A 144,179-nucleotide genomic window follows, 5' to 3' on the forward strand; every position below is an offset into this window, starting at 1 on the left:
ACTCTCTCCCCATGCCTTCGGCCTGGTGGAGACAACTAAACATACTCTCTCCCCATGCCTTCGGCCTGGTGGAGACAACTAAACATACTCTCTCCCCATGCCTTCGGCCTGGTGGAGACAACTAAACATACTCTCTCCCCATGCCTTCGGCCTGGTGGAGACAACTAAACATACTCTCTCCCCATGCCTTCGGCCTGGTGGAGACAACTAAACATACTCTCTCCCCATGCCTTCGGCCTGGTGGAGACAACAAAACATACTCTCTCCCCATGCCTTCGGCCTGGTGGAGACAACAAAACATACTCTCTCCCCATGCCTTCGGCCTGGTGGAGACAACAAAACATACTCTCTCCCCATGCCTTCGGCCTGGTGGAGACAACAAAACATACTCTCTCCCCATGCCTTCGGCCTGGTGGAGACAACTAAACATACTCTCTCCCCATGCCTTCGGCCTGGTGGAGACAACTAAACATACTCTCTCCCCATGCCTTCGGCCTGGTGGAGACAACTAAACATACTCTCTCCCCATGCCTTCGGCCTGGTGGAGACAACTAAACATACTCTCTCCCCATGCCTTCGGCCTGGTGGAGACAACTAAACATACTCTCTCCCCATGCCTTCGGCCTGGTGGAGACAACAAAACATACTCTCTCCCCATGCCTTCGGCCTGGTGGAGACAACAAAACATACTCTCTCCCCATGCCTTCGGCCTGGTGGAGACAACAAAACATACTCTCTCCCCATGCCTTCGGCCTGGTGGAGACAACTAAACATACTCTCTCCCCATGCCTTCGGCCTGGTGGAGACAACTAAACATACTCTCTCCCCATGCCTTCGGCCTGGTGGAGACAACTAAACATACTCTCTCCCCATGCCTTCGGCCTGGTGGAGACAACTAAACATACTCTCTCCCCATGCCTTCGGCCTGGTGGAGACAATGAACAGATTCCCACCATGCGGCCGGAGGTAGAGACCGGAAGTAAGCTTCCCCCTCCATGAGGGATTCATTCTGCAGGTGTTGCTTTGGTCTCTCTCTCTCTCTCTCTCTCTCTCTCTCTCTCTCTCTCTCTCTCTCTGATGATGACGCGCTTTAAGATTTGTCTCTCAATAATGCATGTTGTCCTCTGATGCCGGCACAACCTTCGCTTTCTCTCTATCCATTTTCTCCTCTCTCACTCCTGCCGTCATCCTCTCGGTCTCCCTGCCTCCCGTTTCTATCGCTCTGTATCTGCCTGTCTCTTTTCATTACAATCTCTCTCTCTCTCTCTCTCTCTCTCTCTCTCTCTCTCTCTTATCGCCTAGTACCCGTCCCTCTTTCATCTTCACAGATTCCCAGACTCTCTATAGTCTATAGAGCGTCACAGTATTTAACCCATTCTGACCTGAGATCAGATTCATACGAGGTTTTCCACTGGACACACACTGGTCTGATTAACCCATTCTGACCTGAGATCAGATTCTAAAAAATGTCAGTCGTTCTTCGATTTTTACAAAAATAGCAGACCTACAAGCTCGTATCGCGCCACTCGGTGGCGCGATATGAGCTTGTAGATCTGCTATTTTTCAATAGCTAAAGCATAACACGATGCTGACACCAAAATGGGTGCCCGTTCAGAATGGGTTAAAGACAGTTATGCCGCGGACAAAGCCAACTCGAGTCGTGACAACTCATGACAACAAACACAATATTTTGGACCAAACAAATAATTACAAAGAAGAAGAAAAAACAACAAAAAAAGTGTTGTAACCTGCCGTTTTTTTCTTCTTTCTAATTATTTGTTCGGCACCAAAAGATTTGGTTTGTTGTCATGATTTGTCACGACAAGAGTTGGCTTTGTCCGCGGCGTAAACGTCCTTAAATAAATACCTTTTGAAATGTCTATGGGGAAAATGTATGGAGAATCATTTCCTGGGCCCTGGTAGGGGGCGGGACTGCGACGCTCTATACTGTCTTCTCTATCTTCACATTTCTTCATCTCCATGGTAACAGTTTAGGTCTTTTAGGCTCGGGGTCAGGTTTATTAGCGTATCTTTTTTCGTTCTCTTCCCTTGTGAGCTGTGTATTGGTCTCTCTCTCTATCTCTCTGTCTCTGTCAGTTGTGTTGTGTTACGTTACTCGCTGTGGCCAACGTTACAGCTTAACCCATTTTGGTTGATTAAAAAAAAAGGCTTCTAAATCCTAACAGCTCAAACTTTTTCATGTCAAGGACCGCCAGAATTATATGTATATGCCCGCCGACCTCGATCTGAAATTATGTTGTTTCAGGGACCCCCCCCCCCCCCCCCAAAAAAAAAGCAAAGATTTGAGCTAAAAACGTTACCCTAACTCTACAAGATTGTAGATCTGCTATTTTTTTCAATAGCTAAAGTATAATGCTTAAAACACCAAAAGGGTTTCCACATGCAGAATGGTTAACCTATTCTGACCGGGCACCCATTTTGGTGTCAGCATCAAATAGCAGATCTACAAGCTCGTATCGCGCCAACGAGTGGCGCGATACGAGCTTGTAGGTCTGCTATTTTTTGAAAAATCGAAGAACGACTGACATTTCTACAATCTGATCTCAGGTCAGAATGGGTTCATCAGACCAGTGTGTGTCCAGTGGAAACCTCGTATGAATCTGATCTCAGGTCAGAATGGTTAATGGTGTGTGGTCTCAGCCCACTGTATAGTGCTCATGTCTCACAGCCCTTAATGGAGCTGAACCTTTCATATGTCACGTTTGTTTTGCTCATCAGAGATGAATAGATCCCTCTGTCTCTGGAGACTAACATAATGCATTCACACTCATGAAGTCTGCCATAGAAGTGGAGGGGGCTCTCTCTCTCTCTCTCTGTGTGTGTGTGTGTGTGTGTGTGTGTGTGTGTGTGTGTGTGTGTGTGTGTGTGTGTGTGTGTGTGTGTGTGTGTGTGTGTGTGTGTGTGTGTGTGTGCGCGTGTGCGCGCGCGGATGTTGGGGGCTCTCTCTATCTGTGTGTGTGTGTGTGTGTGTGTGTGTGTCTGTGTGTGCGTGTGCGGATGTTGGGGGCTCTCTCTATCTGTGTGTGTGTGTGTGTGTGTGTGTGTGTGTGCGTGGATGTCCTCTTGGTGCACATGTGTTTGCATAAATAGTCAAATACACGTTCATTATGTGTATCGAGATATATGTGTGTGTGTGTGCCTTTGTGTGCACATGAGAATTTGCACATTCATGAATTTTCATAATTATGTGTATCGAGATATATGTGTGTGTGTGTGTGTGTGTGTGTGTGTGTGTGTGTGTGTGTGTGTGTGTGTGTGTGTGTGTGTGTGTGTGTGTGTGTGCACACTGCACACGTGTGTTCATGTGTCCATGTGATGTATGTATGTACTTGCTGGTGGTAACAGTAACAAAAGGCCTGCTGCCGCTGGTTATTTGTTTTGGGTAGTGACTGAGTGAGGGCCACGCTGTCCCACGGCTGAGGGGGACATTGTGTAGTGACTGAGTGAGGGCCACGGTGTCCCACGGCTGAGGGGGACATTGGGTAGTGACTGAGTGAGGGCCACGGTGTCCCACGGCTGAGGGGGACATTGGGTAGTGACTGAGTGAGGGCCACGCTGTCCCACGGCTGAGGGGAACATTGTGTCATTTGCTTGGGAGTCCCTCGGGAGGCGGGACGAATCAGCCCAGTCGTTCATGCGACGCATGTCCAACACCGGCAACATAATATAATGAATGAATCAACCCACACACAGATTACTTCTGTTTATGTAGATTGCACTATAAAGAGGGCATTTATTCCCCCTTTGTCCTACAGAGCCCCAGGGGGGTCCCCACATTTTTATCTTTTCGGTGACAGTGATGACAGTGAAGTGACAATAAATACATGTATATAAATAAATCCCTACCAAAAAAAGAAAGAAAGAAAAGATAAGAAAGAGGACACAATTGTGAAAATACAACGCCTTGTAGATCGACTATAGATCGACTACATTTTCACTATTTATCTGTGGAGCCGAGTCAAACACCGTGTAATGCTTCAACTCCTACTATTCCATGTGCTTGTCAGGGTAGGGGGGGTCCACAGTTCACATATGATTATTTTGGGGGGGGGGGGGGGGTCACAGGCAGCCTGAAATGGTTGAGATCCCCTGCGAGTATATAGTCTCGAGCCATTAGCCTCGAGCCATTAGCCTTCTCACTGCAGCTGTTAGGCAAATGGATGTAGATGTAATGCATGATGTAGATAATGTGTTATTTATTTATTATTGTGATTGTGATTCTGGGTGACTGCTGTTCCCCAGTGCTCCCTCATGATGAGTCTCCATCTAAACAAGGGTTGATTCAGTTGAGTCGCACGCACAGAGAACGTGACGCCGCTGGCAGCATTAATGCAACACATTCTAAAGTTTAATAGACACACAGGGAAATATATGTACAGTATTGAACAGTGAGTGGACACATGACGTGCCCAGCAGATATAGGTAAACGAGGATAAAGAACAGAATGAACGGGTATCATCATTGTGCGCAGACGTCATTCTCTCTGATAAAGTAGTTGAAGGTATCCTCTATCAAAACGCTTACGTAGATCTGCTTGACCACTGGGTCAAGCAGATAAGGTCATGAACCATGACACTGAGTTCTCCTTTAATCAGAATCAAATGTACCCCATGTACTTGCATACATAAAGAATATGAAATACCCCCCTCCCCCCCCCCCCCCCCTCAGTCACTTGCAGTGCAACAAAAAACATCAAGCCTAACATAAGACCAACAGTTAAGATAATAAATAAACAACATAAACAAATCTTTAAAAAGCCCAATATGAGTGTAATTCATCTGAAAATAGTTACCAACACAGTAAGTGCCATATGGTGCAATCCTTTAAAAAAACATTACCAGCACAGTTTAAGCAAAGTGCTGTTGTGTAATGTAATGTATCTTAATATGCTGATAGTACCAAAGAAAACAATCTGACCTCAATTGGACGATAAAGTTGTACCATTCTGTATCTTATCTTATGTTATCGTAGCTTGTCTTGTCTTGTCTTGTGTTGTCTCGTATTAAATTGACGTTCATTTGCTGTGAAGCTGGACCTGTTCTCTTATTGTTGTTGGCTCCTGAGTTGGGTTAAGTTGGGTTAAAGGTATATTCAGTGATTTCACTCAAAAAACCATAGGTTTCGTTTTTGGCTGTGGGACCCAGCCTTTCGTCCAATCAGGATAGAGAGTCGAAAGCGAAACCTAAGGTTTTTTGACCCCCAGGGGTTAACTGGGGACAGGGAGGAACTCTTTATATGGTCAGCACACTCTATAGTAGAGAGGATTATCACAACAAAACAAAAAAATAAGTGATATTTGAATTAAGTGAAATCACTGAATATACCTTTAATGTAAAAAATCCTGCTAATCCTTCCTCACAGCCTACCTACGTACAGTAAGGTGATGAGCATGGATCAGGATTTCGTGAGCATGTGTTATTGAGTAATGTCCTCTTAAAAAACCCCAATAATTGAGTATTGTTTGGGGGTTCATCTAAAGTATTTTCTCTCTCTGTGTTGCAGGTTTGATTCCCTTCCAGAAAGCAGAGGAGACTACGGTTTACTGTAAGCTGACAGCTGGAGGACGACCCCAAGCAAGGTCAGCAATTGTGGAAACGTTTTAATCTCCTTATTGGATGCTTGTATCACCAATGTACAGGTGTTTTAGTTTAGTCATTCCCACGTGTCACCATTACCAATACTTCATGTGTTTCTCATCAAATCTGTCACCAGGTCTTGCTAAAGGGCGTCACCTTTGACTCCACTACATTTCTAGGAAGGGAAAAACATATTTACAATTTATAAACTCACGATGTGTCACATTTCTGGAAAATCTTTGAATATCTTATAGCAGAAAATAGTATAGCAATGTGTTTATATTAAAAATTTGACTGAGCAACTTTAAAGGACCTATAACATCAAATTCAACTTTTTCAATTTCTTTTGTGTTTTTGGGGCTCCCATGTGTGTTTTCTATCCCCACAAATAACCAATTTTGAACAATCAGGCCTTCATGTCATATGGGTGTTTTAATGGAAATTGCTCTCAGAAACAGCTCGACTGATTTTGGCCTCATCATGATGTCATCAATGTCACCCTACTTTGTATAATTCCTCCTTTTCTTCAGTCTTCAGTTGCAAATTTGAATTTCCACTTTGTTTACAATGTCCACCATTGTTGATTTTCCAAGCTGGCATGGAATGGAAACAAGCCTGGTTTTATCTAGCATGAGTATTATAATGACTCAAATATTAAATAATCTGCATATCAGCACCCTCTCCACCTCAGGACAGTGTGGTACTGCAGCTAAAACTGCTTTCAAAGTCCAGAAAGAAAGGACAAGGCCTGGTTATATCAGAGTGGTGATTGAGGCTCAAACCATTAGAAATAACTTCGAGGGACATAGACAATATGATTATTAAATATTAAAAGCAGTTTTAAAATGCATGTTATTTGCGCTTTAACTTATTAATACGTATTTGACCCATAGACTGTAAAAAATATGGACAAAGCGTTCCCCGGGTCTAACATGAACGTAAAATGAAGCCTGTAATAATATGCTAATTCCTGATGTAAGTCGCCATCTTTGGTACCAGCTGGCCATTGGCTGGCTCCGTTTTGTATACCAGCTGGTCATTGGCTGCCCAGACAACGAGGCGGGACTTCCCCCCTTCTTCTCCGTTGGTTTTTATTTTGACTCGAGTGGGAGGGGAATCCCGATCATAGACTGTAATGGTAGCCACGCCCCTCAGAACATACGCGATGGTTTTTTTTCTTTATGGTCATTTTTTTAATTAATGGGACCATAATTTTCCAAAAAGGATATTATGACATTATAAATGAGACTTTAAACTAGTGACTGGAAGAAGAAAGTATTCATGACCATGTTTATTAAGGTAATACAGTCTAGGTGAAGTTGGGCCAAAATACATGGGCCTCTATGGAGCTATGGGGCTTTTTGGGTCCGGTCCAGCGCCACAACAGGCCATTATATGAACTACCGATTTCAAATGAGGCTTCACGAAATATCTGGCTGACTGCCCCCCTGATTTGACCATGCATGGACAATTTACAATTTAGGCATTTAGCAGACACTCTTAATCCAGAGCGATATACAGCAAGTAAGAATTAACACAAGGTAATACATCAATTACATAAATATAGTCATCACTTATCATAAGCAAGCTAAGAGCCTAATATCTGTCGACTGCCTAACAGTAGATTATCTGTACAGTGAGGCTAAGAGTATACATTATAGAATGCTACGTGCTACATCTACAACAAATTATAAATCTAATAAAATGCTAAATTATAAACTTTGCATACGTAAGGTCGTAGAGGCTAGTGCAAGTGCTATAGTGCAAGTGCTACAGGCCAAGATGGAGTCTGAAGAGGTGAGTTTTCAGACTACAACGAAAGATTGGGCCTAAGTTTGCAGTTCTGATTGCAATGGGAAGTTCATTCCATAGTTCTGGTGGAGCCAGAAGGGAGAAGAGTCTGGGACGTGTGAAGCGTTGTGAATGTTCTGCGCGAGATGGTTTGGTTTGGTGCGATCAGACTTTGGAGATAAGGGGGTTCCATACCTTTGGTTGCTTTGAATGCCAGCATCAGAGTCTTGGACTCTGTGCGGGCAGAAACCGATGGAGTGAGCGGAGAACGGGAGCGAGTTGCAGCATTCTGGATCACTTGGAGAGGCTTAAGTGTGCATGCCGGTAGGCCAGTAAGGCTGTCAGCATCCCTGACGGTCAATGAGTTAATAGAAGTCCAGGACTGGACCGTGAGCAACGGCTGATCCAACTGAGCTACAATCGGGATACTGCCACACGTTATTCATTCATAACAGGATCCAAGTGCATATTCAGAGTGATAGTGTATTTAGGGTATTTTGTTTTTACAGTACAATGTAACAACGTGGCCACACCCAGCCGAGGCGACAGGACAATATGATTATCCAGAGTGTGCCTTTTGCAGAGGATGGGCTGAAGGCGAGATCATGGCAGACATAAATGCTCTTCCCATCAGGTGTCCCCGAGCCTGGCAGTACCCACTACCAACCTGCTGCTCAACACGCTCGTATGCCTGCCATATGTCACATACACAGGGACGGACAGACAGACAGACAGAGACAGACAGTCAGAAGTGTGTGTGTGTGTGTGTGTGTGTGTGTGTGTGTGTGTGTGTGTGTGTGTGTGTGTGTGTGTGTGTGTGTGTTGAAATGAGCTCAAATGAGCGTAACAGAGAGACAGAGTTGCAATCCCATAAATGCGTGTGGAATACGGAAGCATACTGTACTATCCTGTCTTGCTGTGCCCATATTTTGCCCACTGTGTTGTACATTATGTCATCAGTGTTACAATTATAATACCACCAGTACGACGCATGAGGGCGAGAAGCCACCTCGTCCTAAAGGGCAAGGTCGCGTGCACGCATCCGCCTGCGTGACGGCAGATTGCTGGGCGAGCGTTGGCGCTTTGGAATGGTGGGTCAGATCAACATATGGAATGAATTCTGTACTGGCCATATATGGAATGTGTCTTGAGTGTACAGGGTTTGATGAGGTCAGATCAACATATGGAATGTCAGAACAGGTCAGCTCCATATATGGAGATCTAAGGGTGGCAGCGGGGGCAGTGTCTTGAGTGTACAGGGTTTGATGAGGGCCCAGGTAGGGCCGGGCCTTAGTTTTTGGGCCTGTTGAGAACTCTAGTTTTCGCCGGCTGCCGAGGCCCGTTGAGAGTTTAAATGGACAGGTATCAGTCAAAAGGGAGACATCGAAGAGGAAGGATGGATGGGGAATATTCAACTTAATGGAATGTCAGAACAGGTCAGCTCCATATATGGAGATCTAAGGGTTTGAGGTGAGATGTCAGAACAGGTCAGCTCCATATATGGAGATCTAAGGGTTTGAGGTCAGATGTAGAGTTGCTGGCCAATATTGATGATATCCGGGAACTCCATATCTGGACTTAATATTGATGACATCACGTGATGTCACGAGGCATGACCATATATGGGGGCGTGACCGACCAAACGACTTACGGGAAATGTGCCATATTGTGTCATAGTGTTTACACACTGCAACCAGGCAAAGACTGGAGTAGAAAAACCTTCATAACCAATTCCAGGAGTGATACTGCAGTCTCACTAGTTAAAGCAGGCCAGCATGCTGCTGCAGCACGTGCAGTATTACATAACACAACATTGCATTGAACCATTACCCCCCCCCCCCCCCCCCCCCCCACACGACAGTATGGCAGCACAGCACGGCTAAGAATCGCAATAATAGTTATTCTATGCTAGTTATTCATTAGTCCCAGTTATTTATAGTTTTATTGATTCCAGCCATCTCTGGATGGAAAGGGATTTTCCCGAGATCACCTCAATGATCACATGCCAACATTTACTTCTGGTGAAATGGCAATGTGTAATTAATTATATAGCCCAATCATGTGTAATTATAGCCAAATTATGCAGTTCAATTAATTCTAGCCATCACCAGAATCCTGCTGTGAATTATATTATTATAGCCTGAACTATGTTGTGTTATGGCTTTGACGGTTGAAAGAGGTCTCTCCCCTCCTCTCCCTGTCTCTAGCCTTGCCCCCCACCTCTCCCTCCCTCCCTACAATTTACAATTTAGGCATTTAGCAGACGCTCTTAATCCAGAGCGATTTACATTAAGCAAGAACAAAAAAAAGCATCATACATCGCATAAAATCATATAAAAAAAGCATTTATCATGAAACATGCGTAAGCTAAGAACGTAACAGTGGAATATCTATATAATGAAACTATACATATAAACTATACTATATAGACATAGTTCACAACATAGTCCAGGCTATAATAACATAATTCACAGCAGGATTCTGGTGACGGCTAGAATTAACCCATTCTGAACGGGCACCCATTTTGGTGTCAGCATCATGTTATGCTTTAGCTATTGAAAAATAGCAGATCTACAAGCTCATATCGCGCCACCGAGTGGCGCGATACGAGCTTGTAGGTCTGCTATTTTTTGAAAAATCGAAGAACGACTGACATTTTTAGAATCTGATCTCAGGTCAGAATGGGTTAATCAGACCAGTGTGTGTCCAGTGGAAAACTCGTATGAATCTGATCTCAGGTCAGAATGGGTTAATTGAACTACCCACCTCTCCCTCTCCTCCCTCTATGAGCTATCCCTATGAACAGATGGGTGGTGGGTGGCAGCAGGAGAGGGCGCAAACCACCTCTCTTCCGTCACCACCTTGCAGCCCATCCCCCCATCATGCCGTCCTCCCTCATTCCCCCCCCCCCCCTCCCCCCCCCTCTCTGCCCCTCTGTCATTCTCCGTCCATCATTCCATGTCCTGTTGCTTCACACCTCCATCCACCCATAGCTTAAATGGGAGATAGCATGAGAGACGGACAGAGAGAGAGAGAGAGAGAGGGAAGGAGTGGAGAGAGAAATGGAGAGGGAGAGTGATAGATTGGTGCAAGATAGTGAAATATCACACCTGTGTGAAGTGAGGGGCGCTCTTATCATCATACATCATCTCATTCCGGCCAATCACAATTTGCGTCCTCACCGTCGTCTTACAAACACTCAAAACTGGCCATTCATTGTCAATGGCACTCAGTGTTTGTGTTAGCACAATGTTTGTGTTTACACAAACCCTCAAAGCTGGACATAGGAGGGGCTAGGCACGCAATAATTGGCGGTCATTGTTGAGAAATAAACTCAGACAGAATGATTTAAATTGGGGGTTAATCATCCTGAAGGAGCGTGTTAATATCATTTCTGTCTGTGTTTGTGTGTCCGTCCGTCCGTCCGTCCGTCCGTCTGTCCGTTTCTAGTTATCTGGCAAACCACTGGTCCCACTGGGCCAAGTCTTTAACATTTAAATCCCTGAATATTTTTCACATAATAGGTTTCTTGTCCTCCACTCTTGCCCAAATGTGAAGTTCCATACTGACATCAAAAATATGACTTCATCTCTATGGAATTACACTCTCACTACCACGATGTACACACGACTACAGTGACATCATTGTGATGTCATCTCTAAACTGAATATATGTCCTGTCTTGAGCAAAGTGTTGGTAGCTTTTCTCTGAGATTTAATGGCTTCCTGTTTCAGAAAAAGGAAACTGTCCTTTTCAGAGGCGGATTTCTCCTGTTCTGTGTGTCTTGACATATTTAAACATCCTGTCGTCTTGTTATGTAGCCACAGCTTCTGTAAAGCCTGTCTGCAGGAATGCTGGAAACATAAGGACTCAAAGGAATGTCCAGTTTGCAAGAAAATATCTTCAATGGCTGATCCACCCTGTAACCTGGCCCTGAAGAACCTGTGTGAGACCTTCATGGCAGAGAAACATCGGAAAATGGATCCCATGGAGGCCGCCGAGGAATCACTGACGATCTTGCAGGAGAAACTAAAGGTCTTTAATGACGTCAAAACAAAGTGTGAGCAAGCAGCAGAACACATCGAGGTCCAGACCCAGCACACGGAGAGGAGGATTAAGGAACAGTTTAAGAAGCTTCATCAGTTTCTGAAAGAGGAAGAGGAGGCTAGGATCGCTGCACTGAGGGAGGAAGAGCAGCAGAAGAGTCAGATGATGAAGGAGAAGATTGAGGGTCTGAACAGAGAGAGATCAACCATTTCAAACACAATCAGAGCCATAGAGGAGGAGCTGAGAGCTGAACACATCTCATCTCCGCAGAACTACAGGGCCACAGTAAAAAGAGTCCAGTTCACACTGCAGGACCCACAGCTGGTCTCGGGAGTGCTGATAGATGTGACTAGACACCTGGGAAACCTGGCGTTCAGAGTCTGGGACAAGATGAAGGACATTGTCTCCTACGTGCCTGTCATTCTGGACCCCAACACTGCCCATCCACAGCAGACGCTGTCTGATGACCTGACCAGCGTGAGACCTGGAGAGAAACGGCCGCGGCTTCCTGACAACCCAGAGAGGTTTGACTGGTGGTCCGGTGTCCTGGGTTCTGAGGGCTTTGACCCGGGGACTCACAGCTGGGATGTGGAGGTCGGGGACAACACAGACTGGACAGTAGGTGTGCTAACGGAGTCTTTCCAGAGGAAAGGAGACGGTGAGGGCCCATGCTGGAGAGTCGAGTTATATCAAGATAGATACACGGCCGAGTCCTCGGGATCAATCACTGATCTCTCGGTGAATCCGAAACCCTGGAGGATCAGAGTCAAGCTGGACCGGAACCGAGGTGAGCTGTCCTTCTCCGATCCCGATACTAACACACGCCTGCACACCTTCACACACACCTTCACTGAGAGACTCTTTCCATACGTTTATAATGGAGGTGGTGGTACTGTTCCTCTGAACATGTTACCCAGGACGGTCCGTGTCAATACATACGACGACGACGACGAGGGGGAACGCTACTACATTCTAGATTCAACGTGCAACGACGAAATGGATCAATACATTTTCCATTAAAGGTAATTAAAATAGCACATCTCTCTGCTCCAAGCTTATTGTCCGGCCATCTTTGTGGCGTGACGCCATCATGCTGTGTAAATGACTCATGAGAGTGGAGAGGAGAGAGAGTGAGGAGATTGACATCAAGATGCTTCCTCTGGATGTGTCAGATGTCATGAAGAGTTCACCTTCTCCAAACCCATCAATAATAAACTTTATTTTATATGTAGCACCTTTTCATGGCATAAAATGAGAGCGGAAAAGAGAAAAACAAGAAACAAACATAAAATATCATTAAAACTGAGTAACATCAAGACAATAAAACAATAACAAAGAGCATGAAAACTGCAGCAAATCAGGCAGAACAATGTTTTAAAAGCTGACCAGGTGGTTTCTGAGCGGTGCTTTAAAGACATATACAGGGGGGGACTGTCCCTAGAACCAGGAAGCTTCTTCAATGACCTCTGACCTCAACGCCACTGATAACCTCTATACCTAAAGATAAGGACCAACCCTATTCTAATTAGTTCACTAAGTGCTCTTATCATCATCATCATAAAATGGACACAGAGCCGATTTGCTCAGACACTATGACGTAGAATTCTCCATTCATTGTCAATGGGAATGTAATGTTTGTGTAGGTTAGGTCTACACTAATAGCTGGATATAGGAGGGGCCACACATGACCCTGTGTGTGTGTGTGTGTGCGTGTGCGTGTGCGTGTGTGTGCGTGCATGCGCGTTTAACTCTTTATAGGCACAGAATCAATGGCTTTGACCTGAAGGGCGGGCACACACACACACAGTCACGCAAATACATACTAACATGTTCATGCACAGATTGACGCATGCAACGCCCTCCTGTAGACACACATACACGCACATACACATACATAGTATAAGTCATGTCATATACTGTACTTCAGCCCATAGTCACGTACCAAGGCCACGTGTTTGTAGCTATTCATCAATACCTTTTACATAGCAATGGCACAGAGGAATACCAATGAGAAGATGGATTTATGTGGCTGCTATCGATACCAGAACACCCTCTCATATTGCCCAGATCCAAACATTGTAATAAAACCAGACTTGATTGATTCCACTTCATTTTTCCCCCTCAACAATTATTTGTCAAGTGAAGGTTTCTAGAGAACTTAAGCTCCCCGTTCCAAATGCAGTGTTATACACATTTAAATTCCATACACTTACAAACCAGTGGTCCTCAGGGTTCACTGGCTTTTTTTTTCGGGGAGTAGGGGGGGGGGATTAGCTACTGTAATCATTTACAGTAGCTAAGGAGTAAGGACACCCTGTGATAAATGACTCTCAAAGTGGATACCCTGAGATAAACGATGACCTGGACGGCTGTGACTTGAATGAAAGCTTTTTAAATGATTGGATTTCCGTATTCTACTGTTACGTAATTACTGTAGGACGGTTAACCCATTCTGACCTGAGATCAGATTCTAAAAATGTCTATTACATCCTGACAGTTTCATTATTAACCCATTCTGACCCGAGATCAGATTCTAAAAGTGTATTCGATTTTTCAAAAATAGCAGACCTACAAGCTCGTATCGCGCCACTCGGTGGCGCGATATGAGCTTGTAGATCTGCTATTTTTCAATAGCTAAAGCATAACATGATGCTGACACCAAAATGGGTGCCCGTTCAGAATGGGTTAAGGATGGCTTTTTGCTGTAGGGAGAAAACCACAGCCATTTTAATATTTCATAGGCACCCTGCCTTCATCCTGCATTGGTACGTACATTACTGAGACTACGTAATGTATATCGATCTACAGCAGCTGGATGCCTATAGTATCTGTTTATCTAATCTTTCTGCCTTTCTGTCTGAACTCTGTCTCTTCTCACACTCTTTGTCACTAATACTCACTGTGCATATTTTGTGCTCTGATGTGCCCTTGTTTCTGCTGTATTTTAAACATCATGCATAGAAACGCACTCACGCACGCACGCACGTGCGCACACACACACACACACACACACACACACACACACACACACACACACACACACACACACACACACACACACACCATATGGATCTGGCCTGCAGGGCCCTCTGCTCTGGCTGTGCCCATGGCTTGTGACACACGCACGCACACACACACGCACGCACACACACACATGCGCACACACACACACAGCCGTGGGTGCGTTAATCCAACAAATTTACTCATAGGCATCCGTCCATCAGTGATGACGATGGATTGCGCCTGAGTGGTCATGTTTTCTTGCAGCGACGGCTGTGGCTGGACAGCCCCGCTCCGGAGTGGAGTTAGCGATGCAGACAAAACGAGAGGGGACTGGCACAGGAGTGGGGGGGCTGCTCCACGCAGTTTCCTCTTCTGTCTCTTCGCCTGCAACAAGGAGATGGCCGGGTTCGAATATTAGTATTCGTATATTTGGTTTCCAGACCTGTCAGCAGTACTACAGTAGCTACTCACGATGAAGAGCCACTGTGCGTGATGTGCATCACACAGTGTTCATTGAACTCTCTCAGAGAGAACGGATCACATGACACTGATGCAGCAATTCTTATTCCTATTGTACCTGCTATTCAATTCAAAACCGGGGAAAGCGTGTTTTAGATGATAGTGTTGGCGGCCTGACGAGACATCAGTATAGGCCGCCGTGGTCACCTGTGTTTTAGATGATAGTGTTGGCGGCCTGACGAGACATCAGTATAGGCCGCCGTGGTCACCTGTGTTTTTGTCTATAAACGGAGCCGCACTGTACAGTATAGTTGTGAACGTACCTGCCGCAATTCATTGTGAACAGAGCAGCAGCAGTCGCAGCTCTGCGAGGTCGGGCCCACCATAGATATATATATATATATATATATATCTATTGTGGACACTGAGCGGACACCAACACAAGGCAGTGTTCAAACTGGGCCGGCACGGCCGTTTATTATAGTCAGATGCACTTTTCCGTGCGTGGCGTCAAAGGAATAACTCAAATGTCAATTATAACAAAAAACTCCGCCTCTTCTCTGGCGGGGGGTTTGGGTAGGGATCTCTTCCCTACCGGGCTTAGTGCGCCACTAGTGCTATCTCACTCTGTCCCCGGGTTTTGACAGGGGCTGTCAATACTCTCCTGGGGAGGAGGAAGTGTCATCGGTGTTCATTCGTCCGGGGTAGCGGGTTACCTACAGGAGGAGAACAGGCGTTTTAGTTTCATGCTCAGGTATACAGTATATGTCTGGTGTGGTGTGAGAGGGTGAGGTGTCGCTTACCGCCAGGCATCTCCGAACTGTCCCTGTCAGTGGGGAAATGAGAGCAGGGGCAGACATCGCTTCCTTTTTAGCCTGGCGTGGGCGAGTGCACTTGGCCTTGGGCCAATAGGCGCACTTGGCCTTGAGCCAACAGATAGGCTGGGTAGTAAGTCTGGTCGATGACGAGGCCGAGTGGGCGTGTCCCCCTTGGCCGTGCTCTGCCTCCTCCCCACTGGCTGTCTGGGCTCTTACGCTTACCTGGCGGGTGGTTGCCTAGCGACACCCCACAATATATATATATAAGAAAGCTAGATGGCTCACCTGCGCTGCTGACGTCGCTACGTGGCGGCCATCTTAATTCATCAAACGGTTTGGTTTGTTATAAACGTCAGAGACGTCCGCATACGTATATGCTTTTATATGACGTTCATGTTAAAAATCTGCCATTGAACATACTGTACTGTAGCCCGAAGCAAGATGGCTGCCGGGTGAACTACGTCAGAGACTCCGCCTTGAGCCATTTAGCCTTTAAATATGTCTATGCAGCCCACTGCACCCTCGCGTCTCCTGACTCCACGTTAGCCTACCCTCCAGCAGAGCCGTTGGGAGGTGGGGCACGTGTGTGCTAGCAGCAGCCACCACCGGGCTCCGCCAAACTTTGTTCAACTCCACTGTCATTGCATCTATGTATGTATTTATTTTATTATTTTATTTTATTATTTTCAGTGGAGTCAGGTTAAGAATTTAATTTAGACTTACAATTAACTACATTTGTGGAGGAGGAAGACAGACGGCTGTTTAACCCATTCTGACCTGAGATCAGATTCATACGAGGTTTCCGCCGGACACACACTGGTCTGATGAACCCATTCTGACCTGAGATCAGATTCTAAAAATGTCAGTCGTTCTTCGATTTTTCAAAAAATAGCAGACCTACAAGCTCGTATCGCGCCACTCGGTGGCGCGATATGAGCTTGTAGATCTGCTATTTTTCAATAGCTAAAGCATAACATGATGCTAACACCAAAATGGGTGCCCGGTCAGAATGGGTTAAAAGTGCACAAACCAATATTTATTTACAATATAAATTAACGTACTGTATGAATCAAAACAAACAAACAGTACTAAGGTGGAGTGTGTTATTCAGTAGATCAGTAGTGTCAGTGAGTGGATGTGTGGTGGTGTAGTGTGTTATTCAGTAGATCAGTAGTGTCAGTGAGTGGATGTGTGGTGGCTGTAGTGTGTTATTCAGTAGATCAGTAGTGTCAGTGAGTGGATGTGTGGTGGTGTAGTGTGTTATTCAGTAGATCAGTAGTGTCAGTGAGTGGATGTGTGGTGGTGTAGTGTGTTATTCAGTAGATCAGTAGTGTCAGTGAGTGGATGTGTGGTGGGTGTAGTGTGTTATTCAGTAGATCAGTAGTGTCAGTGAGTGGATGTGTGGTGGGTGTAGTGTGTTATTCAGTAGATCAGTAGTGTCAGTGAGTGGATGTGTGGTGGGTGTAGTGTGTTATTCAGTAGATCAGTAGTGTCAGTGAGTGGATGTGTGGTGGTGTAGTGTGTTATTCAGTAGATCAGTAGTGTCAGTGAGTGGATGTGTGGTGGTGGAGTGTGTTATTCAGTAGATCAGTAGTGTAAGTGAGTGGATGTGTGGTGGGTGTAGTGTGTTAATCAGTAGATCAGTAGTGTCAGTGAGTGGATGTGTGGTGGGTGTAGTGTGTTATTCAGTAGATCAGTAGTGTAAGTGATGTGTGGTGGGTGTAGTGTGGGGTGTTGAATGGTGCAAAGATGCTGCTGCTCTCATGGAAGGAGAGACTGAGTGTGGCCACACCCAGCCTCTTATAGTGCACCCTGGGAACACTGGCCAGGTGCTCCCAATGCACCCGATTGGAAACTGGGCAGGACCTGTGGGAAGCACAAGACTAGTCCTAACCTAACAAACCACACAGGCCCTAGTAGACCAACTACAGCGGATATATACAATATACATACATGAATACATGTACTGTATGTATGCATAATGCATGCATACACATCAGTCATCTTCTATGTCCAACGCTCTCACCCTTTGAGAGATCATTTCTCTTATGTGATAGTGCCTGAAGGTGCACTATTAGGCTCAGTAGAGACAGACAGAGTCACTTAAACTGAATAGGAAAATGGAGAAGAGATGGGCTGTGTCTTTCTGTCAGGGTCAGGCTATGGATGTCAGGGTTGTGGAGCTGTGTATGAACTCTATCACCTTTTTACTTAACAAAGAAGCTAAACCAATGAGCCACAGCCACACCCCTACAACCACAACAATAGTAATTGCTCGTTCACTCTTAGTACACTAATACAGTGCTATAATTTATGGTTAAATTAAGACCCTATAACTCTGAGATTTACAGACCTATAAGGGTCCATTTGGTTCCATAATCCATATTTATAATGGGGACCCCTTGAATCCTCCTAAAAAGGCTCCTGGAAGAAGAGACCCTACTTTCAGAACCACATGTCTACTCTACACTATTCACGACCAACTGTAGGGGACTACATGTGGGTGGGGGAAATTAGACATTGGCATAGAACAGAAAGATCTTTTTGAATGTATTTCTTTACACGGCTTGTCCTGTCCTCACCGTGCCCCCTATAGAGCAGCTCTGCAGCTTCAGCATTCTCCCACCCAGCAAACACCAGGACCAGGACAATGGACCCCCAGGGCGTTGATGGGAGAGGCGGGTGGGAGGCTGGGAGCTGGTGGTGTGTGGCCATGTCGCACTATGCTGATCATCAGCACTTTATAAAGCCCCGGCGAGCAGCAGGCACTGGGAGCATTCTGTGGAATGGATGGTGCTGGAATCGCCCGACCCCACTTGTCTAAAACGGAGAATACACTGTGGCAGAATACCTGAGCATCGTGACCGACCCAAAACAAAGACAAATCTTAATTGGGTATAGAGACTCGGTGAGCACATGGTCTTGCGATCGAGAAAGGCTGTCATAGGCAGACCTGTCTCCCTAGGGAAGACAGACTATGCACCCACTGTGTGTGTGTGTGTGTGTGTGTGTGTGTGTGTGTGTGTGTGTGTGTGTGTGTGTGTGTGTGCGTGTGCGTGCGTGCGTGCGTGCGGCTGATAATGTCCGCTGGTGTGGGTGATTTGATTATAATGTCTACAGTAAGTATATGAGATTGTGTGGCAGAGGCTGAGGTCATTTGTTTTGACAGTCCCTGCTGTCTGTGGTCCGGTTAGGGCAAAGTGGGGGACAAAGGCCCTGTGACGTCTCTCTCCGGAAGGGCTTTAGTCAGATAAATAGAGTTCATTTCTTTTCTTTTTCTCCAGAAGGAAGCTTCTCTTAAAACAACTCAGCAGCTCAGCTCCCAATGACCGTGACCGTGGATGTTGGTTGTACTGTTAGCTGCCTTTGGGCAACAGTCGAAGACTGTGGTTGTACTGGGAAGCTCCCTAGTGGCCAACAGTGGAAGACTGTGGTTGTACTGGGAAGCTCCCTAGTGGCCAACAGTGGAAGACTGTGGTTGTACTGGGAAGCTCCCTAGTGGCCAACAGTGGAAGACTGTGGTCGTGTACTGTCGCATCTCCCAAGTGGTACTGTTTTTGACTGAAGTAGTGCACTGTGAGAAAAACAGTCATGCACAGTATGTTTAGGCAATCTTGTTTAGCTATAGGTACTGTATCAACAGACCACGTCACCATCCTAGAGCAACTCATTGAACACACGCACGGGGAGCCTTGAGGTTTCCTACTGATGTCATCATTACAAAGGGGTGTTCCTGTCATCAGAACTTAGGGCAATGGGGTAATGTTTGTTGGCCTCCTGGAGCCCCCTAGTGGCGGTAGCCCCAGGTAACCACCTGGTTCGGCTGCTGGGAATGAGCGCCTCTGTACTACGACACACTGCAAGCTGTACCCATGTACAAACAAAGTATGTACAGTACTATAAAATAAGCATGAGAAGCGGCTTAGAATCAGTAACACAAGTACGTCATTACCTCATCCTTATGGGTCAGTTATTGTGTGTCTACAATGCATCCTCATGCAAAGCCACATGTCTCCATGTCTAGCATTTGTTTACCAGAAAATATGCCTTAGTATAATATACCCCCGTGCATAAACTTCACTATACAGTTTAAGAATGTCGGCTCTGTTCCCAAGACCCGTAAACCGTCTCTCTTTCCCTCCCAGGTGGACAAAAGTGCAACACTATCCACCTATTGTCCGCAGCACAAAGTGCGCTTTAGTAAATAATACTCTGCTCAGAAGACAGACAGAGAGAGGCGTGTGAATGCTGCCGTGCTATTCAAATATATATTACCTCTTTCTTGGTCTCACTCTTACACCAAGAGAAATCCCAATTAAGGCTTTTTGCCAGGAACATCTCAAGGCCATTTTATTATCTCACACAATGCAGTATAGCTTGGACCACTTATCTCTGAGCAAACACACGGTTATCTTCATCACATATAGGAAGGTTATAGTCTTCATCACTTCCATCACTCCCTTTTCAGAGGGTGATCCCAGTGAGTGATCCCAGTGGAAGTTGGACAGACAGACAGACAGACCTGATCTAGTGATGTCTCAGATGAGAGAGAGAGAGAGAGAGAGAGAGAGAGGGAGGGAGAGGGGGAGGGAGAGGGAGAGGGGGAGGGAGAGGGAGAGGGGGAGGGAGAGGGAGAGGGAGAGGGAGTGGGAGTGGGAGAGGGAGAGGGAGAGAGTGTGAGGGAGAGAGTGGGAGAGAGATGGCGAATGGCTGAGCAAACACAATCGTCTGAGAAAGAAACGGGCGGAGACGGAGCAGAGAAACGAGGGAGGTGGAGAGACATTTACACAGCGGCCGGTTATATCAGTGCGGCTTTGTGTCTCTCCTGTCCATGTTTAGTAATGAGATTCACATCTCTGTATAGGGCGGGGGGGGGGGGGGGATTCTCAGGACTGCACACATTGCCAAGGGTACGGGACGCTCTGTAACTAGCTCTGCCCTTGACCCTATTTCATTATTTTTGTGATTATGATGACTGGTGTCATGCTTAAGAGTTTTTGAAGAGTTTGTTTTTATTGTAGGATTAAAACTAAACGTGGAAAGGAACTGTACGCAACTTAGGTGGCTGCACCGACAAATTGTCCATCCCAGGGGGAGACATTTTCTTTTTTGAGCGGTGCCTCCACTCCATTACGCAGCTATGTGTGTACAGTATGTATGTAAGTATGTATGTGTACACCCCCACACCCTAACGTGTCCACTGTCCAGTAGAGTACAGCACAGCGTAAAGTGCCACAGGGTACACCACAGTACGAGCCCTGGGCGCGTTCCTGGGGGTCTGGATGTTCCCGGGGACCCCCACACGCACGCACGCACGCACGGACACACGCGAAGGGCTGCGCAACACCCACGCTCAGACACCCGGGAATAATAAGAGCACAAGCTGCGCTCCGCAGCTGGGTTCCATTCATTATAGTGGCAGCGAGCCAATTCCGTCCCCAGTGTAGCCCGGCCCTTAAGTGTCACCCTTCTCAATTCGTCTTTCCAAGGGTCAAAGTCAACTTACCTACAGTCATTTAGGTTGTCCGATTAGTTAGATGTCAATCATCTTTAACGAGGTTGTCCTGGCGGTCACTTTTCAACGACATGTTTTGTTTTGAATGCACCGTCTTCCTGTTCTGGTTGCAGGAAGGACAGATACCATTAAAAAAAAAACATATGGCAATAAAAAAAAGATAATCATCTCACAGAAGTGTCACAGCTACAGAATCAGTTGACAACACAAATGGAGTTCAGGTTTCACTCCAGTCTAGAGGCACAATGCTGCCTCTATAGGTAATCACAGCTGTACATTGGTCTGTGTCCTTGACAATATTTGCGCGCGCACATGTGTGTGTGTGTGTGTGTGTGTGTGTGTGTGTGTGTGTGTGTGTGTGTGTGTGTGTGTGTGAGTGGGTGTGTGTGCGTGTGTGTCCTTGCATGTATCTCCGTGCCGTGTGTGACTGTTTTTGTGTCCTTCACGATGTGTTTGTTTGTCCTTGGCCTGTTTTACATGGCCATGCATGTCTCTTAAGGCCCTCGTGTCTATCGATCTGTTTTCTGTCTTTCATGTTTTTCCTTCTTGCTGTCTATGTCCATGTTTCTGCCTATACTGTATGTACAGTATGTACAGCATTACTGTTTTGCCGAACCAAGTAGATCAACGGCTAGTTATGGTGGCTTCATATTTAATGGATGATGGTTCCGGTTACTCTCTGTGTATTTTTGGTTTGTCTCATGGCTGAGGGTCCCAACTATATCTGGTATAGGTTGGCGACTGAGATCCTGTAGTAATTTCTGTACAGCTTAAAAGGCTACTGTAGCGTTATGTTATCCCTGGAATTAGTACTACTAATTTAGCAGTAGTATTTTGAGAAGAAGAAGATTACCGGCAATCACAAAATACACACATAGACGGACTGCACAGACTAGCACACGGTTCACGCCTATATTGAGTTGGATTCGATAGCAACAGCACTTGTATTCCAGTCCAGTGCCTTCTTTTTCAGCACTTGTATTATGTTTCATTCTCACACATCCCCTAGTAGTGTTAGACGTAGAGGACTTGCGGTGGCCTGCTGCTGCCGTAATGCTTGTGTGCGTGTGTGCGTCCGTGCTTGCCTGCGTGCCTGTGTGTGTGTGTGCGTGCGTGTCCGTACTAGTAGATTTAATAATGTCAGTTTGACAACCAGGCTGTGCCATGCCTCCATGCCTCCATTCCTCCATGCCTACAGAGACAAAGGGTCAAGGGTGAAAAGACAGAACGGTTGGAAGGAAGGACGGAACATTGCCGCTTCAACCCGGATCTTATTTGAAGGAATAAAACACTATGTAACCCTAACCACTCTCTATGGTCGAGTATGTTAATGCAAACACAGTAGCACGGTACAGTAGCGCGGATTGCAATTCCGTACAGTACGTACACGCCTAGAAAACCCCCAAAATCCATACATATTACACTCCCCATAGACAATGACAATGATGAGGTGGCGCTGTCTCTACCAAACTTGAGCCACGGGAGACGCCAACCGAGCGAGCTAAAGCGTTGGAAGGTTTGGTAGAGCCGACTCAGCCCCGTCCGAGTTGTAACCCAATAGCACACCATCGTAAATAATGTCAAACCCGAACTCAGATTGGCAACTACTGTACATACAGTATTAGTGCAAGCCGCCGCGGCCTTAGCCACGCCTCCGTCCCGGCCAAAACAGTAGTCGTGTAATATGTACGTATTTTGGGGTCCGTGCTATTTCGCCATGTTTGGGTGAGATGGGGTTGAGCCAGCGTTCTGCTGCAGTGGTTGGAGGTGGTCTCCCTATATACGCTTCCATTGAGAAATGAAGACGCCTGACGGAACATGTTTGGTCTCCCACACGGGAGGCCGCGCGCATCCCGGGTTTGAATCTTGCGTAGTATAAAAAAAATAATGCATTGCAGCTTTAAGATAGCTGGCACATTTTCTGGTCTACCTCTGACTGTTTCTTTTCTACTGTTGGGAAATATCCCTGAAGAGTTTCTAATACATGATAAATATTTAATCAAGATCCTCTTAGCATCAAGTAAAAAAGCGATCACACGACGCTGGTGCCAACGGGACCCACCAACGAAAGATCAATGGATGGACATTATTGAGGAACTGTATGCTATGGAAAAACTAACATTCATACTTCAGACTACAAATTCTATAAAAAGTGGGAAAAGTGGAATCTCTTCTCTCAGCCTAGCGATATTGCAATAGGATTTCACTGAATGTTTTTTTGTAATATGAAAAATGCAGCCTTTTTTCTTTTGCTTTTTGTCTTTGTCTTTTCTTTTTTCTTTTTCTTTCCGTATAGTCTTGTTTATTGTTTTTCTTGTCTGTTCTTCCTTCAATAAAAATTAAGTGAAAAAAAAAAAAAAGATAGCTGGCAAAATGGAGATGGAAAGCAGACTCATGGATGGAACATGTGACACATGGCAGATAGAGCCTGCTTCCAGTCATCTGACCCTTAACCTCTAATGCCCGAGTCAGCGAGGAGAGGTTAGAGGAGGAGGAGGAGGAGACGTCTCAGCCTCCTGGCCAGCCTCAACTCTTCCATCCTGTGCTTTCATGTTGTCATCATCAACACCATGCTCTTCCTCGTCCGGGTCATTGTCTCCACCAGGCCGAAGGCATGGGGGGAGAGTATGTTTTGCACTCCGTCTGTCCGTCCGTGTGTCCGTGTGTCCGTGTGTCCGTCCGTGTGTGTGTCCGTGAGCAGCTAATCTCGGCCACCGTTAACCCGGTCGATGCCAAATTTTGCACACACACTACCTGGATGCCAACGATGAACCTCTGCCCCAAAATTTCCAGAACGGCCTGTTATAGCGCCACCAGGAGGCCGCTTTGTGCAAAACAAGTTTTTGCACAGTACACCTACAGATTTTGTCCAAACATCGCGCAAATTGGTACACAGTCTCTCTAGAACCATTCAACGAAACGGGTCTTTCAGATTTATCAGACTCCATCCTGATTGGTTAAGATTGGCTTCCAAAGTTCACAGGAGTGCTCAGTTTCAAACGAAATGCTGCAAATCATGAACACATCGCGTGATTTCCGTGAAATTGTGCACGCACATTCCCACTAGGCCGAGGAAGAAATGCCACATGAACAATTTCAACTCAGCCTCAAGGTGGCGCTATAACTGGCCGAAAAGTGTTTTACCTCTAACTACACGGATCTGTGGATAACTTTGTATGCCAACTCCCTAGTTTACTTTTGTTGCCCTTTTATCCAACCACCAGATGAAGGCAAGCTGCAATGTCCTACATTCCTATCCTGGTGGAGACCTGTGCCCAGAAGGGCACTTTTTCTAGTTTATGTCTGACTTTCTGCCTGGCCAGCCTGGGAGAGAATGGGCCATGGCAAATTATTATTGTCTCCCTCTTTGCTTCAGCATACAATAGTGTGTACTTGATATATTATTTGCATGCGTGCGTGCATGGGCCCGCGCACGTGTGCGTGTCTGCATGGGATTTACTGTAGATCAACTACTGTACAACTGATTCCCGAACGCGGCGCGGCTGCGGCTCACCACTCCAAGAGATGGGTCGAATGCGGAGAGCAAAGCTTGCATACAGCTCTGTATGTGAAAGATAGTAGGACTTTAACCTTCAACCATTCATGCTAGTGTCGTAACTCGACCTGTAATGACGTTTCTCAGAGGCGCTCATGTGCTTTAAAGGTATATTCAGTGATTTCACTCAAAAAACCTTAGGTTTCGTTTTTGGCTGTGGGACCCAGCCTTTCGTCCAATCAGGATAGAGAGTCAAAAACGAAACCTAAGGTTTTTTGACCCCCAGGGGTTAACTGGGGACAGGGAGGAACTCCTTATATGGCCAGCACACTCTATAGTAGGGAGGATTATCACAACAAAACAAAAAAATAAGTGATATTTGAATTAAGTGAAATCACTGAATATACCTTTAAGTGAGATCTGTTGACGATACGACATGGTCAGCGATGCTGCCTCTGTGTCTCCCTGTTGGGATGGACGCCGCCGTGACCACGGGTGGGGACGTGCATGTCAAAGACACAGAAGACCACTTTCAGTGTGGATTGGATGGCGGAGAGATTTATGCACGTTTAATAGCAGCACAGTCTGTGACATTCTGGATGGTGAAATATGGAGATGCTGACATTTGCGTGGGGCAGTTAATTTTGTGGTGTGTGTGTGTGTTTCTGTCTGTACATGGCTGTTAATTGTGTGTGTGCGTGCGCGTGCGTGTGCGTGCGTCTGTATACATGGCTGTTAATTTTGCGTGCGTGCGTGTGCGTTAATTGCAGGGACGGGGGACGGGGGGGGGGGGCTGGGGTCATTTATGCTCAAGGTGCTTCTACTCATTATACATAAAATAAGTTGAACCACTTTTACCCTGGAAGCTGAACTGGATCAACGTCCCGCATCTACCATGCCTGCTCCGTCCTTTGGGGGAGGAAATTGGTCCTTTAATGATTAATGATTTAATGTTGAGACTTCCTTTTTCTTCCTTTCACGGAACAGTGCAGGATTTGTGGGGAGAGAGAGAGGCAGTGGAAATGATGAAACAAAACACATTGATTGATTGATGCCTCACTGCATCATTGGACTGTTGAAAAAAAGTTGAAGCGTGCTCAACTTTACGTAGTGCCTATGGCAGGACATCGGGGTAGCTCAGTCGGGACTCGGTAGAGCATTCACCTTTTTCCCTTTCATCCCACGATGTTTGTAACCCAGTGTCAATTGTCTAATAATGTAATCCTGGGCGCTACACTCAGTCTGCCAACCTGGGGGGAGCAACAGACTGTCCTCATGCTTTAGCACTTGCCTTTGAACCACAAGGTCATGGATTCGATCCCGGGCACTGCCAACTCGGCATACTAGCACTAGCCTGGTTAATAAACCAGACCGAATCAGCCGTTGGCAAAAAAGTTTTGCCTACCGGCGGATTTCGGTCTGGAGAGGCTCAATTGTACGCCCATTTTCTACACACGAGAACGTGGGCGCCCAATAGGGACACGGTATGCAATATGGGCGGGCTTTGGTACAGTGACGTTCAATGCTTGAGACCTTTGACTGACAGTAGCTCTGACCAATTGCGTCAAAGAGAAAATGTTTCCCTGGAAATGAAATCCAAGCTGAGCCTCCCCAGACTAATATCCCGCGGATCCGTGCGATATTAGTCTGGTTTATTAACCAGGCTATACTAGCACGGCTTGGGAGCGGCAAGTCGTGCGGTAGCGTTAGTTCTAGGGTAGTACTGGGAGATGATGGTAGGTGTAGCGCTCTACCTCAACAATTAATCTCCCAAAGGTCTAGCGCATTAACGGGGATATACTCCTACATTCTCGGCTGATTTCCGACCTAATTACATGACACAGTAACTTTGGCTTTGTCACTGCTAGTGTGAACGCAGCATGAGAGTCCATGTGGTGTCTACACTCTTGGAGTTAAGTTAGCGCCTACAAAAATGTGTCAACAGCCTCTGGAGGTGATTACTCTGGATCTACAGTATATTTCTCTATCTTCTCTCTCTCCACCTCGACCTCATCCTCTCAATCTCTGCTACTATCTCTCTCTCTCTCTCTCTCTCTCTCTCTCTCTCTCTCTCTCTCTCTCTCTCTCTCTCTCTTGACAGTGAGAGTAACACCCAATTAGACATGCCAGTGTAATTGGCCCTGTCCTGGGGGTTAAATTGACTAACTAGCTTTGCTAGATGTCTAGGAATCTGTGTGTGTGTGTTTGTGTGTGTGTGTGTGTGCGCGCGCATAAAAGCGTGTACACATACACACTTTTATGGTACAGTATGCATAATGAACATACTCCTGTGCTAAACACAGTATGTCTAAATCAGCACTGTGTGTAGTATGTGTACAGTACTGTACCATATGTGCACTTGTTTGCTGTTTGTGTGTGCGTGCCATGAGTGCATGTGGTGTGTCAAAGCATATACAGTAGGTTATGTGTGCAGTGAGCACCGTGAATAATGGAAAGCTTTAAGGCGTACATTTTCCTGCCTGCAGCATTGTGCTTCACAGTGGTGGAAAGCAACAGAACGTACTTTAATTAAGTACTGTACTTGAGTACAATTTTGAGGTATTTGTACTTTACCTGATTATTTCCAATACTTTTACTTCCACTCCACTACATCTCAGAGGCAAATATTGTACTTTTACTTTGCTAATTTTGTTCGAAACTTTAGTTACTATAGTTACTTTGTAGATTTAAATTATTATTACAAACCATACATTACAACCACTTCAGCCCTACAGTATGTACATTTCAGTTATTTCAAATTAGCTGATCTATAAGCTCACAATGCGTTGGATTGCGATTATATTACCGATTATATGACAAAGGTCTCAATGCTAGTGTTTGTGTTGTTTTTTTGTTTTTTATCCCACGATTTTGCAACCCACGTGTCACACGGGTGCAATTTCTTTATAATGGATATAATCATATAAATAACAGTTGTGTACAATAAAAGCAAAAATAGCCGATCTACAAGCTCACAGCGCATCACACTAGGTTGCGTTGGGCCTTTAGTCTGTCTGGAAATCATCACCAATTAACACAAGAGCTCCTACTACACTGTCAAATGCTCTCCTGTTCATTTATCTCTAGTGAAATCGTTCTCCTGGTGGCTCTTCAGTTCACAGACATAATTAAGGAAGCACACGCACGCAGTCACGCACGCACGCACGCATGCACGCACGCATGCACGCGCAAGCTCGCCCCACTACACAATAATAGACGTAGTTTTACACATGCAACTTAGCTGGATGCAGTTCATAACTGACAACACTGCCTGTTAATGTCAACAGAAGCGTGTGGTGACTGACTGTACTTATGAGCCTCCCACGGTCTGCGCTGCTGTTGTGGTGCCAAACGACAGAAGCCATCTCTCCTGGGTGTGCACACGTGCAATCTGTCCCATATGGCACATAGAAGACAACGTACTATTGGACGTATGCATGTGTACGAGTGGCAGTGAGTGAGTGAGTGAGTGAGTGAGTGACTGTGTGCGTGCGTCAGAACTGTGATTCCACCCCTGACCCCCTGCATGTTGTCTCAGTCACGTGTCTGTGCTTACCGGCTCTGTCTCACGCACAGATGCACTATACATCATCTGCTATACACTGTCACATACTGAGTGTTCATTTGACTCTTGAACCCCAGCATTCATATTCTGGGTACAACATTGGCCAAAGATTGATGCTCCATGAGCCCACACACATGTGACGTACTGTATTGTGCACTTGTAGCTCGGATATTTTGGCCGAAGAAATCTTGTGTAGAGGAAAAAAGGAAATCCAACTCGGGTCCATTTTACCAAGAATTGAGGTTTTACGTAGTTAAGGATTAATACGTTCTCATAGGTTAATTAACAATCTTTCTGCTCTCTCTCTCTCTCTCTCTCTCTCTCTCTCTCCAGCTGAGTGTGCGGCCTGGATGCTAACACACCCACATCGGTCTGAGCCTCCTCGTGGTGTGGCATAGCAGAACTTTGCACTGAACCTGGAGGGAGGCCTGTTGCCGTGACACACAGAGCATGGACAGGAAGAGGAAGCGGGCGCCAGGCTCCGAGGCCGCGCTGTTAATACTCCTGTGTCACCTGACCTCAGCCCTGGAAGTGCCTCTTGACCGTAAGCCCCGATCGATGATCGATCATTGTCCCATTGTCGCGTTCAATCTGATTACTCAACCATTACACTGAGGCTCAGTTCAATTTCTAACAATTGATTCAGTTTTTTTATTTTTATTTTATTTAACGTTTTATTTTAAAAATGTATTAAAGGTGCAGCAAGTGATTTTCTTTTGTTAAAGTAAGTATTAAATAGCTTTATATTCTAATAGTAATTATTGCTATAGACTGTTTGCCCATCTCCCCTTCTCTCCAGCTCTTACAGAAAATGCCTTTTCAGTGCAGGATACGGAAGGATAATTGTATCCATTCAGGTTAAATGTATTTTCTATTTATTAACCCATTCTGAACGGGCACCCATTTTGGTGTCAGCATCATGTTATGCTTTATCTATTGAAAAATAGCAGATCTACAAGCTCGTATCGCGCCACTCGGTGGCGCGATACGAGCTTGTAGGTCTGCTATTTTTTGAAAAATCGAAGAACGACTGACATTTTTAGAATCTGATCTCAGGTCAGAATGGGTTCATCAGACCAGTGTGTGTCCGGCGGAAACCTCGTATGAATCTGATCTCAGGTCAGAATGGGTTAAAGAGCTGGAGAGACGGCTAAGATGCCCGTTATGAAGCAAACAATATAGCAATGCTTTTTTTGTTAGCTAAATTTGTATTGGCCATTTTGCATATCAAACCAAAAGAGATAAACATGCAACAATACCTTCAAACAAATCTTAAACATTTATATATGAACCAGAATTAAACTCAAAGAAGGCAGAAAAAAAGAAACAAAGTTTGTGTTTAAAGTAAACTAAAGAATATCACTTACCTTTAATCTGATGGAGAATTGGAGCATAACTGAGAACAAGCATTCTATTTTTGGTAATCAAATTGAAAGATTTTCCATACACATTTGATTGAAATTATGTTGAATTGACGATTGTGAGACTTGATTTTGTTACACACTAGCTGGTCTCAAATTTTAAGCATTGGCAAAATGGCAAAATAAATCTACGGTGTTTCAAGACAGCCTTTGTGTAAATCAAGCTAGTATGTTTCTATGGTTTATCATTTCTCTATATTTTCCTAGGGGTTGTCCTGCGTTTTTAGCATTGCATGGTGGTGGTATTCATTGATGAAATCACATGAGGAACTTTCTATCTATCCATGCACATACTGTATGATGTACTTTTCCTGGGTCAAACTAATATGTCTTCAACTACTTGTCGGGCATTGATTGCAACTCAAATACAATTTGAACAGTGGCCTTATAGATGACAAATTATATAAAAAAAGAAAATATTGAATCCAGAGAGATTTTTTTTTTTAAAGTGCCAAATATAAGTATCACTTCCCCTCCCAAATTTTTGTTTCTGATCGTAAAAGAAAGAATGTCTATGTTTAGGCAGCCGAACACAGTGCAACCAAATGCCCTGCGAGTACTTGAAAGTGCCTCTGTTTGACCCATTACTTGCTGTCCACTCCCTGTAAACTAACACCCAACCTCTCCTCAATATTCCTTCACTGTGATATGGCGCCTCACGGTGGACATAAAGCTAAAGTACTGGAAGGATGTAAGTTGGCTGCAAAAGGGCCGCCGTGCCTTTCTCTGTGTGGAGTTTTATCTGTTATAAAACTTCTCATGTCGGTGTGTGGTTTTGGAGTGGTGCCAAATTTGCATGCCGCCATATTATACGATCCCTGTGTTGCACCGTACAATCCCTGTAGTGTTCATTTTAGCTGTGAGAGCGTGCCGTGTGCACCCTCTCAGAGTTAGAAATGGATTAACGAGGATTCTGGGGGATTTTATGCTCTGCTAATTCACTAGCTTGTTTTGTTTTCCGAGTCTTGCTTGCTGGCTTGTCATTTCACTGAATGGTTGCTGAGCCAGTGGTGAAATAATAACTTCTACTTTAGTTTGAGCGTTTCTGTTGTGAGTTGGTCTAGATATAGGGATTCTAATGGTACACACAGTGACATCCTGGGTTCATTAAGACTCAGATTTGTTTGCAGTGTGTGTCTTTTCTGTGGAAAGGTTTGATCGAGTGACAATTCATGCATGCTGTCCATTCACCCTCTGTACAACAAGACAAAGACTGAACGAGCTTTGTACTATGATGGAGTGTGTGTGTGTGTGTGTGTGTGTGTGTGTGTGTGTGTGTCTGTGTCTGTGTGTGTGTGTGTGTGTGTGTCTGTGTGTCTGTGTGTGCTGTGCTGTGCGTGTGCTGTGCGTGTGCGTCATAGGCCTAATACTAGTACGACGATGATGCTTGCCGAAAATAACTAATTTTCATGCACAGCACATCAGTTATTTTTGGTAAGCAACAGCGTCGTATGATGCAGCATAAATGAACCTTTTTTCCCCCCTTGTCCCTGTGCTCCTGCAGTGCCCCAGCCCCCCACTATCACTCTGCAGTCCCCTAAAGACTACATCTTTGACCCCCGGGAAAATATTGTCATTCACTGTGAGGCCAAGGGGAAGCCACATCCCAGGTGAGGAATTCTCTTTGTGCGTGTGCGTGTGTGTGTGTGTGTGTGTGTGTGTGCGTGTGCGCGTGTGTGTGTGTGTGTTCATGTGCGTTGTGCACATGCGCACACACTCGCACAGACACACACACACACACACACACACACACACACGTGCGTGCGAGTGCATGCATGCACTATACATAATAATAGCAGTAATACGATTTAAGAGAAAATGCATGACTTATTCATGCAAGCTTTACCATCACACATGAACTGTCAACTGTTACCGACCAAAGCCCTATATTTGCTATTTATTTATTATTATTAGTTTTAGAAAATGCCACAGTGGACCGTGACCCTCCAGAGCTTAACACTGATAGCTATCAAAACAAAGGAACAACTCACTAATTGAAAGATCCAAAAGCATATTAAAAGCAGGTGCTTCTACGCAGGTGAGTTGCCATGACAATCAAGCGATTAAATAGGAATTCCCTCGGAATTAGGAATTCAGCCCCTTGTTTGCCCAATGTAATCTAAAGACGGCATGCTTCCAATGTTATCTATGCAGCATACCGGTGAGTTAGTCACATTCTGTTCATTGAAGAATAACAATGACATTATAATCTTTTTGGACCATCTGTGAGAGGTTTTAATGAACTATATAGCAGTCAAAAATAGCGATAATCAAGAATTTGAGCCAATTCATCATCAGTTTACATCATTAGTTCATTAGGACTGAGGCGGACTCCAAATCTGGTGCCTGAGGGTAATTTAATGCCAGAGAAGTGAAAATAGAAATACAGATCACCATGGCAACCACTGCCATGGAGACCAATGTTTTAGAAACCTGGCAGAACACATTAACCACAGTTTGACAGATCTGTTCCCAGCCTTTGAACCAAGTCAATTAGAATCAATCAGTTTGCGTGTCATGCACTCTGCAATGAATACAAATGAGTCTTAAAAATGAATAGAACTGAATGGTTCCACATCATTTTAATGCTTTTGGGTACAGCTACTATTGTTTGTTTTTCACATTGATTTCAGTGCCATTTCTCATGACTTTTATACAATTATAATCTAAGCATTTTGTCTTACAATAAGAGAGAGAGAGAGAGAGAGAGAGAGAGAGAGAGATGTTCCACCCACTTCAAATTAATTCAACTAATTACAGGGAATAATAAGCAACAGTCTGTGTGAATACTTGAACAATCACACTTGATTTGTATCAGACAATTTAAAGCTGACAGACTTTGTTATTAATATCCAACATTCAGAACAAAGTTCTTCTCCTATAATTTCATGAATGATTTTAAACCTGCACGTATATGATTTTACATTTTACCAGCCGATCGACAAGTTCACAATGTGTCGCACATTAGTATGTGTATTTGTATTATGTATGTGCATTTCTACATTGTGGTATTGATATTTTTAAACATTTTGAGTACTTTTGAGTCTCTTGAGTAACCAGCAGCGTTTTGCAATAATATGAAATGGAACGGGATAAGCTTTGGAGGAACGTAACATTAACTACACTTATGTTGTTCTTGACGAGCGCAGCTTCTCGTGGACGAGGAACAGCACGCACTTTGACGTGGAGAAGGACCTGAAGGTGTCGATGCGCCCGGGCTCCGGGACGCTGGAGATCGACATCAGTGGGGAGAAGGCGGAGGCCTACGAGGGCACGTACCAGTGCACCGCCAGCAACCAGCACGGCACCGCCTTCTCCAACAACATAGTCATCAGACAGTCCAGTAAGGCCGCTGAACTTTGCATTCCATTAAATCAGTTATTGTAACCACTTAGGGCTCAGTTGCACAGACACCTTACCTCTATGCAGACAAATACACCTTCTTCATTGTCTCCACCAGGCCGAAGGCATGGGGGGAGAGTATGTTTTGCACTCCGTCCGTCCGTGTGTCCGTCCGTGTGTCCGTGTGTCCGTCCGTGTGTCCGTGAGCAGCTAATCTCGGCCACCGTTAACCCGGTCGATGCCAAATTTTGCACACACACTCCCTGGATGCCAACGATGAACCTCTGCCCCAAACTTTCCAGAACGGCCTGTTATAGCGCCACCAGGAGGCCGCTTTGTGCAAAACAACTTTTTGCACAGTACACCTACAGATTTCGTCCAAACATCACGCAAATTGGTACACAGTCTCTCTAGAGCCATTCAACGAAACCAGTCTTTCAGATTTCTCAGACTCCATCCTGATTGGTTAAGATTGGCTTCCAAAGTTCACAGGAGTGCTCAGTTTCAAACAAAATGCTGCAAATCATGAACACATCGCGTGATTTCCGTGAAATTGTGCACCCACATTCCCACTAGGACGAAATGCCACATGAACAATTTCAACTCAGCCTCAAGGTGGCGCTATAACTGGCCGAAAACTGTTTTCACCTCTAACTGCACGGATCTGTGGATAACTTTGTATGCCAACTCCCTAGAGGCCAAGGAAAAACATTTGCCTGGAATTCTTCACATCTGCTCATCCTGGTGGAAACCTGTGCCCAGAAGGGCACTTTTTCTAGTTCTATACTAGGTCCGTTCCTTTTTCTGTACACCAAATCTCTTCAACGAAAATAGCATCTCTACTGAGCTCTTTATGTGCTTGTAGATTTGCTGTTTTCACTCAAAGTTCCCCCAGAATAGGGACACTTGGGTATGGCTTAAACTGCTCCTCAAAAGCCTCTTTATTTTCAACACTGATGCGTGCAGGATAAATTAATGATGGGGGGACTTGTATTGTTATCCCATTCTGACCGGGCACCCATTTTGGTGTCAGCATCATGTTATGCTTTAGCTATTTAAAAATAGCAGATCTACAAGCTCATATCGCGCCACCGAGTGGCGCGATACGAGCTTGTAGGTCTGCTATTTTTGAAAAATCGAAGAGCGACTGACATTTTTAGAATCTGATCTCAGGTCAGAATGGGTTCATCAGACCTGTGTGTGTCCGGCGGAAACCTCGTATGAATCTGATCTCAGGTCAGAATGGGTTAAGTACTAACTGCAGGTCTTTTTAATATACAGATGTGCAAAGGTTCAATGTCATCAAAGCCTGCTTTGATGCGTCGTGTCTCTTGATGTAATCTGTGATGTTTCCGTGGCTCACAGGGTCTCCCTTGTCTCTTGATGTAATCTGTGATGTTTCCGCGGCTCACAGGGTCTCCCTTGTCTCTTGATGTAATCTGTGATGTTTCCGCGGCTCACAGGGTCTCCCTTGTGGTCAAAGGAGAGAAACGAGGCCATCATGGTCCAAGTCGGGGTCTCGCTGTTGTTGCCATGTCAACCCCCCGCTGGTCTGCCCCCTCCCGTCATCTTCTGGATGGATAACAGTGAGTTTGTCAAATCAATCTATACATTGTATATAATCCCTCAATATGCCAAATATCTATTTGAATGGCTATGCTGGTAGTATGCTCTATGCCGGTGGTTCTCAATAACATGCGGTCCCGGGACCCCCTTGGATTCTTGAGTGGGGGGTCCAGGGGCTCCACAGCTTGTGGATCTTCACCATCATTACATGTGCGATTAACACTAGAGAATGTGCAAGAATCACTGTTATCTCTACCCCTCTCTCCATCCCTGTTCATCTCCCCCTCCACCCATCCCAGACTTCCAGAGGCTTCCTCAGGGCGAACGCGTGTCCCAGGCCCTGAACGGGGACCTCTACTTCTCCCACGTCCTGTCGGAGGACACCAGGAGTGACTACATCTGCTACGCCCGCTTCCCCCACACGCAGACCATCCAGCAGAAACAGCCCATCTCCGTCACCGTGCTCGACAGTGAGTCTCCAACACTGCATGCGGTCGCCAGATGCACGTGTTTAATGTCCAGTGACATGGAGGTCTCTTGTCTCCAGTCGACGAGTTGTATTTCAAAATGCTATGCTTGAAAATTATGATCAAATTGCTAAGTCGGTAACTCTACAACTTAACCACTTCATGTGGTTAAAGGAGCCAGTGTGTTATTTATCAGAAGATTCAAGTAACCTATCACATTTTAAACGTACTGTTTAGTTGACTGTCCACATTTCCATTCCATTCCACATTTTGCTTTTAAATGTGTTGTGACGTTTTTCATATTGCTCTTTTCATGAGAAATGTAAACTTTCTCATTGGCGAGCTGCTGCACTGACATGTCATTAGATTAGACTGGCCCATGTCAGAGATATAACGCTGTCATTGTTTTTCTCCTTGTCTGCATTTCCTGAGCTCGCTTTGGAAATTCAGACAATTCTATCTTTGTTACTGTCACACTTTACTCAACAATGGCTTTAATCAGCTACCTTCATCATTATCTGCATAGTGTGCTCACTTATGACAAAGAAATGTGAGCGCATAATGACACAGAAGTTGTGTTGTTATTGTTGAATTGTTGTAACTAATGGCACACCATCAACACGTAATTAGCATAGTAAAGCTTGTGCTTGTGCTTAAGTCAATTTAGACATGAATCAGACTTATAGTCGAGTTTTTATTAAGAAATTGCAAGGTGTTATATATATTACAGTACATATTCCGTCGTTTAACACAGTGACAAGAAGTTATTGTACTGTACACAGTAAAACCTCAGTGTTCATGTATCCAGTCGTACCAATGTACTCTTGTTTGGTTACTGTTACTATACATGTAAAATGTCTTGGCTCAATGGTCAGGGTGAGCCATTGGTCGAACTGGCAACCTTCAGCTTGCCTCTCCTCACACTCAGCCACCTGTATGACCGATCTAAATTTGCACTGAGCATTTTATTGTGTACACAAAGTACTACCCATCCCAGCATTCCTACATAGTATTGCATGCTTATGATTTTCTGTTGAATTTCAGTGAGGAATGAGACTGTGGCTGCTTTGTACAATAAGACTGATTTCTATAGTGGTGAGTTCTGCTGGTTTATTCCATCCCAACACCCCCCCCCCCCCCCCCCTCTCCCTTCAGTGTGAACCCAGCCCTGTGACTGCACTTCTATTCTGACCTGAGATCAGATTAAAAAAATGTCTTCTACATCCTGACAGTTTTCTGAAAAAGCTGTTTCTATGCTGGTCTTCTTCGATTTTTCAAAAATAGCAGACCTACAAGCTCGTAGCGTGCGCGCCTTATGAGCTTGTAGATCTGCTATTTTTCAATAGCTAAAGCATAACATAATGCTAAAGGGGTTCCCGCCCAAAATGGGTCAAGGCTGATGCATACGTCATTGCAAGACGGTGTTGTGCGTGTTAAAAATAGCCGACTGGCGAGCTCACAGCTTGTAGTTAGGCTATTTTCAGCGCACGACACTGTGTGACAGAGCATAAATCAGGCTTAAACCTGCAATACCAACCTTGAACTACACGCTCCTAACTCACTCCCAACCCCATCCCATGTCACTAAATTAACACTAATAAATATATATATATATATTTGCTTATAACTTACTTCTCACACCACTCACGCCTTGCACAGCATTATTATTGCAACTTGAAATAATCAACCAATGCATGAATGAAGTCCGTAGTGTTAATTTCACTGTGAAAATGTGCCAGGAAGGGCCCATTTGTACACTCTGAGTCAAATTGACACTACGGATTTTGCTGAGCATAATTATATGAGATAAGAAATATGTGGGAACAAAAAAACTGATCTGAGTTCACTCTAGCAGCACATCAGCCTATTGCCCCTAGATGGCAGTGCCTACAGTAAGCATACCAACACAATGGCGTCACAACCATATCTACATTTGTAGATCCTTCCATGGTCTTTATCTCCATTCCTCCATTCCCCTCCAACCCCGGAAAAATGCACATTGAAGGATCTTTATGGTCTAATCTGTGTTAATCTGACCTTCCATTCTTCAAACTGGAGATACGACCCACACCACAGGATGTGTGCATCCATAGTGACTTCTTCTTAACCCACAATTCCATTTAGTTCCCATGTGTCATGGCCTTTTCGTTGAAAGGCAGCATAGAGCCCCTCTGGGACTGTGTGTGTGTGTGTGTGTGTGTGTGTGTGTGTGTGTGTGTGTGTGTGTGTGTGTGTGTGTGAGCAGAATTGGATGAGCTCTCTACTCAGTCTCACATCCCTCAGTATGTCAGTCAGTATGAACGGTAGACTGTACTTCTCCCAGACTTCAGTGTGGTGCTGTAGGTTCCAACTGAAGCCGAAGCTTCAACTGGTGACCCAGTTGTTTTGTGCTGCTAATGTCAATGATCCCAATCCTAGTGATTTAATACTTAACTTTTAATACGCTAAGGGAATAAGGGAGAATACCGACGGATGCTTGTGCTCAATGCAGTTTTACGCCATTATTATTTTTAAATGTATTTTCTCATTGGGCGTGGTTCTGACATGGTTCTTGTGTTCTGTGTGTTCAGACAGCCCGATGGGAGAGCGCCAGCCTACGTTCATGGTACCTCAGGGCTCCGGCAGCACCAAGATGGTTCTGAGAGGAGGAGTTCTGGAGCTGGAATGTATCGCAGAGGGATTGTAAGTTGTTATCAAACCTGAAGCCTTTAGTGCTGTATATTTAAAAAAAACGTGTTGTACGTTGAATTCAGCCACTAGATGTTCCACTACACCGCCCCAATAGCTCTATAGAGCGTCGCAGTCCCTCCCCCTTTCAGAACAACGAGTGGCCCAGGAAATGGTTCTCCATTCATTTTCACCATAGGCGATTCCTAAATTATTTATTTAACCCATTCTGACCTGAGATCAGATTCATACGAGGTTTCCACTGGACACACGCTGGTCTGACGAACCCATTCTGACCTGAGATCAGATTCTAAAAATGTCAGTCGTTCTTCGATTTTTTTCAAAAATAGCAGACCTACAAGCTCGTATCGCGCCACTCGGTGGCGCGATATGAGCTTGTAGATCTGCTATTTTTCAATAGCTAAAGCATAACATGATGCCAACACCAAAATGGGTGCCCGTTCAGAATGGGTTAAAGACAGTTTCGCCGCGGACAAAGCCAACTCTGATCGTGACAAATCATGACAATGATCACAATGTTTTGGGCCAAACAAATAATTAGAAAGTAGAAAAAAACGGCAGGTTACAACACTTTTTTTTGTTTGTTTTTCTTCTTATAAATTATTTGATCGGCCCAAAACATTGTGTTCATTGTCATGATTTGTCACGATCCGAGTTGGCTTTGTCCGCGGCGTAACCGTCTTTAAATAAATACTTTAGGAATCGCCTATGGTGAAAATGAATGGAGAACCATTTCCTGGGCCACTCGTTGTTCTGAAAGGGGGAGGGACTGCGACGCTCTATTGCAGGGATGCCCAAAAGGTAGATTGCGATCTACCAGTAGATCACAGAGGCTGTGCAGGTAGATCACATGACATGCCCCTAAAGAATATTTTATTTAAATATAAAAAACAAGTGGCATCTGCCACTGGAATTAAGGTGACTTGATTGATTGATTGACATAAAGTGCCTGTCAAATCCACAATGCAATATTTAATTTAATTTAAATATTAAATTAAACCATTCCATTTCTCCCGCTCTATTTCCCATTCCAATAATGAATTGCATTTTCATAGCGCTTTTCCAAGTGCTCAAAGCGCTTTACAATGGTGCATTCATTCATTCATACATTGGGAGGTTGCTCAAAGCGCTTTACAATGGTGCATTCATTCATTCATACAATGGGAGGTTCCAAGTGCATTTGTCTTATATAATGTCAGCGCCGCTATTCCAAAGCCCCCTCAGGCACTATTTTCAGCAATGGTATAATATATATTTTTCAGTGGGTAGATCTAGTTAAGCTGGTCATTTTGAAAGTAAAAAAAGTGTGGGCACCCCTGCTCTATTGCATAATATTTCTTATTTTCATCTATAAGGCAGCAATCATGCAGAGACAATGTTGCTACCTATAAAACAAGGCTTTTGTTTTATAGTGTATTCCACATATAGTCAGTTATGGATCAGACTACAATATCCAGGTGGTCAGAGCATCAGCTGTTGTAACTGAGGTACACACAGAAACTGATGTGTCCAATTTGATCACAGGCTAATTTCGGTGCCGTGTCATGATTAGTCCAACGGTAGCCTCGGTACCAGGCTTTCATTTTTGTTGGTGCAATGTAAAGCCTGGAGGAACGCATTGGCCGCTCTGGTCTAAAAGTGGGAGTCAACCCTTCCGGGTGGGCGTCGCTCCAAATGATGTGACGTAGCGCTGCACTAGGGGGGAGAGGAGGGGCCGGGGGTGACGGACAGATCGATGAGATCCAATCAGGGCAAATCTCAGCCGTGACCCGCCCCTCTAGACCAGAAACCTAACACGTTAGCTCAGGCTAGTCCAACGGTACATTATTGCGACTGCACGTTGCGTCCAACTCGCCCCATTACTAACTCTGTCTCTAACCCTACACCTTACAACCCGCAAAGCCATGTAGTCGGAGTAATTGGTTGTTGGAATTATGGGCAGCCCCCCCCTAATTTCAACTACAGTAAACCACTCCTGTTCTCATTAATGCTACCGTGTTGATTTCCCTGGCAGGCCTACTCCAGAGGTCACCTGGCTCAAGGAGAATGCTGAGCTTCCCAGCAACCGGATGTCCCTCCATGACTTCCAGAAGACACTGAAGATCGTGGACGTGACGGAGGCGGATGCCGGGGACTACCGCTGCACAGCTAAGAACAGCCTCGGCAGCGTGCATCACATCATCAAGGTCAATGTTAAAGGTCTGTGGAGGGCGCGTCAGCCGACAGATCCGTTTGGGGGTTTCTTATTTTTCCCCAAAACTTGGTTGAGAGACCATTGCTCTAGTGGTGCACTGTAGCACCTGTGAGTCTGGCTGTCCGATCACCAGGGAGTTGGATTTTTGCTATTCGTAGCTTTCGTACAAATAGTGGAAATAGCTGATCTTCATGTTTGTAAGCTAGTACATCTGCTATTAATACAAATTGTGAAAGCTACAAAGCTGTGAAAAGTTTTAGACAATCCTTGTGAAGATTTCCTTTTCGGAAATATTATGTGAAGTTTCACCTATGATGGCATGCCACACGGTTGCACGTGGTTTCTCCCTGTTGTTTTTCCTATCAGCCATGCAGTTTTATGTAGGTATGTATTTATTTCCTCTTTAACTTTTTCTCTCTGTCGTCCATATCTAGCTGCTCCGTTCTGGATCAGCTCCCCCGGGAACCTGATCCTGGCCCCGAAGGAGACGGGCAGCCTTACCTGTCGGGTAACCGGTGACCCCAAGCCTAAGATCAGCTGGTTCGTCAACGGAGTCCCCATCGACAGTGAGTAAAATGCAGTTCTGATTCCCACATCACATACCGGATACTAGCGGAGGTTTCTGCCTCGATTCGACCACAGATACAGTACCCCACCCGTGGTACCGTTTCAAAATGAGAAAAGTATGCTCAGTAAACTGCTACTCAACTAAACCTTCTCTACCTTCTTTATCAGCCCGTCCGTCACTGAACAACTTCATTTATTTTAATACAATCTGTATTTATGACAATTAGACTTGACGCGGGAAGGTGCATAGCATACTTCCATGCATACTGCATGCTGTTAATGTTTGTGTTGCCATTTGTGACTTGTGATGATTTGTGTGGTTTGTTGGGCCTGGGAGAGACTTTTTGTTTTGTTTTTAGCTAAAGGCAATGGTTACAGTATGTCCTTAGTTTTAAGAATATTAAGCTGCAAGAAGGCAGCATAACACAGTCATCGACAGGGCCATTTAGCCATTGTGGTTGTAGTTGCGGAATAAGAGCTGCATACTGTGTACATACTGTACTGACAATATACTGTACATTTTGTGATCTTTTTTCAGATGCACCCAAAGACCCCAGCCGCACAGTTGAGGACGATACGGTGATCCTCAGTGGCGTGCAGACAGGCTCCAGTGCGGTGTACCAGTGCAATGCATCCAATGAGTTTGGTTACTTGCTGGCTAACGCCTTTGTCAATGTGCTTGGTGAGTTCAAGTTGAAGATTCCTTGTTAAAAATCGTAACTATTCAACTGTGAAATTGTAAACCATCGGTAAACAAAAACGGAACGTTTCAAATCTTGTTTGAAATGACCATTATATTATTATATATTATTGGAGGAAGGCTCTGAACAGTCAGTCCACTGCCCACCTCTCAAACAGAGGAAGTAGACGGATAAGTGAGGGCCAATTATATGAAGATGAGAATGAAAATGGCTCAAGTGCTCCCTCACAGGGAACCATTAACTTTGATTACAGTAACATGTAATATTCTTCTTTCTACAGCTGAGCCTCCAAGAGTCCTGACTCAATCCAACAAAGTGTACCAGGTCATCACCAACAGCCCTGCTGTACTGGACTGTGCATCGTTTGGCTCTCCAATACCAAACATCACATGGTGAGACCAGAAGAGAACATTATACACAGTATACAATCCTCTCTGTGTTCATTAACCCATTCTGACCTGAGATCAGATTTCCAAAAATGTCTTCTACATCCTGACAGTTTTCTGGAAAAGCTATGTTTCTATGTCAGTCGTTCTTTGATTTTTCAAAAATAGCAGACCTAGTAGATCTGCTATTTTTCAATAGCTAAAGCATAACATAATGCTAACACCAAAAGGGGTTCCCGCCCCAAATTGGATTAAAACCTGTATGGGTCCTTGTGGATGCAATCGGTAACTTTTGGGTCCCACCCAAGATTCGAACCCCGTCTCTCTCCTTTACAAAACCTAACAAAGAATAGGATCATTTCATATGAATAATAAACGTATATATATATATCAAAAGTTCGTAAATTCTGACTATATGCAGAGAAACGTTGTATGCAGATCAAACAATAAGGGTTGTTGATCAACTCAATTGATCACTTCAATAACCCAATCTGAACACGTTTCAAATTGTTGATTTGTCGTACACTTTACACTACAGTCATCTAACACAGTGGTTCTCAAAGTAGGCTCCGGAGACCCCCAGGGGTCCCCAACAAAATTACTTGATGTAGCATCAAAATCAACCTATTACTGTATATGCTCAGAACATGAACATTGTACATTATACATTGTACACAATCCTCTCTTAACCCATTCTGACCTGAGATCAGATTCATACGAGTTTTCCACTGGACACACACTGGTCTGATTAACCCATTCTGACCTGAGATCAGATTCTAAAAATGTCAGTCGTTCTTCGATAAAAAAAAAAATAGCAGACCTACAAGCTCGTATCGCGCTATTTATTTTTCAATAGCTAAAGCATAACATGATGCCAACACCAAAATGGGTGCCCGGTCAGAATGGGTTAAAACCAATAACATCAATATACAAAAAATAATAATCATGGGTCAAAAACCGTTGAGATGGCACCTTTGTGGTATTAAAATAAACACAAGCTTTTTATGTTTGAAAATGTTTTTTCTTTTTTTTTTTTTTTTTTTTTACATGGTCTTGTTTCACCTTTGTTCTCTGAACTGGTTGTTAGACTTCCGAGCTCTGGTAGAGCAACTACACAAGCAGTATTGTTCCCAGGTGTAATAACTCACTCGGACAGCCTTCTCAGTAAAGGGGGCAAACCTTTTGCCCACGGTTCTAAAACTAGAGACAGATGGTGTTCTACTCAAACTATGGTTGAAATCAAACCAACTGTGCTCACATGAATAGTGTCTGACTGGTTACCTGAGAGTGATTATGTTTACTTTTGTTTTGTAGGTCAATGTAATGGGTATTGTAATTTTGTTATATATATTTTTTTTTAAGATATTTTTTTTGCGGCTTACGCCTTTTATTGATTTTTGAAGGGACAGACAGTAGGCTGACAGGAAACGGGAGAGAGATGGGGGATGACATGCAGTAAAGGCCGTGTCGGGTCCGGGAGTCGAACCCGCGGCACACTGCGACTGGATTACCAGTCCGGTGCCCAGACCGTTACGCTACGGCCTGGGCCATGTTTGTTCTTTTTGTCTTGAAAAATTGTGGAATATTTTCAAAACAATTTATAACAAACCTTGTATGGAGGTCCATTGGACAACATATTTTCATATAGGGGGCCGTGGCCAAATGGGTATTAGAACCACTGATCTAACCACTGATTACCTGTGCAGGTTCAAAGACAGCCAGATCAGCATTCTCAGTCGAGACCCCTATGAGATCCACAAGAATGGTACGCTGGAGATCCACGTGGCCCAGACACAGAACAGCGGCAAGTACACCTGCATCGCCTCCAACAACCTGGGTACCAAGGAGAACCACGTCTACCTGGAGGTCAAAGGTCAGAACTTAGAAACAAGGGAGCAGGGGACCCCCAGGGACCCTTGAGGGGGTTCCATGGTGTCCCCATTAAAGCGAGGAACAGTTTAAATACTTACTGAATACTGAATCTAAATAATTTAAATAGACAAATACTAGACAAATCTTCTCTTTTGGGGGTCCCTGAAACAACACATTTTCAAATCATACACATTTGGGAGTTCTTGACATGAAAATGTTTGAGAACCATGCAAGGTTAAAGTTATGCCACTTTATTCTATACATCTGATGTAATCTTTTTTTATTGATTGTTTGATACCTTTGCGTGATAATATCATAATTTGACATTTTAATAAAAAATGTTTGTTAATCACATTAACCCTGGCATCCACAGGCTCACAATGTGCCCACCCCCCCCCACCCCAAATATATCCCCCAAATGTATCCAAATCAAGCCCTGATCCTTTGGCTGTGTTCCTCCGCTCTCTACGTTCCAGAGCCCACTCGGATCCTGAAGCAGCCGGAGTACAAGGAGGTGCAGAGGAACAGGAACGCCATGTTTGAGTGCAAAGTCAAACACGACCCGTCACTCGTCCCCACCATGACCTGGCTCAAAAACAACGGAGAACTGCCCGACGACGAGAGGTAAAGACGCTACGTAGCCTACAAGAAAGACTACATGAAAGGGGTGCCACAGTTAATGGAACTAATCGATTAGGGGGAAAAAGTATTGGTAATTTAATGCAAAGAATCGATTAATAATTGATTGCTATTTTGGGCATGGGATTAAGTCTGCTGGAAAAAGTTCACATAAACGTTTCCAAATCCAAACATTAAAGCTGCAATTTGAAGCCATTCAGGACGGGACGTCGGGAACCCCTTTTGGTGTTTTACCCCTTCTGGACGGGAACCACTTTTGGGGTTCTTGTTGCTATGTATAGTACTGTATATTAGCAGCATAATATTGCTGTAAATTGTTGAATTAATATTTGACCTTTTTCAGAAAACTTTGGCCTCAGTCCTAAATGAGGTAATACAATATTAAAACACATTTAGTGCCGGAAGTGCATCAAAATAGAAGCTCCGGGGTGCCAGAGTTGTCTGATCGCTTTTACTCTGAAAGCCATGAACCGGAAACACTTTCCTAAAAAAGTTGACTTTACTAAGTGACCTCACATCCCCGATCATCTTAATTATTTTTTTTACGCTCCAAAAAGCGTTCATATTTTGCGGGAGAGACGGATGAGGAGCAGAAATGAAGCGCCAGCATATCGATCCATTCATCACCACGGAGAGCGCCTTGGATTAGGAGATACGAGTCATTCTTTCCGCCGCGCTAACATGGGAGTCAATGACAAGCTAATAATTGCACTGAGCGTTAGCATACGGAAAGCGAAAAGCGCCCCGCGTCTCTAGGACGTCGCTAGGACGTCCACAGACGTCGTAGGCACTAATATTTCGGGATCCTTATGACGGCCTCACACGTCGTACGAACTGAAACGGTTAAAGTAGGCCTACTGTAGTACATCTACAGTGGGGAGGTCTCCCCTCCCTACTCTTCCATTGAGACATTTAGGCCCTGGCGTTAGGTATAGGCTGAAGCTCATAACACACAATAGATTACCTATATATTTATATATTGGATTATTGGTTTGAATCCCGGGTACGATATGAAAATTCCACTTGCAGCTTTAATTACAATTTAGGTATTTAGCAGACACTCTTAATCCAGAGCGATTTACATTAAGCAAGAACAAAAAACCATGGCAATACATCATATACTGTACTGTACATACAAAGTAAACTGTTACATAAACTAAGAATGTAACAGTGGAATATCTATATAATGAAACTATGCATATATACTATATAGTGCTATGTTTACATAAAATGCTATAAGTCTACATAAACTGCTATGTAAGTCTACAAAAAATGCTATCTAAGTTGCATAAGTTGAGCGTTTGCATACGCCTGTAGGAGTTTGTGGCAAGGGCAAGTACTATGGCAAGTGCTATGGCCGGGCTAAGATAAGAGTCTGGAGAGGTGTGTTTTCACTTTTCAGACTGCGGTGGAAGATTGGGAGTGAATCTGTAGTTCTGACTGCAATGGCAAGTTAATAGGCGCACAATTGGTTGTTGTGTCTCTATTCAGGTTTGTGGTGGACACTGACAGTCTGACCATCAAAGACGTGACAGTCGAGGACGAAGGCACCTACACCTGTGTCATGAACACCACTCTGGATCAAGACTCGGCCAGTGCCATGCTCACTGTTGTGGGTACGTTAAAATCTTCAGTCCGCCTTTAACAGCAAATGAATAGTTCATTGCATGCAACTTTTGACCTAACAAAAGAAAAGGTCAATGTATAAAGTGAAGAACGTGCCAAATGACACCTTTCAGTTGAAATGATATCACAAATGTCACTTTGTTGAGTTGAAAATACAATATTCGAGACAAACCTTCTTCAAGACTTTCCCGTGCTCAGAAGTTCATGTTCTGTGCCTCTGTGTTTTGAACTTCTTGTAATGCCTGTAAACTTGTTCCACTAAAACGGTTACGTTTAGAGCCTGCCTTACCACCTTTCTACTTTCTCTTTGCTCTAAAATGTCACTAATGTTTAACTGCTACATGTACTTTACTCTTTCTTTTTGCTGTCTCAGAGGCCACTCCGCTTGTCTACGGTAAACAAACATTAGCACTGCTTCCCCTCCAAGCTCCTCACTTTCATTTCGTTCATTTACTTATTTATTTATTATATTTTTACATATATCTAACATGGTGATAATTATGGTCGCAGGTATATGGTTATGTCCATTTATCCTGATGCTTTTATGCACTTATTTTCGTTCCTTTTGGGTTGTTTTCGTTACTTTCTCATTAGTTTTATTTAGTATTTCTGTTAAATATCATTGTCTGTCAATCCAAACTGTATGTCTCTCACACTGTGTCTGGGAAGGGATTGTGAATTGTGGGTTGAAAAAAAAAGTATTGAAAATCACAGAAATTTATATTTTGAAGAAGTTGGATTCATACTGTACAGAATGAGTGATGTATTATGGTCTGATTCTGATTAGCAAATAACAGGCATAAATACCACACAGAACAATAAATAACGCCTAGTGACACCTAGTAACACCAAATCCTCATTCCTCATACATTTTATAGACTGGAGATCACCGATTCCCATCAGTGTTTGGAAAATTGCCAACAGTGGAGAAGAGGGTTTTCCAAATTGTGCATCACTGACTCTTTCACTGTACTTTCCAGAGCAACCGGACCCTCCCACAGATCTGGAGTTGACGGACCAGCGAGACAGGAACGTCCAGCTTTCCTGGATCCCAGGAGATGAACATAACAGCCCCATACAGAGTGAGTACTGTACAGTACATAACGGCCCCATACAGAGTAAGTATTGGACTGTACTGTAAGCCAGCGATAACCAACCAGTGACCCCGGGTCCACTCGTGGGTTGTGAAAATAGTGTGCCCCCAAATAATTGGCCAAAACACTAAGATTTTAATGATTGATAATGTAACAATAATCTAAGAGGAAAACAAGTTGGGAAAAAAAATCTAATCATTGTGTTTTTCTTTTCTTTAAAAGCATGAAATAGATACAGACTTGAAAGACACTATGTTAGTTCTGTTGTATCCAGGCATCATTAAAATAAAGACGCTCTGAAAATGCACACGGCCCACCCATCAGTCCACTTAACACGGCAGCCATCATGGTCAGATGGGTGGGCTGCGGACACTTTAGAGATTTCCAAGTGGTCCCTGATCCAGAAATGGGTGGGAACCACTGCTGTAGCATACTGTACTACACGGTCGTGACAATCATCTTGTAACGAGCAGCGGTGGAAAAAGTACTCAATTGTTTTACTTAAGTAAAAGTATCAATACTGCAATATAGAAATACTCTACGAGTAAAAGTGAGGAATTCAAAACTTACTTTGAGTAAAAGTACAAAAAGTATTGGTTATCAAAATGTAATTCAAGTACCAAAAGTACAAAGTACTCAATATGCAGAATGCCCCATGTCATCGCGACGCATTGTGAGCTTGTAGATCGGCTATTTTCAAATGGCCGCCCGAAATGTATGTATATAGTGCTTAATGAATAATAAACATAGTTTGCCTCCGAGACGTAGTGGAATACTCAAGTAAAGTACAAATACCACCACTTCTGGTAACGACGAGTCTTTCACCTCGCCGCCCCGCCACAGAGTTCCTGATCCAGTACGAGGACCTGCTCCACCAGCCGGGCGTTTGGGTCAACCTGACGGAGGCGTCCGGTAGCAGCGCCACGGCCCAGCTGGAGCTGTCTCCCTACGTCTACTACTCCTTCAGGGTGCTGGCCGTCAACGACGTGGGCCTCAGCCACCCCAGTCAGTCCTCCCAGCAGTACCGGACCAACCCTGCACGTAAGGCTCCAAAACTGTGGAATGCACTTCCCATTGCAGTCAGAACTGCAGCATCACTCCCAATCTTCCACCGTAGTCTGAAAACCCACCTTTTCAGACTCCATCATGGCCCATAGCACTTACCCTACCCCCTTAGATAGCATTTCTGTAGACTTAGATAGCATCTGATACAGACTTATAGCATGTTATGTAGACAGCACTATAATTGCATTGTATATAGTCATAGCACGCCATAGTACATATGTATAGCATAGTAGTATATATATATAGTTTATATGTATAGTCTCATAATATAGATATTCCACTGTTACTTTCTTAGCTTACGCATGTTTTATGATAAATGCTTTTGTGATGTATTCCCATGCTTTTGTTCTTGATTATTGTAAGTCGCTCTGGATTAAGAGCGTCTGCTAAATGCCTAAATTGGAAATTGTAAGGGCCATGCTGTTATCCATATGGAATATGTACAGTTCAGAACAGTGTATTCGCCTCTACAACGGTGGTTCCCAAACCTTTTTCATGTCAAGGACCTCCAAGTTGACACTCATTAGCCCCGCGGACCCCCATTAACCCATTCTGACCGGGCACCCATTTTGGTGTCAGCATCATGTTATGCTTTAGCTATTTAAAAATAGCAGATCTACAAGCTCATATCGCGCCACCGAGTGGCGCGATATGAGCTTGTAGGTCTGCTTTTTTTTGAAAAATTGAAGAACGACTGACATTTTTAGAATCTGATCTCAGGTCAGAATGGGTTCATCAGACCAGTGTGTGTCCGGCGGAAACCTCGTATGAATCTGATCTCAGGTCAGAATGGGTTAGAAAATGTATGTCAAGGAAGCCCCATAAGAGAAGATCTTTACGGCTCTGGCAGTGATTTTCACTGATTTTCATTTCAAGGACCCCCAGGTTTGACCTGAATTAGGCTATGGACTCCCCATTTAATGTCATTTCTATATCTGGGACTCCAATGTATATTGTAAAATCAAAGTTAATTTAACTCTGAACCCTAACGGGTTCATTTGGTTCCATCTGTACACTCTCTGAGTTACAGACCCATAAGGGCCCATTTGGTTCCAAACTATCATTTAGCTGGGGACCCCCTGGACCTCTCCCAAGGACCCCTGGGGGTCCCCGGACCCCACTTTGGGAACCACTGCTCTATAAGAAGAAAGAAATAGTGTATCGGGTGCACAGTTCTGGAAGATACAGGGCTCCATTTTACGTCACCGCTAAACCCCTTATCCCTAAACTTCTCTGCCTTTCTTTTCTATTTTGCAAAACATTTTTAACAGTTAAAATGACCAGTATACAAGTTCACAACGTGTCAATGTAGATTGGCTAGTTGAACTATTCAAAAATGTTTTTTTCAAAATAGTAAAATTAGGCTAAGAAGTTAAGGGATAAGAAAATGGAGCCCACAGTCTATAGAAAAGAATACCAGCACTCACGTTGTATCCAATAGGATTCTGGTCGCTATTCAGTTTCCCCCAGACGGACGTTTGGGCCCAGAGGACTTCCTCAGCGTAAACCACGCAAGGTTTATACTGAGGAAGGCCTCTGGGCCCAAACGTCCATGTTGTTCTGTGCTGCTGGGGGGAAACTGAATAAAAATAAACAAGAATCCTATTGGATACAGTGCTAGTATTCTTATCCTCTATAAGAGCATAATGAAGTCCGCTGCAGTGCATCATGCAATAGGATTCTATTCATATAACTAAATATACAATAGAATTATATTGGGTATTATATATATTGTAAGTGTGACATGATGATGTGATGGTAAAAACTAAAACTAAAAACATAATTGTTTCACTCTGCATTGTTCAGCTCCGGATGAGAACCCTTCAGATGTCCAGGGAATGGGAACAGAGAAAGACAACCTGATCATCTCCTGGATGGTAAGCTATCCTAGACAATGACCTATAAGAAAAGACAACCTGATCATCTCCTGGATGGTAAGCTATCCTAGACAATGACCTATAAGAAAAGACAACCTGATCATCTCCTGGATGGTAAGCTATCCTAGACAATGACCTAAGAACAGAACATACGACAGATAACATGATAGGTCTAATTCAATCCAACGTGGCGATGGGAAGGTATATTCTAACCAAGTGCAGCAGTACAGCGGAAAGTTGTACTGGATGAAGTTCAGCAAATTATAATTTTGGTATATGACATGGTTTTCCTGGCAGATAGGCACCATTAATGCAGATACTTTCCCCATAAAAATAGGGTGCGTGGTCCAAGCGCGTGCAACCGGCTGGTTGCCTTAAAGGACCACTTCACCACTTTTCAACCTATCTTCATATAATAGGTCCTCACTAATAATCATGATAAAATGGCACGATTTCTTTCTACTCAGTCTGTGTCTCATAGGAGGGCTGTGGGCAGTTTAGAAACAGTCTTCCAGTGACATCATCATTAGGCAGATTATTTTTTAAACAATATTTTTTTTACAAAAATGTTTAGATTTTCATTATCGTGAGAACGATGGCTTCCATTTTCGCATTGCAACTTTTCAGGACTAGAAAGCCTGCCGTTTCTATTAGCTTGTCTTCCCTATCGATGATGTCACTGGAAGACGGTTTCTGAATTGCCCACAGCCCTCCTATGAGACACAGACAGAGTAGAAAAAAATTGCGCCATAATAGGTCCGCCATTAGTGAGGACCTATTATATGAAGATAGGTTGAAAAGTGGTGAAGTGGTCCTTTAATAGTGTGAGATTGTAGATTTGGGGGCATAAATAATATATTAGAAGCTTTTTTTTATCAATAATTGATCAATGTCACCATGGTTCACATACTGTACAGTGTACACTGTACAAAAATAAAAATATATTTATTTATTTATTTATTTCGAAAGGGCACATTGCTGTCCTGAGGGCAAAGGGCAGGTGCTCTAGCACCACCTAGTGTCTAGTCTCTGTAAAATAGGAGTTGACGCATCTTCTCAGCTCAACAGTCATTATTATCAGTTGAAGTCACGGAATGGCCCTCATTCTGGCCATGATCCTCTACATAGCAGAACCGGGGCCATGATCCTCTACATAGCAGAACCGGGTCTGGAAAGAACCGGCAGCTTTCCAGTCCAGTGGACTCGATTCAACACTGCCAACACATCCACTCAAACCAAACTATGCAGCTTAATTACGTCATCGTTAATTAGATCTAATCTGTATTTGTTCATCTGTTTTTGTATTTATCTATATACAACATTGAAAGGGAAAACCAATCTGTGTGACCAATCTGTGTTCCCAACGTCATGTATCAATCTGATTCGAGAATTAATCCAATCATCCAATGGCATAACCTTCATGGCATAACCTAAATTTGTAGTGTCATGTCAAAGTGCCGTAACACATCGCATCGCAAGGTGTTGTGAGCTTGTAGATTGCCTATTCTTGTATACAAAATACTGTATAGTGTATACTATATTATGGCTTAGATGGTTAATATCTATCAGTCCAAGTTGCCTGTGTTTTCATCAATGGCTGACTCAAGTATAAAAACAAAAATGTAACTCTCGTTTCTTACAGCCATTGACGGGTCTGCAGTCCAACGGGCCAGGCCTTCAATACCGGGTCCAGTGGAGACAGAAGGATGTGGACCAGGACTGGTCCTCCATAACTGTGACCAACACCTCCAAGTTTCTGGTGTCCGGAACGGCCACCTATGTACCTTACGAGGTCAAAGTTCAAGCGCTGAATGACTACGGCAGCGCCCCTGAGCCTGAGGTGGTGCTGGGACATTCTGGAGAGGACTGTGAGTTCTGAGAAACTAGCGGGGAAAGTTTAAATGTGTAGTTTAGTAATAGTTTAACAAAACATGTTAAAGCTGCAATGTGGGACTTAGGTTAATGAATAAAATGAACCAATCTGTATGGCGACCGCCATCTAGTGGACCCACACATTATAACTCAATGGTCGAGGTTCTCAGATTGAAAGCCGTTTTGGCCGGAAACTCCCAAGTCAGGAAGTAAAAATCCGATATGCAACGGCTGCAGAAATTGTCATTTAATCCACCCAAAACGTGTTTTTTGTAAGCTAGGATCATATCGTTTTGGGACACAAATGATCACTGTAATCAATTGATATTAAAAAAGGCGTCAAAAGGTGATCTCGGCGCAGAGTGCATTAGAAAACAGGCGCCGAAAGGCGATGTCGGCGATAAATGAGTTAATACAATAACTAGCATCTGCAGTGGTTGGAGGTGGTCTCCCGTCTCTTCCTTTGAGAAAGTTAGCCCCTGGTTTCTGGTAGGACCTCTACTGGTTGACAAGTAGCCCTGCCCGAAGCTTACAAACACTATATATCTCCTCTGTACCTTGATTGAGCGATAGATCACAGGAGATCCAGGTTAAAACCCTGGGTATTACAATCACCCCTCGCCTCCAGGAGAGGACACAACTTAATTTAACTTGAAAAAAGCATTGATGCTCATCTCTCTCTCTCTCTCTCTCTCTCTCTCTCTCTCTCTCTTTCTCACACACACACACACACACACACACACACACTTTCTCCCACAGTACCTTCATTGGCTCCAGAGAGTGTAGAGGTCATGGTTCATAACAGCACTGTGGCAGAGGTGACCTGGAATCCTGTCCCTTCCTCCACGGTCAGGGGGAAACTCCAGGGATATAAGGTAGTGAGTGAGTGAGTGAGTGAGTGAGTGAGTGAGTGAGTGAGTGAGTGAGTGAGTGAGTGAGTGAGTGAGTGAGGGGAGTGAGGGGAGTGAGTGGAGTGAGGGAGTGAGGGGAGTGAGGGGAGTGAGGGGAGTGAGTGGAGTGAGGGAGTGAACACTGCATACGGCAGGAGGTGTATGCATTGGAATTTGTTCATTTTTGTTTAACCATAGCTATAAAAACAAATAGATGCCTCATTGGCTACAGTCATGCGGAAGGCATGCTGCGTCGCTGTCACTTGAGTAAGTGACTACTGGCCAATCACAGCGCGTCTTTTCCGGGACGTATCAATTCAATCCAAGGGAGCTTTATTTGCATGAGAAAACAAATGTCTGATTGGCCTACCGAACGCCCCCCTTCCACAAAGAATATGGGGAAAGCTTGCCTCCATGTTGCCTCTGCAAGAGAGACGTGTAGTAACTCCTGCACGTCTGTCTCACCAAGGTGTACTACTGGCGCGAACGCGGCCTAGAGGAAACGGAGTCCCCAACGGAGGCCAGGACGAAACAGTTCCTGACGTTCAGCGGAAACCGGAGCGAGGGCCGCCTGCCCGACCTGCACCCGTACAGTGTCTACAGCCTCTCCATCACGGTCCTCAACGGCAAGGGAGAGGGACCCTCCACCTCGGCCCATAACTTTCACACGCCTGAGGGAGGTGTGTACTGCAGAGTTACCGCAGGACAGAATAATGTGATAGGAGTGTACAATTATTAGGTGATTTTACAATGTACAGTAGTAGCTGATGCTGTTTAAATGTTATGCTACAGGTACACATTTAAATCTGATATTGATACGATCTGTATTATGCTGAATAAAAGTATACTTTACATGTTTTAATGTTGACGTACAGTATTCTCTGTAGCTCTGATGGCAGCCATTGTCCATGCTGCTTCTGTTATTATCGGAGAAAGTGCTTTTTCCCGTAAATAAACGGTTTGTTTCTTGTATTTACAGTTCCGGGGCCACCGTCCTTCTTCAAGGTCAGCAACCCCAACGTCGACTCTCTGACGTTGGAATGGGGTCCACCAATCAACAACACGGGACGCCTTACTGGCTACACACTCAAATATCAACCAGGTAATAAAAGCAATATCGACAGTGCTGCTCAATTGAAAAAGTCCTGTAATGCCATGTGTTGTGTTTGTGTTGTGTTTGTGTTGTGTTGTGTTGTGTTGTGTATGTGTTGTGTATGTGTTGTGTTGTGTTGTGTTGTGTATGTGTTGTGTATGTGTTGTGTTGTGTTGGGTAGGCCTATGTCTGTGTTGTGTATGTGTATGTGTTGTGTATGTGTTGTGTTGTGTTGGGTAGGCCTATGTCTGTGTTGTGTATGTGTATGTGTTGTGTATGTGTTGTGTTGTGTTGGGTAGGCCTATGTCTTGTGTTTCTGTGTTGACTTGTAAGTTGTTACGTGGCCACATACATGTGAGGAATAGTCTCATCTGTAAAAAAGGAATCGACACATCTTAAGACATAATCTAGTACTGAGCTAAACCATTTTTTTTTGCTTACAAGGAACAGTGGTTGTGTACTATTTAGTATTTATTGATTAGCCACCAACGCGGAGCAGATGTGCCATAATCACCCTGAAGTGATTTATTCATTCTCTTCTCTTTCTCTCCTCTCCTCTCCTCTCCTCTCCTCTCCTCTCCTCTCCTCTCCTCTCCTCTCCTCTCCTCTCCTCTCCTCTCCTCTCCTCTCCTCTCCTCTCCTCTCCTCTCCTCTCCTCTCCTCTCCTCTCCTCTCCTCTCCTCTCCCTCTAGTCAACAGCACCAATGAGTTGGGACCTGTTGAGATGATGAGCTTCACATCCAACACGACCTCCATCACCCTGCTGAACCTCAGGAACAGTACTCGCTACAAGTTCTACTTCACCGCAAAGACAATCAAGGGCCCTGGCCCTGCCATCACAGAAGAGGCAGTCACAATCATGGACACAAGTAAGCTCATTATTATTTACAGTCAACCACCTTTCTGTATCTTTCTGTATCTTTCTGTATCTGTATCTTCTTAATCTGTAAAACCCTTATTATATTTAGTTTATTTGGTTATTATGTAGGGAAGTAAAACTCCAGTTTTTTAGTTTCCCCCCCAGAATTCAAGAAAAGTGTGAATATTTCAAAAGATTTGTTTATTACCGGAGGTCGCAGATAACGACATGAAACCTTATATGAAAGCGTTTTGTCACCTCACTCACAATCCCAGTCGCTCACCCCAGGCAAGCCCCCAGGTCATCGTGACATCAGTCCCCTGGTCTCCCCAGGCAAGCCCCCAGGTGCCCAGGTCATCGTGACATCATCGTGACATGTGAAAAAATGCTACCCGCTGTCACAATTAAGCCCATATATGGAGATCCCTGATGTCATCAATATTAGTATATGAACCTGTTCTGACATCCATATGTTGATCGTTCCCCATCCATCCTTCCTTTTCGATGTCTCCCTTTTGACTGATACCTGTGCATTTAAACTCTAGACGGGCCTGTTGACTGATACCTGTCCATTCAAACTCTAGACGGGCCTGTTGACTGATACCTGTCCATTTAAACTCTAGACGGGCCTGTTGACTGATACCTGTCCATTTAAACTCTAGACGGGCCTGTTGACTGATACCTGTCCATTTAAACTCTAGACGGGCCTGTTGACTGATACCTGTCCATTTAAACTCTAGACGGGCCTGTTGACTGATACCTGTCCATTTAAACTCTAGACGGGCCTGTTGACTGATACCTGTCCATTTAAACTCTAGACGGGCCTGTTGACTGATACCTGTCCATTTAAACTCTAGACGGGCCTGCTCCAAGTTATTAGTGCAGCCGCACCCGGCAGCCGGCGAAAACTAGTTCTCAATTTAGGCCCGAACATTTTGGCCTGGCCCTACCCCTGCCTGGGCCCTCATCAAACCCTGTATATTCAATACACTGCCACCACTGCCACCCTTAGATCTCCATATATGGAGCTGACCTGTTCTGACATTCTATATCTTGATCTAACCTCATCACACCCTGTACACTCAAGAGATGGTCAGTGCACGCGCGCGAGGTCGCTTCTCGCCCCCAGGCGTCTTACTGGTTATATACAGTATTTTCTTTTAAATATACAATGGACGTTTGCATCTTTTTCAATTGTTTAAGGTTTGTGAAACTTACTGTAGCTAAACCTGCATCCGTTTTTATAATTGAAATATGAAAACACTGCATGTGCTTATGGGGTCTTTCGTACCCAATGACTGTAATACACACTGTTGTCTGTTCGTCTGTCACGTGTCTGTCTGAGTTGACTCACTCTCCTCTTGGTTTGTGGTGGTGCAAACTTAGCTTCCCCAAAAGCTAAACGCGTCAGATCCCTGATGTCTCTACTCAACCTCTTACGCTGTCTTGTCTCTCCCTTGTTTTTTTCCTTGCCTCCTTCCTGAAGCTCTTATTCAACAACCCCCTCTAGAGACGGGCAAAGGTAAAGGTAGCCCCTGGAGGAAACCGCATGTTCCAAATCTCCCATCTCTCCCAGCTTAGCTAGCATTGCTGACAGTTGATAAAACCTTAAAAAAGGGGATGTGACATTCTCAACACCAGTGTCTCGCTTGGGAAAAGTGCATTTTGAGTTACCGGTACCTTTCAATTCAACACCATTATAATTAACAACCTACATTTTAATGTTGTGAAAACGACATGGAACACAGAATGAATTACCGGCATAATGCATGGAAAGGATATTGTGTAGTACAATACTGTGTTATTTTGGAAACTGGAAAATGTATTGTCCCAAACAAGACACAGCTTTCCTTTTTTAAGTATAATGTGAGTACTTCGACCTGTATAGCTACAATATGCTTCCATATGGCATCTGCAAGAACCATTGCTTGTATCCTATTGTAATAGGACGCTCCCCCAATATAGTGGCTTAACACTGGAATTTAGCCTTCAACGTAGGACTCTACTGTAGCTCTACTGTACTGTAGTGTACATGCCATGCTTTCAGTCTTTACCACTTCAAACAACTGAGAATCTCCCCAGGTTTGGTTGTCTGCAAGCTTTGGTTCCAGTCCCTTACAGAGGCAGTCCAACAGTTCGGAATACAATACAATAGAATATAGAACATACTAAAATATAATTTAATTTAATTTAACCCATTCTGACCTGAGATCAGATTCATACCAGGTTTTCCACTGGACACACACTGGTCTGATGAACCCATTCTGACCTGAGATCAGATTCTAGAAATGTCAGTCGCTCTTCGATTTTTCAAAAATAGCAGACCTACAAGCTCGTATCGCGCCACTCGGTGGCGCGATATGAGCTTGTAGATCTGCTATTTTTCAATAGCTAAAGCATAACATGATGCCGACACCAAAATGGGTGCCCGGTCAGAATGGGTTAATTGGAACCATATGGAAATATGTAGACGATAGTTTCGCATGGACCATTAGGGGTACATTTTTACATTGTCAAGAGTTAAATGAATATGGGTACAAGAAGTACACATTCCATCACCAGGACACATTAGCATCTTAATTACTCTTACTTATTACTCTTCGTATTTACAGTACAATAAAGTAGAACTTCTGATATTTACTGTAGGTTGTAGCCTGGAGGTAGCTAGGATTTGACTGGAACCAAATGATGCAAACATTGCTTCAGAGTTGACTGTCATTAGTTTGGGTTCCTATGCAGTTGTGGAAGGAAAAGATTTGGTTCATTGTTGTGTTTTTGTTTTGTTTTTCTGATTACATATAAAGTTAAACATCGTATGGCTGTTAGAGCCAATGCACACACATGGCCCTGCCATATCATCGTGCCATTATAAGCATACCTGATATTTTACACTGGCCAAAATTGTCAACTCAAACTTTTCCTCATTTAATGAAGTCACTCAGCTTGTCAACAGCTGAGCGAGAACAGCAAGGAAGGATGAGGAATGATGCAGGCTAAATGCTTCCACTGTGTTTAGATCACATAAGGAATGCAAGACGCAACTGCATAGGTGTTCCGCTCAACTCTGAATCACAGCAGTAATACTATAGCAACTTATTAACACAGCATGCAATAAAATATTATCAAAATGGCAGCTTTATATACTACATAACTACATTATGTAACTTACTCTCCCTGTTGTTGTACTCTGCACGCGTGCGTGTGTGTGTGTGAGGGTGTGTGTGTGTGTGTGTGTGTGTGTGTGCGTGCGCACACATTACTTGTATTACAATGTCTGCACAAGTACAGTAGAATTTGAGAATTTGACATTGTGAGGACAATTTTCCAGCTCCAAACAAGATAAATGGTTGTTGTTATGCTTATTAAAGACTTTTAGAGTTATGTTTACTATAATGAAAAGTTTCAGGTTGGGGTTTGGTTTAGGAGAAGACATTTAGAGGTCAGATCTGGGGTTTGGGGGTTAGAGGTACGTCTCCGGTGTGATGGCCGCTATGTGGCCCATTATGTCTGAGTGTCAGAGCCCCCGTTGTACCCGTCTGACTGTGTCCCTTGTGTGCCCATAAGGAGAATCCTGTCATTAGTACATGCCTGTGTATTGGACTGCCTATATTATATTATAGGCTTATTGGTTGGATTGGTTCTAGACAACCGCATATCTGAACTCGGTGGTAGGCACCGCACTCCAGCCGCATCTCCATACTGTATATGCCTATGTATGGGCATATGTGGTTTGTTTATGGTTATGTCTGAGGTGCTATTTACACGAGGATGGTGTTCATAAAAAACGGCAAAATAAAGTATCGTTTGCTGCTGTCATTTAGACGAGAACCGTGTTCACAGGAGGTGAAAACGCAACGAAGTGAAACCACCTCCCAGAGTGGAAATCTTTTAGAACGCCGTTTCCTATGGTCTCCATATAAACAGGCAAAACGGTGGATCCGCAAAACTTGTGACATCATGGCTTACGTCAGCTCTGGTCGGCTCGCCCCGTGTCCTACGTTTTTACATGGTGTCATAGGCATGCGTCAGTTGCTAGGGGAAACGAACAACGACAACCATGTCGGATAGTCCGGTTTGCTGGAGGTGTGATGAGGACGCGACGTTTGTTTACTTTCTGTGTAGAAGAAGAACGGAAGTAGTTCTACGCATGCGTGACTTATGTCTATGGTTTATATAAGCGCTGCGTCACACGGACCCCACAAGGACACGCGCCACCTAGCGACCTGGCATATATATGCATGCACTTTGTAGCGTGTTCATTCAAGTGTGCGTTCTCATGTAAATGGTCCAAAAAAATGAGAACGCAACGGGACTTTGACGTGTTATATGGAGATGGTCGCCGTCTAAAAGAGGCCTGAGTGACGTGGCCGTGGTCCTACCTATAGTATGTGAGGGCGTATGGGGTTTGTTAATGGTTTAGTACAGTTACAGTATGAGTCAGATTGGCTATTTCAGACTTTTACAGTTAGAAAATAAAAGAAATGGCATTCTTTGCCATCCTAAAATGTTGATGTCCTCTATGTTCCTATGTGGTACAGTAATACAAATGTGTGTGCGTGCGTGTATGCATGCGTGTATATGTGTGCGTGCGTGTGTGTGTGTGTGTGTGTGTGTGTGCATGCCTTGTCTCACTCTTCTCTGTGTTCTTTCAGACTTCACTGAGCCCCCAACTCACCCAACCTCCCCCGTCACAGCGTCACCTTCTCGCCCCCCGACTCACAAGAGTACACACACCCCCTCCTCCTCCCCCACTGACCCACCCGCCCCCACCCACCCAGGTTTCTACTTCTGATTCCTACGCTGCTATATATAGCATGCGGTGTCACGTCTAGCATTTAGCACGGTAGTTCTCAAACTTTTTAAGTTCAAGGACCCCCAGTTTGGTATTGGCCATGGACCTGGGGACCTCCTGGAACCCTATCAAGGACCCCTGGGGGTCCCAAGATCCCATTTTGAGAATCAATTATTAAGGCTACTTCTTTGAACACAATGGCGACTTGTGATGAGATTCTTATATCATTACGATTACACGGTGCATGGACATTTTTGTCAAGCATTTCCTTAAGTTAATGCTGTTAACGTGATATTTCTCATTTAAAAGAATATTACAAAGTCAAAGCTCTTTATTCCTTTCATCAACCATTGCTATGTTCAGTAACGGAGGTCGCCCTGTGTTCAGGCGGGATACAAATGTAATCCAATCGGGAAAGAGAACCTCACAAAGATAATTTATCAGCTTCAATTTGATAGTGGTCCAGTTCCAATTTCACTTATCCTGTAATCTGTATGACTTCTCTCTCCTGATTGGATGACATTTGAAACTGTAACCGTTAACTTAAGAGTTGTTGGAGAAATGGAATGAAAAGTTATTGGAGAAATGAGACCCCACCCAGATACTGAACGAACACTTCTATGGCTAACACTTGTTTTAACATAAAAATATCACATACGTCGAATGCCTGTACGTAAGTGACGGATTGATTTGCCTCATTGCACAATATTGCTTGTTTAGAGAAAACTGCATAACAAGTTGGTGTTATTACGAGACTTACTAAAATAATTAAGATTGACAATTTGTTTGCATGTCTTATATACTATACTACTATGTGTAGCAAGCAAGCTCTGACACTACCCAGTGGTCTTGTGCTCTCATTGCAGCTGGACAGGAGTGAAAGTTTTGTTTAACTTTTATCGTACAGTATGCATCGTCCTGTACATTCTGGAACAGTAGTCATTTAACACTTGGCACATATTTAACACTTGGCACTTGGCAGTTAACCATTCTTGAGCTGGTGAATTTTAGAATCCTCTGACAAGTGAATAAAATAAACATTCCTTGACTCATAAATAATGCAAGTTAGATTATCAAGCCAAGAATGAAAATGGTGTTTCTTGTTTTTGACAAAGGAGAATATATTGGTTTCCATTTGCATTAGTGGACATTTAGACACCTAATTCGTAACTATTTGCAGCATATTTAATGAATAGAAATGGGATTTACTTCTAATAGAGCTACAATATGATAAATGGGGCGACACAGACACCACAACTACCATTACATGTTTTCTGGTATAGAGCACCGAAGTCCTGACGTAACTCGCTCATCCCTTCGATTCCCCTGGTTCGCGGAAAGTAATTTCTCTATGGAGAATAACATGGGGTGATCTTAATATCGTCTACTATAAGCGTTGTGGTCCAAAAATAAACAAGCTGTCTCGGCGTTATTGTCAGGGAGGTGTCTCTGTATCGTTTGCAACAGTCAGTCACTCATTATATGATACAGACTGCTTCTAGCGAAAATGTAACTAATTCAGTAGCAGTAACATTAGCGTTTTCTCTCAGTCAGTTGATTCTTCATATCCATATGAGTGAAGCGGCCGGGGTGACATGTTTATTTTTCAAACACAGTTCTTATATGAAGCAATCTAAAAATCCTCCTATGGCGATTTCAATGCAACTAAACAAATACATGAACCTGGGGACTGACGCCCTCTACTGAAAGTGACGTCAGACTTCGATGCTCTATAAAAGGTAGCCTATATTACGGGCAAAGTATTGGGACAATGCTTACAGGATAGTAGTGAAGATGAGTCATTGAAATGTTTTTACAAACATTTTGAACTATTCTGAAATAAAAGCCTTCCTGTGTTCTCTCCCATGTGGTCAGTGCGTCCTGCAGGCCCTGTGTTTGGGACCGTTAACACGTCCGTGTTCGAGGACGGCATAGGCATCACGTGGGAATACTTTGGACACCATAAGAATGTATTTGTGGAATATATTGTAGACAACAGTAAGGCTTTACTTTGGTCTTTGCAAGGTCACCAAAAAATGAAATACAAAATAGAAATGCATGCTCATGTGACTTTATCCATGGCTGGCATTTGTATAATTGAACGTATTGAAGACAGGCTGAAATATATATATTTTTATATTATGGGGTCTAGCATAACCAATCTGTGTGGAAGATTGATTGATTTACAGATGGATGTCATGATTTATTGATTTGAAATTAGTTGTTACCCGATTCGTTGTACCCTGTTTGACGGTAAATAATCAGTATTGGACGTTTGGTAAAGAAATACACAAATATGTAGTTTATTTATTTTTCATTTATATTTAAGTATGAAAAGGGTCAAAATATATTTTTTACTTCAGCTTGTCTTTAATGTTGTACTGTAAGTGTAAAGATAAGCGCACACTTCTTTTGCACATTAATTAATTAACAAATGACAGATAACCTGTGCCTCCTAAAAACCACACCCCTCCTCCCCCGTTCCAGGTAAAGAGGACTGGAAGAAGGAGCTGGTAAACGGCTCTCACACACACACCATAAAGGGCTTAAAGCCGGGGACCTCTTATAGGGTGCGCGTGGTCGCTAGCGACCAGGCCGACCCCGTGGTCCACAGGACAGACGAGGTGCAGCTTACGGTGCCAGGTGAGGCAGCATGCCTCCCGGTAGAGAGTTGTTTGTTTTTATTTGCCTGCGTTGTTGTCACCCTCCACATCCCTCCATACTTTACTCCACCTCCCATGATCGAAACCACTAGTTCGCCAGTGCTGTATTTTACAATGGTCCTTTGTGGTGTCGTGGCCTGGCGCCTACGTTTGACCTTGACATGTGAACTTGATGAAGTTGTTGTACAGCAAGTACACCTTCGGAGACATTCTCACTTGTGCTTATATACGTACAAGTGCAATTTAAAGGGATTGTGACATTAAAAAAAAGGTTTTGGAATTGTTCTTTTTTTTTAGGTTTTCTAATCTCAATTGCACCCAAAAAACATGAACTTTTAACATTCAGTAGATTTTCTGTGATCTGGGGTTTTCTGGCTCAAACAGGTGCTCTGATTTGCCGGCAGTAAGTGACATCACTTACTGCAAATCCCATATATGTCAATGGGATTTGCCAGCAGATGTCACTGTTTCACTGTGTTGCCTGTTTTCATTGTAGCTCAAAAGGCCCAAAAAACCCCAAAGAAAACTTCAGACCACAGAAAATCCACTGAATGTTCAAAGTTCAGGTTTTTTGGGTGTAATTGAGGTCATAAAACCTAAAATAAAATAAAAAATAAATGAAAATGAATGTCATAAAACCTTTAAAAGAAAACAAAAAGCTTGCACATCCACTGGAACATCCACTGACCAGTTTGCAGTACAAACTGGTCAGTGACAGGTTAAAATAAATATGGTTAGAGCAAGACACTATCCAGTGTGCACACTTTCAAGTGCAATATAACCACACATGGCTTTGGCTGAGTACCTCAGTATTATGTATGACTCCAGCTGTTAAAATCAGGTAAACAGTAACACAGTTGTAATGAAGCTGCCTGATCTATCCATGCACACAATGGTGGCACCACATCCTAATAGATTTGCTTTTGATTTGTAATAACTGGATTGCCACTGTAACCTTTGAAGAAGTAATAATGTATTAAATGTACAGGTAATAGAATACAATTGTGGTGCTATTTTAATTGTTGCATCATGCACTTCCATGTGTTCTGTTGCTGTCCAATATTGTAAGCCACTTTGTGACCTGTAAGTGATCTGTAAATAAAAACTATTATTATTATTATTACACACATTATAAATACACAGGTCAATATGCCGTGAATAAAGCCATTGTAAAGTACTGTAGCCATGCTAGTGAAATCATCTGCTATTTTTTCCCCCCCCATTGATTGTTTAATTTGACAAAAACAATGAATTCAATACTCAGGGAGCCATCGCATGTCATCTTGTTTTAATTCCCATTTCAGCACTTCATCCAGAGATTAATTTGTTGTCTCCTCTACACAGACTCCAGACTCATCTTATACAGTATACGTGTCCCAATCCTTCCTCTGTTTTCACAGCTGGAATAACACTTTCCCCTTCTCTCTCTCCCTATGTGTCTCTGTGTAACACTTTCCCCTTCTCTCTCTCCCTCTGTGTCTCTGTGTCCCTCTGTGTCTCTCTCTCCCTCTGTGTCTCTGTGTCTCTGTGTCTCTGTGTAACACTTTCCCCTTCTCTCTCTCCCTCTGTGTCTCTGTGTCCCTCTGTGTCTCTCTCTCCCTCTGTGTCTCTCTAGCTGCAGCCAGTCGTCAGGTAGACATAGCCACACAGGGCTGGTTCATTGGTCTGATGTGTGCCATTGCCCTCCTCATTCTGGTTCTCCTCATTGTCTGCTTCATCAAGAGGAATAAAGGGGGGAAATACCCAGGTGACATGCACGCACACACACACACACACACACACACGCACACACACACACACACACACACACACACACACACACACACACACACCTGGATCGGACACACACATGCATGCACATAAGTAGACCTTTTTAGCGTTAAACCTCATGTGATCTGTCTGTTGTTACCAGTGCTGTGTTATTAAATTGCCAGTATCCACACAAGCACTGTGCAGGAGGATGCTAAACGCGCACAGTCTTAGTAGTGGTGCCACCTCACGGCAGAAACATCATCATTAACAAGACAAAAGAGTGGCCACACAAAGTAGCCAAAGTGCCGATTATTTGTATCCACACAAGCACCTTACATAATATACCACTAGTATAAAACGTGATTACAACATTATTGCATGACTAAATCTACAGGAGCCGTTATGGCATCGTAATGGCTGATTTTACTCTTGGTTTCACACGTAGTTTTAATTGACAAAAGTAACACTGGCTGCCGCTGTGTTATAGTTGTACCATTATGGTCAGTTTTATTTATTTTATTTTATTTATTTATTTTAAACCTGATGTAAAAAGCACACCACACAATCAAGCCTATGGTTTCAATGCCCTTGAAGTGGTTATGAACATACTATACTATACGCTAGCCTCGGAAACCCAGACGTTTTTATTTCCAGGGAGAAAAAAAAGTCTGGATCCACTTCAATACGGCATAGAGTAGCGCAAACGTCGATCTCTCTGCTGATTTCTGATCGTCTGCACCTTTGTTAACCCATTGATGCCTGGTGCAACGTATACGTTGTTCTATCCTTGATGCCGGCGCGCTCTCTGTGTCTCATCAGCTATTGCTATACATGTAGCAACATAACTATTTAAAAAGAAATCATCAGAATTTGAAGGTTTTCAGAAACCTTAGGTCAGGCCCTAGAAGGCGTTCCCAGATTCGGCCTCAGGCAACAATTTTGACGCACACACGCACACCTGTACACACACACACTCCTCTCTCTCTCTGTCGCTCTAATTAATTATGTCCAGCAGCTGCGCACAGTTTCTGCCGGCGGATCCTGCCGGGAGCTGCCTATGCCATAGAAAGCGTAGGTGAGTTCCAGGCTAACTGTATGCTAACGTCCATCCTCTACTCTCCAGTAAAAGAGAAAGAAGATGCTCACCAAGACCCAGAGGTCCAGCCCATGAAGGAGGACGATGGGACGTTTGGAGAGTACAGGTGAGACAGAAGAACACGTGACAGACCTCAGAACAGAACCCTACAGATTCTGGTGACCCCTGACCCACCCTAGCACCACCCCCACCCTCAGGCCAAAATATCAACCTTGCATTACACGATATCTCATAATGAATAGCATTTTTATGGCGCTTTTCTATGCACTACGTGCCTACTCAAAGCGCCTTACAATGGTTCATTCATTCATACATTGGGAGGTGAAGCGGCAAACAGTCGACGCCAGCGTCCTCACTTCCCACCCCCAATCCAACCCTTGATGCTGAGTGTCAAGCAGGGAGGCACTGGGTCCCATTTTTTAGAGTCTTTGGTATGACCCGGCCGGGGATCGAACCCCCGACCTCCCAGTCTCAGGGCGGACACTCTAACCACAAGGCCACTGAGCTCATAACCTAGTAATAGGCAGATTGCAGGATGAGCCCAATTGGTTTAGGTGAGCCCGATGGCCTTTGACCCTTCTGACACAATTTGTGTCAGTATTGTATAGTATCTAAAAATGACCATTATTATTACTCTAATACTAGTAGTGTACAAATGGAACCAAATGGACCCATTTGAACACTCTCAGAGTTACAGGCCTGTTATGGTGATTCAGGGCTAGCTCTTTAGGTGTTTCTGGTGATATTGTGTGAGTGGCAATAATTACATTTTAACAAAAATGTCCACCACAAGCCACCATGGCGATGACCCCTGTCCAGAAAAGGGTTCTTAGCTAATGACGACAAAAATGTCCACCACAAGCCACCATGGCCATGACCCCTGTCCAGAAAAGGGTTCTTAGCTAATGACGACAAAAATGTCCACCACAAGCCACCATGGCGATGACCCCTGTCCAGAAAAGGGTTCTTAGCTAATGACGACAAAAATGTCCAGGTACATTCTGCAATGTTTATCGAATATCGAAAAAAGAAAGAAGGAAACATGATATATTGATAATACATGATAGATTTTATGAAAACGGATCGAGGTTCATGTGGGCTTGATGTTGACATGATTACAGTATTATTACGACTACACCAACTACATCAAATCTCTTCGCCAAACAAATTAGGTGCTCACAACGTGTAGCAATGCAACGTGTTGTGAGCTTGTAGATCTGCTATTTTTGCAGAATGTTCGTCTATTTTCGACAGAGGTTTGTCGATTTATGGCACGCCCCAAAATATGGATGCGTAGGATTCATGTAGTTAATCTCTCTTTCTCTTTTTTTTTTTTCTTTTCTTTTTTTGCAATGTACATTGTGTAAGGCTAATCATTGTACCACACTTTTATTGCTGTCATTATACTGTTTGGATGTAGAATGACAACTGTTTGACCAGAAAGCAGAGGCTCTCTCCCCACCTGGCTCCTACCTTACCAAACATTCACTAGAGGCAAGACAAAGTCTACATACACTTATCTTCTGTTCTGACCCTCATAACACACCCCCAATTGACCAACAAACTGACCCGCTAATCAATGTCCATATCGAGTCATTTCATCTAATATCTCTTGGTATTCCATTTGAAATGTTCTGATAGTATGAGATGGCATTTTCACACATGGTTAAAAGGATTTGATTTGACAGGCAAATCACACAAATTAATGTGTTTATTGTTCAAGGCTCTTTCAAGTGTTTGGCAGTTCCCATTTCACTTTCTCCGGTGAAATTGTGAAGTCATATGAACCGTCCAAAACTGCAGTCATCATTATGTGCTTTGCCCGAGTATAAAGAATTTATACTTTGTCATACGCGGTATACGATGCACCAAGAATAGTCAATCAACACACCTCACAACGTATTGCACCATGCATTGTGAGGTTGTATAGATAGTCTATTTTCGGCATGCAGCATGTGTCACCATCGTATGACATTATGTCTAAGCCTATTGTCCTACTATATTGTGTGTTAAATGTGCCATGGCTGTGCCAAGTCGCAGAGTAGACTCTTCTGTGGCTGCATTTCATCATGCATTTTTGTCTTTTGTTTGTTTGGGGACATTGTAGGTCCATGGAAAGGTAAGATAGCATGGCAATGCTCTAGACCAGCATGCCATACTGTAGCACACACCCTGCAGTATACAGCCCCCTGCTGCCCCGGGTATGTGTGTACCTACCTCTATATCAGTCTCCAGTAGTCTAACTAGAGGCAAGAGATGCATTGGTAGTCAAAGAAAAGTACATTGACCATCATGTTATAACAACCATCTTAACATAAACTCGAACATTAACAGGCACTAAAGTCGACCGCTTCTCCTTTGCAACAGACCCCCGCTTCTGTCATTTTGCCTTGTTTTATGTTTTTGTTTTTGTTTTGTAATGCGTATTTCAAGCTGAAATGTATGACATGGTTGACACTGACTAGAGCTTGCTATTGTGGACAATAGAAGATCATGTAAATCAGATTAGAGCTGGTATAAACAATAGGTGTTTTGATGTTGAGTGAAGACAAAATAAACTACAGTACCATCATGTGCATTTTGGATAAATGATCGATATCCCTCTCCATGCATGAAGTCTGACCTGATTTTTAAAAGTTGCATCGTAATATTAATGTATGTGAACGCGCACGCGTTACCGAGATCCTCTCTTAACAGTGCTCACCCAACCCTGGACCACTGGTCACTGAGATCCTCTCTTAACGGTGCTCACCCAACCCTGGACCACTGGTCACTGAGATCAACTGTAAAACTGAGATCAACTGTTTCACAGACACCTTGCTGTGCAAATAAAGTACACTGTACAATCCTCAGTGTTAACTTTCATAATAATAATAATAATAATAATCTTCATTTGTAAAGCACGTTTTAAAACAGCGTTGCAACTTAACTATAAAAAACAACATAAATAGAATGAATAAATAGAGACACAATGAAAGTGCATATTGGGATACAAGTGTGTAAGAAACAAGAGAGCATGAAATGACGAAACCACAACAAAACAGACAAATCAGGTTGTAAATCGGGTCTATGAAAGTTCACTTTATGTATTTGGTCGGGACAGTGCACAAGACAGGTGAAATACATACACATGAGAAAGTTTAACTATGTTGGATTTAGTGAAAGCTACTTTCCACCCGTATTCCCTATAAATTCAACAGACAGACATTATACAGACATTAACATAAGTTAACTACAACATAAGCAGTCAACAATAGATCACATCAACAATTATTTAAAAAAATGGTGTTGCTAATGCTAGCCTGATTTAACTTTGAGAGTGAAACAGACTTTTTTTACCATTGTACACTCTCAGAGTTACAAATGTATATATTAACACTGAGGACTTTACTTACTGCGTACTGATTTTAAAATAAGTATAACGGCTAAAAGAGGTCCAAGTCTATAGACCCCTTTAGACTTTAGGTGTTATTGTTGGTCTTTGGCACAAAACACTTCTCTCAACTGGCTCTTTTCCACTCCAAAAACTAAGTGAACCTTTCCATGCCATGTAACGTATTCCATGGTTTCTTGTTTTGTTTCCAGGCGCTATGGCTCTGTTTGAAATAAGGTTCTCAGAACCTAACCCAGAGCTCAGAACGTATACTTTAAAACTCTTTTTACAATGGTAAAAATAGCATATCTACAAGCTCACAACACGTTGCATTGCGTCATGTTGTGAATTTGTGGCTAGGCAATTTTCACTTATTTTATTATGTTTTCTTTTTTTACATACCTTCCTTCGTGGGTTCTGGAAAGTTTCAGATTACGAAATGTTTTGGTCGAAAAGAGCCGTCTGGTTGAATCCTGGGTTTTATGACCACTGCGGGTGAATTTGAAAAAGCTGTGGATGAACAAACCTGCACACACACTCTCTCTCTCTCTCTCTCGCTCTCTCTCTCTCTCTCTCTTTCTCTCAATAACCTCTCCCCTCCCCTCCCCTCCCACCCGATCCGCACTCCACAGCGACACTGAGGACCACAAGCCGCTGAAGGGCAGCCGGACGCCGTCCAACGGGACGGTGCGTCGCGACGAGAGCGACGACAGCCTGGTGGACTATGGCGAGGGCGGCGACGGCCAGTTCAACGAGGACGGGTCCTTTATCGGCCAGTACAGCGGCAAGAGCAAGGAGAAGGACACACACGAGGGCAACGAGAGCTCAGAGGCCCCGTCGCCCGTCAACGCCATGAACTCCTTCGTGTAACGGGGGACAAAAAAAAGAAACATCGAAAAAGCCCCGGGGCTCTCCGACTGTCGCTACGCTCGACGCCCATCTCGTCGTCACCCCAACCTCTAGCCACTGACAGTCGCAGGTTGTCGTGGCGACGGCCCGGCGACGGTGACGGTCACTTTGGATCCCACCCCCTCCCCATGACCCTTTTTTTTCCTTTACCTTTCTTAGTTTGTTTTCTCCATGGTGGCTGTCACTCTGGTGGCCATCGGCATAACCGCGCTGGCAAACACACCTCATCTCGACACGTGTCATTTCATCTCTATACGTGTTGCCCTGATGGTCACCACCCAACCTGCTTCACCTCCCATTAGCCAGCTGCGTGCTCTCTCTCTCTCTCTCTCTCTCTCTCTCTCCCCCATCGCACTGTGAACTCCTCTTCTCATCACAGTCATAATGCTTCAGCAGCAACTGGCCGCCATGAGATCTCCACCATGATTATTTCTGGACAACTTGGAAAGACGGAAGTTTAGACTTTCAGCAACAGAAGTAGGAAGACAGCGGAGGAGTGAAAGGAGAAGGAGAGGCGAAAGCAATACGGAATAAACAAGAAGAATGTAAGAGAAGAAAGCTAACTTTTTTGAATGTTCCCAGACAGAGCTGGCGGGTGTTTTTGTGTGTCCACACTGCGCACATGTATTAGTGTGCGTCTGTTAGTGCCATTTGGTCTCATGTGCAAAACATCTATACTAAACACGATATTACCCAAACATATGTTCTCATGATGTGCACTCAAAGACATAATAACAATTTAAATATTCATCAAAATGTTCAACTCCCAAGCATACTGCATGGAATTAATCTTGGATCCTTCCACAGGCGGAATGTGTGCTGCATTGAGATTGGACGAGGTGCACATTTCCTAGCAACTGTCTATGCCTTTCATGATGTGTGTCGAGTGGCCAGTAGTGTTACATGGGTTATTATGCGGAGATGTGAAGAAAATGAAATGGTGACGATGTCTTTGTGGACATTGCCGTGTGAAAGTGTGACTCGAAGTAGAAGCTAGCAGAATGTCTTTTTTGTAAGGCAGTTGAGCTTTTGTTTGTGTACTGTACTGTACTGTAAGAGAAGGCATAGGACAATATATAGATATCAGGAATGTGCAATCATACAGCACATATTATCGGATCCCTGGCTAAAACCACTCTGTCCCTCCTTATTACGACTAAACCAGCCCGAACTAACACATTGACATTTACAGTAGCATTGGCCTATGTTAGCCTCAAGTTTTATTGAGCTTGATCTGTGCTTGTATTTGTTTGACCTTGCTTTTGTTTTGTGGTCTGATCTATTTTTAGACTGGTATTGTTGCGCCACATTAACCCCTGAAGCTGAAGTAGAGAGGAGGTTGTTCCAGTCTAAATTGCTTTCATCTTCCAAAGATTGGATGAGCGTGGGTCAATACTAGTCAACTTGGTAACTGAGTTGGTAACGTGCAATGTTTGAGGATGGTTATTCACTAGCAGAGATACCGTACACCTCCACATTGAAGCCTTTCTAATGAAGGAACGCGGAAAGACATGGAGGGAAACAATTTCTGGTCCCTGAGAAGTGGGGAAACTGCTTTTACAGCTACACCCAGCTGATGATTGCTCCGATGGCTCTGTTGAGCGCACAGGGGGGAGCTCTCAGGGCTTAAGTGTCTTGCTCAGGGACACTTCGACACGTAGACTGGGTGAGCTGGAGGTCACACGCTCAGCTACCCCATGGGAACATTATCATCTTTCGGTCACCTGGTCACCACTACTACCCCATGATGACCTGCGTTAATAATGAAAGACATCCTCTGTGTTGTCGGACATGAAGAGCTGTTAACGTCATCTCGACTCTTTTTGCGGTCACTCCTCGAACAAGGTAACCACGTACTAATAATCTTCAGGCATACATTGCTCCCGTACTCCCAGAGTATCCAGCTATTACCGCTACTCCGACATAATCTCTGACAGCATTTCCATCCCTCTGCCCCGTGTGTTGAAAAGAAATACAGACCTAAAGAAAAAGAGAGTATGGACAGATTAAGGGGGTGGAGGATATATTTTTAAATATTTAAGCGATGAAGGTGATGTCCAAGAACCTTTCAGCGCGGGTTTCTAGTGCCTTCATGGAGTACGTCAATCATACACATGAACCTGGCCTCTGTAGTTCTCAACATCTAACAGCTGTGTGAAAGCTCAACTAAACTCAGAGAGCAGACAGATGTAACCAAATGGTCTATTTGGTTACATCTGTACAGTCTGAGCTAAATTAAAACGAGTTCTCTTGCTACTAGTAAACTAGTAATTTGCTGTGCAGTCGATACCCTTCATTCTGAACCGTTTGTTCCTGAGCTGTCTTGTAAATAGTTTGTGTAAGCATCCGTGTGCGTGCTTATTAGTAAATAATCCCTTGTAGCCTGTATGGATAGTCCCCACACAGATATTTAAAGGATTGAAAAGTATTGATAATGAGTTTAATCATTTCCAGAATGTGAAACGCTTCGGCACACAGACTACAGACGGCTATGGAAATTGCTTCGCTCAACCTCAACACACAGTGTCTTTCGTCAAACTGTGATAATGGTGTTGTTGTTTAGAATAGCCTAGTGGTTTGACGTACGACGCCATCCACCGCGGTCAGCTTTACATCATTCTCATCTATCTGCAGATCCAGGTCAGGTGAAGCGTGTATAGTAGCTACGAGGTTTATATGTGTGGCTCATCTTGGCATCCTAGCAAGATTCACAGGTGTCCTCATCTCTCCATCCTCCTCCCGACTGACACTCTGAGGAGGAAGCGATCTCCAGCTGCGCCAAAATACTGCCAACCTACGTACCGGGAAACTGCCAAATACAGTTGGAATGACGGTTACTATCTAAGTGTAGCCAATCAAAAAATGGAAGTTACTGGTAGCACTTACAGTAAAGAGCTCAAAGGAAGGGGCTGAGGATTTATATGGGAATGGGAATTGAATGTGGAAGCAAGTTCTATTCCTCTGAATGAAAACGTTTGCTTGTTTCGTCGGGAAATGCAAAATGGTGTATGTGCTGGTGACTAGGTTTATGCATTTAACTGTGTACTTGTATGTGTGTGTTGTCGTTTTGCTGTAAGTCGGAAGCGCAAGCAGAAATGTTCAATGTGTACAAGCACTCAGTGAGTTTTATATTTATCAATGAATGAAGATGGTACATGTGCGGGTGTGTGTGTGCGTGTGTGTGTGTGTGTGCGAGCGTGTGTGTCTGTGTGTGTGTGTGTGTGTGTGTGTGTGTGTGTGTGTGTGTGTGCGAGCGTGTGTGTGTGTGTGTGTGCAGCACATGCATGCTATTGTGTTTAGGCGTGTGTGTGATGTATTGCTTTCTATTTCCATGGTCCACGATGCTGTCGTTTGAAATATTCTGCTTCCTCACACCCATCTCAGATGAACTGCTTATTTCTTATTCTTTAAAAACAAATCTCAACAGGGAATTATGAGATTTTATTTTCAAGTGTCCACACTTCCACGATTCGGGTTTTCATAACTTGCATCAAGTTTTTATGTTTGCAATGCCATCTGCTTTCTGCGTGTAGATATTTTCGGTTGTAATATGTAAATAACGTAATAATGGCTTGAACCGACTGTAGGAGTGTCAAGGGTCAGAGGGGCATGGCCAGTGTCAAAAGATGAGAAATCCTACTGAATTATGGGTAGTGGAGTTTTTTTTATTTTCTTCCGGGGTGACAGGGAGGTGTTGCGCGAGATGAAACCATTACAGTTTTCAACTCTTCAATTTGCTGTGAAGTTTATTATAATTTGTTTTGTTTTCTTTCATTTTTTGGAACTCGTCAGGTAACTTTGCTAACTTAGCTCCAATGTTTCTTGGATAACAAAGCAGAATATTTAAATTGTGACTGAGCTCTCGTGACACCTGTATTGTGTCTGTGTCTGACAGTTCATGCACCTTTTCTGTATTTAACCCATTCTGACCTGAGATCAGATTCATACGAGGTTTCCGCCGGACACACACTGGTCCTGATGAACCCATTCTGACCTGAGATCAGATTCTAAAAATTTCAGTCGCTCTTCGATTTTTCAAAAATAGCAGACCTACAAGCTCGTATCGCGCCACTCGGTGGCGCGATATGAGCTTGTAGATCTGCTATTTTTAAATAGCTAAAGCATGACATGATGCTGACACCAAAATGGGTGCAAAATGGGTGCAAAATGGGTGCCCGTTCAGAATGGGTTAAAGACAAAAAAAAAGCACTCTTGAGAAGGATGTGTCATTTCTCATAATGTCTGTGCACTGTAAAATCCTGAGTTCGTTTAACTCTGAAAATGTACAAATAACATTTGTGCACTCTCTTGACTTTGAGTCATATGGACACATCCAACACTGAGCAGGATTTTACTGTGTACGTCTAGTTTTGGGTAGCATTTGCGTATGTTATTAACTTATGTTGAGTTAGCGTGTGTTGCACGTGCTGTATTAAAAAGCTGTTAATGATGTCCCAATTTAGACATTGGATCCATTGAAAATGACATATGCTTTTTAAGGGAGCAACCTTAAACAAAAAACACAAAACAAAAGTGGAAACAAATACAAATGTGTACTTCTACGGAGCACACAGAAGGACGGACGGACGGACGAATTTGGAGTAACATCGGAGTGTGAATACCCTGGCAACAATGTTTTAGTGACTGGTGACTAGGATAATAATATATGATATAATATGACATTCTGGTTAATGTTGACGTTACATGAGAAGCATGAGAGGCTGTAAAAATGGTTTACTCTACAATATAATATTGCAAAATATTTTGTATTTTAAATGAAGAAAAAAACAAATAAATGTTGGTTTCAGGATTTCAATTTCGGACTATTTTGTTGTTTGGGATACTGTACAAAAGTATGGGTTCAAACATCCATAGGCGCAACATGGACACTGTCAGGTCCAAATGTTAGACTATTAGACTAACAGATGGTGTTATAGATTATGGTATTTCTCTACAGTGGGCTTTAAAGTGCAAGCAAGCAACATGACAGCACATCGTCCCATGGAGCTTTGAAATAAATTCACATCCAGGTTTTAAAAATGTCTCATTTCATATAGCCCCCCGCCCTAGCAGCAAAGGGCATTAGGGCTAAGTATGGACCAGAGCTAATGGCCCCCCTCCTCCACTCCCAGAAACCAGCGGATAACACTGACATCACCACATTTGGAGCGACGAGCCTCTGCACTGTTGCTAAATACGAGGAAGTGGGCTTCCTATGCCAGATCTTCCAATTGGGTTTCCCCAGGCTTACATTTTTTGAGCCAAATGCAAACGAAAATAAAAGCCTGGGCACCGAGGCTACATTTCGGAGCATGTATTAGGCAATATTGGATAATACTCTTGATGAGGTTACTTTCCAAATATATACACCAGGGGTCCTCAACTAGAAATGATGAAGGTCCACAAATATTTATTTGAATAAGACCGAGGTCCGGTCCCATGCGCGGCGTCCATCGGAGAGCGGGGCTCTATGCCCGTTTAGTATGGTCAAGCCAAGCTTATACAAATCAGATCGCCTTCCACCCAACCAATAATGGGGTGCAGAGTGCAGGCCCGGAGTGGAACTCCAAATCAGGCCGGGAGTTATACGCCCTGGCAGGCCACACTGTGCGCGCGCATAGCGCGCGCCAGAATTTTGGGGGCCCTTGGGGGACATTTTGGGGGCCTTTGCAGCAATTTCACATAAGAAATGTATCATCTGATGTTATTTATATTATATATATATATATATATATTTATATTTATTATTATTATTATTATTATTTTTGGGTGGTCCGCAAAGAGGTGGTCCGCGGTCCGGTCGCAGACCGCGGTCCGCCAGTTGAGTACCCCTGATATACACATATATATATATATATATATATATATATATATATTAAAAGTTACAATATGACATTCTGGACCACTTCATGTGGTATCCTAGCTGACTGCTTGCAAAAAAAAATAACTAGGCCTATAAGCTAGATAATGCATTATAGTGTCTACTGTAATTTAAAGTGGACAGCTGAACACATACATTAAACAAGGACATTGGCAATGTGAGCACATGGTGCCACCTAGAGTTTTAAAAATGGAGTTGCAGTAATAGCCTTTTTTATTTTTCAATCAACATAAAAACCAGTAGCCTACTTCTAGATTAGGCCTACCCTTTGTCCTCCCCCAAGGCTTATCCTGTTGAGATTAACCTACATTGTGTGTAAACAACACAGATGCCCCAGCGTGGATTTGGCTCTCAGAGAGAGAAACAAAACTGGGTAAAAACGTTCAGAATCACTGAACTGATTATATATATATAATATATAGGCGGCTATAGGCCTACTGGGATCCAAATCTACACTAGAAATCCTCAGTGTTCATTTTACTCTGACAGTGTACAAAAAAATAACAAGCGTTAAGCCGGGTTGAGGTTTGCAATAAGCGGCTGGACGCGCAGCAGTGAACAGAACAGCTGGAGAGAGGCTGCATAAGGAGCAGCATCCTCCCTCAGTCCCTCTCTCTCATGATGAGAGAGATGAAAGTCTCTTCCCGTCATCCCTCTCATCCCTTCCGCCTCTGCGTCCAATCGGTCCAATCGCATTCACACGTGCGCCTCCACCAGGCAAACGCCACTCATCCGCTCTCCACCAATAGAAAAGTTGAGCAGTGGACGGGACGTACCTCCCCCAGGTTGGGCTGCATGTGGTGGGACGATGCGGCTCGGGTCCAGGTGTGCCATGTCCATGATGCCAAGACTATTCTGATATAACGCTTTGCTTTATTCTGTCGCAAAGGTAAGGGCCACACACGGCATTGCATAGACTATTAGCCTGTAGGCTTATGTCTGGAGTTGGTCGCGATTACAGGGAATGCTCGGCTGTCTATATAAATATGAAAATACTGAACCAGAGGAGGAATGGACCGGGGACAGTACCGCATTGCAGAGCAGTCAACTGTTCGACTCAGTCCGCATGTTGAGTCAGTCGTCAGCGAAAGGGCGCATGCATGCTACACTTTTGTCGGCTGTGGACGTTTTGGGGCAGTTGTAATTGGACAAATTAGTAATAATGTGTTTTGTGGCTTGCAGACTAAATTGTTTTGTTTGTTATAGGACCTGCTACAGTTAACAACAGTAGCCCATTTTTAAACGACAGATAAAGATGGCAAAGTGCGACATGAAGAAGAACGCAAGCCTCGCAAGGTTAAATGATGCAGAGGGTATCAGGGTCAGGGAATGCTTAAATTGGCAAAATATTGTTTGTTGGGCAACACCCTAGCTTGCTATAGTGGTAGTGCAGAAGACAAACAGAATGTCTTCACTGACGTCTATGACGGGGAAACTATAATGCAGTAAAAGAGAACAGCTTACCACCTCAATTCCAGATAGCAAAACAATCAGCAACTGATATTATTTTCAGGAACAAGGGATTAGTTTAGTTTTCTTAGACTGTATTGCCTTTGATTTTCTCCATACTGTTTACCATATTGGACAGTTTAAATTATAATAGCATTCATGTTGACAACCCATGAACCCAACATACTTTCAAAAAGAGATATCCACCTATATGTTCAACAATGTTTGATCTTTGATTTGTACAGAACATGCTTTTAAATCCTTTGTAAAATGTAATAGGCCTACTACTATATTGACAAAATCTTAACACTTAGGGGGCCCGCCTAGCCTATATGAACTTCAGGTAATACACACCCATATTGCATTTACCGTACATTATTTATTTACCATTGATACCCTTCAAATGTATTCAAACCAGGACATTGAATCACAGGTTGTGACACCTTATTGCTGGCCACATGACTTTAACTATCAGTGGGCTTAACCCAATGCGAACGAAAATAAAGGCCACCGAGGCTATATATAAGCTAACCCAAAATTCTAGATTACGAGAATCTAAAACTTTGGGCTATATATAAGCATAAACAACTAAGACCCGAGGCTGATTCTACAAATGCCTTCTAAATCAGTCCAGTAGCCTAGTTCTCAAACTATTCACGGTATTCAAAATGATTCAACATTCTTCTTTAGCCAACATTACAATCTAAAATGACACAGATGCTTTCCTGGTTTAGCCTACATGTGCTGACTGCTGACCTAAATAATTTATGTACAGTCTGTCTATGCAAAGAGGAGTGTCCAGGGTTGTGATAGGATTACAGTTCATCCGTTGGACTGTAACCAGTGCACTGTCAACCACTTTGGTCCCAAACAACATATTACAACTAACACTGCTGGATTGCTGATCTACAAGCTCACAATGCCTTACAAACAGCGATCGGCTATTTTCACTATGTTGATCTGTGGAAGTGTGGAATAAAAACTAAATGTAATGCCAATGCCACAACTCCTACAATTCCAACTGCTTGCCAGGGTGGGGGTTCCCATAACAAGATGATTTGTTTGGGGTTCAAATATGATTATGTTGCGGGCTACGACCTGAAAAGGTTCAGAACCACTGTACTATTAGCCGGATCCTCTGGCTAAAATATCAACTTTCCACACCGATAATCTAGATTCCATGGCATTAAGGATGATTATCTGTTAACTGATTCATCTGTATAAGAACACTAGAACAAAATAGAAGGTGTTGTGGTATGATTTTTATCAACTCTGGTATTACCTTTACCTTATAATCCCATAGTGGAGTAGTATTTATTCAAAGTTGATCAGAAGCATCATCTTAGTGTTTATTGTTTGTTTAAATAATAATAGTAATGTGTATCCCTGGTGTATTGTTTTTAAAGCTATGCAATTGTAGAATTATTATATTTCACACGGGTGTGATTTTTTTAAAGAAGTTACCGTAGGTGGCTTCACATTTTTTTCTCAATGGAAAGCAGGTTAATATATGATTCTAATAATCCAGTTTAAAATAAATATCTGTAATTTTTTCTTTTGTGTCTCTTTTCTAAATGATATAAACAGTGAAACTTAGCCTACATTTTAAATGGATAGGGGTGCTGGCCCTCAACATGTTGATAAGCACTGATATAGAGCTTGTTTAATAATATCTTATAATATTAGTTATAGAACTTCAGGGAATGTCAAGTTGGCGTCATGGTGCCTTCACAAATGATCATGTCATCATCAAACCGGAGTTTGTCAGTGGATAATAATGTGATCACAATTGAATGAAATGAATACATTTCCCATTACCCTTTTGAGGATTAGATCTTTAGAAGTACCACTGTGTTTCCTTAGGTTGTTTTCTTACATTCTTCCAGTATTATTATAGCATTTGCACATACATAAACTAATTCAAAACAATCAATTGTAAGAATCACAAGTATAAATGTAGGTTAAACATGGTTTATGGTTATGTTGTCTCTCAATCTCCCCCATTTATGTGTATGTCTCTCTCTCTCTCTCTCTCTCTCTCTCTCTCTCTCTCTCTCTCTCTCTCTCTCTCTCTCTCTCTCTCTCTCTCTCTCTCTCTCTCTCTCTCTCTGTGCGTGCGTGCGTGCGTGCAACGTGCATGCATGCATGTGTATGATTGAGCATCAGCATTCACAGTTAAGTTCTGAGTATTGTTGAAGCTCAAGGCTGTTTGGCACACTTGCTAATATTAGTGGGAAACAGTAGTTGTTGAGTCAGCCCGCCTGCAGCATACAAGGACTGCTGCAGTCCCTCTCTGCAATGACCATAGACAGCCACTAGGAGGAGACAGGGAGATGGGGAAGACGACAGAAGCATGAGTTGGACATTGATTGATTGATTGATTGATTGATTGAATTATTTAGTAACAGTATGCAGTATTGTTACATTTCAAGCACAACTCGATACAAAAACTGTTAACTGTGGACAACACCATAAAGCTTTCCACTTGTTTACAACAGGGTCCACCATTTTCAATTCATCAGAACATTTGATGTACAAATATATAATAAAAAACATGACATAATCATAAAAGGAGGTAAAGGGGTGGGGGGACAGAGTACATAACTTGAGTATAATGTACTTTACTTGAGTATTAATATTTGTGGGATACTCTCCGATACATTTCAAAGACAAGTAGACTATTGAACTTATGACACGGTGATCCCAGCAACATTTGCCCATTGTGTCTGTCTTGTCAACTTAAACAATTGAAAAACCGCAGCTATAATAGGAGAAATATCCGTGATGGGATGGTGCCATGCATCCTGATAATTCCAGCAATTACATAATATACAATTTACAATTTAGGCATTTAGCAGACGCTCTTAATCCAGAGCGATTTACAATAAGCAACAAAACAAAACCATGGCAATACATCACATACAGTACATAAAAAGTAGTTATCATGAAAATGCGTAAGGTAAGAACGTAACAGTAATCTATATAATGAAACTATTAGGGCTGTCAATCGATTAAAATATTTAACTCGATTAATCGCATGATTGTCCATAGTTAACTGTGATTAATCGCAAATTAATCGCATATTTTGTATACGTTCTAAATATACCTTAAATCAGTGGTTTTCAAGATTTTTCATATCAAGGCCCATTATTTATTCTGCATTTGAGCCACGGACCACCATTTGATGAGATTTAGCCTTCCAGACCCAAACTAAAGAACTGTATTGATGTTGGCCAATGGTACCATTACGAGAGATAACAGGCCATGTTGATCAAAATAACATTTTTTCTAAGTTTTCTAATTGTGTAGACTCACTGGGAGAGAGAGAGAGAGGGCGAGAGAGGCGGGGCTCACTGACTGCCTGCATTCACATGCATGCGTCTCTCAACCATTCTGTCAAACTTCACAGTGCGTTAATCGCGCATTAAAAAAATTAGTGCCATTAAAAGGATTGTGAGTTAACTAGTTAATAGTGCGTTAACTTTGACAGCCCTAGAAACTATACATACTATACTATACATATATACTATAAAGTGCTATGACTACATAAAAAGCAAGTCTGTATAAAATGCTATCTAAGTCTACTTAAAGTTCTATCTAAGGGGCTAGGGTAAGTGCTACGGACCATGATGGCATCTACAGAGGTGGGTTTTCAGACTACGGCGGAAGATTGGGAGTGAGGCTGCAGTTCTGATTGTAATGGGAAGTGCATTCCATAGTTTTGGAGCCAGAAGGGAGAAGAGTTTGGGAGTTGGGACGTGTGGAGCGTTGTTGTCCCGGCGTTTTTAGTGAAGGTACCTCCAGCTATCCAGATATCCAGCTATTCCAGATATCATCGGATAAGAACAACACTAGAGGAAGATACAGTAATGTAAACAGGCTCAGCATTGTGTTCGCGACGCGTGCGTGTGTGTTAGGGATGTGATGATAATCGTTGTTATTGTTTAATTTGCGATAACAAATAATAATATCGCAGATATTTTAATTTAGAGTGACATGTTCCCTCATACACTGAAATTGGCTGTGGACTTGGACCACTTTTTTCCGTCTACAATAAATCTCTTTTCCAACAATAGCAGATCTACAGTATAGCCTGGTTTCATAAAACTTAAAAGAAAAAGAAAAAATACAAAAAATAATAATAATGTCATGAAACCTTTAAGAAATGTTGTATTATTCTGACTCTGAAACTACAAAGCTCTTAGTTTTGATCTCTCTCTGACCCCCCTCCTCCCTCCCTCCCTCCCTCCCTCCCTGTCTCCCTCCCTGTCTCCCTCCCTCCCTGTATCCCTCCCTCCCTGTCTGTCTGTCTGTCTGTCTGTCTGTCTGTTGTTCTCCCTCTATCCATACATTTATCTATCCAACAACTCTCTTAGTGTCTGTGAGTCCGCTGCTGGTTGTTATGGCGGCCCCTGCTTTAGTGCTTCTGGCACTCTCCTCTGCAGTCTCTTTCACAGGTATGTTGTACGCATGCATGCACGCACGCACGCACGCATACACGCACACACGCACCATGGTGATGATCCACCTGAACTGAAGCTGCACCCACCATCCACCAGGCAAACCAGGCATACTTAATGAACACATAAAAATGACATTTTGCTGATCAATTTGCATTCATTGCGTTGTAAATTGATACCATGCATTGATTTTGTCATGATCTTGAATTACAGCTGCAGTCCTGTTTAATGAGCCTAGAATCTTTGGAGGTGAGTAGCCTATAGTTACATATTTTTCCAAGTATACTGTTTTGACAAGCAGCATGAAAAAAAACCTGTTATATATGAAATGGGGATGTTATCGCCCTACAATTCAAATTAAATCCCCTCATTTGCCAGTGTCTTCATTATGTTGTCCTTTTTCAGAGGATGCTACTGGCTATGGGCCCATCTTTGAAGAGGAGCCCATGGACGTGGTTTACACCGAGGACTCGCCAGATGGAAGAATCTCCATGAACTGCAGGGCGAGGGCGAACCCCCCAGCTTCATACAGGTAATACATTAACCCCCCAGCTTCATACAGGTAATACATTAACCCCCCAGCTTCATACAGGTAATACATTAACCCCCCAGCTTCATACAGGTAATACATTAACCCCCCAGCTTCATACAGGTATTACATTAACCCCCCAGCTTCATACAGGTAATACATTAACCCCCCAGCTTCATACAGGTAATACATTAACCCCCCAGCTTCATACAGGTAATACATTAACCCCCCAGCTTCATACAGGTAATACATTAACCCCCCAGCTTCATACAGGTAATACATTAACCCCCAGCTTCATACAGGTATTACATTAACCCCCCAGCTTCATACAGGTAATACATTAACCCCCCAGCTTCATACAGGTAATACATTAACCCCCCAGCTTCATACAGGTAATACATTAACCCCCCAGCTTCATACAGGTAATACATTAACCCCCCAGCTTCATACAGGTAATACATTAACCCCCCAGCTTCATACAGGTAATACATTAACCCCCCAGCTTCATACAGGTAATACATTAACCCCCAGCTTCATACAGGTATTACATTAACCCCCCAGCTTCATACAGGTAATACATTAACCCCCCAGCTTCATACAGGTAATACATTAACCCCCCAGCTTCATACAGGTAATACATTAACCCCCCAGCTTCATACAGGTAATACATTAACCCCCAGCTTCATACAGGTATTACATTAACCCCCCAGCTTCATACAGGTAATACATTAACCCCCCAGCTTCATACAGGTAATACATTAACCCCCCAGCTTCATACAGGTAATACATTAACCCCCCAGCTTCATACAGGTAATACATTAACCCCCCAGCTTCATACAGGTAATACATTAACCCCCCAGCTTCATACAGGTATTACATTAACCCCCCAGCTTCATACAGGTAATACATTAACCCCCCAGCTTCATACAGGTAATACATTCACCCCCCAGCTTCATACAGGTAATACATTCACCCCCCAGCTTCATACAGGTAATACATTCACCCCCCAGCTTCATACAGGTAATACATTAACCCCCCAGCTTCATACAGGTAATACATTCACCCCCCAGCTTCATACAGGTAATACATTAACCCCCCAGCTTCATACAGGTAATACATTAACCCCCCAGCTTCATACAGGTAATACATTAACCCCCCAGCTTCATACAGGTAATACATTAACCCCCCAGCTTCATACAGGTAATACATTAACCCCCCAGCTTCATACAGGTATTACATTAACCCCCCAGCTTCATACAGGTAATACATTAACCCCCCAGCTTCATACAGGTAATACATTAACCCCCCAGCTTCATACAGGTAATACATTAACCCCCCAGCTTCATACAGGTAATACATTAACCCCCCAGCTTCATACAGGTAATACATTAACCCCCCAGCTTCATACAGGTAATACATTAACCCCCCAGCTTCATACAGGTAATACATTAACCCCCCAGCTTCATACAGGTAATGCATTCACTCACAACGAGGGCTAACCCCCCAGCTTCATACAGGTAATACATTAACCCCCCAGCTTCATACAGGTAATACACTAACCCCCCAGCTTCATACAGGTAATTTATTAACCCCCCAGCTTCATACAGGTAATACATTAACCCCCCAGCTTCATACAGGTAATACATTAAACCCCCAGCTTCATACAGGTAATACATTAACCCCCCAGCTTCATACAGGTAATACATTAACCCCCCAGCTTCATACAGGTAATACATTAACCCCCCAGCTTCATACAGGTAATACATTAACCCCCCAGCTTCATACAGGTAATACACTAACCCCCCAGCTTCATACAGGTAATACATTAACCCCCCAGCTTCATACAGGTAATACATTAACCCCCCAGCTTCATACAGGTAATACATTAACCCCCCAGCTTCATACAGGTAATACATTAACCCCCCAGCTTCATACAGGTAATACAATACATTAACCCCCCAGCTTCATACAGGTAATACATTAACCCCCCAGCTTCATACAGGTAATACATTAACCCCCCAGCTTCATACAGGTAATACATTAACCCCCCAGCTTCATACAGGTAATACATTAACCCCCCAGCTTCATACAGGTAATACACTAACCCCCCAGCTTCATACAGGTAATACATTAACCCCCCAGCTTCATACAGGTAATACATTAACCCCCCAGCTTCATACAGGTAATACATTAACCCCCCAGCTTCATACAGGTAATACATTAACCCCCCAGCTTCATACAGGTAATACATTAACCCCCCAGCTTCATACAGGTAATACATTACCCCCCCAGCTTCATACAGGTAATACATTAACCCCCCAGCTTCATACAGGTAATACATTAACCCCCCAGCTTCATACAGGTAATACATTAATCCCCCAGCTTCATACAGGTAATACATTAACCCCCCAGCTTCATACAGGTAATACATTAACCCCCCAGCTTCATACAGGTAATACATTAACCCCCCAGCTTCATACAGGTAATACATTAACCCCCCAGCTTCATACAGGTAATACATTAACCCCCCAGCTTCATACAGGTAATACATTACCCCCCCAGCTTCATACAGGTAATACGTTCACTCACAACCCATGCATGTAAGTGTAGCCTACTGTTTGTTATGTGGGAGTTGGGAAATATAATGCATGCATAATGTTTTAGTAAATTCATACATGGGCAACTGGCGGCCCGGGGTCCACATGCGGCCCACACCTTCACTTAATGTGGCCCTCAGGTTAATATTGGAATACTGATAAAGTATTTGTTTAATTTCTGTTATAATTCCAATCATGCAAACATGACCGGCTTTAATTACTTACTAGTCTAAAATAAATTCAATTCAAATATAGCAAAAATAGCTGATCTACAAGATCAAAACGCGTCACACTGCGACACGTTTTGAGCTTGTAGATCAGCTATTTTTCCTACGACCGTAATATGCAATGTGGCCCTCTGGAGTGACTGTATAAATATAGTGGCCCTCTCCATCGTCAAAGTTGCCCACCTCTGTTTTTAGTTGGTTATTTGTTTGATCATTGTTTGTGAATTGTCAACCCCAGGGGAGTAGATTCCATGTAGATATCCACAGAGGTACACAAATCTTCAGTAAATTGTATTTCCGGTGAATGTCCACAGAGGTCCGATGACATCAGGGAATTAACCGGGAAAATGCATTTGGCATTAATGCCCGTTTTTGCCTACTTTCACCCTGTGCAAGTCTGACCACTTCAGCAATACAATCAGCTGGCTGTACGTAGCTGAAAACTGAATTTCCCCCATGGCATAAACTAGGTCTAATTCATACTACATGGGCAACTGGCGGCACGGGGGGGGGGGGCACATACCTTCACTCTATGTGGCCCTCAGGTTAACTGATATATTATTGATTTCAGCTGTTACAATTCCAAACATGCAAACATGACCCGCTTGAATTACTTTAATGTTTAATGTTATTGTTTTAGTGAAGTTAACATAACTTTAATTAAAGGTATTATAAGGCATTTGAAATTTAAGAAATATATATACTTTTCAGGATTCCAATCCTCGATTTTGACTCAAAACAGTGTGACATGTTTTGAGCTGGTAGATCAGCTATTTTTCTAAGACAGCATTGCCAATAGAGCGTCACAGTCCCGCCCCATCGAGAGATCCGGAAAATAAATCCCCGTTCATTCACTCTTGTCGTGACAAATCATGAAAATAAATACAATGTTTTGGGCCAAACAAAGAATTAGAAAGTAGAAAAAAACGGCAGGTTACAACACTTTTTCTTTTTCTTCTTTGTAATTATTTGTTTGGTCCAAAATATTAATTGTCATGATTTGTCACAACTCGAGTTGGCTTCGTACAGCGCTTAAAAGGTCTTTAAATAAATACATTTTGAAATGTCTATGGGAAAAATGCATTGGGATTCATTTCCTGGGCCTGTCGTCGTCATGAAAGGGGGACTGCAACGCTCTATATGCAATGTGGCCCTTTGGAGTGAGTGTGGAAATTTGGTGGCCCTCTTCATCTTCAAAGTTGCCCACCCCCCTGGTCTAATTAATTTATGCACAAATTGCACATACAGTCTAGCACACACAAGACAATGTTTGAGTGCTCTATCTATTCTATGCATGTGGGCATGTATCTCTCTCTCACTCGCTGTCTTTCTCGCTCTTGTGCCCCCCACCCCCTTCCCCCACCGAACCGAACCGTATCTGCCCTTTTGCCCCTCTCCACACATCCATGCCCACCAGGTGGCGCCGTGACAACTGGGAGATCAAGCTGATGGAGCAGCCCGATGAGTACTACAGCCTGGTGGGAGGGAACCTGGTCATCAACAACCCCAAGAAGAAGAAGCACGCGGGGACCTACATCTGCGTGGCCCGGAACATCTACGGCACCGTCATCAGCAAGGAGGCCCGCGTCAAATTTGGATGTGAGCGCTTTCACTCGTGTTCTATAACTGTCAGCGGTTCTCAAACCTTTCATGTCAAAAGGACCCAAACTTTTCAGGTTCACATTTCTTTTTTAAATGGCAAGATCGTTTGAAAATATCAGGCCTACTAGCTCACAATGCAGCGCATTGAGAGCTTGTAAGATATATATATATATGTTGAAGTGGATAGACTGATTAACTTGTTTCGCTGGGAATCCCCTGCAACCCCCTCAAGGACAAAAGAGCAGACATTTTGAAGGAGGGTCCATCCAGCTCCACCAGAGAGCTCCAGACTTCCCTCTCCCGAGCAACATTAGTGACTTCCTCCTGGGGGATTCCGAGACGTTCCAAGGCCAGAGAGTCGATGTATTTCCTCCAACTGCGCCTTGGTCTGCCCCGGGGTCTCCTCCCAGTGGGACATGCGTCGAGGACCTCCCTAGGGAGGCGCCCGAGTGGCATCCTAACCAGATGCCCGAACCACCTCAGCTGGCTCCTTTCCAGGCGAAGGAGCAGCGGTTCTACTCCGAGTCTCTCTCGTGTTGAAGGAGGGTAAACCGATGAATGTAATGACACACTGAAACAGACTGGCCCTACAGATTTAGGCAACACACTTAGGCCACAATTTCAACTTGTTTTCTGTTTTAAAGGCATTTTGTAGTTATTTTATTTATTTATTTTGAATTACAGTACTTTGTAATTTCATTCAAAGACTTTGTTTCCAGGGGGTCCCTAGAAATTTTTTTTTATATATATATATCTGTTCAACCACTTCAGCCCTATTTTATGCTTAGGCTATTCAAAAATTGCTGATCTAGATTCTAGAAGCTCACAGCACGATGCTTGTAGATCTTTTTTTGGGAGAGAAGAAAAAAGGAAAAATCTTAGAATTTGTATTTTGTTTTGCCATGGTCCCTGGCACTCACTCTTACATATCAGCCCAGTTTGAGAAGCACTACTGTAAATGTCCTATTTCATCCTGCAGATCTGGAGGAGTTTCCCCAGGATGACAGGGACTCTGTCTATGCTGTGGAAGGCCAGGGGGCTGTGCTGCTGTGTGTCCCTCCAAAAGCCTGGCCAGGTACTGATGGGACCTTCTCTCTGGTCCCACTTTTAGGTTCCTTTCTCACTAGACAGTACTTTGTTCAATAATGAAATCCATTTACATGTTCACATTTCTAGTTTCTAGTTTAGGTCTCATCCAAATCAACAAGTGTAGATATGGCCTAAGGCTTAGACCCTAAGCTTCAGTTCCTACACAGTAAAATGTGCAGGGTTTATTTTAACCCAATAAAGGTGGTTGCACACTGGTGCGTTTTTGAGTGGTGCAACCACTCCTATAGACAGCTATGTGTGTGGCTGGGTCTGTCCCTGACAACCACTCCTATAGACAGCTATGTGTGTGGCTGGCTGGGTCTATCCCTGGCTGTGTCCGAGCACAAAAATAGCGTTATAGCGTTTGTTCACCACCAAGTGTCTGTTGCACAGCCTAACACACAGACACACACACACACACAGGCCAGGGAGGAGGGCTTGTACAGTACAGTACAGTACAGTACACCCCACTAGACAGCTGTGGAAAATCGACCCCGTCTAAATAGCCATCATAGATCCATAACGATAAAATTTGTGACACACACTGAAAGGATTGACTTTCTTGATGTAACAATCTTTAAGGGCCCTAACTTTAACACAAATGGGAAACTAGACTTAAAAGTATTCTTTAAAGAAACAGACACCCACGCCCTATTACACAAAACGTCATTTCACCCGACACACTCTTACACAGGGATAGTCAAATCACAACTACTAAGATTCCATAGGATTTGCACGCAAAGAAGTGATTTCAAAATAGCTTGCAAAACACTATTTAAGGCTCTCAGACTAAGAGGTTACACTAGGACATTCCTCCGGAAAGCTCAAAGTACCTTCTTAGAAGTAAGAGTACGAGATCCAGGCCCTAAATTAGCCCTGATAACCAGTTATTCAACACAGAGCACACTAGCCAACAACAGAATAAAAAGGAATTTTGAGAACCGAACGGATGATCTTCTAAAAGATTATAAAATTATATCGGCCTACAGAAAAAACAAAAACCTAGTACACAGCAAGCTAAAAGAAATCAACACACCAGCACGCGAGGGACCAGAATACTTCAAACCCAAACAATTAGTCAAAAATAGAACTACAAAACGCATGTTAGAGATTAAACAACAAATAACAACCAGAACCAGCAACTGCATTTACTTAATCACATGTGACAAATGTGGTTTACAATATGTCGGAGAAACGGGTAAAACAATAGGTACAAGGCTGGGACAACACAGGTACAATATTAACAATGGAAAAAAGACAACCACAAGGTTTGTGCAACATTTCATGGCTCATGGCATTGAAGCTCTAAAATGCGCTGGACTTCAACATAATCCCAACTGGACAGTAGGACAAAGACGTTTTAATGAAAAACAGTGGATTAAGAACCTCAACACGGATTTTCCGGGAGGTTTAAACATGCCTAAAATCAGATCTTGAAAACAACAAAACCTAAACGCAGGATTAAACTGGAGAAATCTAAAAATGATTGGATCAGACTTCCTTCCGATACATGGCAAATGCATTTATTCCTTGCATTGTGCCTAAAACATGTTGCGACCTGCGGTCGCAACATATTTAGACACAGTGCACTGAAGTTTTTTAATTCCCCCCCTGTTGGCTATTCACAAGCTCACAGCTTCATGCCTTGTGCATCTGCTATTTATGAAAAGAAGAAAAAGGAAAAAGAAACTTGAAAGCGTAAGCACTACTGACATAGAAGGCAATTGTAGAATCAGCCTCAGGTCTTAATGGGATAACTAAGAGCAGGTAAAAATTTACCCAGAAGGTGTAGGACACCCACATGTTTAAAATATTGTGCTGTACAATCAAAGTGTTCAGATAATGTTACTGTGATGCTACAGTATAGCTAGCATAAAATATGACGTAATAAAGTGATAAACAAGAGATAAGAGTGTGTGTGTGTGTGTGTGTGTGTGTGTGTGTGTGTGTGTGTGTGTGTGTGTGTGCTCCCTTTCATCTATCTTTCCTGCCCATTTCCCAGCCGAGGTATCATACCGCTGGATCTACAACGAGTTCCCAATCTTCCTTCATACGGACCGCCGCCGTTTTGTTTCCCAGAAGACAGGGAACCTGTACATTGCCAAGGTGGAGGCGCAGGACGCCGGCAACTACTCCTGCTTTGTCTCTAGCCCCGTCATCGGCAAGAGTGTCTTCTCCAAGTTCACCCAACTCATCCCCACGCCACCCAAGGACGGTCAGTGGCCCCCCCCCTCCACTTAGAAATGTACATTTTCCAATATGGGATATAAATTCAGTCACTAAATAAGGTCCCGAAAGATGGGTGAACTATGCTTGGGCAGGGCGAAGCCAGAGGAAACTCTGTAATTGGCCTGATGGTCAACATAAAAAATGTCCCCTGAGCAAGCAGGCAGGCTATACAGTCTAGCTCAATGGTCAAATCCAGGATAGAAGAGGAAAGTTGCTTTAAGCTGCTTTAAAGCCCAAACCGCACCAAAGATTCACCTTGCAACAATATGCAACTACTTGTGACTAGTTGCAAGGAGTTGTATTGGTGTGGTTGACCTGTTTTGTTGCAATGAGTTGTGACTAGCTGCAAGGAGTTGCAATTTGGTTTGGGCTTAAGCCTTATTTATACTTTGCCGTAAAATGGTGTTGCAGGCTCAAATAGCTGATGTACAAGTTTGGCTATAATTGCTTTTGACAAAACTGCCAAACGGAGCGAATCAGTCTGGATCCCAGCCCAGGCTACACGTCATCAACAATGAATTTGATGAACATTATTACCCTTAGTCCCAGCATCACTATTTCAACAATTTAGTTTAGTTGTTAATTAAAGTATCTCTCTTTGTTTCTGCAGCTGAGGAGAAGAAATACCGATCAGAGATCATGGTGAAGTTCCCGGACACCACAGCAATGCTGGCCTCCAACATCAGCCTGGAGTGCTTCGCTCTGGGAAAGTATGTCTGCGTCAGACGTGTTATTAGAACAACCAGTTCACACAACACTGTGCACAGTAAAACGCCACAGTGTGTTCTTGTATCTGTTTGTAAAGGTGCGTTCACACCAGGCGAAATAATATTTGTGTCGCTTATAACACAGGAAACCTGTCACTCTGTTGCTTTCACCCCGGGCGCAAAAGTTTAGCTTGAAATGTCACCCTCCCACTAGGGTTACCAAACGTCCCTTGACATTAAGGAATCGTCCCTTTGGGGAGAACGGGGTAAGATGAACCACACAAGAAACATTTTGATGGCAGTAAAATCAAAACATCTACCATTATTATACAAATATTATATCAAAAAATATTCTAATAACACATTTCCCTTTAGCAAATAGTCTTATTTTGGTTATTTAAACAATATAACACCAATTAAATTAAGTTTAATTCTTTTCCAGAACCTTTTAATATATGTTTTTCAGACCTTTCATTTGAGGGTTTTCCTCCAAATTAAAGGTCATACAGCATAATTTCAGTAGCACAGACATAATATGAATGGTGATTCTTATTAAGATAATTAGCCCTTTGCTAAGTCCCTCCCCAACCCGTCCAGTGAGGAGACAGGGCAAGCTGTCCTTCTCTCCCATAGAGATGCATGTTAAATGACGGGATTTCTGCATATAAATTATCAATCGTTTCAGTAGCAAGGGCATCAAAATGTCTTCTAAATCTAGTCAACCAGGCCTGCAGTAGGCTATGCACTGGACACATGTCTTCTAAATCTAGTCTACCAGGCCTGCAGTAGGCTATGCACTGGACACATGTCTTCTACATCTAGTCTACCAGGCCTGCAGTAGGCTATCCACTGGACACATGTCTTCTAAATCTAGTCTACCAGGCCTGCAGTAGGCTATGCACTGGACACATGTCTTCTAAATCTAGTCAACCAGGCCTGCAGTAGGCTATGCACTGGACACATGTCTTCTAAATCTAGTCAACCAGGCCTGCAGTAGGCTATGCACTGGACACATGTCTTCTAAATGTAGTCAACCAGGCCTGCAGTAGGCTATGCACTGGACACATGTCTTCTAAATGTAGTCAACCAGGCCTGCAGTAGGCTATCCACTGGACACATGTCTTCTAAATGTAGTCAACCAGGCCTGCAGTAGGCTATCCACTGGACACATGTCTTCTAAATCTAGTCAACCAGGCCTGCAGTAGGCTATGCACTGGACAAATCTACATGACATTTTAACGACCACCCTACATGAGTTTTTACGGTCATTAGTATTATCGCCATCACCTGGGTGGGTCAGTCGTGTAACTTTCTGTGTATATGTTCAACAACACAGCCATGCAAAATAACATTGACAGCTATGAGATGGCGAAAGCTTGCTTGACCTGCATAGCAACAGTTGCTAAACCATTTGGATTGGCGTTGGACAATCGCTTTTTGGGGTGGGATTTAGCGAAGGGCTAATTGACTCAATTTACCTTTGACATTTGGTTAATTTTTTAATTTTTTGTTAGTTTTCTACTTTACACATGAACTTCACAGCCAGTTGTAAATGATAGATGTTTACTAGATTTACAGTAAGGTCACATAAGTATTCTAGCTTAGTAGATAAAGGGGGTGGTTCAAATTACCCACTGGCTCATCTAGCCCATCCTTCCTATTCGGTAACGTATTGAATAAGTGTGTCCCATATTGAACTGATAAGGGGCACACTTTTTCTTTGTTTGGGAATCACTCAATGACATATCTTACAAGTGTAAAGAAGGAAAACGTTATGCACATCCCAGTTTCAGAATACGGTGCTGGACACATCTTACAAGTCCCATTTCTTTAAAAATGCTTTGCTTGTTTATTCAGCCCCATCCCTGATATTGTGTGGAGGAAAGTGGATGCCACAGACCTCCCAGCCAACCACGAGATCAGTGAATCAGGGGCAGTGCTCCACCTCTTCAACGTCCAGTATGAGGATGTCGGAGCTTATGAGTGCGAGGCCATCAACACCAAAGGAAAGGACTGGCATAAGGCCTGGCTCTATGTGGAGTGTAAGTAACATTAAGGCCTGGCTCTATGTGGAGTGTAAGTAACATTGTTTAAGAGACTAAAGTCACTGTATCTGTTGTGTTGGACGCGTATTAGCAGTGATATTTACTCTGCTACTCTGATACAAGCTATTCAATCAGGCAGCGTAAAAAGTAAAACCAACCGCCCCGCCGCCCCACGATACAGTGAGATTATTATTATATCTGCTTTCAAATTCAAATGAATGAATAGCCGAGTATATTTTTGCGTGAATCAACCAGTTTTCAAATAATCATCTTGGAAAGTGACTTGGCTCTTGGCAGTGGGATTGTTTTGTTCAGTAAGTTTAGAAAGTGTAGAAAAACATATCCTTTGGTCCTAATTACAGTTTACTCCACTGAAGAGAACTGACAGTGTATTTGTAGTATTAGTTGTGCCCCCCCCCCCCCCCCCCTTTGAGAATTGTCCCCATGTGAGGGAATTGACTTAACCCATTCTGACCGGGCACCCATTTTGGTGTTGGCATCATGTTATGCTTTATCTATTGAAAAATAGCAGATCTACAAGCTCATATCGCGCCACCGAGTGGCGCGATACGAGCTTGTAGGTCTGCTATTTTTTGAAAAATCGAAGAACGACTGACATTTTTAGAATCTGATCTCAGGTCAGAATGGGTTCATCAGACCAGTGTGTGTCCGGCGGAAACCTCGTATGAATCTGATCTCAGGTCAGAATGGGTTAAAGGTCTATTGTTATTGTTTTAATTTGAAATTATAACAAGAAATATGACATTTCGAATGTATCATGCAGGCTTTTGTGACGGATACATAATTTTCTCATTGATGTTTGTGATTGGCAGCTGCACCAGAGTGGGCTGAGACCATCAACAATACACAGATAGACATTGGTTCGGAGCACACCATGCGCTGCATGGCGTCGGGGAAGCCCTTCCCCTATATACGCTGGTACAAAGATGGATACATGGTGAGAATTCATGTCCTCGTTTCTTTCACTAATGTTCATTCACGAAACGTTAAAGGGGGGTGCAAGTGTCACTTGCTTATCCTGCATGGTGTATGAGTCGCAACCTGAAAATGTTTCCTGTTACTATTTCTATTGAAATGTAGAGATTCTTTTAACCATCTACTACACCACCAACTGCACCAAGGAGGAGATGACAAACTGACATATTGAGCCTACAACACAGTATGGCAGCCCCCTAGTACCTCTACCTTCACATTCAATAGATCTTGTGATCTTTTGTGGCCAGATGTAATTTCCTGGGGTAGGACTATTGTAATTATTTTTTAAATTTGTTATAACATTTTGTAAAAAAAAATACATATTTAGCCCCATGTTCGAATGTCCCTGCCCCCTGTCAAAAATAGCTAAAATCGCTAAAACGAAAGAAAGCAGCAAAATGAACATTCATCTTTTACTTTCACTTTCACACAACCTTAATCTGGTCGTTTTAACAGACCTCTCACCAACCTTAATCTGGTCGTTTTAACAGACCCCTCACCAACCTTAATCCGGTCGTTTTAAAGGACCCCTCACCAACCTTAATCCGGTCGTTTTAACGGACCCCTCACCAACCTTAATCCGGTCGTTTTAAAGGACCCCTCACCAACCTTAATCCGGTCGTTTTAAAGGACCCCTCACCAACCTTAATCCGGTCGTTTTAACAGACCTCTCACCAACCTTAATCCGGTCGTTTTAACAGACCCCTCACCAACCTTAATCCGGTCGTTTTAACGGACCCCTCACCAACCTTAATCCGGTCGTTTTAAAGGACCCCTCACCAACCTTAATCCGGTCGTTTTAACGCACCCCTCACCAACCTTAATCCGGTCGTTTTAACAGACCTCTCACCAACCTTAATCCGGTCGTTTTAACGCACCCCTCACCAACCTTAATCCGGTCGTTTTAACAGACCCCTCACCAACCTTAATCCGGTCGTTTTAACAGACCCCTCACCAACCTTAATCCGGTCGTTTTAACAGACCCCTCACCAACCTTAATCCGGTCGTTTTAACGGACCCCTCACCAACCTTAATCCGGTCGTTTTAACAGACCCCTCACCAACCTTAATCCGGTCGTTTTAACAGACCTCTCACCAACCTTAATCCAGTCGTTTTAACAGACCTCGCACCAACCTTAATCCGGTCGTTTTAACGGACCCCTCACCAACCTTAATCCGGTCGTTTTAACGGACCCCTCACCAACCTTAATCCGGTCGTTTTAACAGACCCCTCACCAACCTTAATCCGGTCGTTTTAAAGGACCCCTCACCAACCTTAATCCGGTCGTTTTAACGGACCCCTCACCAACCTTAATCCGGTCGTTTTAACGGACCCCTCACCAACCTTAATCCGGTCGTTTTAAAGGACCCCTCACCAACCTTAATCCGGTCGTTTTAAAGGACCCCTCACCAACCTTAATCCGGTCGTTTTAAAGGACCCCTCACCAACCTTAATCCGGTCGTTTTAAAGGACCCCTCACCAACCTTAATCCGGTCGTTTTAACAGACCTCTCACCAACCTTAATCCGGTCGTTTTAACGGACCCCTCACCAACCTTAATCCGGTCGTTTTAAAGGACGCCTCACCAACCTTAATCCGGTCGTTTTAACGGACCCCTCACCAACCTTAATCCGGTCGTTTTAAAGGACCCCTCACCAACCTTAATCCGGTCGTTTTAACAGACCTCTCACCAACCTTAATCCGGTCGTTTTAACGGACCCCTCACCAACCTTAATCCGGTCGTTTTAAAGGACCCCTCACCAACCTTAATCCGGTCGTTTTAACGGACCCCTCACCAACCTTAATCCGGTCGTTTTAAAGGACCCCTCACCAACCTTAATCCGGTCGTTTTAACGGACCCCTCACCAACCTTAATGTGGTCGTTTTAACGGACCCCTCACCAACCTTAATCCGGTCGTTTTAAAGGACCCCTCACCAACCTTAATCCGGTCGTTTTAACGGACCCCTCACCAACCTTAATCCGGTCGTTTTAACGCACCCCTCACCAACCTTAATCCGGTCGTTTTAAAGGACCCCTCACCAACCTTAATCCGGTCGTTTTAACAGACCCCTCACCAACCTTAATCCGGTCGTTTTAACGGACCCCTCACCAACCTTAATCCGGTCGTTTTAACGGACCCCTCACCAACCTTAATCCGGTCGTTTTAACGGACCCCTCACCAACCTTAATCCGGTCGTTTTAAAGGACCCCTCACCAACCTTAATCCGGTCGTTTTAAAGGACCCCTCGCCAACCTTAATCCGGTCGTTTTAACGCACCCCTCACCAACCTTAATCCGGTCGTTTTAACGCACCCCTCACCAACCTTAATCCGGTCGTTTTAACGGACCCCTCACCAACCTTAATCCGGTCGTTTTAACGGACCCCTCACCAACCTTAATCCGGTCGTTTTAACGGACCCCTCACCAACCTTAATCCGGTCGTTTTAACGGACCCCTCACCAACCTTAATCCGGTCGTTTTAAAGGACCCCTCACCAACCTTAATCCGGTCGTTTTAACGGACCCCTCACCAACCTTAATCCGGTCGTTTTAACGGACCCCTCACCAACCTTAATCCGGTCGTTTTAACGGACCCCTCACCAACCTTAATCCGGTCGTTTTAACGGACCCCTCACCAACCTTAATCCGGTCGTTTTAACGGACCCCTCACCAACCTTAATCCGGTCGTTTTAACGGACCCCTCACCAACCTTAATCCGGTCGTTTTAACGGACCCCTCACCAACCTTAATCCGGTCGTTTTAAAGGACCCCTCACCAACCTTAATCCGGTCGTTTTAACAGACCCCTCACCAACCTTAATCCGGTCGTTTTAACGGACCCCTCACCAACCTTAATCCGGTCGTTTTAACGGACCCCTCACCAACCTTAATCCGGTCGTTTTAACGCACCCCTCACCAACCTTAATCCGGTCGTTTTAACGGACCCCTCACCAACCTTAATCCGGTCGTTTTAACGGACCCCTCACCAACCTTAATCCGGTCGTTTTAACGGACCCCTCACCAACCTTAATCCGGTCGTTTTAACGCACCCCTCACCAACCTTAATCCGGTCGTTTTAACGCACCCCTCACCAACCTTAATCCGGTCGTTTTAACGCACCCCTCACCAACCTTAATCCGGTCGTTTTAACGCACCCCTCACCAACCTTAATCCGGTCGTTTTAACGCACCCCTCACCAACCTTAATCCGGTCGTTTTAACGCACCCCTCACCAACCTTAATCCGGTCGTTTTAACGCACCCCTCACCAACCTTAATCCGGTCGTTTTAACGCACCCCTCACCAACCTTAATCTGGTCGTTTTAAAGGACCCCTCACCAACCTTAATCCGGTCGTTTTAAAGGACCCCTCACCAACCTTAATCCGGTCGTTTTAACGCACCCCTCACCAACCTTAATCCGGTCGCCTGTAAAACAAGAGCCCCCTCAGTGACCATCGACTACCAGGCTCTGCGTAAAAGGTTATCCCGTTCGACTCCAGCTCAGGGTGCTAAGCGTTACAATATGTATCTGAAAACATTATAGGTTAGAGAAATAAGCCTGTATCTGACTTGTAAATAAAAAACAAACAACTCCATTGTTGCGGAGCTATACGACCCATAGCCTGAAGGGTGGATGCGACGCTCTGATTGGTTCAGAAGCACACAGCCTTCTGTTTAAGACTGAAATAAAATCACCAAAATCACTCCATCTTTAAAGGTCTTGCATGAGTAGTCCACTGACCACAACTTACTACTTTACATTACTTCTGACCATTTTCCAAAGCATACAATGGTTTGTTAGATGTTTGAGGAAACCAACGGTTTAATACGAACGGTATTAAAGTCAACTTCGCTTGAAATAGGTATTCCAACATTATGGTTATCATTACTTAACATGTATAAAGTGGAGAGTGGACTTGTGTTTCTGCCAACGGAAATGCCGGAAATTGTGGTCTTTGTTGACCCCAAAATTGCAGTATGTTACTGAATTGCAAACGATAGACTCCCTACTGCACTGCTTTTTGTGTGTGTGATCTACACAGTTTTTGTCCACCAATGGTCCACAGAGATCATAGAAACGTTCTCTCTCGGCTTATCCTGTTTTTGCTTGGTCTGTGTGTTTTGTTTCAGTATGGAAAAGGAGAGCTGAAGTTTATCCTGTTTTTGCTTGGTCTGTGTGTTTTGTTTCAGTATGGAAAAGGAGAGCTGAAGTTTATCCTGTTTTTGCTTGGTCTGTGTGTTTTGTTTCAGTATGGAAAAGGAGAGCTGAAGTTTATCCTGTTTTTGCTTGGTCTGTGTGTTTTCTTTCAGTATGGAAAAGGAGAGCTGAAGTTTATCCTGTTTTTGCTTGGTCTGTGTGTTTTCTTTCAGTATGGAAAAGGAGAGCTGAAGTTTTCCAGTTTGACATTTGACGACTCTGGAATGTATCAGTGTATTGCTGAAAACTTCTGGGGAATCAAATATGCAAATGCTGAGCTGCGAGTGGTCGGTAAGTCAAACGTAGTAAATTGCATTCTCATTTATATAGATGTACAGTCCAATCCATGGAAATAAATATATTTATTTTAGTTATTGGCCACTAGTGGCTGCCTGGTCTCCCAAGGTGCTCACAATTGCTTGGCTACCTACCAAGATGTTGGGTAGCCGTAGAATATACATTAAGCTAGCTAGAGCCAAATACTGACTGATGTCATTATCAAAAATTGTTTTAATTCGGATTTACAGTAGCAGCAATATTTATTCATTTAAATAAGGTTCTGACCAGGGACCCTGGAAAGTTGTATATAATATACAAGGTTCCATTTTGAAAGACATACATTTTAGTTATTTGACATGTCACGCCTGTAAATATATTTTTTCATCCATGGCACCCCTGAATTGAATTGCTACTTTATAGCACCTTTTGTCATATTAACGGTATGTAGATATATAAATAATTCCCCCAAAGATACAGTATGTCACAAAGAAAACTGGGTTGAATCACTTAAACCCCTAGCATCCCTATTCTGGGCGGAATATTCACCAAAAATAGCCATTTGGTGTAGAGACTTGGTGTACTGTATGCTGAAAAAGATCACACCATGTACGGTTTAACTCGGGTCCGTTTTACTAAGTATAAGAAGAGGGTCTAAGTGTTTAAACTGAAGTGACATTGATCAATTCCAAATATTATCACATTTTCAAGTATTCTGAGGCACTTTCGTAAAAGGCACCATGAGGTGCCACGGCACCCGCTTCAAGAAGCCCTGCTGTATTGTAATTGTAATTGTAACAATATAAGAATTTGTCACACCAGACTTTTACATTTGAAACGGGAAAGGTTTAGGAATCGACAACTTGAGTCCTCATTTTGAAATGTTTGTCTTTCTAGCCTATGGTCCTACCTTTGAGCTTAACCCAGTCAAGAGGCAGCTTCTTGGAGCTCAAGATAACCGGGTCGTGATTGAATGTAAACCCAGAGCAGCCCCAAGACCCCGGTTCACCTGGAAGAAGGGTAAAGAACTGCTGTTCAACAATTCAAGGTCAGTACAACTGTAGCATACTGATGAAAATAGCTGAAATAGGGGATTGGTGGCTATATCAGTGGTGCCCCACTGTGGTGCCCCCATTAGGCCTATATGTATTTGCCTATTTTATAGGCATATTATGTCCTGGAGAAGTAGAGAAAAAAGGGATCCCGCACACTGTCTTCACTTGCAGAATTAGATTTATTGAGCAACGTTTTGGTCGTTCAGACCTTGGGATCCCTTTTGTCTCCACTTCTCCAGGTCCAGTTATCTGACGCACAATGAGACTGTATGTTGTTACTGTGTGGTACAATGTTTGGCTTCTGTGTTAGAAAGACAGAGTCACGATTAAGGCTACGATCCATGTTCATTGTTTGTCTATTCCAGGATCTCCATCATGTCCGATGGGACTCTGGAGATCCTTAATGCCACTACGAACGATGAGGGGGTGTACAGCTGCTTTGCAGAGAATGACAGAGGGAAGGCCAACAGCTCTGGTACCCTCACCATCACAGGTGTGTGTGTGCATGTGCGTGCGCGTGATGCTATGAGACTGGATATATAAGTGTTTTATACTTTATATAATTGTCACAAGAATATATTATCCTCACAATATTGATATTGTAGCATATGGTCTAAAATATTGCCGTATTGCCCAGCACTAAATCAGCCCAGGTTGTTGTAAATGAGAACTGGTTCCGAATTAACTTTGCTGATGAAATAACTAACAAACAATAATAAAAAAATCTTCAGAGGCTACCAGTCTCACGGTGGTTCCCGAGGACACGTATGGCAAGGTTGGTGAGGAGGTGATCCTGAGCTGTTCTGCTTCTTATGACCCCATGCTGGACGTTGTCTTCATCTGGGCCATTGACCACAGAGTCATCGACTTTGACGCCGAGTGGCAGCACTACGAGCGCATCATGGTACAGTAGGAGATGCACTTCACATCTACTTAGCCATGTAGCTACAGTAGGTGTAATGTTAGAGACCACAGAAGACATGTAAATATGAAATCAATGCTTAGCCATGTAGCTACAGTAGGTGTAATGTTAGAGACCACAGAAGGGAACCTTTCAAGCCTGTTTTCTCAACTCGCTGTTTTCTGCAAGACATTACTCTATATCTCTAAAACTATACCTATAACCTATATTTCAATTTGAAGCTGTTATTCCCTGGTTTCATAATATTATGACATGAAAAAACGAAAATTCAAAAAAATCCAATGGCAGTCCCTCAGTCAAATCTGGTCCCATTTTTAAAGAACCAAGCCTGTCAGTGATATTGTTATTAACCCAATTAACACCTTAATTGCCCGGGGTTATTTAATCCATTAAATAAATGTGCCCAGCGATTTATAGCAGCGGAGCACTTTTACCGACGGAGCGGATGTTATCCCGGATGTGGGTGTAGCACATCTTAGAATTAGACGGGATGATTTAGATTGCGAGTTATTAACGTTTTAAGATTTTCGGTCTCGTCGGCTAAACAGGGGGGGGAAGGGGGGGACATTTTCGATGACGTCCCACTGTTGCGCAACATCGAATGTTACGCAACAGGCGCTCCTAGCCTGTGGAGCGATGCGATCGGTTTTGATGTCATTAATCTCCGTCCTGTTAATCAATCTCCGTCCTGGGCATCGGAGTGTACTAATTAACAGGACGGAGACCCTTAAACTGTTAACACTGTACACCCTGACGGCCATATATGGAGCGTGTCACGAGGCGTGACGGACGGACTAACTGACTTTGGTTTTGCAGGTTTTCATAGTAATCTGCGACCTGTGGTTGCAATTACAGTACATGGTAACTTTTTTTTTTAAATAACTTTGTTTATTGGTTTTTTTCACAGAAGCATTATTGAAATAGAGTTTGAAAAATAATAATTAACATTAACAGCTTCTCTTAAATAAACCCCACAAGTATGACATAAAAGAGTAAACACATTGAATTTTCACCCCAAAGAAAAAGGACAACAGAAAACAAGACAAACAAACCTTAAATACATGATCAGTAAAAGTTGAAAAATAAAAGGCAGACAAAAACAGACAAAACAACAGTACACAACATCCTATATAAAAAACATAGGTACATGATACATCCATAATCCAATACAATACAATCCATACAATCCAATCACAGTATAAGCTACTTTTAAAACAAAAGTCCAGCAGACCTCACTCATCCTCAAGCAGAGACGGATTCAAATTCTGAATGAATTGAAAGAATGGACCCCATATCCTCCCAAACCTATCGGAAGAACCATTCAAGGAGTGTCTAATCTTCTCCAGTTTTACACAGTACAAGGTGTCCCTAACCCAATGAGTGTGAGAAGGGGAAGTGGGCGATTTCCAGTTGGTCAGAATTAGTCTCCTAGCTAACAGAGTGACAAAGGCCAAAACATCCCTCTCTGGTTTAGAGAGCGACGGTATTGAGGGAAAAACACCAAACAGGGCCCCCAAAGGTGTGGGCTCCACTCTTTGCCCGACTATCTTTGATAAGGAATTGAAGATATCGGTCCAATATTTGTGTAGAGAAGGGCAGAGCCAGAACGTATGGATGAGGTCTGCGGGAGCCTGCCAGTACATGGTAACTTTAAACCGGCTACGAGTTTACACACATCCCATGACAACTGGCAATGCCCACAGCCGCAAACACCAGTAGACGTTCACTCGAAAGACAGCGTATGTTGCATAATGTGCATTGAGTGTGCATGCACGGATCGGCACAGCAATATACAATACAACACTGTGTTTATTTAACAGACACAAATGATCAGAATTTCCATGCGCGAATAAAAACACATTAGTCTACTCTATAGAACCTAAATATACAGGAAAATATAAATGTATAAAGAATAAGAAAACAATGGCACTAAAAAGTATGTTTTTTTTAGAGCTCAGGTGCACTCTTATAGGTCTAATCTAAAATCAAATTTCATTCTCTCTCTCTCTCTCTCTCTCTCTCTCTCTCTCTCTCTCTCTCTCTCTCTCTCTCTCTCTCAGGATGGAGAAGGCACTGGTGACCTGATGATTCATAACGTCCAGGTTTGGCACGAGGGTCGCTACACCTGCACAGCCCAGACAGTGGTGGACAATGCCACCGCTGATACTGACCTCAAGGTTGTAGGTCAGTACCAAAGATCTTTCCTCAAAGGGGAAGTATTTAAAGTGTTTAAAAATGGTGCTTAGGCGTTAGGGTTAGGCCCTCCTCTTCCAGTGGGGCATACTTACTGTATGTTTTCATTCCCACAGACAACAATGCTGGAATCTGTTCTTCAGAGTTTAGTCTTATTGTAACTCACAATGTTAGAGTAAATTTAAATGATGGGGTAGCCATCATCATAAATGATTGATGTTATAGCAGTTCAGTCCGACAATCTTTGAGATTTATTTTTTGGCGGTGTGGCTCTGCTCCCGTGATTCTCCAGAACAATCTGTGCAAGCATGTCATGTCGATCAGACCCTGAGACCCCTTTTACACGAGAACGGTGTTCATAGGAAACGCCATAATAAAGTATTGTTTGCGAGAATGGCGTTTTTGGGCGGTGAAAACACCAATCCGCAAAACTTGTGACATCATGGCGTGGGTTCACGCATATGTTTATTACATTGATGCAGAGCCATACGTAGGTGATATATGGAGTTCCTAAAACGAGCATCTCGGGACCCCTGCCCCGCCCCCTCCCGACCCCCCAATATAAATTGACTGCTACAATAACCTTAATAATAGAGACAATACACCCATTTCCATTTTCCAGCCATTCAGTTGAATTTGAATTTTCTTTTTTCTTTTTTAATAATTTGGGGACCCCCCGAGGGGTCGCGACCCACGGGTCGAGAACTCCTGATGTAAACAAACATCTTTGATAGGAAGTCGAACTGCATGGTTGCTCTTCATGCACATGGGTGACTGGTCTATCTGGCAGTCCGTCACCGCCACCTAGTGACGTGGCATGCACACTACAGCGTGTTCAATCAACATTGAGTTTCCATGTAAATGGTGAATAAACAATGAGAACGCAACGGCACATTCATCATTTTCAGGAGCTGCTCTAGTATGTAAAGTTAAGTAATGTCTTTAATGGACTATATTCATACAGCATTTCTGGCCATTCTGCTCTCACAATATGATTGCTGTTTGGAAAGATATTAACTTAACCCATTTTGGGCGGGCACCCATTTTGGTGTTAGCATCATGTCGTGCTTTAGCTATTGAAAAATAGCAGATCTACAAGCTCATAGCGCGCCACCGAGTGGCGCGATACGAGCTTGTAGGTCTGCTATTTTTTGAAAAAATCGAAGAACGACTGACATTTTTAGAATCTGATCTCAGGTCAGAATGGGTTCGTCAGACCAGCGTGTGTCCAGTGGAAAACCTCGTATGAATCTGATCTCAGGTCAGAATGGGTTAACTTAAGCCGCCGTGTTATGATTTGGCTTCTATTCGGAGCCACTTGTTGAACGTGCCCTTCAGGCAGATGTAGGCTGCAGCTCGCGGGGTGTCTCACCCCGAATGCACATCCAATCTCTGCCGGTAGGTTTCAGTGAAAATTCTTGGCGAGAATCGCCCTTTCAACCCTCTTAGTCTTTTGAGTCCTTAATATCCATAAGCACAGGCACTTACCCCTTATCAGATCCTTATTAGTACCGTATGCCATAATATGAAGGACCCCTTATGTGCCCTATTTAAGCTTCATAACGTAACAGAGATTAAGAGGACCGTCGTTTCAACACGGGCACCTAAAAATACACAGAAATTACAGGTACACGCACCTTCATTTAACTGCTGACGTAGTTAAGTTCAATCCATCCATTTTTCACACCCCACTCACGCGGTGCCCTAGGTGTCCCCGGGCCCCCCGGCATCATTCGGGTTGAGGACATCGGAGACAAGTGGGTGAAGTTGTTGTGGAGTAAAGGAGCAGACCACAACAGCCCCATCCTCTACTACACCATCCAGACCAGGCATTTTTGGGCCCTGCATGAAGATGACTGGAGGGACGCTCTCACCTGTGAGTTCACAGCAACACCACTGACTCATTGGCTTTTTGTGCAGGTAGTAATCCAATGAGCTCAGGGCCTGTATGGGTTGGTTGAATGTTTTTGTTTCAAAGTTCTATCACGCAAATAACACGAATGACTTAATGACATTGATATGGACAATGATACTCCATAAACATAACAATGACCAAATCAATCATATTTACTTCAACTGATGGTTTATTCTGCATGCCCAAATGACAAATACAGTAGTACAATTCATAAAATAAAACTCACCTGCTAACAAACTGACCACATTAGCTCAAGAACTGTGTTTGTCCCTTCCCTTAACTACTGTCTACCCTAAACTAGATGAGAGCAGCAGCTTCTCTCAGAGATTAAAGCACTGCTTCTACTACTGCTACTATTACTAATACTATTGCCACTACTACAGTACTTCTACTACGACTTGTACTGCTGCAACTAATAATACTAATAATAAAATAATAAAACTATTGCTGCTGCTGCTACTACTAAACCTACTGCTTTTCACTACTTTGTGCGACACTATTGTACGACAAAGTATGAAAAAATAAAATTGTAGTTTTGTTGATTTGTGTGAAAAACACGCTTCCTGATTATTCGATTAATCAAAAAGTTGCTAAGAAAATAATCGATAGTTGCAGCCCTACTTTTACTGTCTCCGTCAGCCCCCGCCAATCTGGACGGTAATGCAGAGATGGCGGATGTGGTAGACCTGTACCCGTGGATGGAGTACTATTTCAGGATCATCGCCCACAACCAGTACGGCCCTGGAGAGGCCAGCATCCCTTCTCTCAGGATCAAAACCTGGGATGCCGGTAGGAATGTAGGGGGAGGGAGAGAGAGAGAGAGAGAGAGAGGAGAGAGAGAGAGAGAGAGAGAGAGAGAGAGAGAGAGAGAGAGAGAGTGAGAGACTGAGAGTGAAAGAATAAGCCTAACATAAAAATGTATTTAACAGCTCCAGTGGTGGCACCTACTGACGTAGCCGGTTATGGAGGTAGAGGTGGTGAGATCGTCATTACTTGGACAGTAAGTATTTCAATGTAAACCTAACACGCATAATGTTGCTATTTATATATAAAAATGTGTTGTATGCTTCATTGATCTTATGAGCTGATTAGGTCTTAGACTTTGTCAAGTCCCGCCCATGGTTGTGCCCCTCTTCGCACCCATTGGTTGCCCTTTGCATGGTTGGACAAAAATCCTCTCTCTCCATCCACTACCATTGAAATAACTTGTTTTTTCAGTTGCTTCATATTGATATTCTGTGCACTCAATTCTTATTTTAAACTTGGTGTCAGTAAAAAGGAACATCACAGGTGCAGAATGGTGACTGGGCATATCATGTTTGTTTTTAGTTTTTTCCTAAAAAGAATATTTTAGCAACAACGTTTCAACATTAACAAGGTGGAACCAGGGCGTGACAAGGCAGAAAGAGCCTGCTGGTTAGTCAGTCGGGGACCAATCAGAAGGCTGACAAAGGGCAGATAAATTGACAACCCTTTGTCGTGATAATACATTTTTTAACAAGAGTTTGAAATCTTCTGCCATTATAAGCAGCATAATAAAGACATGCATTATCCACAACCCACAACCCCTATTTAGTTCTTTCTCTCAATCTCAGTCTATTATGTTTCTATGGCTTACTGCGTTTTCATATTGCAGTCCTTGCATATTGCAGTATTGCTGCTGCTGGCAGCTATATGTCAATATAATTATATAATATTGTATGTGTAACTCTACATTGCTTTGGAATATTATTTAAGTACTAAAACCATATAAACCATGGACATCCATTGTTCATTGTGTAATTTAGAAAGTTTAGGCTACTACAAGCGTGCAGATATAGAATGAGCATTGAAGTAAAGGTGTACAACGTAATAACCCATTCTTACCGGGCACCCATTTTGGTGTTGGCATCATGTTATGCGTTATCTATTGAAAAATAGCAGATCTACAAGCTCATATCGCGCCACCGAGTGGCGCGATACGAGCTTGTAGGTCTGCTATTTTTTGAAAAATCGAAGAGCGACTGACATTTCTAGAATCTGATCTCAGGTCAGAATGGGATAAAAGGTGATGGTTGATAACTGTACTCCCATGTTGTGTCCTCCTCCCAAACCCCCCCTATAGCCGGTGCAGCCATGGCACTTCTCCGGCAAGAAGTTTGGCTACATTGTGGCCTTCAAGGCGCACGACGCCTACGACTGGTGGTACAAGACCATCTCAGACCCCGAGACGCGCCGCTTCACGGTCAGCGACAAGGAGTTCCTGATCACAGACAAGGACTTCCAGGTCCGCGAGATCCAGGTGAAGGTCAAGTCCTTCAACATGAAGGGAGACGGCCCATACAGCCTCACCAAGGTCATCTACTACCCACGAGAAGGTGAGGGCATGTTATTATGCTAGCAATTTGTTTTCCCTACCATACTGTAGATATTACAACCCCTAAACTCCTACTTATAACAGATACTAAACAACACTGTAATATATACTGTAAGTAGCTTACGTAGTCTACATTCAAATTAACTTTTGAACAAAGGTTCACTTTAGCATCTGGTTTTCAAGAATAATCGTGCATATGTACTACGTATATAAATGCAGACGGTGCAGACTGGCCAACACCAACTGGGGACCCTCCACTCCCATCTATCTGCAGTGCTGCTAGCTCTGCGTCGTCAGGCTATAGTGTGTCTACATAAGTGGTGTGCCTCTTTCCCCTCCTATCTGTGCCTTGGGTTGGCTCGGATTGTATACCGTATGTACTGTGCAGTATAGTGTTGTTCAAAACTGTGCTTTTGTTTTAACTTTGGTTTAACTGTCCTGTCCTTCAACTTATTTAGCTTTTCTCGCTCATCTTCTCTCATCTTCTCTCTCTCTCTCTCCCCTCCTCCTTCTCCCACTCCCTCTGTAGTGCCGTATGAGTCTCCTACAGATGTCTATGCCAGGCCAGTGTCCTCCCATGAAGCTCTGGTATGGTGGTTGCCAGTGGTAGACACTGGTACAGGCCTACAACAATACATTGAAGGGTATCAGGTATGGGTTTTATTCACAGGCTGTACAGCTGTACGCTTTGGTCAACCCTGTTTTTTTGTGCTTCATGAATATGTCTACTTCAATTGAGTTGACTGGCATAAACTTTTGTTTGGCTTCAGTAGTCATCCCTGAAAATATCACACTTTCAACCATTTGATCTACTGTATATCAACCCCATTCTTCAGGTCAAATACTGGGTGAAGTATGATGACACAGAGCCCGGAGCCAATCGTATCTTTGTCCCGGCCACGGCGAACCAGACCCGACTGGAGTTCATGCTTCCAGACGCCCATTACCTCATCGAGGTCCGAGCCTACAACGGAGCGGGCTTCGGACCACCCAGTGAGCACTGCGAGATGTTCACCAGGAGAGCACGTAAGACCTCTCTAATCACCACCCACTACTTAACATCAAAACATCATATTGCTCTGTATTTGCTGTATGTTGCTGGACCCCCCTCGAAAATGAGATGATACATCTCAACGGGATATCCTTTTCTCAATAAAGGTTCATATATATCATAACATGCGAAAGTGAATATAAATGAGAACAAAAGCCCAAAAGAAGGGGGGGGGGGGGGGGAGCTTCACCGTGAGTTGCCGAGAACAACTATGAATGGATCTTTGATCAAAATCCACTAGCTCTGTAGGGTAACATGTACGCTCGCCCCTTTTCCATCTCATCCCACTACTCTACCTAGCTGTAAATAACAAACATAATTCATGTTTGTGATTATTTAAAAGGTATTATCATATTAATTTATCATTGTTAAGTTCACTCTGTATATCCACGGGCATAATGGCATGATGATGCCATTACAAAACATGGGCTACATGGTAGAAATGTGATTAATAAAACGAAATTAACTGCTAGAAGGTACGAAATTAACTTAATTAAGCAGTCACCGTCTCTGTGACATGTTGTTCTTATATAGAGGGTATAGAGATCGACTACTATGCAATCAAATAAATCTGTATACAAGATAATTTCAGATTTCAGAGAGGGAGAGAAATACTAAATTAACTGTTCACTGTTAACTACATTTTTTTTAAATCGCGGGTCGCGTTGGTAAAGGGGCGAGCAGTCTCGTATTCCTCTGTAGCAGTGGTTTTCAACCAGTGGTCCTGGAGGGAGCTCCAGGTGATCCCTAGCTAAATGACGGAGAGAGGGAGAGTCCAGGTGATCCCTAGCTAAATGACGGAGAGAGGGAGAGTCCAGGTGATCCCTAGCTAAATGACGGAGAGAGGGAGAGTCCAGGTGATCCCTAGCTAAATGACGGAGAGAGGGAGAGTCCAGGTGATCCCTAGCTAAATGATGGAGAGAGGGAGCTCCAGGTGATCCCTAGCTAAATGACGGAGAGAGGGAGAGTCCAGGTGATCCCTAGCTAAATGACGGAGAGAGGGAGAGTCCAGGTGATCCCTAGCTAAATGACGGAGAGAGGGAGAGTCCAGGTGATCCCTAGCTAAATGACGGAGAGAGGGAGAGTCCAGGTGATCCCTAGCTAAATGACGGAGAGAGGGAGAGTCCCCAAATAAATGGACCCTTATAGGTCTTTAACTCTTGAGAGTGTAAAATGAAACCAAATGGACCCTTATGCGTCCATCTGGTTTCATGTTACGCTCTCAAGAGTTAGATTATTGTAAAAAAAAAAATCTGCATTACTTAATTTACAAGAAGTATACATAATGTAGTAGAATTGCTATGTTGATCTAGGTTTGCCTGTTCTCTCTCCTAATGGCACCACATCAATACAACATGGAATTGTGGGCAAAATCTTATTATCAAATCCATTATCCAACGATAACAAAATATGTCTTTGGTCTGAGAGGGTGAATGTCATGGTAACAAGAAGACTCACCCCGGTGCGTGCCCGTTTTTCCTCCAGGAATTTTCCCCAGTGAGGGGGATAACTTTGTAATATGCTATTAGCTGTTTGTATTCTTTTTGGAAAAATATAAAAAGATACTCCTGTGGAAAGGCTATATTATATTACTTATATTGACCCTATAAACAATTTAGTATTATTTAGTATATGTAAGGTTTTGCCCCCTCAAATGGTACCTCGTCAGATAATCCCCACATATCCTACAACAATTTCTGTGAACAGACTTCACTGTAGTAGCTTTTCATAAATTATATTTGTACTTATGGCTGTTCTGCTGTCATGAAAGTTTATAGTTAGAGAAATTCAAAATCCAGCCGTCTGCTGGCCAGCCTCTCCCACCCCTCACTGGGGAAAAATTCTGGGAGGAAAACAGAAACGGGGTGAGTCTTCTTGTATTCAATGTCATCCAATGGTGGTCATATGCAAAAAATGCAAAAGAAAAATGAATTGAAATGAAAAGGTTTGAAAAGCACTGTCTGTAGGAAGCGTGATTGTTTTGTTCCGTTGCAGCGCCACCTGAGGCTCCCAGGGTGTGGAGGTGGATCAGCTGGACCGGGATGTGGTTGTATGTGTGGTGGGACCACCTCCACTACGACTGGTTTGGTAACATCTCCTTCCCACTGTACTACAAGGTAAGACTGGTTTGGTAACATCTCCTTCCCACTGTACTACAAGGTAAGACTGGTTTGGTAACATCTCCTTCCCACTGTACTACAAGGTAAGCACTGGTTTGGTAACATCTCCTTCCCACTGTACTACAAGGTAAGCACTGGTTTGGTAACATCTCCTTCCCACTGTACTACAAGGTAAGACTGGTTTGGTAACATCTCCTTCCCACTGTACTACAAGGTAAGACTGGTTTGGTAACATCTCCTTCCCACTGTACTACAAGGTAAGACTGGTTTGGTAACATCTCCTTCCCACTGTACTACAAGGTAAGCACTGGTTTGGTAACATCTCCTTCCCACTGTACTACAAGGTAAGGTTTGGTAACATCTCCTTCCCACTGTACTACAAGGTAAGCACTGGTTTGGTAACATCTCCTTCCCACTGTACTACAAGGTAAGGTTTGGTAACATCTCCTTCCCACTGTACTACAAGGTAAGCACGGAGACAGAGCTTTGGTAACATCTCCACAGAGACAGAGCTTTGGTAACATCTCCTTCCCACTGTACTACAAGGTAAGCATGCAGACAGAGCTTAGCTTTGGTAACATCTCCTTCCCACTGTACTACAAGGTAAGCACGGAGACAGAGCTTAGCTTTGAATTCATTGTTTGTCATACCAATAATTGTGATTAATCCATTTTGGGGCGGGAACCCCTTTTGGTGTTAGCATCATGTCATGCTTTAGCTATTGAAAAATAGCAGATCTACAAGCTCATAGCGCGCCACCGAGTGGCGCGCTACGAGCTTGTAGGTCTGCTATTTTTTGAAAAATCGAAGAGCGACTTGACATAGAAGATTTTTTTTAGAATCTGATCTCAGGTCAGAATGAAAACTGTCAGGATGTAGAAGACATTTTTTTAATCTGATCTCAGGTCAGAATGGGTTAAATGCCGATCACTTCATAAATGCCGTGCTGACGTGAGCGTATGCTTAAAAACCCACGCTCGAATTTAAGGCAGAATTTACACTCCATTGATAAATGAGGGCCTCAGACTTAAATGAACAGTGAAGATTGTACTGTGTAGATTCCCAGAGATAATGGAATCTCATTGAAGTCATAATAATATAAAATGTGGTATCAAATTGGGGGTCCGTGGCCTAATGCATATCAAAATGTTATGGATCCTTGAACTTAAAAAGGCTGAGAACTACGGCCTCATCCAATTCAAGGTTGAACATAGGCTCCACTACTCTAATGAAAAACTAGCCAAGATTTACCCTGGTTTTGATGCTGGCTGTCCGAGATGCCAGCACAAGCCTGCCACGCTGGGTCATATGTTTTGGTCATGCCAATCATTAGTCAGGTTTTGGGAGAAAATTTTCGAGGCGGTGTCTTATGTATGTGGTGGAACGGTGGACCCCTGCCCGGTGATTGCTGTTTTTGGGGTGTCTCCAATCGAGGAACGGCTCACGGGTCTTCAGGCAAACGCTGTGGCATTCACAACGCTTTTGGCTCGTAGATTGATACTTTGACAATGGAAGTCGGGGAAACCGCCCTCGTTCAAACAGTGGGTCAAAGAGGTCCTCTCCATGATTCCCCCCTAGAGAAACTAAGGTACAACCGTAGTGGTTCTAAAGATAGATACATTATGACTTGGACCCCTTTCATAGAGTTATTCATCAATAAAAATCAAAATAAAGTGTTAAAAAAAAAAGAAGGGCTGAGAACTACTGTATCACGGAAAGTGAAATCAGGTCCATTTATACCCTGTGTTCCAGGTGATGTTTAGAAAGACGGGCTACTACTATGGCAAGGTCTACATTACTGGCTGGCACTTCATGGACTTCCCTATGCCCCAGCTAGGGGACTATGAGATGATGGTGCGCGGCCGCTATGAGGGAGGAGATGGCCCTGTCAGGATGATTAAGCTTTTAGGTGAGACAACTAAGGGTGCAGATAATGAAATCAATCAATGTAAATTCATTTAATTGATTTAAATATCAAATTTAAAAAAATAGATACACAAAGAAGAGCTCACAACGTGTAGCGAGTATAAGCTTGTAGAACGGCTAGTCTTTGCTATTTGTGTGCAGTCCCGTTGAATGCCGAGGTATAAATAGGATCTAATCTAAACTAATAACTGAAGAAATATCTGTCTGTGTGTGTGTGTGTGTGTGTGTGTGTGTGTGTGTGTGTGTGTGTGTGTGTGTGTGTGTGTGTGTGTGTGTGTGTGTGATTGTGTGTATGTCTTAGCCCGGACAGGTCTAGGTCGCGAATATAGTATATGAATATGAATACAACAATTTTGAAACATTAACAAGTGCAAAATGTTGCTAGACTGTCCTGGCCGTTGCAACGCAGCCTTTCCAAGTGTATCAATCATACAAATTCGTTAATAGTGGAACAAGGTACAGTGCCAACGGCTGATTCGGTCTGGTTTATTAACCAGGCTAACAGTGGGTGTCTTCCACTCAGTTAAAATAATTATTTAGGCTACTAATGTACCGAGCATGAGCGTCTGCTGTATAGCGTATTAGTATGGCAGCTCGAGGGAGGCGTCGGAGCAGCCGAACAGGGTAGCTAGAGCATTAATATTAATACGGTATACTCTGCTGTACCATGCAAAAATATTTTGCCAAAGCGAAACAATCTTTGGGCAAGACCAGAAGGTGCGGCCCACTGTGCCATAGTGTGATATGTATAATGAATGCCCATGATGATAATGAGGCCATGCATCCATAGCGTATCATTTGGTATCTATATCCTACACACAATATCTCAATTAGAACGTAAGTCCCAACCAGATTTAAGAGCTACAGTATATATGTTACAGTACCATTGAAAAACCAGTTAGATTGAAAAAGGAGTGCTCGTTTGGAGTAGGATTCTGTGCCTATCGGTACATACCGGTAACTCTGTCACGGCTGAGTCGACTGAAGGTGACTTTGCAACGCTCGGCACAGCGACCTTCAGACATTCTACATTTGAAAACTTGTGGAATAGGATATTCTGCGTAATGAGTACTTTCTACTTTTGCTACTTTAAGTACATTTTGATGCAAATACTTTTGTATTTACATTTTTTACTCGAGTACATTTTTAATTCCGGTCATTACATTTACTTGTACTGTACATTATATTGATACTGTGACTTAGTAAAGTAAAAAATGTGAATATATTTTTCCTTTAGTGGCTATTTGAAGAATTACTGATTTTATTTTTGTTTCTTGTTCCTCCTCAGGTAAAGCATCCATGACCAGCCCTTCTCTTGGTATGGCTTCTCTGCTGCTGTTGGCCCTGTGCATTGTGGGCTTGGAGATATAGCACCCCTATATAACACCCTTAAAATAGACTCTGGTGTTGTGTTGGGGTGAGGTGAGGTGGCGCGAGCACTCGAACCCTAGCATCCATATTCTTCCGTGATGATGTCCATGTCCGTTTCATCTTCAAACTAATTACGTTGTGTCTGCTCATGGTGTCTCCTGACGAGAGGATCTGAGGGTGATTTTCATCCAATAGAGGTTTGTCATTGAATGGTTGAACAGTGGTTACGAGAGTCAACACCCAGGATGAGTGACAACGGTGACAGTGACAAAGATTGTAACATCATTGCTCTGATCTTTACCTAGCTTGGACACAGGCATTGCAATTGTACACAGGTTTATTTTTTTTAATACAACACGAATTTAAGCACACTATGTCACGATGTCGTGCTTCTGTGTTCGATCCACGTACAAGGTCACCAACTTTCAGTGCAAAAATATCAATACATTTCTCAATAAATGTAGCAAAATGTTTGCATAATTGTTTTGAAAAAATTAGATCCCAATGAATGAATTATATGATCGGCTCTATCCACCTTTTTTGACGTCCAAAAAGCACGATTTTTGTAGCCTGGTTAACCACTCCCCCTTGAAATCACATTTCCATTCATGTGTGTGCAGTCTGGACCCTGCTAATGCATGGTTGGCTGCGGGAGCACAACCCCTTCAGCCAATCAGCTGAAATCAATGTATTTCAAAAATAGCCGATATACTGTTAACTATTTTTTTAAATTATATATAAACACTAGTAAACTAGTAGTAAATGCTGTATTGTAGTAGCCACTGTATTAAGTTCGTAGTGACAAACAAGGAGTGAAACGTAATGAAGAATATAATGCAGACAGAATGCCTGTGTCCATTTTCCAGCCCTCCACGGAGCACCAATCTCATATTTATTTGACTGTCTATTACTCAGTTGTAAGAACCCTACAGCAGTGTTGTTTACTTTAGTTCATTGCACATCATAAATAAAATGCATAATAATAAGCAAGGAGAAAGTAGCCTACATACTGAAGGAGGAAGAACGGGAATAAAATGTAATGACCATTATATAACTACACCACTTTATTTCCACACTTTCTCAGTCTTAATGCTATATTTACACAATAATGCACTGTATGAAGATGTTGTTGAGATATGGCCTATACTGTAATGCTACCAACCAGTGTCAGCTTTGCTTTTTGCTTGTTTTCCCCTTCTTTCAAAAGCTTGTTGTGCAACTCCGTCCGAAAGCAGCTACTACATTTGCTCATGTTACAAAAGGTAAACAAATATTTGTTCCCAGATCCGTTTTAATGTCTTGACACCCCCACTCTCTCTGTAAAATCCGCTCACCCCTTCCCGTACCTGAGCGTCCCAGTTCCCACTATGGCAGATTATAAGTGCAAGGGGTGCCGATCGATGGCCTAGTCTGGTTAAGGCAGTGCAAGATGATTAGGGATGGAGCTCGAAACCGATACCCGAAAAAAAACTGGTAACAAGCTTGAGTACCTGGTATCAATAAGCTTTGGGCTTATCAAATCGAGCATAGCGGCCCATGACGTCATGTTTAAACAATCAAGACACGAAGCGATCAAGAAGTAAGGGATAACGTCTGGAGGTGGTTAATCACCCTGAAGGTGAATTATCTCCCAACAATGACCACCTAGCCAGACATTATCCCACTTATTACACGTCTACTTACATAAAATGATAAATAGACAATTGACACAAAAGGGCTATAAGTAACATGGGTTTTATTTAGGCTATTTAGCATCCAAAATATGTCCACGGTATTCGGCTCAAGAAAGTAGTTCCTTTTAAAAGTTGTACCTCTTTTACGGAGCTGATGCATTGTGAATATGAGCCGAGTGCTCTGAGGCGGGCTTTGATCAAAGCTGCCGTTGATTAGCCATCGGTCTGTTATAGAGCAGAGCGATTGACCAATCAGAATCGAGCATTCAACCAAGCCGTGTAATAAATAAATCTAATCGGCCATGCTGGCACAAACGGGTCTAAAAGTGTATGTAAATAAAATTATGCTTTTAAAGGGACGGTACACACATTAACCAGTTAACAGTTTCTTCAATATTATTTTCCAATAGTAAAAAGGTCAATTGGCCTTCCATCTTATCTGTTGGAAAAGTAATGTATCAATAAATAATAATTAAACAAGCTCCATCCCTAATGATGAATGTTTGGCTCACATTGTCTTTAAGAGCGCCTGTGAAGAAGAGAGAGAGCTGGCATAACCTTTGGTTTATCTGTAGGGGCCACATCACAAACAATATATATTTTATCTTCTTTTTCTTTAACCCATTCTGACCGGAGATCAGATTCATACGAGGTTTCCACTGGACACACACTGGTCTGATGAACCCATTCTGACCTGAGATCAGATTCTAAAAATGTCAGTCGTTCTTCGAAGCAGACCTACAAGCTCATATCGCGCCACTCGGTGGCGCGATATGAGCTTGTAGATCTGCTATTTTTCAATAGCTAAAGCATAACATGATACCAACACCAAAATGGGTGCCCGTTCAGAATGGGTTAAACAAATATTTTAGCACTGTAAAACGTCAATTATTTTTTGTTTTTTTTCAAGAATCATGTTGAATCAATTGATATCATAAAATGGAAGGCTCATGGAAGGTTTGCCATGCCTAATGCCAATGCAAGGTGATGAGAATATGCATTGGGTCAAAGAACTGTGACATCAGAATATTTATTCCAATCAGCACTTTGTTGGTTGTGACCAGGGGGGCAGTCAGCCAGATATTTCGTGAAGCCTCATTTGAAATCGGTAGTTCATATAATGGCCTGTTGTGGCGCTGGACTGGACCCAAAAAGCCCCATAGCTCCATAGAGGCCCATGTATTTTGGCCCAACTTCACCTAGACTGTATTACCTTAATAAACATGGTCATGAATACTTTCTTCTTCCAGTCACTAGTTTAAAGTCTCATTTCTAATGTCATAATATTCTTTTTGGAAAATTATGGTCCCATTAATTAAAAAAATGACCATAAAGAAAAAAAAACATCGCGTATGTTCTGAGGGGCGTGGCTACCGTTACAGTCTATGATCGGGATTCCCCTCCCACTCGAGTCAAAATAAAAACCAACGGAGAAGAAGGGGGGAAGTCCCGCCTCGTTGTCTGGGCAGCCAATGGCCAGCTGGTCCAAAACGGAGCCAGCCAATGGCCAGCTGGTACCAAACGGATCTAGAAAGATGGCGATTTACAGTGCAGGAATAACAGGCTTCATTTTACGTCCATGTTAGACCCGGCGAACGCTTTGTCCATATTTTTTACAGTCTATGGTTGTGACTTGTGACACAGGCAGACATCAGTGTGGCACCGCACCAACAAACATCAAGATAAAACACACCTACGCCCAAAGCTGAGATTTCTGGCATGAATAACTGAAATGTAAATATTTTTATGTAATCAACTCAATTCCCCTCCATCCCAATATGCAATTAATTCACTTTGCATTCAGTATTGTCACAGTCAATGGCTATCCCTATAGGACTGAAATACAATAGGACTGCATTGTGGATTATGACGTGGCATGGAAAGTTCATGCCACAAAAGGTTAAACAAATATATTTTACAATTTTTGCATTTAATTATGATGACACAATAAACGTGAATATCATATGGAAATAAAGTTAGCTGGTACAGACCATTGTTTCTCACCCAAGTGAGCACCCAGGTTAGGTTTAAGTGATATGTCTGCAGTGTTTTAGAATAACTTGATAATGGTGCTGTGGTGCTGTGTAGAAATATTGTCTTAAAGGTTTTATGACATTCATTTTCATTTATTTTTCTTTTTTCTTTTAGGTTTTATGACCTCAATTACACCCAAAAAACCTGAACTTTGAACATTCAGTGGATTTTCTGTGGTCTGAAGTTTTCTTTGGGGTTTTTTGGGCCTTTTGAGCTACAATGAAAACAGGCAACACAGTGAAACAGTGACATCTGCTGGCAAATCCCATTGACATATATGGGATTTGCAGTAAGTGATGTCACTTACTTCCGGCAAATCAGAGCACCTGTTTGAGCCATAAAACCCCAGATCACAAAAAATCTACTGAATGTTAAAAGTTCATGTTTTTTGGGTGCAATTGAGATTAGAAAACCTAAAAAAAACAAGAACAATTCCAAAACCTTTTTTTTTAATGTCACAATCCATTTAATTTATTTTTCACTCAATGCTAACATGTATAATGATGCTCTAACCACCTCAGATTTCTAGCTGTGAATAGTTCTTTTATTTCCACTTGTTCCTATAGCTATAGTTCCTATAGCTATAGTTCCTATAGCTATAGTTCCTATAGCTAATAGTTCCTATAGCTATAGTTCCTATAGCTCATTGCATAGTTCCTCACTGTATAGCTATAGTTCCTATAGCTATAGTTCCTATAGCTCATTGCATAGTTCCTCACTGTAATCGTCTCTGTGCCAGCTAATAAAAAAGCCACATTTCTTTGACGCGTTGTCTTGGTTTGAGGCCTGCCATTGTTGCCATACTGATGATCACATAATGTGATTATGTGAATGGTCTTTAAGGCCATGACAGATGATGACTGTATTGTTTATCTCCTTTGCCCTGTGTTTTAATTGGGCTGTAAACCCATTAAATGCATTACAACAGCAAAATGACTTAAAATAGTTCTAGTGAGATTTTTATATTGCCCAGGGTGGTGTACGCTCTATTGACCATATGCAGACCACGGACATCTTGGCAGCATGGTGGAGGTGCTAACTAGATGCAATTTCCCATTGACAGCCCATTCATCCAAACAGAATCCAAAACTCATTCTAAAATAATCTTTATCCACATAGAGGCTTATAAGTCAGGTTTTCTGCTAGGCATTTCTTGGCCTCCAGGAGCCATCACTGCCCAGTGTCCAGGAGAGTCCGATACCTCCAGCTAATCCTGTTCCTAGCCTACTCTTGACTCCACTGCCCAGAGCGGCTGCTGCCCAGCACTCCAGACACTTCACCTCCCAGCCACCCTGTCTGAAACGTTGTTGGCCGTCCTTGCTGATGCCCTGCCTGGTGTTTGGTCTGCCTGCCATCCAGTCTGAAACCCTGTCAGCCCTGCAGCCTGAACCTCCATTGGCTGTCCATGTCTGTAAGAGCCATGAATTGGTTTATTATGTTTGGTCTATGAAATTATGTTTGGTCTATGAAATAAGTGGGCTGTCACTGGTGATTAACGTGGATGATTGACGGGCATAGGGACGGACCTGATTCACCTGATTCATTCAATAACTCGCATGTTCACCTGCTTCACACACGGTGAGAGAGAGGGGGTGTGTGGGAAGCCGCACTTTTGTTGACCGCTTTATACCGCTTATTTTGCTTTATTTTATTTACTTTATTTACGTTGGATCGCTGTGACTACTTTACTTTATGTTTGAGCACCGTTTCAGTTATGCACCTGCCTTTAATAAAACACCTTTAACGCATTGTTTTGGACCCAGCGAGATCCTTTTGTTTGCGGAGCGCGTCTGACAACCTGGCCCATCCCATCGCCTCTCAGCGACTTATTTATACATCAATCTCCCGTAGTCGCTCAACAATGTCAATGACCTGGCTGTATGTATGCAGCCTACATATTTATATTAATATGTGATGTTACAAGTAAAAAATAATCACACCCGTGTGAAGTGAGGGGCACTCTTATCACGTCATCATACATCGTCTCATTCCGACCAATCACAATTTCATATCTCCCATAATCTCATTCCGGCCAATCAGAATTTGCGTCCTCACCTTCGTCTTCAATGTTTGTGTTTACGCAATGTTTGTGTTTACACTCTAGTTCTGAGGGGCTAGCCTCAGCCCCTCCTATATACAGCTTTTGTCCTCACACGTCTCAATATTGACAATGAAAGGGGAACTCAGGTCAAATGTCTGCTAAATCTTGTCCCCACACATCTCAATATTTGCCATTGACAATGAAAGGAGAAATTAGGTCAAATTTCTGCCAAATATGACGTAAAGTAAACATCAAAACATTAAACGCCATTGACAATGAAGGGAAATTTACGTCATGTAGACAAGCAAGTTTTTGTGCACAGTTCCCGTCGTGTTATTTCTCCACGATAACAAAGAAAGGGAAGAAGAGAGAGGGGTGTTGTAAGGAGATCAAGGCAGGATCAGAAGAAAGTTTGAGCGCTTTTACCTCACAAAAGTACAAATAAAGGATTTCAGATATTTAGAAGCTTGTTTCACAAACGGCACACTCGTTGGGTCTCTCTTAGCTTATTCACAAACAGCACATGGATGGTAACCGTAAGGTTGCCAGTTCGAACCCGGGCTCCCCCAGAGTTACGGTCGAAGTGTCCTTGAGCAAGACACTGAACCCCTAATTGCTCCCGATGTGCTAGTTGGTGCCTTGCATGGTTTCCGCTGCCATCGGTGTATGAATGGGTGAATGTAATGCACAATCTCTGTAAAGCGCCTTGGATAAAGGCGCTATATAAATGCACCATTTACCATTTAGCACACACACAGAGAGAAAGAGGGGCGAGAGATCACTAGATGTGAGGACCACGTAGTATATCAAATATTATTAGGCTCTGTATTGACTACTCAGCACAGCATAAATGTTGGATTTTACAATCTTTAAGGGGTCGATTGAACAATATCAATCGACTCACCAACACCTTAATGATAACCTTTCATATAGCCTATTCCAATGAACCTTTAACCTAATTTCTCCTTTCATTGTCAATGGCAAATATTGAGACATGTGGGGACAAAAGCTGTTTAGGTAGGGCTAGTGCCCCTCAAAAAATATATACAGTATATTATACTATACTACGTTGAGAATGGAATGGTATCTTTGTGATGAGATTCAAGATGAAAGAATTCAGTTTTGATCCGTCTGTGAGTGTGACATCATCATGTCTGACCAATCAATTTAGCTGTAAGGGGCACCAGCGTGGGAGACTTCTGCTATATAAATACTGCTTACACTCATACCACACTCATACACTCATAACCCAATATATGGTTTAGTCCATAATATTTCATACTGTTCCAGCACACAATTTGTCAGATACTTTTTATTTTGAGTCAATATTACCTCTAGGGTGTTCAGACTTTTCTGCTGAACAACTCGAATGTCTATCAAATATCTACCATCAAGCTAATCCAGACACATAAAGGGACTTTGCAGACACCTCTGCACCCTCCTAACTGGCAAACAACACATATATGCATTTATCCTTGCATATTATAAAACATGCGAAACATAATTAAAAAGCACATAAAAATAGCAAAGAAGCGTCGTACAATAACACCGTCTAGTAGTGACGGCACATATGACAAAGTAATGGTGAACTGTGCCAGGCCACCCCCACAGTCTGAAGTAGCACCTCCTCTCCCCTCCCAACAGCCTGCGCAGACTTCACAGGAGGCTCAGGCACAACTCCCGAATACAAGGAGGAAGCCCAGCTGTATGAGGGAGGTGGAGAAAATCCAAGAGAACAGAGAAAGCCGTCGGCAACAGCAGCAGGGGCTGAGAGAGAAGAGAGCACAGGAGATTGACACCACCATTCCTAACTATGAGATCATGTACATGATCAGGGATTTCCGAGCAAGTCTAGACTACAACCCTCTGACCTCAGCAGACCTAATTGAAGAACACAGAATATGTGTTTGTGTGAGGAAGCGTCCACTGAACAAGAAGGAAATGGCCATGAAGGACCTGGATGTGATCACCATTCCCAGTAAAGTGGTCATGGTCCATGAACCCAAACAGAAGGTGGACCTTACCCGCTACCTAGAGAACCAGACCTTCAGATTTGATTATGCCTTTGACGACTCCACAACCAATGAGATGGTGTACAGGTTCACAGCCAGGCCTCTAGTGGAGACCATCTTTGAGGGGGGAATGGCAACCTGCTTCGCCTATGGACAGACAGGAAGTGGAAAAACACATACTATGGGTGGAGATTTGTCTGGAAAGACCCAGGATTGTTCCAAGGGCATCTACGCATTAACTGCTAGGGATGTATTTCTCATGTTGAAGAAACCCAACTATATAGAGTTAGACCTACAAGTATACTCAGCCTTCTTTGAAATCTACAGTGGGAAAGTGTTTGACCTGCTGAATGGTAAATCTAAGTTAAGGGTGTTGGAGGATGCTAAACAGCAGGTCCAGGTGGTAGGACTTCAGGAGAAACAGGTCAGATGTATGGAGGATGTTCTCAGACTCATAGAAGCGGGAAACCGCCGCAGAACATCGGGTCAGACGTCGGCCAACAGCCACTCGTCTCGGAGCCACGCTGTGTTCCAGATCATTCTGCGGAGGAAGGGGATGACGATTCACGGGAAGTTTTCGCTCATCGATCTGGCTGGGAGCGAGAGAGGAGCTGACACATCCAGTTCCGACCGCAAGACTCGCCTGGAGGGAGCTGAGATTAACAAGAGTCTGCTGGCACTAAAGGAGTGCATCAGGGCTCTGGGACGCAACATGCCTTACACTCCATTCAGGGCCAGCACGCTCACTCAGGTCCTCAGAGACTCCTTCATTGGGGAGAACTCCCGTACGTGCATGATTGCAACAATATCCCCCGGTATGATGTCATGTGACAATACCCTCAACACACTACGCTATGCTAACAGGGTGAAGGAGCTGGCAATTGACCCCAACCACGCAATGGAAGGGGGTCAACCCAACAGGGACTGGCTGAGCAGCTCGCCAAACAGAGATGACGTCAAAATGCTCTGTGAAGAGAACGAGGAAGAAGTGTCTCCTCAGCTGAGTACCTTCCACGAGGCAGTGTCTCAGATGGAGGAGATGGAGGAACAGGTTAAAGAAGGCCACCGGGCTGTCTTCCAGGAGTCAACACGCTGGCAGGAGAATGAGAAGGTCTTGCTGGAGATGACAGAGGAGGTGGGCTATGATGTGGACTCATACGCTACCCAGCTGGAACTGATCCTATACCAGAAGATAGAGATCCTCACTGAACTTAAGGATAAGGTGACATTGTTCCGTTCTACACTGCAGAAAGAGGAACAGGCCAGCAAGCAGATCAACTCCAAGAAGGCCCTGGGCTGGACCCTTTAAGAGCCTCAGAGGTTATTTGTGACACTTAGCCTATCTCTACCAGCTGTGAAATCAAACACACTAGTCTGTCTGGTAATCAGAAGGTGGCCAGGTATGTGTCAAAGTTGCCCACTGCTACTAATAGTTAGGATGGATAAATCTCACATAATGTGCAAACTCAGCAAACTCAGCTAAAGGCGACTGATTATGATGCTTATTATTATTATTATTATTACCCTTATTATTATTATTATTATTATCACTGCTTGCAGCTATATTTATTATTGTTGTTGTTCTTGTACTTTTCAGAAGACCCCAACATAACTAAAACACAGTTATTTATTTTATAACTGACTTTCTGAGCTACTATAGGTACCCCCTTCAATAGTTTTTTGAGGGGTGCGATCCCCTCCTATGCCCAGCTTTGTGTGAGAACGCCAAAAGTGATTGGCCGGTAATGTGATGATGAATGATGATAAGAGCGCCCCTCACTTCACACAAGTGTGATTTTTTTTAATCCATTTTAGGCGGGAACCCCTTTTGGTGTTAGCACTATGTTATGCTTTAGCTATTGAAAAATAGCAGATCTACAAGCTCATAGCGCGCCACTCGGTTGCGCGCTATGAGCTTGTAGATCTGCTATTTTTGAAAAGTCGAAGAACGACTGACACAGAAACATAGCTTTTTCAGAAAACCGTCAGGATATATAAGACATTTTTAGAATCTGATCTCAGGTCAGGTCGGGTTAAATAGCGTTGCTCTGTAGCATACAGAATTATCAAGAATTCTGTCCGGGACTCTGCTCATGCTAGACCGTTCAGCACCACATGTCAGGGACTCTGCTCATGCTAGACCGTTCAGCACCACATGTCAGGGACTCTGCTCATGCTAGACCGTTCAGCACCACATGTCAGGGACTATGCTCATGCTAGACCGTTCAGCACCACGATGCCAGTAGGCCAACTAAGGAACTGGTTTCCCTCCAACATTGTCTAACTAGTCTAAATCTTCCACAGATAACACCACTGTGAATGTCATGTGTGATTGGCCATGGTCTTAATGGAATAATATTTGTTTACAATCCACAAATTTGTTACCATGGACAATGGAATGTTACATGCTCAAAGCGCACAGACAGGCGCTGATCACGCCCATATGCAAATGCATGGCTTACCCCTCTACTCATGCAAATGACCCCTACAACGTTGTCTCCTCTCGCCGGGCCTGTGGTTGGAGGAATCTGGAACCGGGTGGAGGAATCTGGAACCGGGTGAGAAACCTGTTGCAGGAACAGGTTGAGTGGGACCGTCTGGACAGCTGACTACCAGGGCTTGGAGCAATTGATGATTGATTTTTTTCATGTCAACAAACATGTGTCTGACAGCGGCAGATGTCACAAGGCCTCGACCCCTACATTTCATGTCACTTAGGTTGTGCTGCACTAACACCATCTGCCTGTACTCTGTGTAGCGGAGTTGCTTGGAAGAGGTCATCTTAATTTCAATAGATGTGAAAAAACAAACAAACAAACAAAAGAAACGATGTAACATCGCATACATTACTCCAGTGACGGGTACATGCTCGTAATTCAGCTTACTGTGGAGACACATGCTTTTTACTTTGAAATGTTTGGTAGTTTCTGAGACCCAATGTATTCTCAATGGCAATAGCACAAACTTTGGCATTCTACTAGTCCTACATACTTACACCTAGAAACCCCATTCAAACCTATTTAGGTTCATCTTACGGTGGACAGTTTCTAGGTGAAAGTGATTTCACTTTCACCTAGAAACTCCATTCACACTTTTTATAATTCAGCTTACTGTGGAGACACGGAGTGTGGAGTGATTTTCGTCTTTTTTTCAAATCCTCGTTTTTCATCTTTTTTTACCATGTTTTTTTACATTTTTACCAGGCTGTAGCTCATCTCAGACGGCATAAGCACGCCGTTTTTCATAATTTCTGAGGATTTTAAATAAAAGAGGAAAATCACTCGAGACCATGGGCTATAGCCCATGGTCTCGGAGTGATTTTCGGCTTTTTTTCAAATTGACATTTTTTGTCAAATTGTCATTTTTGAGGATTTGAGCCCATATCGGACGGCATACTATAGCATGCCGTTTTTCATATAGCCCATCGTCTCGGAGTGATTTTCATCTGTAATTTTAATCCTCGTTTTTCATCATTTTTGACCATGGGCTATAGCCCATATCGGACGGCAAGTGGTCCAGCCAGGGACCACCATAGGGCCTTGAGCCGGTCCCAAGTGGTCCCCAGGGACCACCATAGGGCCTTGAGCCGGTCCCAGTGGTCCAGCCAGGGACCACCATAGGGCCTTGAGCCGGTCCCAAGTGGTCCCCAGCTACAGGATGGACAGTTGGTCTCATTTTAGGCACTCAAGAGGTAATTCATTATCGTTAAACATCTGCATTAATTAATTTACAAGACATTTACCCATTTAGAGACATCATCACGTAGCATGGAATTTGTGGACAACATCTTATCCAACGACAACTAAATATTCTTACGTGTTGGTGGTCTGTGATATTGATATTGATTGATTGAAGTATTTATTAACAGTTTGCAGAATTACAGAACATTTCAAGCACAACTCAATACAAACTGAGTGGTAGATCAATAAAGCACTAGACTTGTTTACCTTGTTCAATTCATCATAACATTTAGAGATATACAAATATACAGGACAGACTGGGAAACCGACCTTTTGCTGCCATCTAGTGTTCACCAGCAGACACTGCATGTGTCTGAAGATTATTATGGATGCAGCAGTTCTTGACAAACATTTTCATACAATCGTCTGTCTGTCTGTCTGTCTGTCTGTCTGTCTGTCTGTCTGTCTGTCTGTCTTTCCAATGACGTAGGTCAACAGACCCGGATGCAGTAGGCGGGGCTTATGATTTAGCAGAGTGTTTGGGGCGTAGGCTACCTGCTGAAAGGTAAGAGTTGTTTGAGAACCGCATGGTTTTTATCCACCACTAACTCTGTTATTGTTTAAACACTAGTGTTGTTAGAAGGACTGTTTATTGTGACACTAAATCGACAACAATATGATGAATGTTGGTACTTTTGAGAAGCAAACTAAACTAAACAAACAGTAGGTGGAAAGTAAATCATTACATTTACTGAAGTACTGTGGAAAATATATTGTACTTTTATACTATTTGGAAACTTTTAATTACTAGTTACTTTGTAGATTCGGATTATTATTAAAAACATAGCCTGGCTACATTGCAATTTACCATTGGGCTACAACCACATTTTGGCCATTTGAAAGTAGCTGATCTACAAGCTCACAATGCATTGTGATGCAACGCATTGTGAGCTTGTAGATCTGCTATTTTCAGATTTTTGTTTAATAAACATTTGAAATGGGACATTCTGCATAATGAGTACTTTTGTTTGGTCATTGTAAGTACATTTTGATGCCAATACCCTTTTACTTTAGTACGGTGACAGAAGTTGTAACTGGCTCGGAGTCAGACACATTCATAAGATTAAGCCAAACTAAATGTCTATCTCTGCTCGATGGAAAACTCAAATCTACAAACTTCTCAGAATTAAAAAGTAGCGATACCGGGCTCACTTCGTTCCTGGACTACATTTCCCACAATGCTTTGGTCCACTGCTCCTTGTGGATAGGTCGGAGGGCTGTCTTACTGAGACAACATGTAGTCCAGGAAGTAAGTGAGACCAGTGTCCATGACATCATGGAGTCCATGGACACTTTGAAATACTGAAATATCTAAAAACGCATTACCCACATAAAAACCCCAGGAAAGTGTTTCTTGTCTCCCAAACATCACTAAAATAAGAATTTCCTAAATATGTATTTTCTACAATGTATAAAATCTGGATAAAGAGTAATGTTGGTGTATGTTTGTGTCTTACAGGTTGATCATGTGACCTTGGTGTCATGCGGTGACCTTGGATGCAGTCATCAGGAGATGGCTGGTATTGTTAATATATGGTAAGATGGACGCGGTCTGCATGATTCTCTCTCTGTCACCAGGCTGGATTGTCCTGTTTTTAAACGTCGCAGCCATCAGATCTACAAGCTCACAGCGCGGCGCGATGCGACGCGCTGTGAGCTTGTAGATCTGCTCTTGTAGTGTGGGAGGAACCAAGGGGAGGAACGAGGAAGTGTCTCGTCCGTCCGTCCGTCCGTCCCCCCCGTCCCCCCCCGTCCCCCCCCCCAAACAGTCAGATCATCTTGGATCTTTTTCCTCTCGCCAGTTCTGATCTTTCCCCTCTACTCTCCGGCCATTTCTGCTCTGCTTAAGGTCTACAGGTATTTATAACATATACTTTATGCTGTTATAGTATGTTGTGTTTACACTTAACCTGTGGTTTACAATAAGCCTACTACATGTATCTCTGAATACTTTACTTTTTTTCCTAATACTAAGCTAAGCAACAGCTACCTATCCTTAAATATTTTCAATATTATTAGCCTGCACTTGTATTATGTCTTCTCAGCATCATTGAAAATGAAAACTAATAAAGGTTAAATGTACTTTTCTGAGTTTAAGTTAGTGACAGTGCAATATAATTTGTATTATACACCAAAGACAAGCCCCTTGGCATTTTATCTGTTGAATTATCCTCCATTTTTAATTAATCTGAACATTAAAGACATGACATATACAAATACACACTTCTATGAAAAAAGGAATAACAGTTAAATAAAGTTACACATTACAATACAATAATTATTGCAGATTTGCAGTTTGTCCACACAGCCTTATATCCTACCAAAACATTTGAACTGATGCTGGAAAAACATGCAGGGAAGATGGCCCATTTTAGCATTTCAATTCATTCAGTGAGTGAGAAGGACAGTCATTTGCATGCTTAGCAAAAGTGCCTAGAAAATTAATTTCGTTCCCACGTCATGGGCACTACTCATTCAATGCATTTTATCATAGATAATACCCTTCTGAACTTTGGGTTAAAAGCTCTACTCATATCCTGCAGTATTTTGTCACAGGCCAGAAATGTATATACAAATATATAACCAAAAAACTAAAATCTTGTGCTGCTGTTTTTGCTTGTAAAATGTGTTATATTGATTTTGGCAACACAAAATCATAAAGCCCCCAACAACCTGGCCTAGTAGAGACCTTTCTAGTTTAATGTGTTTTAAATTCAGAGTGCTATAATGTAAGAGATGTTTGACCAGTGGCTGTAGATTCAACATGGATTATAATGATTCACTAAATATTGTTCATCCTCTCATAAATACATATACCTAACATCTGAAACAAGTACTGGTGCCTTAGTTTACTCATACTAGATCATGAAATGTAGCAAATTTGTTAAAAAAAAAACGCTTCAGCTAACGTTATTGGCACCCAGCACACTGAAACATACACATAGTAAATTGATCCTAAAGCTTATGTTTCATACATTAAAAATGTCACAATACTGTGTAATGGTAGGTAGGAAAAAAAGCAGTGCACCGTGGCCCAAAATGGCTGGTCTATCAAAATGTTACCACGCCCCCCTAATTCGGAATAATGCAAACTAACTAAAACTAAATGCAATAAAGGTCAGAATTATTTCAACATATTGTATGCAACATTTATTAAAGTACCACAAACTGTCACAGCATCTGACATCTCAGCAATAGTCCCGGGCCTTACGGATATTTCCATGCCAATCAATATTAAAGGGACATAATTTGGCCCGGATGTAGCCCAGGGCATGCTCTAATGATTAAGCTAGGGCGCCCGATCCTGTGACCTTCGGGGTCGCCATGGCCGACAAATCCAATATGGCTGCCACCTAAAACAGTTTTGGCTGCAACATTTGAACCAGATGAGCTACAAATGCGGTGTCTATTTAGTTATTTGACCTTTACAAACATGTTGGAGGACTTATCATTAGTAATGGGGTGTGTCTGGTACCCTAATTTCCATTTCCAAGATGGTGTCTATGTGAAAACGAGTTATAACTTAACTTTTGACACTTTCAGTCAAGTCGATGCATGTATTTTAATCATTAGAAACACATTGGAATGTTCCAATTCATGATTAAATCTATCTAGAACACACCATTATGGTGTACAGCTTCATCACTGTATGCACCTAAACCATCCACTCCATGTGAGCCTACCACGACGGAGCCCGCGTCTTCCTCACCAGCCATTTGCAGCACCCTTTTGCATACGCTAAAAGATCCGAGCATTCGAGAAGAACACGTCATCAGAGTAGTCAGAAACGGGTCTCATGGTCGCAGCTTACATATTTCCTGTAGGCGGACTCGACATAGCTGCAGGGTTTAAACCCTCACCAGGCGCACCTCTTCTACTACAGTGAACGGTAGAGTGACTGATGTTAGTCTGCCTCAAGTCAAAGGTTACTCTTTTAACTGCTTTTTACTAACACTAACATTACAAAGATGCCCAGAACATCAAGATGAACCTGTTTAGTTTATGGCTGCTCGAACAGCATTTGGCAACATTCAAAAAAAAAAAAAAAACGGAATGTCAAAATATCCACCGCAGGGTCTGAGACCAGAGCCATTGAGTAATGGTTGAGACGAAGCAGTGAAAGGTCATACTAAGCATTTAAAGTAGCATTTAAATGACTCAATGGCTCTGGTCTCAGACCCCGCGGTGGATATTTTAACATTCCGTTTGTTTTGTTTTTTGGAATGTTGGTGCCACTACTGCTGGAGCAGCCATAAACCAAACGGGTTAATCTCGATGTAAGCTGCGACCATGAGACCCGTTTCTGAATTCGTCTCCGAACAGACAACCCTGCCGTCTCACATACTGCAGTCTGCCCCAGAGATTCTTACATCTTAGATCCATGCCACCAAAACATGCCCCCCCGCCCCCCCCCCCATCAACACAAAAATTTCAAATTTCACTGGTTTTCACATAGCAACAGGGTTCCAGACACACCCAATCATAATGATAAACATTCCAACGCGTTTGTAATGGTCCAAAAACATGACAGACACAAAGTCTGCATGTGTAGCTCATCTGTTTTTTTTTTTTTTCTTTTTTTTTCTTTTGCGGCTTACGCCTTTTATTGATTTTTGAAGGGACAGACAGTAGGCTGACAGGAAACGGGAGAGAGATGGGGGGATGACATGCAGTAAAGGCCGTGTCGGGTCCGGGAGTCGAACCCGCGGCACACTGCGACTGGATCACCAGTCCGGTGCCCAGACCGTTACGCTACGGCCTGGGCAGCTCATCTGGTTTTACAGCCAAAACAGTTTTAGTTAGCAGCCATTGAGGTCGCCATGGCGACCCCAAAGGTCGCCAGCTGTACATTAATGTCAGATGCTGTGACACTTTTGATACTTGAATAAATGTTTCATACCATAATGTAATAAATCTGACCTTTATTGCATTTGTCTTTAGTCTTGTCCATTTTTTGCATTATTCAATTTAGAGGGGTGTGGTAACAATTTGATAGATTTGTAGCCTTTGTGGGCCGAGGTGCACTGCTTTTCTTTTCTACCTTTCATTACACAGTAGGTTGTGACAATGTTTATGTATGAAATAACTAATCACTAATAACACATTTTACAAGCAAAAACACCAGCACAAGATTTTCGTTTTTTGGTTATATACTTTTATATACATTTCTGGCCTGTGACAAAATACTGCAGGATATTAAGAGTAGAGCTTTTAACCCAAAGTCCAGAAGGGTATTATCTATGAAAAAATGCATTGAATGAGTAGTGCCCATGACGAAAAGGGACCTCTCAATATGGCCTAATTAGCATAGACACTCACTGGCCTGACACAAGTGGGTAAGGGAGGGAGCAGTGCTCCACCTTGTGGTACCAACTGGCATTGGCGCACGCCGTGTGAAAACTGCTGAAAACTGAAACTGTGCTCACAGTAAGACGCACAGAGAGACAGATGTCATTGAATTGAGCATTATCTATACACAACAAAGTGTGAATATATCTAGCTATAAAGCAAGTCTTCTCACTTTGTGCTATCTAGATCTAGCATAGTAAGACAAGACACACCAGATACAACCGTTCTCAATGTGTGAAGGGCCGTCATTTGGCTTCAGGCTTGTCGTCATCAACATTCTGTGTAGACGTGTCATGTTCAGTTGTTTGTGTGAACCAGGTAACCAACCAGTTTGACAACCTCTTCACTTTCCTTGTCTCTGTCTGTCTGTCTCTGTCTGTCTGTCTGTCTGTCTGTCTGTCTGTCTGTGCGTGCACATTGTCAAAGTCTTTCTCAGGTTTGTATCAGTTACTGTAGTTAGGTAGTCTGCCACAGTATACTGTCTGTTTAGAGCCAAATATGTTTCTAGTTTGTGTTGTGAGTTCGTTCCAATATGTGATGTATTTATCTTTTTCTTTAGTTATAATCTAATAGTCTCTGTCTCTCTCTTTCTCTCTCTCTGTCTCTCTCTGTCTGTCTCTCTCTCTCTCTCTCTCTCGGTCTCTTTCTCTGTCTCTCTTTGTCTCTCTCGGTCTCTCTCGGTCTCTCTCGGTCTCTCTCTCTGTCTCTCTCTCTGTCCCTCTCTCTCTCTATGTCTCTCTCTGTCTCTCTGTCCCTCTCTCTCTATGTCTCTGTCTCTCTCTCTCTCTCCATGTCTCTCTCTCTCTCTCTCTGTCTCTCTCTGTCTCTCCGCCCATCTCCACTTTATCTAATCAGGAGTCACAGAAGTCATTTTATTATCCAGTCCAAAGTCTACAGTACAGAACCAGAACCAAGGGTGGTCTACAGTACAGAACCGGGCGGACAGGATTCATGACAGGTAAAGATTCAAACAAACATTTGATGACTTGTAGGTCTACATTCAATATACATAAAAAAAAAACAAATAAAAACTACACTAAAATGTCAGGAAGGGACTAGTGGACAAGAGATCTACTATTAGTCATTTTACACTTGGATTCATGCTGAAAATAGCAGATCTACAATTGATCTATATTGTTTATAGCGTATGAGAGTTTATGAGTTTTATTATTGGTAGGCAGACAAAAATTCAAAAATTACTCAGCCATCAGATGGAAAATTCATTGGATTTATAACCAGATTATAAGAAAAATAAATCTACCTGGCATACTGGAAAGAGACCACCAAAAACCAAAGCAAAATGGAATGCTGTGACACTTGCTTTGGCAATGTAAACGTTTGTTTTCTCATGCCAATAAAGCTCCTTTGAATTGAATTGACTCAAGTGCGCACCCAAGTGGTCAGACGTTCCATATAAATAAATAACAGAGTCACAACACTCTGCCACCATGTGCAATGCAATGACATCATCCAGTAAAAGTAAAGGGTCCCCAAATTATTTAAAAACCTAAGAAAATAAATAATGTTTTTTTTGTTTTCTTTTGCAACTGAATGGCTGGAAAATGGAAATTAAGAGTTTACATAGTACACACGGTGCATGCATAAACTTTCCTTAATGATTATATCTGGTTTCAGTATTCATTTATGATATATTTTCTCTATTATTAAGGTTATTTTTGCAGTCAGTTTGTATTGGGGGCGGGGCAGGGGTTGCGAGTGTTGGCCAAAGCATTTCCGCGGGTCCCCGGAGGGGGTCGCCAGAGGGGGTCCCCAGAGGGGGTCCCCGGAGGGGGTCCCCAGAGGGGGTCCCCGGAGGGGGTCCCCAGAGGGGGTCCCCAGAGGGGGTCCCCGGAGGGGGTCCCCAGAGGGGGTCCCCGGAGGGGGTCCCCAGAGGGGGTCCCCTCCCCAGCCAAAAACGTTGAGAACCCCTGCAGTAAGGATATGCTATTGCACTACTGGTCTGTCGTGACACTATATTACTGGAATTACAAATTCTAAAGTCTAGGATACCTTAACTATAATTAAAAGTTAAAGATGGCGGCGTATTCACTATGGTGAGCTAAGTTGTGTGATGTTAACTGTCACCGACCAACCTGACAATGCTCCAAAATCCAAATGTATGTGCAGCTATTTTAGATATTTTTGAAAAGTCGTGAAAATGTGACGCAAATTTGGAATATTTATTTTTCTGTTTTCTGTTTTTAACTCAAATCTTTGCTACTGGGGGGGGGGGGGGTCCCTGGAACTACATATTTTCAGATGGGGGTCCCTGGAACTACATATTTTCAGATGGGGGTCCCTGGAACTACATATTTTCAGATGGGGGGGGGGGGGGGTCCCTGTAACTACATATTTTCAGATGGGGGGGTCCCTGGAACTACATATTTTCAGATGGGGGGTCCCTGGAACTACATATTTTCAGATGGGGGGTCCCTGGAACTACATATTTTCAGATGGGGGTCCCTGGAACTACATATTTTCAGATGGGGGTCCCTGGAACTACATATTTTCAGATGGGGGGGGGGGTCCCTGGAACTACATATTTTCAGATGGGGGGTCCCTGTAACTACATATTTTCAGATGGGGGGTCCCTGGAACTACATATTTTCAGATGGGGGGTCCCTCTAACTACATATTTTCAGATGGGGGTCCCTGTAACTACATATTTTCAGATGGGGGGTCCCTGTAACTACATATTTTCAGATGGGGGGGTCCCTGTAACTACATATTTTCAGATGGGGGGGGTCCCTGGAACTACATATTTTCAGATGGGGGGTCCCTGTAACTACATATTTTCAGATGGGGGGTCCCTGTAACTACATATTTTCAGATGGGGGGGTCCCTGGAACTACATATTTTCAGATGGGGGGTCCCTGGAACTACATATTTTCAGATGGGGGTCGGTGGCCAAATACATATAGTTTCTGAGGTCCTTGACATTAAATATTGAGAACCACTGGTATAGAAACATGAGGTTTAAAAAATACATTTTTTTAATTTCGACGTCAGGCCTAAATGGGTTAAGTGCCCCCAACAACCTGGCCTAGTAGAGACCTTTCTAGTTGAATGTGTTTTAAATTCAGAGTGCTATAATGTAAGAGATGTGTGACCAGTGGCTGTAGATTCAACATGGATTATAATGATTCACTAAATATTGTTCATCCTCTCTTTTCTACCAGGAGTCATCAGGAGATAAGCCGCCATCATTTTCAACAGCACTGCATGGGGCCAGAAGAGAATGTCCCATTCATTTTGCTTCATAGATAGATAGATAGATGGATAGAACATTTAAAAACATCCATATATTAAATTAAGAGTTTGAAGGCTGGAATCTAGCCAACCAGCGACCTGATAAATTAACTCGTAACACATTTGATTCCATTCGGAAAACCCCCCAAAAAGACGGTTTTTAATTGACCTATAGCTAAGACCCGCCCTCTCCCACTTACACACTCCCACTTGGACACTGTCCAGCCAGGCTCATTCATTCCAATGTAAATATCATGGATTTTACACATTAATTTTTGGAACCAGACCTTCAAAATCTCTTCCAAATACAACAACAAGGCCTGCCATACTGTATGCACTGGAAAAATATGTGCGTGGCATTTATGTTTTAAAACGATGTTTTATCATATAGGAAAACTATTGGTGGAGAGGTTTGTCTAACCCATGTTATGCTTAGCTGTGATTGGACCATAGCAGTTTGGGGAGGGGCTTGGGATAGGTCTAATGGTGTGACGTCGAGTTCTCTTTCTAAATACTGGATTGTTACGACATTTTACTGTAGCTGATAATACAATATCTCTATGGAGAAAATGAGTGGGAGTTCTGCTTCTGGCGCGTCATCGTTGGTCTCTAGTGACGGAGACGACCCGGCCGATGAAAGGTTTGAATTGACTCATTTCTCCTGCGTGTTTACAGATGCGTGCGCGTCGTTACCGATGTAGCGCGACGCTGCTTTCAAGTTTCAACCACCTTATCGCAGACGCACCGCTCTGTTCCTTATGGCAGACGCACCGCTCTGTTCCTTATGGCAGACGCACCGCTCTGTTCCTTATGGCAGACGCACCGCTCTGTTCCTTTTGGCAGACGCACCGCTCTGTTCCTTATCGCAGACGCACCGCTCTGTTCCTTATGGCAGACGCACCGCTCTGTTCCTTTTGGCAGACGCACCGCTCTGTTCCTTATCGCAGACGCACCGCTCTGTTCCTTATGGCAGACGCACCGCTCTGTTCCTTATCGCAGACGCACCGCTCTGTTCCTTATGGCAGACGCACCGCTCTGTTCCTTATCGCAGACGCACCGCTCTGTTCAGGGCCGGATCTACCATATGGGCACTTTGGGCACGTGCCCAGGGGCCCTTGGGCACCAGGGGCCCCTCAAAAAAAAAAGGGGGGTTTATTTTTATTTATTTCTTTCACAGAAAATGTCACTGCTAATCCGAATGAAATGTCTAAAAAGATTAGTGTTTTATTGTTGCATTTGTTGGTGAGAAGGGCAGCTGAAAAGTGCAAATTGTGTGTGTAAAGCAGCAACAATGCGCTAGATTGGCTGTCACTCTGGGGGGGGGGGGGGGGGGGGTAGGCGACCGGAAATAGGCCAATATAACGGCATAAAACCGCCCCAAAACGGCTCCAAATAATGTTGCGCGCGGGTGAGGGGGGGGGGGCCCTTCGAGCTTCAGTGCCCAGGGGCCCTCAGAGGTGTTAATCCGGCCCTGGCTCTGTTCCTGCAAAATACACTGAAGCATCATTAATCTATCTCAATCTATCACAAAAACATGCAGTAATCCTGGTCGGAATGAGATAACTGTTACAATTGCTCAAATTCTCTACAACTGTCTCTGTTTATGTATTGTTATTTCTGTCTGTATGATTCCAGAAGTGTCCACCACAGAGCAGAGTCTCCAACTCCCAGCCTTCTGTCTGTGAAGAGTGACTGGTCTAAAGGAAATCCTCCTGACTTCAGTAACGAACCTGGACCTCCTGATTCACAGTATGTCAACCCTCCTATAAATATATACAACACAATAACACTGTAACCAGGGGCGTCACTACCGTGACGCAGACAACGCGATTGCGTGGGGGCCCATGATGCCTGAGGGCACACCCAGGTCGTGAGAAAAAAAAGAAAAAAAAAGAGGTGGCAAATTAAAAAAAAGAAAAAAAATAAAGAGGCGGCCGGGCCCCTTAACAATATATTGTTAACTGAGGTTGATTTTACGTCGCAAACCATTGTAGAAAAATACAATCACGATTTAACTTGTGAATTCCCCATTCAACGTGTATCTATGGTATCATTCCGTGAGTGCCTGAGACAGCATTTCAAACGTGAAGACCATCCGAGAGCTCACAAAACTGCTTATTGTGGAGAACAGCAGCACTGCATTAGTGCTAGTTTTGGCGAAGTCTGCATTGTATTGCTGCTTTTCATAACCATTCCAGTCACAGTGGCATCAGCCGAACGTTCATTCTCAAAATTAAAGCTGATCAAAAGTTATCTGAGGAGTACAATGGGACAGGGTCGGCTCAGTGGACTTTCCACTCTGTCCATCGAGAATACCCGTGCACGCCAGCTGGATGTGAAGGACCTGATAGATGATTTTGCAGAGAGAAAATCCCGGAAGGTTCACCTATAAGGTAATCAGAGCGCAGAGGCAGAGCCTCTTTATTTAATTACATAATTGCTGTCTAATTTTCGTGGTGCGCCATCACCATATTTTTATAGCTCAACTTCACCTATTTTTTTTCTCTCTTTTTTTCTCCTCTCAACCCGCTGTCCAAGGTGCTAATTCAAGTGGCCTGCTGCCTGTGGAGTGTGGGTGGTCTTCAAACGAAGCTTTTCATATGGAGATAATGGAGTCTAATATGGACATTGTTGTGTTGGAAATGGAATGTTGCTGCATTTTACATGGAGGACTTGATCAGCTCATTCATTGTGGTCAAAACAGCTTTGCCTTTGAGAAACAAAATGAATAGTTTAAAATAAAATGCGTTTGTGTTTTACAGTACTTGATTATTTTGTTGTTTACTTTATTAAGCATTTCTAGCTTGCCGCTTTTTAGTTTTCCGTGCTGCATGCGCAACATGGCCTTATAGATTGATAGCGCATTGTTTTGGCTGTTTTCTTAGTTTATTTTCATAATTGGCTAAACAGAAAAGAGACCGAATTTGATATTATAATGCCTCTTGCCACAGCTTGAATCTATTCATTTTAGAGTAGTGTTTGGTCTGATACAAAACCGTTGTTTTAAACATAGTTAATTTGTTTCTATAGCGGCTTGGTGGGGGGGGGGGCACTCTGGACCATCCTGCGTCAGGGCCTGTTGCTGCGTAGTGACGCCACTGACTGTAACACTATACAATATACACTATAACACTATACAATATACACTATAACACTATACAATATACACTATAACAATAACACTATACAATATACACTAACATATTTTATAGTGCCGGTGAGAAGGCGGGCAGCTGTGTTCTGCACTAGCTGTAAACGCCTGAGTGATGCCTGGCCAATATCCAAAGAGTTGCAATAATCTATTCTTGATTCAATCAAAGCATGGATAACCATCTCCAGCTGTTTTTAGGGGGAGGTAGGATTTGACCGTGGCGATGATTGGGAGAAGATAGTTTTAACGAACAAGCTCATTTGTTTATTACGTTTAAAATCTTTATCAAAAATAAAACCAAGAGGGGGGACAGTGGTACAGTCGGTAGTGTTGTCGCCTCACAGCTAGAAGGTCCTGGGTTCGATTCCCGCTGTGGGCGCTGGGGGCGTGTTCTCTCCTCTGCGTCATCAGTGCCCATACCCGAGGCGGGGTTGGCGAAAGGGCCTTTCTGTGTGGAGTTTGTATGTTCTCCCTGTGTCCCCTAGGGTAGGTACCCTCACATGTTCTCCCCGTGTCCCCTAGGGTAGGTACCCTCACATGTTCTCCCCGTGTCCCCTAGGGTAGGTACCCTCACATGTTCTCCCCGTATCCCCTAGGGTAGGTACCCTCACATGTTCTCCCCGTGTCCCCTAGGGTAGGTATCCTCACATGTTCCCCCCATGTCCCCTAGGGTAGGTACCCTCACAAAAACATGCAGTAATCCTGGTCGGAATGTGTTGGAGATAACTGTTGCAATTGCTCAATTCAACAGGCCCATTCAGGATTCTAAAAAAAGCCTTCTCAATCCTGACCTAAGTTTTAAGTGTTTAGAGAGGCACTTGTCTTTATCTCCTTGGGCAAATCATTCGATTGCACAGTTTGTACTACATGGAATACAAACTACTGTTATGCTAATTACTGTCTTTTATTTACTTAGTATTATTTCTAGTATTATTATTCACTGTCTCTGTTGTTTATGTATTGTTATTTCTGTCTGTATGATTCCAGAAGTGTCCACCACAAAGCAGAGTCTCCAACTCCCAGCCTTCTGTCTGTGAAGAGTGACTGGTCTAAAGGAAATCCTCCTGACTTCAGTAACGAACCTGGACCTCCTGATTCACAGTATGTCAACCCTCCTATAAATATATACAACACTATAACACTGTAACACTATACAATATACACTATTACACTATAACATATTTTATAGTGCCGGTGAGAAGGCGGGCAGCTGTGTTCTGCACTAGCTGTAAACGCCTGAGTGACGCCTGGTCGATGCCTATATACAAAGAGTTGCAATAATCTATTCTTTTTTTTTTTTTCTTCGATAATATTTTTATTGATTTTCACATTTTATGACAATGACAAAGACAAGACAGGAAAGACAAAACAAACAAACAAAAACAGACAGCTCAGCTCAGGCATGTAGTGGAACAAAGGACACAGATAAGCCTGACACACACCGTCTGCAACCGCCGCGGCACAGTATTGCCGCGCACCATAGCCGCACGGCAACACCAACAGGACGCGGCGCGCTACCGCGCGGCTGGGGAGTTTTGTTGACTATTCCATGACCATTGCCACGCCCACGGATAGCCGGATGGAGGCCGCGCGGCAACGCCTGGAAAATAGAACAGCGGTGCATCAGCGCGGCAGGCGAGGCGTGACCGCGCGCCAGCGCGCGTCGGACGCAGCCGGTGTGCGATAGGTTCATTGAAAATAATGGAGGCGGCTGTGTCCGCCGCGTGGGGGACGCAGCCGGTGTGTGGTGGGCTTTATACACATATACCAAAAATTAAATACAAAAATAATATACAAATATGGACACATTTGCAGTTTGGTGCAGTTTGGTGCTTGAAAGTCTAGATGGGTTAACAACTCCAGAGAAAATTAAAGAAAATTAAACATATGCATATGCATATACATACATACATACATACATAATCACATACATACATAATCAAAGAATGTATTAATTATGGCCTTAACAGGGATATCACAGAGTGATACAGTCTTCTCCTCATGTTTCTGGAAACACTGGAGGCAATGTTTATATATTTTTAATTGACAAGGACTGCCTGGAGTTTAAATAGCCTCTTACATAGGCTATCTCTGTGTTGTTGTTTTTGTATTTACTGTTATGTTTTTACATGTTGTTTGTATATGGACCCATTGTGTCTGAAATAAAGTTTTCAATCAATAACAATAATATACATAACTTTATCCATCAAGGTTAGTGGCATGGCTTCTGTCCAGGAACCCTATGGTCAAGGTGGTAGCTAACTGAGGGCCAACAAATCTCAAATATGGGTCCTATATTTTATAGAAGGTATCTGTGGTGGAGCGTAGCAGGCAGGTTAGGAATTCCAACGGCATGCACTGCATGATTATTTTGTTCCAATCTCTTTTTGTTGGTGGTTTCTCGTTAATCCAAGACAACAGAATATTTTTCCTAGCAGCATAAATTAAGAGATTAAACAGACGTGTATGGAACTTGTTAACAATCTTTTCATCAGGCAGCCCAAGAATCAAACACATCAAACTCCATATTAAAGATCTCATTCAACTGCTGCACGATACCCAACCAGTATCGTTTAATCTTATGACATGACCATATACAGTGAATATAATTTCCCTCTTCAATTTTACACTTAAGACAGAGCGGAGATAGAGTAGGATTCATTTTATGGCGAAGGCTAGGTGAGATCTGTAATCGGTGTATGGTTCTTAGCTGAATCGACCAAGCTCTATGCAATAATCTATTCTTCATGAAATCAAAGCATGGATAACCATCTCCAGCTGTTTTTAGGGGGAGGTAGGATTTGACCGTGGCGATGATTGGAAGAAGATAGTTTTAACGACGGAGCTGATTTGTTTATTAAGTTTGAAATCTTTATCAAAAATAAAACCAAGAGGGGGGACAGTGGCACAGTCTGTAGTGTTGTCACCTCACAGCTAGAAGGTCCTGGGTTCGATTCCCGTTGGGGGCGTGTTCTCTCCTCTGCGTCATCAGTGCCCATACCCGAGGCGGGGTTGGCGAAAGGGCCTTTCTGTGTGGAGTTTGTATGTTCTCCCCGTTAACCCTAGGGTAGGTACCCTCACATGTTCTCCCCGTGTCCCCTAGGGTAGGTACCCTCACATGTTCTCCCAGTGTCCCCTAGGGTAGGTACCCTCACATGTTCTCCCTGTGTCCCCTAGGGTAGGTACCCTCACATGTTCTCCCCGTGTCGCCTAGGGTAGGTACCCTCACATGTTCTCCCTGTGTCCCCTAGGGTAGGTACCCTCACATGTTCTCCCTGTGTCCCCTAGGGTAGGTACCCTCACATGTTCTCCCTGTGTCCCCTAGGGTAGGTACCCTCACATGTTCTCCCCGTGTCCCCTAGGGTAGGTACCCTCACATGTTCTCCCCGTGTCCCCTAGGGTAGATATACCCTCACATGTTCTCCCTGTGTCCCCTAGGGTAGGTACCCTCACATGTTCTCCCCGTGTCCCCTAGGGTAGGTACCCTCACATGTTCTCCCCGTGTCCCCTAGGGTAGGTACCCTCACATGTTCTCCCTGTGTCCCCTAGGGTAGGTACCCTCACATGTTCTCCCTGTGTCCCCTAGGGTAGGTACCCTCACATGTTCTCCCTGTGTCCCCTAGGGTAGGTACCCTCACATGTTCTCCCCGTGTCCCCTAGGGTAGGTACCCTCACAAAAACATGCAGTAATCCTGGTCGGAATGAGATAACTGTTACAATTGCTCAATTTATCAATACAACTGTCTCTGTTGTTTATGTATTGTTATTTCTGTCTGTATGATTCCAGAAGTGTCCACCACAGAGCAGAGTCTCCAACTCCCAGCCTTCTGTCTGTGAAGAGTGACTGGTCTAAAGGAAATCCTCCTGACTTCAGTAACGAACCTGGACCTCCTGATTCACAGTATGTCAACCCTCCTATAAATATATACAACACTATAACACTGTAACACTATACAATATACACTATTTCACGATAACATATTTTATAGTGCCGGTGAGAAGGCGGGCAGCTGTGTTCTGCACTAGCTGTAAACGCCTGAGTGATGCCTGGTCGATGCCAATATCCAAAGAGTTGCAATAATCTATTCTTGATTCAATCAAAGCATGGATAACCATCTCCAGCTGTTTTTAGGGGGAGGTAGGATTTGACCGTGGCGATGATTGGAAGAAGATAGTTTTAACGAACAAGCTAATTTGTTTATTAAGTTTAAAATCTTTATCAAAAATAAAACCAAGAGGGGGGACAGTGGTACAGTCGGTAGTGTTGTCGCCTCACAGCTAGAAGGTCCTGGGTTCGATTCCCGCTGTGGGCGCTGGGGGCGTGTTCTCTCCTCTACGTCATCAGTGCCCATACCCGAGGCGGGGTTGGCGAAAGGGCCTTTCTGTGTGGAGTTTGTATGTTCTCCCTGTGTCCCCTAGGGTAGGTACCCTCACATGTTCTCCCCGTGTCCCCTAGGGTAGGTACCCTCACATGTTCTCCCCGTGTCCCCTAGGGTAGGTACCCTCACATGTTCTCCCCGTGTCCCCTAGGGTAGGTACCCTCACATGTTCTCCCCGTGTCCCCTAGGGTAGGTATCCTCACATGTTCCCCCCATGTCCCCTAGGGTAGGTACCCTCACAAAAACATGCAGTAATCCTGGTCGGAATGTGTTGGAGATAACTGTTGCAATTGCTCAATTCAGGATTCTAAAAAAAGCCTTCTCAATCCTGACCTAAGTTTTAAGTGTTTAGAGAGGCACTTGTCTTTATCTCCTTGGGCAAATCATTCGATTGCACAGTTTGTACTACATGGAATACAAACTACTGTTATGCTAATTACTGTCTGTTATTTACTTAGTATTATTTCTAGTAGTATTATTCACTGTCTCTGTTGTTTATGTGTTGTGATTTCTGTCTGTATGATTCCAGAAGTGTCCACCACAGAGCAGAGTCTCCAACTCCCAGCCTTCAGTCTGTGAAGAGTGACTGGTCTAAAGGAAATCCTCCTGACTTCAGTAACGAACCTGGACCTCCTGATTCACAGTATGTCAACCCTCCTATAAATATATACAACACTATAACACTGTAACACTATACAATATACACTATTACACTATAACATATTTTATAGTGCCGGTGAGAAGGCGGGCAGCTGTGTTCTGCACTAGCTGTAAACGCCTGAGTGATGCCTGGTCGATGCCAATATCCAAAGAGTTGCAATAATCTATTCTTGATTCAATCAAAGCATGGATAACCATCTCCAGCTGTTTTTAGGGGAGGTAGGATTTGACCGTGGCGATGATTGGGAGAAGATAGTTTTAACGAACAAGCTCATTTGTTTATTAAGTTTAAAATCTTTATCAAAAATAAAACCAAGAGGGGGGACAGTGGTACAGTCGGTAGTGTTGTCGCCTCACAGCTAGAAGGTCCTGGGTTCGATTCCCGCTGTGGGCGTGTTCTCTCCTCTGCGTCATCAGAGCCCATACCCGAGGCGGGGTTGGCGAAAGGGCCTTTCTGTGTGGAGTTTGTATGTTCTCCCTGTGTCCCCTAGGGTAGGTACCCTCACATGTTCTCCCCGTGTCCCCTAGGGTAGGTACCCTCACATGTTCTCCCCGTGTCCCCTAGGGTAGGTACCCTCACATGTTCTCCCCGTGTCCCCTAGGGTAGGTACCCTCACATGTTCCCCCCGTGTCCCCTAGGGTAGGTACCCTCACAAAAACATGCAGTAATCCTGGTCGGAATGTGTTGGAGATAACTGTTGCAATTGCTCAATTCAACAGGCCCATTCAGGATTCTAAAAAAAGCCTTCTCAATCCTGACCTAAGTTTTAAGTGTTTAGAGAGGCACTTGTCTTTATCTCCTTGGGCAAATCATTCCATTGCACAGTTTGTACTACATGGAATACAAACTACTGTTATGCTAATTACTGGCTGTTATTTACTTAGTATTATTTCTAGTAGTATTATTCACTGTCTCTGTTGTTTATGTATTGGTATTTCTGTCTGTATGATTCCAGAAGTGTCCACCACAGAGCAGAGTCTCCAACTCCCAGCCTTCTGTCTGTGAAGAGTGACTGGTCTAAAGGAAATCCTCCTGACTTCAGTAACGAACCTGGACCTCCTGATTCACAGTATGTCAACCCTCCTATAAATATATACAACACTATAACACTGTAACACTATACAATATACACTATTACACTATAACATATTTTATAGTGCCGGTGAGAAGGCGGGCAGCTGTGTTCTGCACTAGCTGTAAACGCCTGAGTGATGCCTGGTCGATGCCAATATCCAAAGAGTTGCAATAATCTATTCTTGATTCAATCAAAGCATGGATAACCATCTCCAGCTGTTTTTAGGGGAGGTAGGATTTGACCGTGGCGATGATTGGAAGAAGATAGTTTTAACGAACAAGCTCATTTGTTTATTAAGTTTAAAATCTTTATCAAAAATAAAACCAAGAGGGGGGACAGTGGTACAGTCGGTAGTGTTGTCGCCTCACAGCTAGAAGGTCCTGGGTTCGATTCCCGCTGTGGGCGCTGGGGGCGTGTTCTCTCCTCTGCGTCATCAGTGCCCATACCCGAGGCGGGGTTGGCGAAAGGGCCTTTCTGTGTGGAGTTTGTATGTTCTCCCTGTGTCCCCTAGGGTAGGTACCCTCACATGTTCTCCCCGTGTCCCCTAGGGTAGGTACCCTCACATGTTCTCCCCGTGTCCCCTAGGGTAGGTACCCTCACATGTTCTCCCCGTGTCCCCTAGGGTAGGTATCCTCACATGTTCCCCCCATGTCCCCTAGGGTAGGTACCCTCACAAAAACATGCAGTAATCCTGGTCGGAATGTGTTGGAGATAACTGTTGCAATTGCTCAATTCAACAGGCCCATTCAGGATTTAAAAAAAAGCCTTCTCAATCCTGACCTAAGTTTTAAGTGTTTAGAGAGGCACTTGTCTTTATCTCCTTGGGCAAATCATTCGATTGCACAGTTTGTACTACATGGAATACAAACTACTGTTATGCTAATTACTGTCTGTTATTTACTTAGTATTATTTCTAGTAGTATTATTCACTGTCTCTGTTGTTTATGTGTTGTTATTTCTGTCTGTATGATTCCAGAAGTGTCCACCACAGAGCAGAGTCTCCAACTCCCAGCCTTCAGTCTGTGAAGAGTGACTGGTCTAAAGGAAATCCTCCTGACTTCAGTAACGAACCTGGACCTCCTGATTCACAGTATGTCAACCCTCCTATAAATATATACAACACTATAACACTGTAACACTATACAATATACACTATTACACTATAACATATTTTATAGTGCCGGTGAGAAGGCGGGCAGCTGTGTTCTGCACTAGCTGTAAACGCCTGAGTGATGCCTGGTCGATGCCAATATCCAAAGAGTTGCAATAATCTATTCTTGATTCAATCAAAGCATGGATAACCATCTCCAGCTGTTTTTAGGGGAGGTAGGATTTGACCGTGGCGATGATTGGAAGAAGATAGTTTTAACGAACAAGCTCATTTGTTTATTAAGTTTAAAATCTTTATCAAAAATAAAACCAAGAGGGGGGACAGTGGTACAGTCGGTAGTGTTGTCGCCTCACAGCTAGAAGGTCCTGGGTTCGATTCCCGCTGTGGGCGCTGGGGGCGTGTTCTCTCCTCTGCGTCATCAGTGCCCATACCCGAGGCGGGGTTGGCGAAAGGGCCTTTCTGTGTGGAGTTTGTATGTTCTCCCTGTGTCCCCTAGGGTAGGTACCCTCACATGTTCTCCCCGTGTCCCCTAGGGTAGGTACCCTCACATGTTCTCCCCGTGTCCCCTAGGGTAGGTACCCTCACATGTTCTCCCCGTGTCCCCTAGGGTAGGTACCCTCACATGTTCCCCCCGTGTCCCCTAGGGTAGGTACCCTCACATGTTCTCCCTGTGTCCCCTAGGGTAGGTACCCTCACATGTTCTCCCCGTGTCGCCTAGGGTAGGTACCCTCACATGTTCTCCCTGTGTCCCCTAGGGTAGGTACCCTCACATGTTCTCCCTGTGTCCCCTAGGGTAGGTACCCTCACATGTTCTCCCTGTGTCCCCTAGGGTAGGTACCCTCACATGTTCTCCCCGTGTCCCCTAGGGTAGGTACCCTCACATGTTCTCCCCGTGTCCCCTAGGGTAGATATACCCTCACATGTTCTCCCTGTGTCCCCTAGGGTAGGTACCCTCACATGTTCTCCCCGTGTCCCCTAGGGTAGGTACCCTCACATGTTCTCCCCGTGTCCCCTAGGGTAGGTACCCTCACATGTTCTCCCTGTGTCCCCTAGGGTAGGTACCCTCACATGTTCTCCCTGTGTCCCCTAGGGTAGGTACCCTCACATGTTCTCCCTGTGTCCCCTAGGGTAGGTACCCTCACATGTTCTCCCCGTGTCCCCTAGGGTAGGTACCCTCACAAAAACATGCAGTAATCCTGGTCGGAATGAGATAACTGTTACAATTGCTCAATTTATCAATACAACTGTCTCTGTTGTTTATGTATTGTTATTTCTGTCTGTATGATTCCAGAAGTGTCCACCACAGAGCAGAGTCTCCAACTCCCAGCCTTCTGTCTGTGAAGAGTGACTGGTCTAAAGGAAATCCTCCTGACTTCAGTAACGAACCTGGACCTCCTGATTCACAGTATGTCAACCCT

The 144,179-nt window shown here is 43.4% G+C and overlaps 4 protein-coding genes across 4 annotated transcripts; all 4 read left to right on the forward strand.

The window, feature by feature from the left end:
• Positions 1-11,294: 11,294 nt before the first annotated feature.
• Positions 11,295-12,455, forward strand: LOC310853153 (E3 ubiquitin-protein ligase TRIM35-like; the record flags this gene model as incomplete). Its single annotated transcript, XM_083757392.1, has 1 exon — positions 11,295-12,455. One exon carries the CDS (start codon positions 11,295-11,297, stop codon positions 12,453-12,455), a length of 1,161 nt encoding a protein of 386 aa, XP_083613518.1.
• Positions 12,456-28,718: 16,263 nt separating this feature from the next.
• On the forward strand, positions 28,719-73,007 carry LOC310853612 (neuronal cell adhesion molecule-like). The gene is made up of 26 exons (XM_083758004.1): positions 28,719-28,835; positions 31,217-31,322; positions 32,862-33,055; positions 34,518-34,640; positions 34,920-35,090; positions 36,132-36,182; positions 37,658-37,769; positions 39,790-39,974; positions 40,404-40,535; positions 41,075-41,218; positions 41,518-41,629; positions 43,330-43,496; positions 43,972-44,119; positions 45,626-45,750; positions 46,741-46,842; positions 47,698-47,895; positions 49,726-49,796; positions 51,439-51,664; positions 52,428-52,543; positions 53,028-53,238; positions 53,538-53,660; positions 54,344-54,520; positions 55,997-56,032; positions 63,581-63,712; positions 64,841-64,919; positions 68,819-73,007. The coding sequence occupies exons 1-26, from the start codon at positions 28,742-28,744 to the stop codon at positions 69,054-69,056; spliced, it is 3,573 nt and encodes a 1,190-aa protein (XP_083614130.1). The 5' UTR covers positions 28,719-28,741; the 3' UTR covers positions 69,057-73,007.
• A 2,757-nt stretch (positions 73,008-75,764) lies between these two features.
• On the forward strand, positions 75,765-112,868 carry cntn1b (contactin 1b). The gene is made up of 24 exons (XM_083757581.1): positions 75,765-75,865; positions 80,802-80,882; positions 81,099-81,134; positions 81,291-81,417; positions 85,656-85,837; positions 86,820-86,915; positions 88,932-89,144; positions 89,769-89,868; positions 91,723-91,907; positions 92,744-92,868; positions 97,275-97,392; positions 98,275-98,425; positions 98,798-98,925; positions 99,164-99,336; positions 101,415-101,538; positions 103,256-103,423; positions 104,102-104,251; positions 104,392-104,462; positions 105,567-105,819; positions 106,348-106,469; positions 106,655-106,844; positions 108,865-108,986; positions 110,742-110,898; positions 112,204-112,868. The coding sequence occupies exons 2-24, from the start codon at positions 80,828-80,830 to the stop codon at positions 112,284-112,286; spliced, it is 3,129 nt and encodes a 1,042-aa protein (XP_083613707.1). The 5' UTR covers positions 75,765-75,865; positions 80,802-80,827; the 3' UTR covers positions 112,287-112,868.
• A 6,747-nt stretch (positions 112,869-119,615) lies between these two features.
• On the forward strand, positions 119,616-121,355 carry LOC310853154 (kinesin-like protein KIF2A; the record flags this gene model as incomplete). Its single annotated transcript, XM_083757393.1, has 1 exon — positions 119,616-121,355. The coding sequence occupies one exon, from the start codon at positions 119,616-119,618 to the stop codon at positions 121,353-121,355; it is 1,740 nt and encodes a 579-aa protein (XP_083613519.1).
• Between the last annotated feature and the right edge of the window lie 22,824 nt (positions 121,356-144,179).

The sequence above is a fragment of the Protomyctophum parallelum genome (genome assembly GCF_964188405.1).
Source record: "Protomyctophum parallelum genome assembly, chromosome: 22".
In the NCBI taxonomy this organism is placed as follows: Eukaryota; Metazoa; Chordata; class Actinopteri; order Myctophiformes; family Myctophidae; genus Protomyctophum; species Protomyctophum parallelum.

Excerpts from the sequence above, each read along its gene's own strand:
- LOC310853612 (XM_083758004.1), top strand. The coding sequence starts at position 28,742 with ATGGACAGGAAGAGGAAGCGGGCGCCAGGCTCCGAGGCCGCGCTGTTA. Across the intron at positions 28,836-31,216 it reads CCTGGAAGTGCCTCTTGACC|TGCCCCAGCCCCCCACTATC; the intron begins GTAAGCCCCGAT and ends GTGCTCCTGCAG. Across the intron at positions 43,497-43,971 it reads CGTCTACCTGGAGGTCAAAG|AGCCCACTCGGATCCTGAAG; the intron begins GTCAGAACTTAG and ends TCTACGTTCCAG.
- cntn1b (XM_083757581.1), top strand. The coding sequence starts at position 80,828 with ATGGCGGCCCCTGCTTTAGTGCTTCTGGCACTCTCCTCTGCAGTCTCT. Across the intron at positions 103,424-104,101 it reads CTGGAGGGACGCTCTCACCT|CCCCCGCCAATCTGGACGGT; the intron begins GTGAGTTCACAG and ends TGTCTCCGTCAG. Across the intron at positions 110,899-112,203 it reads CAGGATGATTAAGCTTTTAG|GTAAAGCATCCATGACCAGC; the intron begins GTGAGACAACTA and ends GTTCCTCCTCAG.